This window comes from Aegilops tauschii, chromosome 5, assembly GCF_002575655.3.
Source record: "Aegilops tauschii subsp. strangulata cultivar AL8/78 chromosome 5, Aet v6.0, whole genome shotgun sequence".
In the NCBI taxonomy this organism is placed as follows: domain Eukaryota; kingdom Viridiplantae; phylum Streptophyta; class Magnoliopsida; order Poales; family Poaceae; genus Aegilops; species Aegilops tauschii.
Genome location: NC_053039.3, coordinates 388,069,495 through 388,213,673, shown reverse-complemented (window position 1 = coordinate 388,213,673; position 144,179 = coordinate 388,069,495). Strand labels below are relative to the sequence as shown.

The 144,179-nt window shown below is 46.7% G+C and overlaps 6 protein-coding genes across 7 annotated transcripts; 4 read left to right on the top strand and 2 right to left on the bottom strand.

The window, feature by feature from the left end:
* Nucleotides 1-52,610: 52,610 nt before the first annotated feature.
* LOC109751581 (uncharacterized) lies at nt 52,611-53,297 on the bottom strand. Its single transcript, XM_020310457.3, has one exon. It carries the CDS (start codon nt 53,295-53,297, stop codon nt 52,611-52,613), a length of 687 nt encoding a protein of 228 aa, XP_020166046.3.
* A 10,626-nt stretch (nt 53,298-63,923) lies between these two features.
* On the bottom strand, nt 63,924-66,792 carry LOC109751586 (uncharacterized). Of its 2 annotated transcripts, none has more exons than XM_045228999.1 (6): nt 66,543-66,792; nt 65,277-65,819; nt 65,045-65,166; nt 64,888-64,928; nt 64,702-64,800; nt 63,924-64,253 (listed from the first exon to the last, which is right to left on the bottom strand). In XM_045228999.1, the coding sequence occupies exons 1-6, from the start codon at nt 66,775-66,777 to the stop codon at nt 64,082-64,084; spliced, it is 1,212 nt and encodes a 403-aa protein (XP_045084934.1). In that variant the 5' UTR covers nt 66,778-66,792; the 3' UTR covers nt 63,924-64,081. The 2 variants fall into 2 exon arrangements, with proteins under 2 accessions (XP_045084934.1, XP_020166052.3); XM_020310463.4 differs by having other exon boundaries at nt 66,566-66,784.
* Nucleotides 66,793-67,146: 354 nt separating this feature from the next.
* LOC109751580 (probable ubiquitin-conjugating enzyme E2 25) lies at nt 67,147-77,622 on the top strand. The gene is made up of 9 exons (XM_040389811.1): nt 67,147-67,216; nt 67,457-67,569; nt 68,204-68,632; nt 68,714-68,777; nt 69,132-69,249; nt 69,342-69,344; nt 76,673-76,691; nt 76,782-77,093; nt 77,236-77,622. The coding sequence occupies exons 1-9, from the start codon at nt 67,147-67,149 to the stop codon at nt 77,620-77,622; spliced, it is 1,515 nt and encodes a 504-aa protein (XP_040245745.1).
* A 2,436-nt stretch (nt 77,623-80,058) lies between these two features.
* LOC109751578 (putative ubiquitin-conjugating enzyme E2 38) lies at nt 80,059-107,502 on the top strand. Its single transcript, XM_020310455.1, has 9 exons — nt 80,059-80,174; nt 81,580-81,674; nt 82,023-82,111; nt 82,213-82,452; nt 105,050-105,217; nt 105,298-105,361; nt 105,697-105,836; nt 105,922-106,233; nt 107,176-107,502. Exons 1-9 carry the CDS (start codon nt 80,059-80,061, stop codon nt 107,500-107,502), a joined length of 1,551 nt encoding a protein of 516 aa, XP_020166044.1.
* Nucleotides 107,503-107,991: 489 nt separating this feature from the next.
* On the top strand, nt 107,992-112,964 carry LOC109751590 (F-box/LRR-repeat protein At5g02910). The gene is made up of 6 exons (XM_020310468.4): nt 107,992-108,176; nt 108,347-108,459; nt 108,843-109,178; nt 110,230-110,766; nt 110,886-111,047; nt 111,141-112,964. The coding sequence occupies exons 1-6, from the start codon at nt 108,110-108,112 to the stop codon at nt 111,564-111,566; spliced, it is 1,641 nt and encodes a 546-aa protein (XP_020166057.1). The 5' UTR covers nt 107,992-108,109; the 3' UTR covers nt 111,567-112,964.
* Nucleotides 112,965-131,118: 18,154 nt separating this feature from the next.
* LOC109751573 (peptidyl-prolyl cis-trans isomerase FKBP16-4, chloroplastic) lies at nt 131,119-141,349 on the top strand. Its single transcript, XM_020310452.4, has 9 exons — nt 131,119-131,447; nt 131,550-131,611; nt 131,719-131,774; nt 132,121-132,178; nt 139,409-139,483; nt 139,774-139,863; nt 140,311-140,388; nt 140,888-140,928; nt 141,008-141,349. The coding sequence occupies exons 1-9, from the start codon at nt 131,267-131,269 to the stop codon at nt 141,033-141,035; spliced, it is 669 nt and encodes a 222-aa protein (XP_020166041.1). The 5' UTR covers nt 131,119-131,266; the 3' UTR covers nt 141,036-141,349.
* The last annotated feature ends 2,830 nt before the right edge of the window (nt 141,350-144,179 follow it).

Here is a 144,179-nt window from a genome sequence, read left to right as displayed (position 1 = left end):
ACATGATCATACCTAGATATTCTCATAACTATGCTCAATTCTGTCAATTGCTCAACAGTAATTTGTTCACCCACCATAATACTTATGCTCTTGAGAGAAGACACTAGTGAAACCTATGGCCCCCGGGTCTATTTTCCATCATATTAATCTCCTGACAACAAGCTATTTCTGGCGCCGTTTTTATTTTGTTTTCTTTACTTTGCATCTTTATCATAAAAATACTTAAAATATTATCTTATCATATCTATCAGATCTCACTCTCGTAAGTGACCGTGTAGGGATTGACAACCCCTTATCGCGTTGGTTGCGAGGATTTATTTGTTTGTGTAGGTGCGAGGGACTCGTGCGTGGCCTCCTACTGGATTGATACCTTGGTTCTCAAAAACTGAGGGAAATACTTACACTACTTTGCTGCATCACCCTTTCCTCTTCAAGGGAAAACCAACGCATTGCTTAAGAGGTAGCAGTATACAATAGATCTGGTAGACAGCATGGCATACTTTATAGAACCTATGGCTGAGGCATAGGGAATGACTTTCATTCTCTCTCTATCTTCTCTCGCCGTCGGGCTTTGAGTCTTACTCAACTTCACACCTTGCAACACAGGCAAGAACCCTTTCTTTGACTAATCCATTTTGAACTTCTTCAAAATCTTGTCAAGGTATGTGCTTTGTGAAAGTCCTATTAAGCATCTCGATCTATCCCTATATATCTTGATGCCCAATATATAAGTAGCTCCACCAAGGTTTTTCATTGAAAAAATTCTTATTCAAGTATCCTTTTATGCTATCCAGAAATTCTATATCATTTCCAATCAACAATATGTCATCCACATATAATATCAGAAATGATACAGAGCTCCCACTCACATTCTTGTAAATACAGGCTTCACCATAAGTCTGTATAAAACCATATGCTTTGATCACCTTATCAAAACGTATATTCCAACTCTGAGATGCTTGCACCAGTCCATAGATGGATCGCTGGAGTTTGCACACTTTGTTAGCACCTTTAGGATCGACAAAACCTTCTAGTTGCATCATATACAACTCTTCTTTAAGAAATCCATTAAGGAATGCAGTTTTGACATCCATTTGCCAGATTTCACAAAATGTGGCAATTGTTAACATGATTCGGACAGACTTAAGCATCGCTACGAGTGAGAAAATCTCATCGTAGTCAACACCTTGAACTTGTCGAAAAACTTTTTGCGACAATTCGAGCTTTGTAGATAGTAACACTACCATCAGCGACCGTCTTCCTCTTGAAGATCCATTTATTCTCAATGGCTTGCCGATCATCTGGCAAGTCCACCAAAGTCCATAATTTGTTCTTATATATGGATCCTATCTCAGATTTCATGGCCTCAAGCCATTTATTGGAATCTGGGCTCATCATAGCTTCTTCATAGTTCGTAGGTTCGTCATGGTCTAGTAACATGTCACATCCCTAGTCTGGTATGCACTTAGGCTAGCTAGATATGCTTGCATCATGTCTAAATTTATTGAAATTTGAAATGGGGATGAACAAACCCTAGCACCAAATGAACTCAACTAGGGTCAAATTCAAATGTTTTCAATGAACCCAAAATGCCTTCATCAATGTTTGATAATTTTGGCAAGGCTTTGAGTCCAAACCAAAACTAATGAACATTTTTGTGGAATATTTTGGATCATTGGATTAAATCATAAAGTATTTGAATTTGGGCATTTAAATGCTATAATTATTCTAAATGCTCAAATTATTCTGAAATGATTTGAGGGCTGTTGGAAATAATTCTACAGGTGCCCACAAATATTTTCAGGAGTTTTGGAAGTGATTTAGTATTTTTACTAAATCAAAACAGAGCAAATAAATAGAAAACAGGAAGAAAAATAGGAAAACAGAGAAACTTACCTGGCACTCACCTGTAGCTTACCAGCCCAGCCCAGCTGGCCGACGCCAGTCGTCGTCTCCACCGCGCCAGAAGGACGCCGAGCGCGTGCTCGCCGTGCGCAGCCACACGCCATGGCCACCTCCTGCTTCCGCCGACACGGGAGAGGCTCCTGGAGCCGCCACATACCTCCCCGACCCTCTCTCACTCTCTCCCGTGCTTCTCCCCTCCTCTGCTCTCTCTCCCTCTCACGCCCGAGCGCCGCTGTCGCCGCCGCTCATCGTTGCCGTGGCCACAGCCACTGCCTCGCCTCTCCGACGCGCCCCCGAGCCCCGCCGTGCCGCCCTCGTCCTCTCTGTCGTCCCAGGCAAGCAGAAGAGCCCCGACACGTCGTCCCCGCCCCCTTCTTCCTCCTCCGGCCACGGAGATCGCCGGCGACTTTCCGTCGTCAACAAGCCGTCCCCGGGCACGCCGAGCTGCTCTGCGACCTCGCCGTGAGCTCCTCTACCCAACCCCTCTCTCCCCGCCGTCGATTTCTTCCTCTAGCCCCACTAACCACCGCGGCCGAAGCTCGCCGCCGCCGTGCCTCGTCGCCGACGTGGCTAGAGTCACAGTGGCTCGAAGCCAAGCTCACCGCTATGCTCAACACAGCACCAGGAGCCCGTAGCCGCCACCAGCTCCTCCTCCCGTGCACCGTAGCGCCTAACCCGCCGATGCCCGTACTCCGGTCGCCGCAGCGAGCTCGACTCTGGCGAGCTCGCTCCATCCCAGCCCCTCCCGTCTGCCCTAGCAGATGCGCGCGAACGCCAGCTTGCCGTAGAGCCAAACCCCGCCCCAAACCGCTGTCTGTAGCGCGAGCCCGAGCAACTCCGGCGACCCTCCGCCGTCGGCTTTGGTCGCCGGCATTAAGCCGTCGACGTGGCACACTTAATTAGCCTAATGACAATCTAATTGACCTCTTAGGTCGCTGACACCAGGCCCCACGACGGGTCAAAGCTGAGTCAACGCGGGGTTAAACCGGAGTTTAACACTGTCTCAATGACATGCGGGTCCCAGCCGTCAGGTTTAACCTGGGCTGGCGCCTTTGGCCTGCTGACATCACCACGACGTCATGCTGACGCAATTAACCTTTTTCTAGAATTATGTTTATACAGGAAATTTCAGAAAATACCACAAACTTCAAAAAATCATAGAAAATAATCTATAACTCCAAATGAAATAATTTATATATGAAAATGATCAGAAAAATCCAATCTTTCCATCTGTACCATTTTCATGCATGTTAGAGCAACCTAACCTTGCTATTTAGATGAAACAAGATAATGCACTTATATGACTTTATAAAATGGGTTTTCATTTGAATCTTTGGTTCAAATGGACTCATCTCAATCTGTTCTAGCTTGCATTAGCCCAGAACACATTCATATTGCCATGTCATGGTCATGCATCATATTGTGCATTGCATTGATTGAATTTCTTCTCTGTTGCCGGTATTTGTCCCCTCTTGGTAGACGATGTTCCGGCGTTGTGATCGTTGACACTAATGAAGACTCAATGCTATCTTCAGAAGTGCCAGGCAAGCAAACCCCCTTGTTCATTCCGATACAATCCCACTCTCTCGCTCCTGCTCTCTTTTACTGCATTAGGACAGCAACGATTCATCTGTTACTTGCTGTGGTAGTTGAACCCCTTATCCTCTGCATGACCTGTCATTGCCACAGTAAATAGATGAAACCCACTAGCATGAGTAGGAGTTGTTTGAGCCCTGGTGTGCCTACTCATTCATGCTTGTTTGTCATGCCTGCTACTGCTTAGAGTTGAGTCGGGTCTGATTCATCGGGGATGAGTTGGAATGGTGATGAACATGTCCTACTGTTGAGAGCTAAGTGTGTGAACACGATTTGGTAAATGTAGCGGTGAGAGGCCATGTAGGAGTACATGGTGGGTTGTCTCATTGAAACCGTCCTCAGGAACTGAGTTCTATCTTTGTGATCCATGAACAGGTACTACCACGCATTGGAATGCTTAAGTGCCCCTCTCGACTTATTAATCAACCTGATCTCTGTCCAGGGGTTGCAACTAGTTTCTGGTGTTTGTAGGTAGTGTTAGTAGTCTACCAAGTGGCACCCGGTACAGGTGGGCTTGGGACAGACTAGGCACCGTGGCCGGGTATACCAAGCGTCGCCCGTTTGGTGGGCTTGGGAACCCTGTACACATCGTTTGGGGCCGTGAGCGACACCCCGGCCGGATCTCCTTGCGGATGGAACCCGAATAGGCAATAAACCTGGACTAGAGACTTGTGTGGTTAGTCAGGTCGTGGCCGACTCCCTCGCCAGGCTTCCGCTTGAAGGTTGCCGAGATACACGACGTGTACATGGTGGTAAGTGGCGAGAGCGTGTGTGAAGTACACCCCTGCAGGGTTAACATCATCTATTCAAATAGCCGTGTCCGCGGTAAAGGACTTCTGGGTTGCCTATAACAGTTCATAGACAAGTGAAAGTGGATACTCTAAAATGCGCAAGATAAGCGTGAGTGCTATGGATGGCGTTCTCGTAGGGAGACGGGAGCGGATCCATAGGGGAGTATTGATATGGTGAATATGTGGACTCGTGTGCGCCACCTCAAAAGAGTTACTTGCAGTCGTAGTTAGGATAGCCACCGAGTCAAAGCTGGCTTGCTGCAGTTAAACTCCACCACCCCCTTTGTTGATACCGATGCAAATGTAGATAGTTCTGATGTAAGTCTTGCTGGGTACATTTGTACTCACGTTTGCTTATTTTATGTTTTGCAGAGAGACGTCAGTCTCGCTAGTAGTTCCGTGTGGACTTCGACGTTTAGCTTGATACCTCAGCTACGATCTTGTGCCCTCGGCAGGATCTTGTAGATAGTCATGCTTCTCAGCCTTTTTCATTTGTAGATGTCTGTACTCAGACATGTTAAGCTTCCGCATGTGTTTGACTTGTATGCTCTGAATGTTGGGTCATGAGACCTATGTTTGTAATATCTCGCTCTTCGGAGCCTAATGAATAAATACTCTGAGTCGTAGAGTCTTGTTGTGATGCCATGTTGTATTTGCACATATCGAGCATATTGTGTGTATGATTGAAATGCTTGGTATGTGTGGGATCCGACAACCTAGTTGTTTATCCTTGGTAGCCTCTCTTATGGGGAAATGTAGTCTTGTGCTTCCATGAGCCATAGTAGTCCGCTACAGCCCGGTTCACCGGAGTCCTGCTAGCCCAGCACTACTGCTCCGGAACACTTGACTAGCCGGCATGTGATTCACTTCGTTCCTGTGTCTGTCGCTTCAGGGAAATGTCACGCGGTGACATCCGGAGTCCTGCCTAGCCTGCTACAGCCCGGTTCACCGGAGTCCTGTTAGCCCAGTGCTACAGCCCGGATTCGCACGCTGCTGACCGACATGCTCGATGTTGATTCATGTATGCCTGTCCCCGTAAGTTAGTGCCACTTTGGGTTCACGACTAGTCATGTCGGCCCGGGTTCTCTGTCATATGGATGCTAGCGACACTATCATATACGTGAGCCAAAAGACGCAAACGGTCCCGGGCCATGGTAAGGCAACACCCGTGGGAATACCGTGCGTGAGGCCGCAAAGTGATATGAGGTGTTACCGGCTAGATCGATGTGACTTGGAATCAGGGTCCTGACAGCTTTGGTATCAGAGCCTGACTGCCTGTAGGATTACCAAGCCAAACTGGTCGAAGTTGAGTCTAGAAATGCTTTAGTTATATAAGGGAATTGATTGTGGAAGGGAACGTAAGGTTCTTTTTACTCCTTTACCTTATGCCCTTCTGATCTGAGTCAACCTCTTCTTTTCTACGGGGATTAAGAACTAGGCTTCTCATCTTTCTATTAGGATGACGAGTTACTATGATAGAGACTTATAGGATTGTTGGTTCCAGGCCTCAATTCAGTTTCTACTACTTTTAGTATGTTGTCAGCTGAACCAGAACCTTGATATGATGTTGTTAAGTGACTATGCAAATCCTTGTGAATGTCTCAAATCTTTTCTGAGCATTTACAGCCGTTATGCTGTCCGAGTCATCCCAGGTTTCTAAAGAATCTGATGCATTTGCAAATCCTTCCTCCCAGTTTCCGATGTTCTTTTGGGCCAGATTAAGCGGACTAAACGGTCTGTTGAGGTACTCCATTGCCTTGACATATATGTTGGAATTATTATTATGACCCTAGGTGTTTTAGGGAGTCACCTAGTAATCTAGCCATGTTTTGCGTTCCCGGTGTGATGATTCTGGCCACCATTCTCGAAAGCATCTCGTGATGCCATTTAGTAGTAGGTATCCTACTCTTGGGTTCTTGACCCAAGATTCACTCTACTTACCTCGTGTTGATAGTGTTGCTCATACCTTTAGGATATTAGTAACCTTTGTGATAGTCCTCGAGGTCCGTGGTATACCATTCTTCCAAATACCATGAACCATCCTTGGCAGAAGTTCCTCGTTGAACCAAAAGATCACAACAAGAGTGCTCTCGATGAGTTCTCCATTCTACAGTGTGAATCTGCCAGTTCTACCTTTCTGCATGGGTTATCCGGAAGAAATGTTGAGCTTTGCTCGACATACTAATCTATGCATCCACAACTCAGAAAGATATATGCCCCTTCGAGTTGTCTCTCTTTAGTTGTATTCTGACCCCCGTCTATCAATTGATAGTCAGGAGTAGTTGTGCATTCGTGCCCATTCATACCTTTCTATTCTTGTTGTCTGTCAAGCCATTCTATTTCAGAATGACTAGGAGAAACAAACTCCGGTACCTCGTCCATATCTAGGATGGGTCAAAGTAGTTGTATTCTACAGATCAAAATGCCAATCCAGTTTTTGTTCTGTTCTACCTTGGAGTGTAACCATCTTTATGTCAAGAGTGTCATGAGAATTGCACCAACTCTTATGAATTCCTGGTGCAGTGATACTCCTCACCATCATCATTCATTTCTTGGTCCCGTGTTGTCACAACCGGGATGCCGACAAGTGAACCATGATGTGTGAAATCAATACTCCTAGCAACCGTGTTGCTTGGTAGTTAATGGACAACACTCTCATTCTTAGTGTGCTGGTTATTAAATCATCACCCTAAGGTTTATCGTGCTACCTAGTCCTTATTTCCGGTGCACTTTTCGATCAATGAGTTAGGATAGTGTCAAACTTTGCTTATTTGATCATATCGTCTTGCCCTGAAAAGCAAGATTGTTCTCGAACTTAGTAACATATCGGTGGTTCGTGATGTTCCGAATATCCTCTCGGAAGTGTTACCAGGTTGTCACCTAACCGCTATGTTGAGTTCGTGATAAAGTGGGTTTCTTGTAAACCACCCCTTCTCCAAGAATCCGTGTTGGATACCCCTGAGCTAGTTGGTTAAGCCAAACAACAACTTGGAGAGTTGGAAGATAAAAGCTTATCTGACTTAGTTCATCACTAAGGGATATCTTTTTGTGTGTGTGTTGAAGAAAGATGATATCTTCATTGATTGATCCTTGTGATCAATTGTTGGATCTACTGTCTTGTCAATACTTTGATTTGAATGTGGGCTATCGTCAAGTCAAATCAGAACCAACGATGTTCGTAATGTTGTCTTACTCGTGGTTGATCCCTCGAGCATACACCATTACATCTTTTGGTCTGACCGATGCTATCACCGTGTTCACATGATGGTGGAAGTCCAGTGATATGAAAATTCCGATGAGTTGCTATTGAGCCCATCAGCAGCATCTCGTCTCCTCCATGATTCATGTTGAACATCAAGCTAGTGTTGGAAACTTTTGTAAGCATTATCTTCATGTCCCGTTCATGAAATACATGTTTGGTGTAAGGAGTGACTTCCTCTAATTCACGTGCATTTGATGTAAGTTGCCACCGTGAATTTGAGAAAGTTTGTTTTTGCTTCCTCTGGAATCATCCCAAGTTAGTCACGCATATGTGCAAAGTACTCTATGGTTTGATAGGTTGGCCGCCTCCATTCTATATGTGTTTCCTAGCACACCAAGCCATTGATTGATTTGTTCAAGGAGAAGAAGTTCCTTCTTAGGATCCGGACTTATGTAAGGACTTCAACATCCTTGTTGATGGTTCCTAACCAGAACTCGGTAGTGTCTTATTATAAGACTACTACGTGGCCATGCTTGTCCGGGACAGCGTGCTCACATGTATGTAGCAGAACCAGCTCATGTTTTGGAGCTTGCTACCATAGCTCATTTCCCGAGAATCTCGCAATGTCATCTCGTCGATTTGTGTTGCAAACCTTCATTTTCTTCTAGACTCGATGATTCTGGAATATCCTGTTACCAACTAGATCCGAATCTCAGGCAGATATGACGGTTGGAACTTTTCCAAGATTATGATGTAGGTCCCGACAAGGTTGATGTTCTGGCTGACACACCTAGCCGGAAGATCTATCATTGTAGTATCTTGATTGAGCTATTTAACCATCTTCTCCATGAGGATTTAGTGCAACTTATTCTAGAAGTTGATCCTCAGGGGTCCTTGTGCTCTCGGTTTCCTCGATTATGCTAGAACCATTCAACGGTGGACTCACTCTCGTTGAGTTATCCCCAGTTACCAGAATCATACCCAGCATTTGCATTTTGTTCCCAGCTTGCACCTCAGTAATTACTGTTTAGGATCATCTTCAAAAGTGGTCCTACTATGGGTCCCATCCATCCCCGATGATAAGCAAAATCATCCATGGTGTTGTCTTCAACAAGGTAGTCCACATCATTCCTTCTGGTATGAGTATGCCATTCTTTCGAATTCGTTCACACGATCGTTTGTGATTGCCTTAGGCTGGTTTAAAGAGTTTCAACGATCTTTGTATCAAAATTAATTATTTTTGCCACTTAAGGGAATAATTCTACGAGTCACCTTTCCTAAGGTGCCCCGTTATGGAATCATGGCAATTATGTCATCGCTATCTTAGAGCCATGCACCATCTTCTTCAGCATAGAATTTTGCATACCCAATTGAACCTCATCGTTTGTTCTTCCATCCCTCTCGATGTGTTTTGTGTCTCAACTCGAGATGTTCCAACATCTCATTCCGCGAATTGATCTTGTATAGCTCGATCTTCGCGAAGATCAATCCTGTAGAGTTTCCCTCTCTTCCGTCATCATAGTTGGATGAAGCTCTCGAAAGAAAAGATGTCAAGATCAAGATGATGCAATGAATCAACATCTTCGAGAAGAACAATTGGATCGTGAAGATTATGTTAGTTTGCGTTCCCCTTTCATCTTACCCTACGCTTGAATCTCGGGACGAGATTTTTGTTTAGTGGGGGTGAGTTGTCACATCCCTAGTCTGGTATGCACTTAGGCTAGCTAGATATGCTTGCATCATGTCTAAATTTATTGAAATTTGAAATGGGGATGAACAAACCCTAGCACCAAATGAACTCAACTAGGGTCAAATTCAAATGTTTTCAATGAACCCAAAATGCCTTCATCAATGTTTGATAATTTTGGCAAGGCTTTGAGTCCAAACCAAAAATAGTGAACATTTTTGTGGAATATTTTGGATCATTGGATTAAATCATAAAGTATTTGAATTTGGGCATTTAAATGCTATAATTATTCTAAATGCTCAAATTATTCTGAAATGATTTGAGGGCTGTTGGAAATAATTCTACAGGTGCCCACAAATATTTTCAGGAGTTTTGGAAGTGATTTAGTATTTTTACTAAATCAAAACAGAGCAAATAAATAGAAAACAGGAAGAAAAATAGGAAAACAGAGAAACTTACCTGGCGCTCACCTGTAGCTTACCAGCCCAGCTATGGCCCAGCACTGTGCGGCCCAGCCCAGTTGGCCGACGCCAGTCGTCGTCTCCACCGCGCCAGAAGGACGCCGAGCGCGTGCTCGCCGCGCGCAGCCACACGCCGTGGCCACCTCCTGCTTCCGCCGACACGGGAGAGGCTCCTCGAGCCGCCACATACCTCCCTGACCCTCTCTCTCTCTCTCCCTCTCGCGCCCGAGCGCCACTGTCGCCGCCGCTCATCGTTGCCGTGGCCACAGCCACTGCCTCGCCTCTCCGATGCGCCCCCGAGCCCCGCCGTGCCGCCCTCGTCCTCTCTGTCGTCCCAGGCAAGCAGAAGAGCCCTGACGCGTCGTCCCCGCCCCCTTCTTCCTCCTCCGGCCACGGAGATCGCCGGCGACTTTCCGTCGTCAACAAGCCGTCCCCGGGCACGCCAAGCTGCTCCGCGACCTCGCCGTGAGCTCCTCTACCCAACCCCTCTCTCCCCGCCATCGATTTCTTCCTCTAGCCCCACTAACCACCACGGCCGAAACTCGCCGCCGCCGTGCCTCGTCGCCGACATGGCTAGAGTCACAGTGGCTCGAAGCCAAGCTCACCGCTATGCTCAACACAGCACCAGGAGCCCGTAGCCGCCACCAGCTCCTCCTCCCGTGCACCGTAGCGCCTAACCCGCCGATGCCCGTACTCCGGTCGCCGCCACGAGCTCGACTCCGGCGAGCTCGCTCCATCCCAGCCCCTCCCGTCTGCCCTAGCAGATGCGCGCGAACGCCAGCTCGCCGTAGAGCCAAACCCCGCCCCAAACCGCTGTCTGTAGCGCGAGCCCGAGCAACTCCGGCGACCCTCCGCCGTCGGCTTTGGTCGCCGGCATTAAGCCGCCGACGTGGCACACTTAATTAGCCTAATGACAATCTAATTGACCTCTTAGGTCGCTGACACCGGGCCCCACGACGGGTCAAAGCTGAGTCAACGCGGGGTTAAACCGGAGTTTAACACTGTCTCAATGACTTGCGGGTCCCAGCCGTCAGGTTTAACCTGGGCTGGCGCCTTTGGCCTGCTGACATCACCACGACGTCATGCTGACACAATTAACCTTTTTTCTAGAATTATGTTTATACAGGAAATTTCAGAAAATACCACAAACTTCAAAAAATCATAGAAAATAATCTATAACTCCAAATGAAATAATTTATATATAAAAATGATCAGAAAAATCCAATCTTTCCATCTGTACCATTTTCATGCATGTTAGAGCAACCTAACCTTGCTGTTTAGATGAAACAAGATAATGCACTTATATGACTTTATAAAATGGGTTTTCATTTGAATCTTTGGTTCAAATGGACTCATCTCAATCTGTTCTAGCTTGCATTAGCCCAGAACACATTCATATTGCCATGTCATGGTCATGCATCATATTGTGCATTGCATTGATTGAATTTCTTCTCTGTTGCCGGTATTTGTCCCCTCTTGGTAGACGATGTTCCGGCGTTGTGATCGTTGACACTAATGAAGACTCAATGCTATCTTCAGAAGTGCCAGGCAAGCAAACCCCCTTGTTCATTCCGATACAATCCCACTCTCTCGCTCCTGCTCTCTTTTACTGCATTAGGACAGCAACGATTCATCTGTTACTTGCTGCGGTAGTTGAACCCCTTATCCTCTGCATGACCTGTCATTGCCACAGTAAATAGATGAAACCCACTAGCATGAGTAGGAGTTGTTTGAGCCCTGGTGTGCCTACTCATTCATGCTTGTTTGTCATGCCTGCTACTGCTTAGAGTTGAGTCGGGTCTGATTCATCGGGGATGAGTTGGAATGGTGATGAACATGTCCTACTGTTGAGAGCTAAGTGTGTGAACACGATTTGGTAAAGGTAGCGGTGAGAGGCCATGTAGGAGTACATGGTGGGTTGTCTCATTGAAACCGTCCTCAGGAACTGAGTTTTGTATTTGTGATCCATGAACAGCTACTACCACGCATTGGAATGCTTAAGTGCCCCTCTTGACTTATTAATCAACCTGATCTCTGTCCAGGGGTTGCAACTAGTTTCTGGTGTTTGTAGGTAGTGTTAGTAGTCTACCAAGTGGCACCCGGTACAGGTGGGCTTGGGACAGACTAGGCACCGTGGCCGGGTATACCAAGCGTCGCCCGTTTGGTGGGCTTGGGAACCCTGTACACATCGTTTGGGGCCGTGAGCGACACCCCGGCCGGATCTCCTTGCGGATGGAACCCGAATAGGCGATAAACCTGGACTAGAGACTTGTGTGGTTAGTCAGGTCGTGGCCGACTCCCTCGCCAGGCTTCCGCTTGAAGGTTGCCGAGATACACGACGTGTACATGGTGGTAAGTGGCGAGAGCGTGTGTGAAGTACACCCCTGCCGGGTTAACATCATCTATTTGAATAGCCGTGTCCGCGGTAAAGGACTTCTGGGTTGCCTATAACAGTTCATAGACAAGTGAAAGTGGATACTCTAAAATGCGCAAGATAAGCGTGAGTGCTATGGATGGCGTTCTCGTAGGGAGACGGGAGCGGATCCATAGGGGAGTATTGATATGGTGAATATGTGGACTCGTGTGCGCCACCTCAAAAGAGTTACTTGCAGTCGTAGTTAGGATAGCCACCGAGTCAAAGCTGGCTTGCTGCAGTTAAACTCCACCACCCCCTTTGTTGATACCGATGCAAATGTAGATAGTTCTGATGTAAGTCTTGCTGGGTACATTTGTACTCACGTTTGCTTATTTTATGTTTTGCAGAGAGACGTCAGTCTCGCTAGTAGTTCCGTGTGGACTTCGACGTTTAGCTTGATACCTCAGCTACGATCTTGTGCCCTCGGCAGGATCTTGTAGATAGTCATGCTTCTCAGCCTTTTTCATTTGTAGATGTCTGTACTCAGACATGTTAAGCTTCCGCATGTGTTTGACTTGTATGCTCTGAATGTTGGGTCATGAGACCTATGTTTGTAATATCTCGCTCTTCGGAGCCTAATGAATAAATACTCTGAGTCGTAGAGTCTTGTTGTGATGCCATGTTGTATTTGCACATATCGAGCATATTGTGTGTATGATTGAAATGCTTGGTATGTGTGGGATCCGACAACCTAGTTGTTTATCCTTGGTAGCCTCTCTTATGGGGAAATGTAGTCTTGTGCTTCCATGAGCCATAGTAGTCCGCTACAGCCCGGTTCACCGGAGTCCTGCTAGCCCAGCACTACTGCTCCGGAACACTTGACTAGCCGGCATGTGATTCACTTCGTTCCTGTGTCTGTCGCTTCAGGGAAATGTCACGCGGTGACATCCGGAGTCCTGCCTAGCCTGCTACAGCCCGGTTCACCGAAGTCCTGTTAGCCCAGTGCTACAGCCCGGATTCGCACGCTGCTGACCGACATGCTCGATGTTGATTCATGTATGCCTTCCCCGTAAGTTAGTGCCACTTTGGGTTCATGACTAGTCATGTCGGCCCGGGTTCTCTGTCATATGGATGCTAGCGACACTATCATATACGTGAGCCAAAAGACGCAAACGGTCCCGGGCCATGGTAAGGCGACACCCGTGGGAATACCGTGTGTGAGGCCGCAAAGTGATATGAGGTGTTACCGGCTAGATCGATGTGACTTGGAATCGGGGTCCTGACATAACATGGTTTCCAGAACACGATTACCGTACCACTCTGGTGTGGGACATGCTTTGGTTGACCTACGAGGTTCGATAGTAACTTGAGCTGAAGTTGCATGATCATTATCAATAGCTTCCTCTCTAGTCGGTGTAGACATCATGGGAACAGATTTCTGTGATGAGCTACTTTCCAATTCGAGAGAAGGTACAATTACCTCATCAAGTTCTACTTTCCTCCCATTCACTTCTTTCAAGAGAAACTCCTTCTCTAGAAAGGATCCATTCTTAGCAACAAAGATCTTGCCTTCGGATCTGTGATAGAAGGTGTACCCAACAGTTTCTTTTGGGTGTCCTATGAAGACACACTTTTCTGATTTGGGTTCGAGCTTATCAGGCTGAAGCTTTTTCACATAAGCATCGCAACCCCAAACTTTAAAAACGGCAGCTTAGGTTATCTTGCCAAACCATAGTTCATACAGTGTCACCTCAACGGATTTAGATGGTGCCCTATTTAACGTGGATGCAGCTGTCTCTAATGCATAACCCCAAAACGATAGTGGTAAATTGGTAAGAGACATCATAGATCGCACCATATCTAATAAATACGCTTACGACATTCGGACACACCATTACGCTGTGGTGTTCTAGGTGGCGTGAGTTGTGAAACTATTCCACATTGTTTTAAATGAAGGCCAAACTCGTAACTCAAATATTCGCCTCCGCGATCAGATCGTAGAAACTTTATTTTCTTGTTACGACGATTCTCCACTTCACTCTGAAATTCTTTGAACTTTTCAAACGTTTCAGACATATGTTTCATTAAGTAGATATACCCATATCTGCTCAAATCATCTGTGAAGGTCACAAAATAATGATACACGCCGCGAGCTTTAACACTCATCGGACCGCATACCGGTATGTATTATTTCCAATAAGTCATTAGCTCGCTCCATTGTTCCAGAGAACGGAGTTTCAGACATCTTGCCCATGAGGCATGGTTCGCAAGTATCAAATGATTCATAATCAAGTGATTCCCAAAGCCCATCTGCATGGAGTTTCTTCATGTCTTTTACACCAATATGACCTAAACGGCAGTGCCACAAATATGTTGCACTATCATATCAACTTTGCATCTTTTGGCATCAATATTATGAATATGTGTATCACTAGGATCGAGATTCAATAAACTATTTACATTGGTTGTATAACCATAGAAGGTTTTATTCATGTTTACAGAACAACAATTATTCTCTGACTTAAATGAATAACCGTATCGCAATAAACATGATCCAATCATATTCATGCTCAACGCAAACACCAAATAACATTTATTTAGGTCTAACACTAATCCCGAAGGTAGAGGGAGTGTGCGATGGTGATCTTATCAACCTTGGAATCACTTCCAACACACATCGTCACCCCGTCCTTAACTAGTCTTTGTTCATTTTGCAACTCCTGTTTTGAGTTACTAATCTTAGCAACTGAACCGGTATCAAAATACCCTGGGGTTACTATGAACACTAGTAAAGTACACATCAATAACATGTATATCATATATACCTTTGTTCACTTTGCCATCCTTCTTATCCGCCAATTATTTGGGGTAGTTCCGCTTCCAGTGACCATTCCCTTTGAAGTAGAAGCACTCAGTTTCAGGCTTAGGTCTAGCTTTGGGCTTGTTCACGGGAGTGGCAACTTGCTTGTCATTCTTCTTGAAGTTCCCTTTCTTTACCTTTGCCCTTTTTCTTGAAACTAGTGGTCTTGTTAACCATCAACACTTGATGCTCTTTCTTGATTTCTACCTTCGTTGATTTCAGCATCGCGAAGAGCTTGGGAATCATTTTCGTCACCCCTTGCATATTATAGTTCATCACGAAGTTCTAGTAACTTGGTGATAGTGACTAGAGAACTCTGTCAATCACTATTTTATCTGAATGATTAACTCCCACTTGATTCAAGCGATTGTAGTACCCAGACATTCTGAGCACATGTTCACTAGCTGAGCTATTCTCCTCCATCTTGTAGGCAAAGTATTTGTTAGAGGTCTCATACCTCTCGACATGGGCATGAGTCCGAAATACCAATTTCAACTCTTGGAACATCTTATATGCTCCGTGGCGTACAAAACATTTTTGAAGTCCCAGTTTTAAGACGTAAAGCATGGGGCACCAAACTATTAAGTAGTCATCATACCGAGCTTGTCAAACGTTAATAACGTCTGAATCTGCTCCTACAAAAGGTCTGTCACCTAGCGGTGCATCAAGGACATAATTCTTCTATGCAGCAATGAGGATAATCCTTAGATCACGGACCCAGTCCGCATCATTGCTACTATCATCTTTCAACTTAGTTTTCTCTAGGAACATATCAAAAACATAGGGAAGCTACAACACGAGCTATTGATCTACAACATAGATATGCAAATACTATCAGGACTAAGGTCATGATAAATTAAGTCCAATTAATCATATTACTTAAGAACTCCCACTTAGATAGACATCCCTCTAGTCATCTAAATGATCATGTGATCGATATCAACTAAACCATGTCCGATCATCACGTGAGATGGAGTAGTTTTCGATGGTGAACATCTCTATGTTGATCATATCTACTATATGATTCACGTTCAACCTTTCGGTCACCAGTGTTCCGAGGCCATGTCTGTACATGCTAGGCTCATCAAGTTTAGCCCGAGTATTCCGCATGTGCAAAACTGTCTTGCACCCGTTGTATGTGAACATAGAGCTTATCACACCCGATCATCACGTGGTGTCTCGGCACGATGAACTGTCGCAACGGTGCAAACTCAGGGAGAACACTTATACCTTGAAATTTTAGTGAGGGATCATCTTATAATGCTACCGCCGTACTAAGCAAAATAAGATGCATAAACGATAAACATGACATGCAATCAAAATATGTGACATGATATGGCCATCATCATCTTGTGCCTTTGTGACCATCTCCAAAGCACTGTCATGATTTCCATCATCACTGGCTTGGCACCTTGATCTCCATCGTAGCTTCATTGTCGTCTGATAACCCACAAGTATAGGGGATCGCAACAGTTTTTGAGGGTAGAGTATTCAACCCAAATTTATAGATTCGACACAAGGGGAACCGAAGAATATTTGAAGGTATTAGCAGCTGAGTTGTCAATTCAACCACACCTGGAGATTAATTATCTGCAGCAAAGTGATCAATAGCACAATAGTTTGATAGTAGTGATAGCAGCAATGGTAACAGTAAGAGTGATAGCGGTAATTTGTGGCAAGTGTAACAGTGGTGATAGCAGTAGTAACGCAGCAAGATCAATATAAATAAATTCGTAGGCATTGGATCTATGACTTGTTGGATGATATTCATCATGTGCCAGTTATAACCTAGGACGATACAGCACTAGCTCCAGTTCATCGATATAATGTAGGTATGTATTCCGTAAATAGTCATACGTGCTTTATTAAAAGAACTTGCATGACATCTTTTGTCCTACCGTCTCGTGGCAGCGGGGTCCATATTGGAAACTAAGGGATATTAAGGCCTCCTTTTAATAGAGAACCGGAACAAAGCATTAACACATAGTGAATACATGAACTCCTCAAACTACGGTCATCACCAGGAGTGGGCCCGGTTATTGTCACTCTGGGGTTGCCGGATCATAACACGTAGTAGGTGACTATAACTTGCAAGATCGGATCTAAAACATGGATATAATGATGAATTCATAAACGGTTCAGATTTGAGTTCATGGCACCCGGGCCCAAAGTGACAAGCATTAAGCATAGCAAAGTCATAGCAACATCAATCTAAGAACATAGTGGATACTAGGGATCAAGCCCTAACAAAACTAACTCGATTACATGATGAATCTCATCCAACTCCTCACCGACCAGCGAGCCTACGAAGGAATTACTCACTCCCGGTAGGGAGCATCATGGAATTGGCGATGGAGATTGGTTGGTGATGACGAAGAACCAAGACCCCCCCTCTCCGGAGCCCCAAACGGACTCCAGATCTGTCCTCGCGAGGAAGAACGGGGCTTGGCGGCGGCTCCGTCTCACGGATCACGATAATTCTTTCTTCCTGATTTTTTTTCTGGAAGTATGTGAATTTATAGTATCAGGGGGGTTGTCAGCAGGGCCACCAGGTGGGTACAACTCACCTGGGCGCGCCAGGAGAGGGGGCGTGCCCTGGTGGGTTGTGCCCAACCAGGGGCCCCTCTCTGGTGGTTGTTGGCTCGAAAAATCCTTATTTATTCCATAAAAAATCCTTGCAAAGTTTTGTTCCATTCCGAGAACTTCTATTTCTGCACAAAAACAACACCATGGTAGTTCTTCTGAAAACAACGTCAGTCCGAGGTTAGTTTCATTCAAATCATGCAAATTAGAGTCCAAAACAAGAGGAAAAGCATGAGAAAAAGTAGATACGTTGGAGACGTATCAACTCCCCCAAGCTTAAACCTTTGCTTGTCCTCAAACAATTCAGTTGATAAACTGAAAGTGAGAAAGAAAAACTTTTATGAACTCTTTTGCTCTTGTTTGCATAAATAAGCTTAAACAACACCCAGGTTTTCAGACAGCATTATAACTAACCATGTCAAGAATAACTCTTAAAGATTATAATGATTCATATCAATGACATAATCAGGTAGCGAGCAATAATAAGATATCTCAAACAGCAACACATTGTCAAAACAACCATGATATAATATGACAATAGTGGTATCTCGCTAGCCTTTCTGAGACCGCAAAACATAAATGTAGAGCACCTCCAAAATTCAAGCAGCGACTAAACGTTGTAATTCATGGTAGAAAAGATCCAGTCATGATGTACCCAACATTAGCTATACACAATGCATAAATCATGACCGCTGTGCTCTACTCAGTTTCTGGCGCTTCTTTATAGAGGGTGGTGACACAACATAAAAGTAAATAGAAAGTCCCTTCGCAGAGGGAAGCAGTGATTTGCAGAGGTGCCAGAGCTCAGTTTTTAAAACAGAGTTAAATGATATTTTGAGACATGCACCCTTCCCATTCACTTCACGACCATCAGTTATCAACATCTTCCATGCTAAGCACGCTAGTGCCAGTTCCCAAGTGATAAAAGTAAAGGTTTACTCCCCCTCCACCATCAATCACACTCCATGGCTTGTTCGAATCAATGGGTGCCGTCCATACCAACATCAGTCCTGGGGGAGTTTTGTTTAATTATTTGCATTTTTGAGTTCGGGATTGGGAATCCCTATTACCGCCCATTTTCTCGTGCGATGGCGAGTGAATAAACACTCGACCTGAGAATAACCCGCTTAGCATGGAAGATATCGACCACCTCCTGTCGTTCCATGAACGATCCAGGCACACAAAAAGGATAATTTTTAGACGTTTTTAGAGGTGGCACATGCAAATTTACTTAGGACGGCAGGGTAATACCATATATAGGTAGGTATGGTGGACTCATCTGGAATAACTTTGGATTCAAGGTTTATGATGTACAAGCAGAATTCCCACTTAGTACAGGCGAAGGCTAGCAATTAAGATTGGGAAGCGGCCAGCTAGAGAGCAACAACGATCATAACCAGGCATTATGCATAAGTAACATTGGACACTAGCATGAGTAGGATATGAACACCATGAACATAAATATTATAGAGGCTATGTTGGTTTTGATTCAACTACATGCATAAACATGTCCCAAGTCAAGCCACTCGAACATTCAGAGGAGGATACCATATCATCATACTACATCACAATCATTTTAACGCTATGTTGATATCCAAGATAAATCATTATTCACTCTCAGCTATTTATGCATGGCATGAGAAACTATAATCTCTAATTGTCATTGCAAACATGTTTAATCATAACGAGCTGAATCGTGGGCACTAGGTTAAACATATTTACACAACAAGAACAAGTCGAGTTCATACCAGTTTCTCTTTGCCACGGCCCGCTCATCGAATATCGTCATTATTGCCTTTCACTTGCACGAACGAATGAAATGAAAATAATAATAATAGTGCAAGAGTGCCATGGACTAAGCTGGAATCTGCAAACATTTTATTCAACAGGAGAAGACAAGGTAAAATGTGCTCTTTATTAGTTCAACAGTTATTCATATGAGAGCCACTCGACATTTTCATCGTGGTCTTCTCCTCGATAAGACTCAAATAAAAGGAAAAGAAATTTAGAGAAACACACTGAAATATTTTTGGAGTTTTTGGGTTTCTTCAACAAGCAAATAAAAAGCAAAAACGAGAAAAACTATTTACACGGGAAAGCTCCCAACAAGGAAATCGTTTTGGATTTTCTTTTTAGTGCTACTACTAAGCATGCATAGAAAGTAAATTACTACAGCTAATTTTTTTGGTTTTTCTAAAGTTTTTCAAACACACAAGAAGAAAGCAAGAAAATAAATCTAAGCATGGATGATACAATGAAAAAGTGTGAACATCGACAACTAGAATGATATGTGAACATGAATGTAATATCGGTGAGAACACGTACTCCCCCAAGCTTAGGCTTTTGGCCTAAGTTGGTAATCGATCAGTAGCCTCGAGGGTAGTAGGGATCCTGAGGAGCGGGCATCCACACATCCCACTGCTAAGGTGCCTGTGCAGCTTCTGCAGCAGCGTGAGCGTTCCAGTAGGCGAGGATGTCTGCAGGCATAATCCGATATCCGCCCCTGGCAACAGAATCAAACAAAGCAGGTGCAGGCAAGGGGATAACATCACGAGTGTCAACGCTATAGACCAAGTTATAAGGAATGGCAATGTTAGGACGATCATGTGCAAGAAAGTGATGGTGATGCATGGCTGCCTTGTCTAGGTAAACCTTGGTCAGAGGATAATCATGAGGGCGTATCTCAACCTCGAAGTGAGCCGCCAAACGAGTAGCAAAAATCCCACCATGTATTTTACCCTGAGATTTATTAAGATGGAGGCGACGAGCCACAATAGCTCCCAAGCTATAAGTGTTGTCGCCCTCTATTGCACGACGTAAAATAGCAAGGTCCGGTGAACTAAGTGCACCCACCTTCTCCCTAGAAAGCAAGCATTTGGTGATAAAATATTGAAAGTAACGAACAGCAGGAAAATGTAAGCCACCGGCAGTGATGGCTGACACTTTCCACTCATCACCCACTGTCAAAGTGCGACAAAAATCCTCAAACTCAGCCGGCCTAGGCTTAGCCAAGCTCCCATCAGACGGGATCATGCATATGTTGCAAAACTCAGTAAGTGGTATCTGATGGTTTTCAACATATAAATCAAAACTCCACTTCAGGAGGATTATTCCTAGGTAGGAAAGTAAAACTTTGAACAAACATGTTTGTGAGGATTTGGTGTTGGTGACACTCATCTGCGATGAAGTCGGTAAGACCGACGTTGGCAATAAATTGCATGAACTCCTCATGAATTCCAGCCTCCTGCAGGAACGGGGTGTGCGGCCATTCACACGGCCGTACCCCCGAGGGAGGAGATCACTGTCAGAAGACTCCCCAATAACACCCTTGGAGTTCTTCTTAGAGCCATATTTCCTGAAGATATTCATGTCCGCGTACAATTTTTCCTATGAACAAAAATCTAATTTTTTAGTCCACAAAATTTTCCAACAAAACTTCACAAAACTAATAGCAGCTCCTCATAGGGATACATAGAGGCCATAGCAAGCATTCAAACTACTTAGAACACTAAGAATTCAACATGCAAGCACATCTACAGCAGCACCAAGAGTAGCTATTTATTCAAAGTATAAACCACTAAAACAAAAACTAATTGGACAAGTGGTGGAGTCACATACCAAACAACAAATCCCCGTAACAGTTTCGACAACGGAGCTTCGAACAAAGAGATCGAAATCCGCGGTTTCGGGAGCAAGAACACGAGAGAGAGCTAGAGTGATTGTTTTCTGGAGGTAAGTGACCGTGTGGGAGGAAGAAGTAAGTGAGGCGGCCCACATGGGGAGCACAACCCCCCAGGGCGCGCCAGGGGGTGCTGGCACACCTGGTGGGTTGTGCCCACCAGGTGCACCCCCTTCTGGTAATTTTTGCACCAAAAATTCTTAAATATTCAGGAAAAAATCATGTAAATTTTTCAGGGCATTCTAAGAACTTCTAATTTTGGGTCATTTTTTTATTGCACGGGAAATTCAAAAAACAGATAAAACATGGCATATATTTTATTTAACTAATAAAAGCAGAGAATAAAAAGTAGGGACAGAAAGTAGTGCTTACTAAATTCATCAACCTCATACCGTTCAAAAATGATGCATTAATAAGGTTGATCAGTTCTTATTAACAACCACTTTCGATTACCATGAAACCGAAGAACTTTCGTATCACTAAGTTACCTCAATGGGGATTTGCATCTCCCCAACAATAAGCATTTCATATTTCTTTTTGACAGTAGGTAGAGGTATTTGCAAACTTCCAATAGTGATTGTCGGAGATTTTTCAATAACATTAATACCATTCACCTGGAATTGTTTCTTCGAAAAGTGCACCGTATGCTCATTACCATTAATATGAAAAGTGACCTTGCTTTTATTGCAATCAATAACAGCCCCTGCAGTATTCAAGAAGGTTCTACCAAGGATAATCGACATGTTGTCGTCCTCGGGCATCTCAAGTATAACAAAGTCAGTCAAAATAGTAACATTAGCAACAACCACGGGAACATCCTCACAGATACCGATAGGTATGGCAGTTGACTTGTCAGCCATTTGCAAAGATATTCTAGTAGGTGTGAGTGTATTAAAGTCAAGTCTATTATATAAAGAGAAAGGCATAACACTAACACCAGCTCCTAAATCACACAAATCAGTTTTCACATAATTCTTTTTGATAGAGCAAGGTATAGTTGGTATTCTCGGATCACCAAGTTTTTTAGGTACTCCATCTTTAAAAGTATAATTAGCAAGCATAGTGGAGATTTCAGCTTCCGGTATTTTTCTCTTATTTGTGACGATGTCTTTCATATACTTTGCATAAGGAGGCATTTTCAGGATATCGGTCAAGCGAGTACGCAAAAAGACTGGCCTCAGCATTTCAACAAAGCGTTCAAATTCTACATCATCATTCTTTTACTTGACTTGGGTGGAAAAGGCATAGGTTTTTGAACCCACGGTTCTCTTTCTTTACCGTGTTTTCTAGAAACAAAGTCTCTTTTATCATACCTTTTATTCTTAGGTTGTGGGTTATCAAGATCAATAGGTGGTTCTATCTCAACATCATTATCTGGTTCTTTTTCATTACTTGTTTGAGTGTCTTCATGAACCTCGTCATTATCTTTTTCATTATCACTAGGTGAGTGTTCATCACCAGATTGAGTTTCAACATCTGAGATAGAAGTGTCATTATTATTATCATGAGGTTTCTCTATTTCAGGTTCTTGTGCAAAGTCCTATCATTTTTCTTCTTCTCTTTCTTTCTAGAAGGACTAGGTTCACTAGTGTTATTTCTTTGTGAGTCTTGTTCAATTCTCTTTGGGTGTTCCTCAAGACAAAGTGGTTCTTGAGTCATTTTACCTCCACTAGTTGCAACTCTAACAGCAAAGTCATGCATGTTATGATTCATTTCATCAAGTAATTCTCTTTGTGATTTAGCAACTTGTTCTAGTTGAGCTTGTACCATAGAAGCATATTTTCCAACACCTCTAACATCATTTGAAATTCTAAATAACAAGTCACTCAAGCGAGAAATCATATCAGAGTTGTGTTTCAACTGTTTCATAACATTTGCATTGAAGTGATCTTGTTTTCTAATATAGTTTTCAAACTCATAAAGGCATTGACTAGGATGCATATTATGAGGGTTATCATTTTCATTAAACTTCATAAGAGAATTTACCTCTACCACCTTAGGCAGTGGTGGTGTATTAAGCCCATGTATTTCTTCAATAGGAGGTAAATTTTTAACATCTTCAGCTTTAATACCTTTTTCCTTCATAGATTTCTTTGCCTCTTGCATATCTTCAGGACTGAGATATAATATACCCCTCTTCTTTGGAGTGGGATTAGGCGGTGGTTCAGGAATAGTCCAATCATCATAATTTTTCAATATGTTATTCAATAATTCTTCAGCTTGAGCAATAGTTCGTTCCCTGAAAACACAACCGGCACAACTATCTAGGAAGTCCCTAGAAGCATCGGTTAGTCCATTATAGAAGATATCAAGTATTTCATTTTTCTTCAGAGGATGATCAGGCAAAGCATTAAGCAACTGACAAAGCCTCCCCCAAGCTTGTGGGAGACTCTCTTCTTTAGTTTGCACAAAGTTAAATATTTCCTGTAAGGCAGCTTGTTTCTTATGAGCAGGAAAATATTTTTCAGAGAAGTAATAAATCATATCCTGGGGACTACGCACACAACCAGGAGCAAGATATTGTACCAAGCTTTAGCATCACCCTTTAATGGGAAAGGAAATAATTTGAGAATAAAGTAATAGCGAGTCTTCTCATCATGAGTAAAAAGGGTGGCTATATCATTCAACTTAGTAAGATGTGCCACAATAGTTTCAGTTTCATAACCAGGGAAAGGATCAGATTCAACCAAAGTAATTAACTCTGGGTTGACAGAGAATTCATAATCCTTATCAGCAATACAGATAGGTGAAGTAGCAAACTTAGGATCACATTTCATTCTAGCATTCAGAGATTTTTGTTTATACTTGCATAGTAATTTCTCTAGATCATCTCTATCATTGCAAGCAAGACTATCTCTAGTTGCCTCTTCACACATAACATAACCTTTCCGGTACCTTAGGCAATTCATATCTAGCAAGGCTAGTTCTAGCAGGTGTTTCGGGAGTTTCAGTTTCAAGTTCATCATCAGATTCAACAACATCATGTTGTATAACTTTAGCAATTTGTTCATCAAGAAAATCACCAAGTGGCACATCATCATTATCAAGCAAGGTACTAGCATCATCATAAGCATTATCCATAGCAGAAGTAGCATCATCAATAACTTGCGACATATTAGAATTGATAGCATGTGGTGATAGTTCGGGACCCCCTTAGTACCGCCTAGCCGAACAATCGGGAACGTAGGGGTAAGCACAGGAGCCAGGCAACCCAGCTTGGCCAAAATCTTAAGTCAAATTGATGCATATTTATGGCTTTATAACGATGATTGCGGAAGACAGCCCTCGTATATGAAATACAAACGCCGATGATTTTTTTATTTTGACTCCGTTGCGACCGTTTATCAGTTGAAAGTGGCCCATAGTCGGCTGCCACCCCCTTGTAGATGCTACGCAGGGTGTTGTCGCAATAACAAAACAACCCTTAGCCGACGTCTCGATGCCCAAAGGCGGTTGTGTTAGCGGAAACGAGGCAATCAGGTATGCGGGCTTTATAACTTTCACTTAGTCATAGGAGCTTAAAGTTGGGAGGCCAGTTACTAGCCCCCGGTTAGTGTTCGGCGATAGTCGAGGTCAAGCCGTAAACACTTCGGTCAATGTTATGAACGGACCGTTATTTAACACGGGGTGACCTCTATCGATCTTATAGTTTAACATAGTCATCGGATCGCTGACCAGTTTGCGCTTATTGTGACAGTCAGTTTTCGGCTTTCTCCACTGAGGTGCTTTAACCATGCTAGCTGGAAGCACAATCGCAGTGGTTCTCCTTTTGCACACCTAGCCGAATAAAGCGGAACGTAGGAGGCAACCACAGGAGCCGGGCAACCCAACAATTGACCGAAGTCACAATTCGAAACCGATGCATATATAGCAATATCCGAGAATGTTTTTGCCGAATCTCTAAAGGTGTTTGGCGTTGCACTGCGAGACTTATGCTGGAAACACACAAATAGTTTAAAAGTGCCATGGGCTTGGAAAACCAAAAACTTCAGTAAAAATTGGTCGTCCGAACTAGATCAAGTGTTCGGTGCCAAATCGAAAATTGGTCTTAGAGAGGAAAAAATTGTGCTTCTATCGTGCTTTAACATGACACATCCTATCTCAAGACTTCAAGCGGGTCAGCCTACAGCTTGAACCTTCTATCCCGAAGGCGGAGTACTTCTCATTAGGCCAGTTTAGCAAACTAAACTCTAGCAGCTTTGAGAGAGAAATTAGGCTCTTCAGCTATTGACCACACACTCGCGTTGAAAAAGGGAGTGATAGAAAAAGACTTTGCAACGACTAAGAAGAAAACACTGATTATAAAATGGCTCATGTAAATTTAAGAGCCCCAAGTGACTTGGGTAGAAGAATTTTATGTATTATGATTGTATGTACCAAAGTACTTATATCATATCTATGTTCACCCGAACTTTAAACGCGTCTTAACCGACCGTCGGCTTCTTCCTTTTCGGTCAAGGGCCGAAAAGTGTTATGTACTCCACCTGTCGAGAATATCGACGGTGTTTCCGATAACCAGGCAATCAGGCCATAAGGCTGTAACAGACAAAGCGCGCTCAGGGAACTTATGCTATATTACTGACGAAGTGTAAGAAGTATCTTCGAAGAAAATAGTACCCCCACCGATACCTTTCTTCGGTTGCTCATTGTTACTATGAGACTTGTGCAATAGATTTTTTGTATTCATGAGTTTCGTTGTGTGCCGACCATGATTGAAAACAATAAGAGCTCTAGCTTTCGGCTTCACCCAGTCTGAGGTCCGAGCTCGGATGACCCGATCGTGACAATCGCAGAGGTGCTCCCTTTACTCCCTAGCCGAACAATTGGGAACGTAGGGGTAAACACAGGAGCAAGGCAACCCAGTTTGCGGAACACTTAAGTCAACATGGTGCATATTGTGGTGTAATACACGAACAAGGAACGAAGCCATACAAGTATAATCATATGCAAGAGGAAAGGCTTCATAGAGGAAGCCCCCAAGTAAACAGGGTATTTGAATTTGTGTGTCACAAACAAAGTTTTGACAAGAAAGTTTTTCACAAACAACTTTTTACCAACAAAGTATAATGCTTGGCCGAACCAAACAAAATTTAAAACTGAAAATTTTTGAGCATGAAAGCGACTTAGCTGATTAAGGTGTTCGGCATTGATGACGCGGTCCGAGCTTGGTGCGGGACAAGGTCTCAGCCCCCAAGCCCGATGTGGCCGAGTGAAGAGCTCGGCACTCCGAAGAGGTGAAGCCCCCAGTCTAGGCGAGGTGATGGAGCAGGTCGCCGGGTGACACTGGAATCTCCGGCCGAGTAGGTTGATGAAGCGACGATGCGGGGTTGCCAACACAGGGCATTGCTCCAAGGCGACGACACAATTCGGTCGATGGAGGTGGGCGATGACGTCACCCTGCCGAGGTGGCCGTGCGGCCAGCTGCGTGGCGTAGTCGAGGCCGATTATCTGCATGCATGAAGTAGCACAAAGCAGATAGCCAAAATAAATAAATAAAAATTCTTTATGTAAAATAAATTATTAAAAGAGATGTGGCGTGCCACGAGGCCATTGTCGACACTGGGCGTTGGCGCGGCGGGATGACAAAATCCGAATTCGCACGGCGCCCGAGTTACGGACGCAGTGCACACAGGGCAGCGACAACATATCGGGTCGCCCTAAAATGGCGGCCCACAGTGTAGACCTGATTGCAAGACCTGCAGCACAAAAAATGCTGACCCGCAGAGAATACTCTTTGAACAGGAAATGCATGTACATGCGTCAAGAAAATATCTCTGCAAAAAATAATGCAGTACAAACGGACAGAAAATATTCTGTGTGTAATAATTTCGTGTGATAAACGAATAGTCAGGAAAATTTAAACCTATTTAACGAGCGATGACCACAGTAGACCGAAGCATATAAAAAGAAGCGGTCTGTACCAACTAGTACAAGCTAGTGCCAAGAAGAGACTGGTTTCTGATCCAAACGTGAAGTAGTAGTACTTGAATTACTACATCCACCGATCAAATCTAGGGTATCGTGCAAAATACTAGGAGTCCATCGCATTAGTACTTTGGTCTAGGCCTTCCATAGCAAAAATACTACTAGCGTCCAACGACGGCCTAGGTGCCGAATTAAAAAAGGGAATAAAGAAACAAAAAAGGAAAGGAATCTCCCCTTGGATGGCCGCTGCCCGTGCGAGGATTTATCCTCGGCTCTGTGATCCAGCGCTACATACGATTATGCAGCCGTTGATCTTTGACTAGACCACGCCGTCTACCAATACCGAAACCCAGGTAGAACACCAGATACCAAGGCATCTGGCAGCGAAATTTTAGACCTTGATCTCAATCTAATCTGTGAATAAAGCTCGAAAACCAGCGATGATTCTCACAAAAACTAACTAGTACATAACAGATCTGACTAAAAAAATATCACCTGATTATCCATCAATCCGTGTCGATCACCTAGCAGGCTCTCAATGAAAGCACCAATGTCGGTTCAATATCCGGCGTATCTCGTAGTAGGGGTCCTAAGCTAGGCATCTTGGAGCGATGGTAACATGGACACGGGGTTTTACCCAGTTTCGGGCTCTCTTGATGAGATAATACCCTACATGCTGCTTTTGATTGTATTCATATGGGTGTAGTACAGAGTACACGTATCTAGCACGAGATTGTAGTAATGAATATGAGATTGTCTATTGACTAGCCTGACCTCGGTTTATATATGCACCGTAGGCCTAGGGTTTAGAAGAGTCCTTGTCTTGGGCGCCAAGTCTTGTGGAGTCTTCCTTGTATGCGGCAGGGACTGTCCGAACTAGCCCATGAGTATACGGCCATGGGGGTCCTCGGCCCAATCTAACTGATCGGGAGACGACGTGGTGAGTACCCCCTAGTCTCGGACACCGTCAGTGGTGTTGCAAGTTTACTCATAACAGAAGGTGAATCTAAAGCAGAACTGGATGGCAGTTCCTTACCTCCCCTCGTCTTTGAGGGATAAATCTTAGTCTTTGGATCCTTCAGATTCTTCATAGTAATAATATGATAATAATCCCAAGTGACTCAACAAATATAGCTATGCTCCCCGGCAACGGCGCTAGAAAATGGTCTTGATAACCCACAAGTATAGGGGATCGCAACAGTTTTCGAGGGTAAAGTATTCAACCCAAATTTATAGATTCGACACAAGGGCAGCCAAAGAATATTTGAAGGTATTAGCAGCTCAGTTGTCAATTAAACCACACCTGGAGATTAATTATCTGCAGCAAAGTGATCGGTAGCACAATAGTTTGATAGTTTTGATAGTAGTGACAGCAGCAACGGTAACAGTAACAGTGATAGCAGTAATTTGTGGCAAGTGTAACAGTGATGATAGTAGTAGTAACGCAGCAAGATCAATATAAATAAATTCGTAGGCATTGGATCGGTGACTTGTTGGATGATATTCATCATGTGACCGTTATAACCTAGGGCGATACGGCACTAGCTCCAGTTCATCGATATAATGTAGGCATGTATTCCGTAAATAGTCATACGTGCTTTATTAAAAGAACTTGCATGACATCTTCTGTCCTACCCTACCGTGGCAGCGGGGTCCATATTGGAAACTAAGGGATATTAAGGCCTCCTTTTAATAGAGAAACGGAACAAAGCATTAACACATAGTGAATACGTGAACTCCTCAAACTACGGTCATCATCGGGAGTGGGCCCGGTTATTGTCACTCCGGGGTTGCCGGATCATAACACGTAGTAGGTGATTATAACTTGCAAGATCGGATCTAAAACATGGATATAATGATGAATTCATAAACGGTTCAGATCTGAGTTCATGGCACCCGGTCCCAAAGTGACAAGCATTAAGCATAGCAAAGTCATAGCAACATCAATCTAAGAGCATAGTGGATACTAGGGATCAAGCCCTAATAAAACTAACTCGATTACATGATGAATCTCATCCAACTCCTCACCGACCAGCGAGCCTACGAAGGAATTACTCACTCCCGGTGGGGAGCATCATGGAATTGGCGACGGAGATTGGTTGGTGATGACGAAGAACGAAGATCCCCCCCCCCCTCCGGAGCCCCAAACGGACTCCAGATCTGTCCTCCCGAGGAAGAACAGGGCTTGGCGGCGGCTCTGTCTCGTGGATCGTGATAATTCTTTCTTCCTGATTTTTTGGAAATATGTGAATTTATAGTATCAGTGGGTCGTCAGCGGGGCCACCAGGTGGGTACAACCCACCTGGGCGCGCCAGGAGAGGGGTGCGCGCCCTGGTGGGTTGTGCCCAACCAGGGGCCCCTCTCTGGTGGCTGTTGGCTCTAAAAATCCTTATTAATTCCATAAAAATCCTCGCAAAGTTTCGTTCCATTCCGAGAACTTTTATTTCTGCACAGAAACAACACCATGGTAGTTCTGCTGAAAACAGCGTCAGTCCGGGGTTAGTTTCATTCAAATCATGCAAATTAGAGTCCAAAACAAGAGGAAAAGCGTGAGAAAAAGTAGATACGTTGGAGACATATCATGGTCTCGCCAACTATTGCTTCTACAACTATGGCTAACGCATAGTGATAAAGTAAAGCAATTACATGGCGTTTGCATTTCAGCATTTCATACAATAAAGCGACAACCATAAGGCTCATGCCAGTTGCCGATAACTTTTACAAAACATGATCATCTCATACAATAACGTATATCACATCATGTCTTGACCATATCACATCACAACATGCCCTGCAAAAACACGTTAGATGTCCTCTACTTTGTTGTTGCAAGTTTTACATGGCTGCTACGGGCTTCTAGTAAGAACCGTTCTTACCTACTGTCGGCGTTCTGGGAACGGGGGTCCCCAGACTTGCCTGCGTGTGGCCCACGGCGTGGCTCCACCAACGGCCTGGTACGACCCGTCTTCATCGACAACCACTCAAGACCCTCGCGAGGGGCCAAGCCTCGTGAGGTGGACGACAAAAGACCTCCTCAGGGGCAGCCTCACTAGGCTGACTCGCGAGGAGCGGAGCTATCAAGGCAGGGGGCACCTCGCGAGGTTCACGTGACGTGAGCAATGACGACCGAAGCCAGGCGGGCGCCAGCGGGCGTAGAGCACCAGTTTCCTCTTTGGTGCTAAAGGGGCAAGCGCAGGCGAGGAGTCCCGAGGCATCAGGCAAAGGTTTCCATATTGGTGCAACAAGACCAAGACCAGCAGGACGGCAGGACGGAGGTCACCGCGGAGCCCACGGCAGCGTCACCACCAGAGCCTTTGGCAGGCGAAGACCACCTTTTGTCAGGGTAGCTTGTACTAGTTGTCTCCCTTCAAAATTGGCCGTTGTGGGATTCCTTCCTGCCTAACATTTGGGAAGAGGACCCTGACCACTATAAATAGGACTAGCCACCACCGTAGGAGGCAACTCATCTTGGGACAGATCATTCAGATCTCCCCCATGCCCACAAGCTTCCCTTGTACTTGTTCATCCCCAGCCTACAAGGCAATCCACCACACCACACTGGAGTAGGGTATTACACCGCAACGGTGGCCTGAACCAGTATAAACCCTCGTGTCTCTTGTTCCTTGGGTTCGGCGAGCTAGGCCTCGAGATCGTTGTGCGAGCGAGCTAGGGAGAGAGAGATCTTCATGCGCACCCCAGTGTTCGAACCTCAAGGGTTTGCCGGAACCCACAATCCGACATTTGGCGCGCCAGGTAGGGGTGCGCTGAAGCCTTTCTTCCATCGATCCATGTTTCACTGCTTCACCGCGTCCATGGCCGACGCTCGCCGAGCTCGTGCTAAGCGCCGGGCAGCTCTTGTTGCCCGCGTCGCTCAGACGGCGCCCGTCGGCGGACCTCCCTGCCGTTCTCCATCGCCCGCTGCCAACGCCGCCACCGGCCCGGCGGGAAACGAGCAGCAAGCTTCGTCGCTGCACCCCTCCGTGCGGCGGGACGGACGCACCACCACCCCGTCGCTGACTCCGGCCGGCTCGTCGTCCCACGCTCGTCGCGCGCCCACGGACGTGCAGGCTGCGCTGCTCATGGCACGCGAGCTCCTGCGTTACCACCCGGTCGACGACCTCTATGAGGACTGGCTGGACCGCATCGCCGAGCTCGTAAGCGCCGCTGGGGGATCTCCCGTACCATCTCTCTCGCTGCCTCGCCCTCCTCCAGTCGCGGGCGACGTAGCTGACGGAGCGCCTCCACCACCTCCGCATCAAGACGGCACCCTCGCACCAAGATGCGCGGTCCTGCGGCGTGACTCGCCACGCCGAGCGCCCGCGCGCGAAGAAGGAAGCTGTCAAGAAGTCCCGAGGCCGCGAGAAAATGCTCCTGCACTCCCAGCACCGCAGGGCCAAGACCGCGTGCCGCCTGCGGCGGCGCCGCGTGGATACCCGGATCAGGCTCCGCCTCCGCGACGGGCTCCGGGGACCACGGCAGGTTGTCGTGCCTTCACTCCTGAGCTGCATAGCGTCGTCTGGCCCAGCAAGTTGAAGCCAGACCTGCCTCCGCGCTACGACGGCACTCCCGACCCTGTAGAGTTCTTGCAGCTCTACGAGCTGAGCATCGAGGCGGCCAACGGCGACGAGAAGGTCATGGCAAACTGGTTTCCCATGGCCCTCAACGATGGCGCTCGCTCGTGGATCCTGAACTTGCCCGCGGGATCGATCTCCTCCTGGGGCGAGATGCGCGAGCGCTTCATCGCCAACTTCCAGGGCACTCACGACCGGCCGCCGGCCACGGGTGACCTGCGGCGCATCAAGCAGCAGCCAGGGGAAACTCTGCAGAAGTACATCCAGCGCTTCAACAACGTTCGCCTCAAGATTCCCAAGGTGACGGACGAGGCTATCATCTCAGCGTTCTCCAATGGCGTCCGCGACGTCAAGTTGAAGGAGGAGCTCGCCGTCCACGAGGAACTATGCATGGCCCTGGAGATGTTCAACATGGCGACCAAGTGTGCAAGAGCTGAGGAGGGGCGCCTCTCCCTCCTCGAGCTCCCTGCTGCCGACCTAGAAGAGAAGAAAGCCAAGGCCAAGGACGTGAAGCGCGTCGGACGATGCGAGGGTCCACCTCACAGCTACATTCGCATGCCATTTGGCTTGCCGAGCGCGTCTGTTACCTTCCAGCGCCACTCGCAGAGCGTTCTGGCGGCTCAGGAGGCCAGGCATCACGCGGTCCTGGCGGAGATGGCGACGGTCCTCCAAGAATCACCCGAGCCCCCGGAGCCTCCTGAGGCTCAGGGCCCTGGTGGCTCGTGAGGAGCGACTCCTCCAGCACACACCTTCAGCTACTTCAACACTTCTCCAGCTACGGTATCAAGTGACTCTTTCCAGTTCATTCAGTTGGGGGCGCCCCTCGGGCAGCATTATCCCCAAGTCGCACAGGCCTGTCCCTGCGACATGTATCCTTTTGCATCTCTAGCTTATTCTGTTGGGGGCGCCCCTCGGGCTACATCATCCCCAGGTCGCATGGGTCCATCCCTGTGGCATATATCGTTCTTGCATCTATCTGAACTAGCTTGTCTCCTTGCATGAGTTCCCTATGATTATCACTTGCCTCGTTACACCTCGCGACATCCCGCATTGCTGACCGATCTCCTATTTACCCTGCGATGAGAGCTCCACATACCGGCACGGCGCTTGCGCTCGGGTCCGTCCCTGCAACGCTGATAAACCTGAGAGATTGAGCTCTGGCTCACAGCCCGCTCCGCGCACGTCACATCACCAGATCCTCAGTGCCTTCCTCTTCTTGTGGAACAATTAGTAGCTGGGTAACCAACGCGGTTACGGGCTATGTTTCCTCTCCGACTAACTCGCAGGAATCTCCGAAGCACTGGCTACTGGTGGCCCCGTCAGCTAGTTCTTTCTCTCACGCAATCCGCTTGCGCGTGAAAGGGGGGGCTCCTGAGCATCGCACCTCAGAAGCCCTTACTGACTCTCCAGCCCTCACCCCCTGGCCTTGACCACGGCATCGCGACCTGGCATACCAGCGGCGGCTGAGCATTGCTCGAGGGTCGGGACCCGAGAACGCAGAGCACTCAGGAGAGCATGAGAGGGGGAAGGATCTAACGTGAGCCTGACCTGATAGTACCACCACCACCGACGCACGAGTCGGGCACGACACAAGGACTCGTCCAGGAGCGCTAAAGATAAGTCATGCATACGAGCCAGCCCGGCGCCGAGACACAGAATTCCTAGCCCCAGCAGCCTTGCTACGGCAACGCCACCTACCTTTCCTACCTTCAGGGAGCTGCTTGCACGCTAAAGGGGACCTCTTGAGTATCGCGCCTCAGGAGCTCTCACTGGACCTCCGGCCGCTCACCTCCTGGCCTTGACCACGGCATCGCGACCTGGCATACCAACGACGGCTGAAGCCTGCCTGGGTACTGGGACCTGTCAGCGTAGAGCGCCAAGCTGTCGTGAGGTCGGAAAGGGGAGACCAAGCCGACGCAAGACACGCAATCGTAGGATTTCATAATAAGGACGATATTGACACGAGAAGCATTACAGATCCTTTACACACACCCAGGGGTTCATCTCGATTCCTTGCAGGGAACAAAAGGAGAAGGCTATCAGAAGTTGTATCTACGAGCGTCGCCGCCGACGCCATCATCGACAGTGGGCCACGGGAGGCCGACGCCGACCCCATCCATATCAGCGGCGACGACGAGCAGACGCCACTGTTGCGCTCCGGGCACGGCGGGAGCTCGGGGGCACGTAGCTGTCATCGCTCGTCTCCGGACTCTCGTCAGGCTTAGGAGAACTGCTGGACTCCCAGGCGCCATCGCTGCTGCTGGAGGGGCTGCCTGCAGGACCAATGGCGGGGCCAGCGCCCGTCGCCGTGCCATCCTGGCGGCCCCCTCCCGAGCAGCATTCGAGCTGGTGACCTTCCTCGTCGAAGACCTTGAAGAATAGCATGGAGGCGCCATCGTACTCGAAATGGATGGCGAGGGCCCCCTCCGCGCGGAAGACGCAGGCGACCTCGCCCCATCCGCGGGTCATGAAGATCTTGCCCAGGGAGCCGACCTCGACCTCTGCTCCCGTCGCCGGGGTGTTGCACTCAGCGTGTTGCAGCCACAGCTCGAGTGGCCCCCTCGGCGGCGTCTCTGCGGCGAAGAATTGCGGGAATCGGATCCAGTGCGCGGTGGCATCGCCGCCCACACCACGAGTTCACGCGAGGAGCCCTCGACGTGGGTTCGTGGGACAGCGGCACGCGTCGCCACAGCATGGCCTCTGCGGCCGAGGCACGGGCGGCGTGAGCCGCTGCCACCCTCTCCGGGGCCTTGCGCCTAGTGAAAGTGCAACTATCCCTGGGTGGTTTTGGTAATTCCTAACAACATATAGCTCACTGAGCTAATGCTATTTCAAGATAAATATTTCAGGAAAGCTCAATGATTGGCAAGGCATGGATTGGAAAGTGGACCCTTCAAAATGCTAAGGACAAAAGATTGGCTCAAGCTCAAAGCACAAGACTCTACATTTTCTATTTTAGTGATCCAAGATCATATTGAGTCCATAGGAAAGCCAATACTATTAAGAGGGGATGAGGTGTTGCTTAATGGCTTGCTTGCTCAAAGTGCTTAGTGATATGCTCCAAAGCCCTCAACCACTTTCTCATATCCATATATGTCCCAAACCTAAAAGTAAAACTCGGACCCACCAATTCTTTCTATCCGGCACCACCGAGTTATCTTGACATAGCCACTGCCAGAAACCCTAGTCTTTTCGGTCTCACCGATAGGGATCTCGGTCTCACCGAGATGGGATTGTAATCTCTTTGTTTCCCTTCGTAACGTTTCGGTAAAACCGAGATGAGCAATCGGTCCCACCGAGATTGCAATGCAAACTCTCTGTTTCCCTTTCGTAACGTTTCGGTCTAACCGAGATGAGCGAATCGGTCCCACCGAGTTTGCCTGACCAACTCTCTGTTTGTCTATTACCAAAATCGGTCTCACCGAGTTTGTGTAATCGGTCTCACCGAGATTACGTTATGCCCTAACCCTAATGATATCGGTCCCACCGAAAAACCCTAACGGTCACATTATGAACTAAATCGGTCTGACCGAGTTTAACGATTCGGTCCCACCGAGTTTGGTGATTTGTGTGTAACGGTTAGATTTTGTGTGGAGGCTATATATACCCCTCCACCCACTCTTCATTCGAGGAGAGAGCCATCAGACCATGCCTACACTTCCAATACATATTTTCTGAGAGAGAACCACCTACACTTGTGTTGAGGTCAGGATATTCCATTCCAACCACATAAATCTTGATCTCTAGCCTTTCCCAAGTTGCTTTCCACTCAAATCATCTTTCTACCAAATCCAATCCTATTAGAGAGAGTTGAGTGTTGGGGAGACTATCATTTGAAGCACAAGAGCAAGGAGTTCATCATCAACACACCATCTATTACCTCTTGGAGAGTGGTGTCTCCTATCTTGGTTAGGTGTCACTTGGGAGCCTCCGACAAGATTGTGGAGTTGAACCAAGGAGTTTGTGAGGGCAAGGAGATCGCCTACTTCGTGAAGATCTACCCTAGTGAGGCAAGTCCTTCGTGGGCGACGGCCATGGTGGGATAGACAAGGTTGCTTCTTCGTGGACCCTTTGTGGGTGGAGCCCTCCGTGGACTCGCGCAACCGTTACCCTTCGTGGGTTGAAGTCTCCATCAACGTGGATGTACGATAGCACCACCTATCGGAACCACGGATAAAAAATCTCCGTGTCAACATTGTGTTTGCTCCCTCAAACTCCTCCCTTTACCTTCATATGCAATTGTTTTACATTCCGTTGCTATACTCTTAGAATTGCATGTGTAGGTTGATTGCTTGACTTGTGCGAAGTTGTTAAAATCTGCCAAGAACTAAAATTGGGAAAAGGCTAGATTTTTATTTGGTCAAGTAGTCTAATCACCCCCCCTAGACATACTTTCGATCCTACAAGTGGTATCAGAGCTTCGGTCTCCATTTGCTTTGATTTCCATAGCTTTTGGTGGTCATAGCCTTGGTTCCACAACCTAGGAGAGTATGGCGTCTAGCAAGGGAAATTACCACCGTAGAGGTCCTTACTTTGATGGTACAAATTTTGCTAGTTGGAAGCATAAGATGAAAATGCATATTCTTGGACATAACCCCGCCGTTTGGGCTATTGTGTGTATCGTCTTGCAAGGTGAATTCTTTGATGGGAGAGAACCAAACCGTGAAGCTACCGCGGAAGAGTTGAAGATGCTACAATACAATGCTCAAGCTTGTGATATTCTTTTCAATGGATTGTGCCCCGAAGAATTCAACAAAATCAGCCGTCTTGAGAATGCAAAGGAAATTTGGGATACTTTGATTGATATGCACGAAGGTACCGACTCCGTCAAGGAATCCAAATTGGATGTGCTTCAAAGTCAACTTGACAAGTTCAAAATGAAGGATGGTGAAGGTGTCGCCGAAATGTACTCTAGGCTTGCTCTCATCACAAATGAGATTGCCGGCTTGGGAAGTGAAGAGATGACCGGCAAATTCATCATCAAGAAGATCCTAAGATCCTTGGATGGAAAATATGATATCATGTGCACATTGATCCAAATGATGCCCAATTACAAAGATCTCAAGCCAACGGAAGTCATTGGAAGAATTGTTGCTCATGAGATGTCACTCAAGGATAAGGAAGAGCTTCACAACAAGTCTAGTGGTGCTTACAAAGCCTCATGTGATGCTCCCACATCATCAAGTGAGAAACAAACCTTCAATGAAGAATTGAGTCTAATGGTGAAGAACTTCAACAAGTTCTACAAGAGTAGAAGCAAAGAAAGAAGCTCCAAGTCAAGGTCCTACAATAACAAAAGATCTTCTAGTCGTGAGCGTAATTGCTACAATTGTGGAAGACCCGGACACTACTCCAATGAGTGTACGGCTCCCTACAAAAGAAGAGAAGATTCTCCCAAAAGAAGAAGTAGAAGAGAAGAATCACCACCAAGAGAAAGGAGAAGTAGAGATGATCGTTATGAACGAAGACCCTCTCGGAGAAGCACGGATTCGGAAAGGAAGGAAAAGTCATCAAGGAGCTACACAAAAAGAAGACATCAAGCTCATGTTGGTGAATGGGTATCCGGCTCCGACTCCGACAATCACTCCGAAAGAAGTTATCACTCCGACTCCGAATATACTCAAGATGAAGGTGTTGCCGGTCTAGCACTTGTGTCAACCAACTCCTACGACATATTTGACTCACCAAATGAAGGAATTGGAAGATGCTTCATGGCCAAAGGTCCAAAGGTAACACATCCCCAGTATGTTGATTTCAATAGTGATGAAGATGATTTGCTAGGTGATGATGATTTACTTGTTGACAACTCTAGTGATGAAAACTATGATGAGACGTCAATTAATCATGCTAATCAAGATAAAACGAATGATGGTGATAAGAAGGAGATTGAGCGTCTAACTAAAGAACTAAACACTCTTAAGTTAGCTCATGAAACTACCTTGGAAAATCATCGAGAACTTTTAAAGACTCGTGATAAGCTACGCTTTGAAAAGCTCAACCTTGAGCAAGAGCATGAGTTTTTAAAGGCAATCAATGATGATCTTCGCAAGAAAAGTTCTTCTTACATTGCCAAGCGTTTACTCTTGTCTACTTACATGCCACAAGTTAAATCTAGCAACAAGAATAAGAAAGATGCTTCATCTAGTAGTAACAACAATCATGCTAAATCCAACGTTGTTGCTTCTAGTAGTTCTCTTGATTCCACTAATGATTCTCTTAGCCAAGTTACACTTGAGCAAGAAAATATCTTATTGAAGGGCATTATAGAGAAAGGTGTTTGCAAGAGCCTTGCCGGAAGTAAGCAATTTCAGGAAACTGTGCGCAAGCAAGGAAGACACCGGAAGAATCAAGGTGTTGGTTTTGAACGAAAGTTCAATGCCAATGGAGTTGAGTGGGAAGAAGATCAATACCCCAAGACGAAGTTTGTTCCTCAACAAGAGAAGTATGATCCTACTTATTTCAAAGGGACACAAGCTCAAGATGATCTTCCACCACAAGACCACAAGCAAAAAGGCAAGGACAAGCTTCAAGAGGAAATTGATGCATTTGAAGAAGCACCTAAGGCCTTGGTCAAGTGGGTTCCCAAGACTACATCGAGTTCTACTTCATCAAGTACAACTACAACTCCAAGGATTCCCATCAAGATGGTGTGGATCCAGAAGAAGAAGAACTAAAGAGTTCTTGAGCGTGACTCTGCCAACATACTTCACTCTTATTATTTTGGCAAGAACAAGTGCAAACAACTTCCATATCTTGCACTAGTTCAAGGAGTCACAAACCCTCTTGTTGGTAAGAAAAGGGACAAGGTAACCCAGTGCTTTCATGGAAATCATCTTGTGTATGCATCACTCTATGTCTATGGATATCCTTGTTTGTTCCTTGTGGGACTAACCCGTGTAGGTATTGAAAGTGCAACCCACTCCAAAGGATTGCTCCAAATGATCTACATCAACATTGAGCATCTACATCTTCAACACCTACATGAAGTCATCATCGACAAAACCCAAGGTTAGTTCATCCCTCTAAGGGGGATATCACATCTAGGGGGAGCTTTACTCTAATCAATTGAGTCAAAGCAACTCTAATGGTGTGAACACAACAATGCTTTATGTAAAAGTGGTAACCCCACTTGTGCTTAAACGATGAGTATGACCTAGGATCAAATGTTCTCATTTGACTCCTAAGTCAATATACTCATATATAGATGACCCAGTCATCGCCAAATTGCTTGATAGATGCTAGAGTGTTTGTGCATGCTCTGTCACATATTTCATTGCCATTTTATTGTGTGAGCATGTTGGTTGCATATTTCACTAATTCGAGGACATCCATTTGTTGTTTTGATTGTTTGGCTCTTTCTCTTTTGCCAAATGGATGGACAAGAATGCCTAAGAACTCCCTCTAGCTATCTATGTTTTTCTCGTCTCAAACTCTATTCATGCTACATCACAAAGTTTGATCAAGTCAGATTCGAACCACTCTGTGTGAGGAGCACTCGGAGTCCCCGATTCGTCATAGACTTAAACCTCCAAAACCTCTTTGTGCATCTCGGTCTGACCGATTCATTATTTTTGGTCCTACCAAGTCACTAAGTTGATCTAGGGTTTTTGATCTCGGTGCAACCGATTAGAACTTTTCGGTCACACCGAGTTACAGTAACCGCTTGCAGTTTTGCATCTCGGTGCCACCGAGTCGTTACACTTGGTCACACCGACAGGGTCAGGTTATATATACCGACGGGCCAAATTTTGGAAAATTTTCTGAACCCTCTCGCCCGCGGATAACCTGCTCTGCCTCTTCTCCGGATCGTCCTCTCATCGCCAGCGACCTCCCGCCGCTGGTCTCCGCCGCCGTCAACGGAAATCCTCACTGTCGTTGCCGCCGTAGCAAGTTCGTCACCGAACTAGGGTACGAACTTGACCTTTGTGCTAATCCCTAACTCCGATTCTTAGCACATTGCTTTGCCATGATCTTTGCCACGATTGAAATCATCCTGTCCAGCGAAAACGTCCCGTAGATTAGTTTTGATTTTAAAATTTAGGTTAGGTCTCCACCGAATTCATCTCGGACCGACCGAGTTGTAGAAATCGGTCTCACCGATTTTGGCCTAGGCCAAAGCACACGCGTTTTCGGTCTGACCGAAAACTGCAAATCGGTATGACCGAGTTCGATTCTTTGTGAAACCCTAGCAGTCTCGGTACCACCGAACTGTGACTCGGTCTGACCGAGTTCACTAGTTTAGGTTCCAAAAGCTGCTTCGGTATCACCGAGTTTACAAATCGGTAGATCCGAAATGCTTTCTGTGAAGAACTAAAACTAAGTTTTTAAGTCATCCTTTTTGCAAAACTCCTGTACTTTGTGATGCTCATCCACTCTACCTCATCTATAACCTATTCACAGGGTCTGCTGTCAGAGTATTTGCAGAGATGTCAGACCAAAGTGACAGCCAGAACAAGTCAGAAGAGCAGGTTCAATTGAGTGAGGGCACTAGTCCCTCTAGCAGCTATGATGATGGCAGCAGGAGCACACCAAGCAATCTGCCAAAGGCTGCCACAAGGACAAGGAAGAAGAGAAACTCTGACTCTGAGGATGAAGATTATGTGGCTGTTGAGGATGAAGCCACTTCGAAGAAGAAAGTACTGAAGAAGGAGTATGGCACAGCTGCTGCAACAAAGCCAGGTCTGAAAACAAAGGCTCCAGCAAGAAGAGTTCCAATGTCAAAAGCCAGAGCCTCCACAGGAGAAACAATGGAGTTCACTCCTGAACCCAAGGAAACTGGAGATGACAAGAAGAGAAAAGAAAGGATCAAGAAGACCATTGCCAGAGTTATTGGGAAGCCATCAATGATGAGAAATTCTGAAGAAGAGGGAGAGGAAGAGGATGCTGCACTAGCACCCAAAGCACAAAAGCTTATGGGAGATGCAATTAAATCAGGGGCTGCTCCATCAAAGCCCAAAGCTGCTCCCAAGGCTGCTGCTCCAGCTCCAAAGCCAAAACCCAAGAGAAGCACTAGGAACATACCTGCTGAAGAGAAGAACAAGGCCCCATTGCCTCAAACTGCTGAAGAAGAAGATGATGATTCTGTTGTGCTGAGGAAGCTAAAGCCCAAGATCCCTGACTACACTGATGCACACCCAGTTGCAGAGAATATGAAAATCAGGAAGGATGCGGGATTGGGACTATGGAGAGAATCTGATCCCTATGCTATCAGGAGAAGGACTGCTGTGGACTACAGATTCCACACTAAGGAACAACAGGACTTCTATGAGACTATTCTGCTTGACAAAAAGCCCATTGTGTGTGACATGAGATGGGTTGACTGGGAGTTCATCAAGGAGAATGAAGATCACTTCCCTGGTGTGCTTGATAGCTTCAAGGCATGTGGAGTGGACACCTTTGTTGCCCAGAAGCTCACCAAGTGGAATGATGAGCTCATCATGCAGTTTTACTCCACTGCCCACTTCTATCCAGATGGAAGAATAGTGTGGATGTCTGAGGGTACTAGGTACCAATCTACAGTTGATGAGTGGGCCAAGCTCATAAATGCTCCTGAAGAACATGAGGATGACTTGGACATTTATGCAGAGAAGAAGAAAGGCCACAACAGCATGGCCAATATGTACAAGGAGATCCCAGATGTTGCTTTGGATACAGACAAGTTTGGATCTGTACACTATCTGTTGTCTGGTCTGCCAACTATTAACTGGATCTTAAGGCACACACTACTACCCAAGTCAAGTGATCACAAGATGATCAGAGGACATGCCATCAACTTGCTGCACATATTTGATGTCCCACAGAAGTTCAAAGTCATGAGCCTGATTGTTGAAACAATCAAGAGGACTGCAGCTGATCAGAAGAGAAGTTGTGCGTATGCCCCACACATTCAGGAGCTTATCAACTCAAAGATGGGCAAAGGCAAGTACATTTTGGATAAGGAGCACCTGCCCATCTATCCTGAATTTGAAGATAACACTGTTGTGATGAATGAAAATGAACCGTCTTCAGCTCAAGCACATGAAAAGAGAGAGAAGGCTAAGGCAGAGAAGGCTGCAAAGATGCCATCTGTGGAAGAGGCATCTCAGGTATTCTTGAAGAGCAAGCAAGACCAGCTTGGATATCTGATCCAATCTACCCTGAGGATTGAGAAGGGCTTGGCCACCCTGACCAAGAACCAGGAGAGCTTGGAAAGGATAAGGATTATTGAGACAAAATTCTATGACCTTGATGTCAAGGTAACAGAAATCCAAACTGCAGTTGAGCAACTTTAGGAGGAAGTAGAGGAGAAGAAGGGCAAGTCTACCACAGATGCTTTTTCCAGAGTGCCCAGAGGACAGAGATCTGCTGCAGTGCCAGTGACAGACCCTAGAGCCACAGCATTAGCACCAGCAGCTACAGCTCCAGTTCCACCTCCAGCAGCTACTCCACAAGCTCTAGCTACTTCATCGGAAGCCTTCGTCCTTGGAGTTCTCTCAACACCTCCTACCGAAGATCAAGCCTGAGAGTCGTTTAGCACTATGCATTTTTGAACTTTTTGGTAACTTGTTGCCAAAGGGGTAGAAAAATGTATAGATCATAGGCTTCGAGAGAGAGAGTGTTGGTTTTTATCTCTCTTTGCACGTATTTGGTTTGGTTTGAAACTTTATTGTGTGCTTGTGATGCTACTTTATGTTCTTGTGAGATACTTGTCGATCATGTGTTTGATCATATGCTACCCTTAATGCTTGTTGGATGATATTACCTCTTATATCCTCTTATGATCATTCACTTTGCTTGGTGATGAGTGCATGTGTTTTAACATCTATCATTGTGAGCGCTCCACCAAGATGTATGTGACTTGAAAGAGTAACCCATGATCCTAATCGATTGTGCATTTGCATTCAAAAGCAAATTTTAAATAATGCACAAATTTAGCGGGAGCTCTTGCTTCTCACATACTTCTCAAAGCGACGATGTTTTTTCAATACTTTTTATCATTTATTGAAGCTTTGATCTATATGTTGTCATCAATTACCAAAAGGGGGAGATTGAAAGTGCAACTATCCCTGGGTGGTTTTGGTAATTCCTAACAACATATAGCTCATTGAGCTAATGCTATTTCAAGATAAATATTTCAGGAAAGCTCAATGATTGGCAAGGCATGGATTGGAAAGTGGACCCTTCAAAATGCTAAGGACAAAAGATTGGCTCAATCTCAAAGCACAAGACTCTACATTTTCTATTTTAGTGATCCAAGATCACATTGAGTCCATAGGAAAGCCAATACTATTAAGAGGGGATGAGGTGTTGCTTAATGGCTTGCTTGCTCAAAGTGCTTAGTGATATGCTCCAAAGCCCTCAACCACTTTCTCATATCCATATATGTCCCAAACCTAAAAGTCAAACTCGGACCCACCGATTCTTTCTATCCGGCACCACCGAGTTATCTTGACATAGCCACTGCCAGAAACCCTAGTCTTTTCGGTCTCACCGATAGGGATCTCGGTCTCACCGAGATGGGATTGTAATCTCTCTGTTTCGCTTCATAACGTTTCGGTAAAACCGAGATGAGCGATCGGTCCCACCGAGATTGCAATGCAAACTCTCTGTTTCCCTTTCGTAACGTTTCGGTCTAACCGAGATGAGCGAATCCGTCCCACCGAGTTTGCCTGACCAACTCTCTATTTGTCTATTACCAAAATCGGTCTCACCGAGTTTGTGTAATCGGTCTCACCGAGATTACGTTATGCCCTAACCCTAATGATATCGGTCCCACCGAATTAACGTGTCGGTCCCACCGAAAAACCCTAACGGTCACATTATGAACTAAATCGGTCTGACCGAGTTTAATGATTCGGTCCCACCGAGGTTGGTGATTTGTGTGTAACAGTTAGATTTTGTGTGGAGGCTATATATACCCCTTCACCCACTCTTCATTCGAGGAGAGAGCCATCAGAACATGCCTACACTTCCAATACATATTTTATGAGAGAGAACCACCTACACTTGTGTTGAGGTCAAGATATTCCATTCCAACCACATAAATCTTGATCTCTAGCCTTTCCCAAGTTGCTTTCCACTTAAATCATCTTTCTACCAAATCCAATCCTATGAGAGAGAGTTGAGTGTTGGGGAGACTATCATTTGAAGCACAAGAGCAAGGAGTTCATCATCAACACACCATCTATTACCTCTTGGAGAGTGGTGTCTCCTAGATTGGTTAGGTGTCACTTGGGAGCCTCCAACAAGATTGTGGAGTTGAACCAAGGAGTTTGTAAGAGCAAGGAGATCGCCTACTTCGTGAAGATCTACCCTAGTGAGGCAAGTCCTTCGTGGGCGACGGCCATGGTGGGATAGACAAGGTTGCTTCTTCGTGGACCCTTCGTGGGTGGAGCCCTCCGTGGACTCGCGCAACCGTTACCCTTCGTGGGTTGAAGTCTCCATCAACGTGGATGTACGATAGCACCACCTATCGGAACCACGGATAAAAAATCTCCGTGTCAACATTGCGTTTGCTCCCTCAAACTCCTCCCTTTACCTTCATATGCAATTATTTTACATTCCGCTGCTATACTCTTAGAATTGCATGTGTAGGTTGATTGCTTGACTTGTGCTAAGTTGTTAAAATCTGCCAAGAACTAAAATTGGCAAAAGGCTAGATTTTTATTTGGTCAAGTAGTCTAATCACCCCCCCCCCCTCTAGACATACTTTCGATCCTACACATGGGCGTACAAGGGCAGCGGGTAGCCGGGGGGAGGCCGCTCGTACCAAGGCCTTGCCACCTCTCGCCCCACGACAACTTCTCGGGAGCGGGCCAGCCTCTTCTTCGGTGGGAGTGGCCCTAGCTCTTCGCGGGGGTTTTTTCCCTTCTCAGCGGCGGAGAATCTCCGTATCGACGCCATGGGTGTCGTAGCAAGGCAGTGAAGCAAGGAAGAAGAAGAAGCAGGCGGAATGGAGGAAGAGATGAGCACCGGGGGCTTCGCCCCCCTCCTCATTTATAGCCAGGAGGAGGCCAACCGACGGCCTCCACGATCACAAGTAATGATGGTTTTTCTGTATGCACCAGGGACTCATCAAGTCGGGCAGTTGCCGAGGCAGCGTGGGGAAGCAGAGACGCCCACATCATGTCAATCGCCACGCGTCAATCAAGGCCGCAGGCGGTTGGGGCCCGCGGCGCTCCGCACTTGCCCTTTGGCTTCGCCTCGAAGCCAAGTACGAGCGCGCCTTGGGCCCGGGGGCTACTGTCGGCGTTGTGGGAATGGGGGTCCCCAAACTTGCCTGCCTACGGCCCACGGCGTGGCTCCACCGACGGCCTGGTACGGCCCATCTTCATCGACAACCACTCAAGACCCTCGCGAGGGGCCAAGCCTCGCGAGGCGGACAACACAAGACCTCCTCAGGGGCAACCTCACTAGGCTGACTCGCGAGGAGCGGAGCTATCAAGGCAGGGGGCACTTCGCGAGGTTCGCGTGGCATGAGCCATGACGACCGAAGCTAGGCGGGCGCCAGCGGGCGCAGAGCACCAGTTTCCTCTTTGGTGCTAAAGGGGCAAGCGCAGGCGAGGAGTCCCGAGGCATCAGGCAAAGGTTTCCATATCGATGCAACAAGATCAAGACCAGCAGGACGGCAGGACGGAGGTCACCGCGGAGCCCACGGCAGCGTCACCACCAGGGCCTTTGGCAGGCGAAGACCACCTTTTGTCAAGATAGCTTGTACTAGTTGTCTCCCTTCAAAATTAGCCGTTGTGGGATCCCTTCCCGCCTAACATTTGGGAAAAGGACCCTGGCCACTATAAATAGGACTAGCCACCACCGTAGGAGGCAACTCATCTTGGGACAGATCATTCAGATCTCCCCCACGCCCACAAGCTCCCCGAGCTCAAGAACACCTCTCCTCAAGAGGTTGTTCTTCCCTTGTACTTGTTCATCTCCAGCCTACAAGGCAATCCACCACACCACATTGGAGTAGGGTATTACACCACAACGGTGGCCCGGACCAGTATAAATCATCGTGTCTCTTGTTCCTTGGGTCGGCGAGCTAGGCCTTGAAATCGTTGTGCAAGCGAGCTAGGGAGAGAAAGATTTTCGTGCGCACCCCAATGTTCGAACATCAAGGGTTTGCCGGAACCCACAATCCGACACCTACGCATCAAAACCACAATGGTGATTTATTAAGTTTGTTGTTTTAACCTTCAACAAGGATCGGCCGCAGTCAAATTCGATTCAACTAAAGTTGGAGAAACAGACACCCGTCAGCCACCTTTATGCAAAACTAGTTGCATGTCTGCCGGTGGAACCGGTCTCATGAACGTGGTCATGTAAGGTTGGTCCGGGCCGCTTCATCAAATAATACCGCCGAATCAAAATAAGACATTGGTGGTAAGAAGTATGATGATCACTGTCGTGGAATTGTCACGGCAGATGTCCTCGAGCTAGGACTTAGTCGTGGAGCCATCGCAGCTAGGAAGCTTAAAGGGGTTAAACGGGACAAGGAACACGGGGGTTATACTGGTTCGGCCCCTTACGGTGAAGGTAAAAGCCTACGTCCAGTTGAGGTGGTATTGATTATGGTTTCGATGACCAGGGAGCTTATTGCTATGCCTGGCTCTCGATGAGATCTTACTTGTCCCTAAACCGCCGCCGGGTTGTCCCTTTATATAGAGAGGTTGACGCCCAGCGGCTCTCAGAGTCCCGGCCGGCTCATAAGAGTGTCCGGCTCGGACTCTCAACTATTCTTGCCTTACACTACAAGTCTTGCCATACGGCGGTTTATGACTACGGGCCTTAAGCCTCCTCCGGGTCTTAAGCCCATTATCTAACCCGCCGTCTTCAAGCTTGGTACTGGGCTTCGCGTGATGACCATCATGAGTAACCCGGCCCCTCCTGGGCGGGTGACTCTAATGGTTATATCCTCAACAATCACCGTCCATAACTCTTTGTGTTCTACTCGTGCATATCATCTATGCATAGACCTAGCTCGGATGCCACTGTTGGGGAACGGAGCATGCAATTTTAAAAAAATATCCTACGCTCACGCAAGATATATCTAAGAGCTGCAGAGCAACGAGAAGGGGAGAGTGTGTCCACGTACCCTCGTAGACCAAAAGCGGAAGCGTTTGTTTAACGCGGTTGATGTAGTCGAACGTCTTCTCGTTCCGACCGATCAAGTACCGAATGTACGGCACCTCCGAGTTCTGCACACGTTCAACGCGATGACGTCCCTCGATCTCTTGATCCAGCAGAGTGTCGAGGGAGTAGACGAGTTCCGTCAGGACGACGGCGTGGTGACGGTGATGGTGATGTGATCCGCGCAGGAGTTCGCCTAAGCACTATGAGAATATTACCGGAGGCGTAAACTGTGGAGGGGGGCGCCGCACACGGCTTGGAACAATTGATGTGTCTTCTAGCGGTGCCCCCCTCATATATATATATATATATATATATATAGGTTGGAGGGGAGGAGAGGCAGCCAAGGGGGCGCCCCAAGTAGGAGGAATCCTACTTGGGCGCCTCCCAATTCGGCCTCCCCCTTCCATATTCATCCAGAGGGGGAAAGAAGGATGAGGGAGGAGAGAAGGAAGGGGGAGGCCGAATCCCTCCCCTTCCTTTCCCTCTTCTCCTCTTTCCTTCCCCCTTATTTTGGCCTACATGGGGCGCACCAGCCCCCTAGGGGCTGGTCTGTCCCCTTCTTGGCCCATTAGGCCCATGTAGTTACCGGGGGGATGCCCAGAACCCCTTCTGGTGACCCGATATGTACCCAGTACCCCCAGAACACTTCTGGTGTCCGAATATCATCGTCCTATATATGAATCTTTACCTCTCGACCATTTAGAGACTCCTCGTCATGTCCGTGATCTCATCTGGGACTCCGAACAACATTCGGTCACCAAATCACATAACTCATATAATACAAAATCGTCATCGAACGTTAAGCATGCGGACCCTACGGGTTCGAGAACTATGTAGACATGACTGAGACACCTCTCCGGTCAATAACCAACAGCGGAACCTGGATGCTCATATTGGTTCCCACATATTCTACGAAGATCTTTATCGGTCGTACCGTAATGACAACATACATTATTCCCTTTGTCATCGGTATGTTACTTGCCCGAGATTCGATCGTCGGTACCTTCATACCGATACCTATAGAGCATCTTTATAATCACCCAGCTACGTTGTGACGTTTGATAGCACACAAGGTATTCCCCCGGTATCCGGGAGTTGCAAAATCTCATAGTCGAAGGAATATGTATTTGACATGAAGAAAGCAATAGCAATAAAACTGAACGATCAACATGCTAAGCTAATGGATGGGTCTTGTCCATCACATCATTCTCTAACGATGTGATCACGTTCATCAAATGACAACACATGTCTATGGTTAGGAAACTTAACCATCTTTGATTAACGAGCTAGTCCAGTAGAGGGTTACTAGGGACACGGTGTTTTGTCTATGTATCCACACATGTATCAAGCTTCCGGTTAATACAATTCTAACATGAATAATAAACATTTATCATGATATAAGGAAATATAAAATAGCAACTTTATTATTGCCTCTAGGGCATATTTCCTTCAATATCTTGGTCTGGTCTCAGTTGATCGGTTCCCTTTCAAAATGTAGGTGGCGTAGTGGAGGTAGACTTTGTTGGGGTGGTGACTCCCAAGCCTAACCGTCATCACCACAGCTTCCCTACACGCACCACCTTGGTCCCCCTCCTCTTCCTCGTCTACTGGCCTCGTCAACGACAATAGGAGTGGGGACACGTTGTCTCATTTTCCCCCTTAGTTTTTTGTTTCCTTAGCAATATCGATGAGGTGATGGCGGCGATGGTGTGTTGGAATAAGGTCTCTAGTTTCCTCCCTCGATGACATTTGATCCAGCATCGACGAAGGCCTGTGAGAATTTATGTCCCCAGATCTATTGGTTTCCTTCAGATCTTGGCAGTTGGTGTGTCTTTCAACGAGAGTTATTTGACAGGCTATTGGTGCAGCGAGTCCGACATCTTCTTTCATGTTGTTTTGGGGCATGATCTGCTTTCTCCAACCCTTTGAACTGATGGTGATGGACCGCAAGCTTGTTCTGCGTGGGGTGATGCTCTAGCATGATGTTGCTTCAACGATTTATAGATCTTGTCCTAAGGTGTGAGCGGCTATTGCGGTCTTCAAAGCCTGGTATTACAAGGGCGTTTGCAGGTGTCCCTTTCCTTTACTGTTGGTTCAGTGTAATTTTCAATCTTTGGCAGGAGGCGTACAACTATAGCTGGCCAAATGGGACGGGCCAATCAGGCCAGCCCACGAGCACGCCGGCACGGTCCGTCATGGGCTAGGCACAGCACGGGCTAAACAGGCCGTGCCCGGCACGCGACACGCCTTGGGCCGTGCCTGGGCACGCGGGCCGGCACGGCACGGCCCATTTATTATTTTTAATTTTTCCAAAATTTTATATATATGACCTAATTTACAGCCCAATAGGCTGAAAAACAGGCAGTCCAGCATGCTAAACGTGCCACGGGCCGGCCCGTTTAATAACCAGGCCGTGCCTGGGCCAAGGAGCGACGCACATGGGTCGGCACAGCACGGCCCAACTATTAAACGTGCCACGGCGGGCCGGGCCGTACGTGCCAGACATGATTAGCACGGGCCGGGCCATGCCGTGCCCCATTTGGCCAGGTCTGCATACAACCGAAGGAAGAATAAGCCTAGTACGAGTTTCAATGTATTTTTTTTACTAGTCTTTCTACGTCTAGTTGTCTGTCCATTGAATTGATTTTTGTTTTCTTTGATAGTATTAATAATCAGATCTAAGACGCCCTTTTCATGTCTTTATTTAAAAAAATTGTAGGTGGCGTACCACTTGTGCCCGAGGTAGTTTCTATGGTGATGGTCGATGAGTATGCTGGCAAGGTTCATGCAGTTGGGATGATCTCAGCTTTGCAATGCCCTTCTTTGGCGTCCGAGACACGCCCGGCAAGCCGTTGATTGTTGATGAGGATGTCGTTGCAATATTGCCTCGGCGGACTGATTCCTTCAATGGTGCGAACTGCACTTGCTACTCGAAGTGTTTGAGATGGCCATTGAGCCTATGGAGAATATTGTTGCTCTTGGGACACTCCTCTGTGTGATGTCTTCATGGTTTGCCTATCTTATAATCATGTTGCACAATTTGTTTTCACTCCTTAATTAATTGAAAGCAGTGTTATGGTCTTACTTTGAAAGCATAAAAGACTCGGAAAATCAAATATTTGATACAAATACCCAACTTTTGTAAAGAACACAATAGAGATTTGTAAGGGTCTAGCATAACCGCATAATTATGTTTGTACGTAGTTTTTGTTATGTGCCAGTTCTGCAGTATTCTGGAAAAAAATAGTTAATATGCCAAGCACAACACGTAACTACTCATTTCGTTCATTATTATAAGGTGTTTTGAATATTTCAACATGGACTACATACATATTGAAATGAGTGAACAAACAAACCGAAATATGTCTACAACTCTACATACATCCGATATAGAAAAATGTTAGAACATCTTATAATTCTGAATGGAGGGATTTTTTTTTTAGAATTTATATCTATTGAAATTCTAAAACCTTGACGCATCCACCTGCTGCTAGTGAAGATTACAGTAGTAGTACTAATCTTACGGAATGATTTTCTGTTCATTTGATCTACTATCTCTTGGATTTGGGGTCCACTAAATTGACAATGGATGCCTATGTCAGATATGAAGGATTTCCGAAAAGCCTAGTTAATTAATTAAACAGATACACAAAGATCAGTTTATTCGATAGACGCACAGCGGCACAGAGATTAGGAGTGCAACCAAAGATATGAGATTAATTAAACAAGAGACATATAATGTCTATCTTGGCGCATACCTTAGATGAGAATGCTCCCGGGCAGACGCGCAATCGGGCAGTCGAGAATGTAGATGTTCGGTGGTGTGTGGTATGTGCTAGCTCCCAAAACATGCTTAGAAGTAGCAAGAGCGAAATAGAAAACAAGTTTCTTCCTCGAAAAGCATGTGAACCTGGGAAAGTATCTGGTGCACCGGTGCTTATGGTGCTACCGGTGCACCAGACGTCGTAGTGCGTTCAAAAATGTTTTAAAAAATAAGAAAAATGTAGCACATTGGCACAACGTCGGTCTATGTTGTCAAAAAATTCAAATCAAAATTCAAAACATTGAACGAGATATAAAAATAACAAATTTGGCATCAATGTGTTAATGGGCCAAATCTAAAGCCCAACTTATGTTGTGTACTATTCAATGCCAATTTTTTGATTTTTGTATCTCGAGCAATGTTTCAAATTTTGAGTTGAAATTTTACGACAACATGAACCAACGTTGTGCCAATGTGCTAATTTTTTTCAGATTTTTTTGAACATTTTTTAACGCGCTATGGGCATCCGGTGCACCGGTAGCGCCACAAGCACCGGTGCACCAGAAACTTTCCCATGTGAACCTTTATACGTTTCTTGCAAGATGAGCAAGACCCACGAGATGCTAGATTTTTCATGGAGCTTCACACTAATGCATATTTCCATGTCATTATGAAAGCATGGGCTTGGGTGTGATAATTTCACCCAATCCATCTGAAAATCTTTAATCAAATTTATATTTCTCCAAATGCTATGGACAAAAGTTAGATCCTCTGTAATCACTTCTATATTAACTAGATGATACCCTATACATTGTTGCGGGGATTGGTTGCAATACTTTTTGATGAAATTTAAATACAAACTAAATAGATATAATATATGTATTTGATTATTATATAGTTTCTTTTTAGCAAAAGAAGGGCCCTTCTGACTTCCATTAAGGGAAACCACAGCATAATCCAGCTACAAGCACCAGTTCAAAAGAAAAACAAAAACTACCAAACTACAAGTACCAGCCATCTCCCCTCTGGAGCAAACCAGGTGAAGATGACACAAACATCATAAATCCGGAACGCAGACATGAAGCAGTGACCAGAGGCACACGGGAACCACTACTCAAAAGGAACAAAGACTCCTGCATCTAAGACACCGACACAAACTAAAGCCAAGCCCAGCGTGAGTCGAGGTCCAGCATCCTCAACCCTCCAGTCACGGCACGTTATGCGAACCAACATGTGGTTGGATGGTTAGGTGGACAGTGGTATCCGCAGTCCACCAGGATTCAAGTCCTGGTGCTCGCATTTATCCTGAATTTATTTCAGAAATTCCGGCGTTCTCGTTGACTACGAGGCATCTACGGTGACTTCGTAAAATCTCAAGATGATACACCGACTCAGTCTCTCGCAGGTGCTCATAGGGTTAGGGCGTGCGTGTGTGTGTTCATAGTGGTGAGTGTATGCGCGTATGTACGAGCGCTTGTGTTTGTATTGATATTCAAAAAAAGCCACGGCACGTTGTATCTCCACCCTGCGACACTTTATACGATTATTATATAGTTGTAAATATATATATATAATATAAGTAGTATTCCATATGCATGTTGAGAAAAATATAATTAGAATGATTTAAGCTAGGATGTGTGCATGTTGAGAGAGAATATAAATAGCAATTTTCATGCATGTTAAGAGAAATAGTTAGTGGGGCGATGAGGTGATATGTGTGCATGTTGAGAGAATTAAGATAGGAGGATCACCTATTTAGGTATATAGGATTATCATAGAGTGTATTAATTGACTGGACTGTCCATTAGTTTCCGTGAACACTAGCTTCCATCTTTGTGTCTGTTGTATTTGCGCTGGTTTTGTTTTCAATAGTAATCATTTCCATATTTGTTTCCGGAGTTCTGTAAAAGAATATGAAAACAAATGTGACAGCACCCACTTTCATCCATTTCCGCTCCGTTTTCAGCCCTAATTCAGTCATTGAAGCGCAAATGGATCCACTTGACACTGAATACTGCTAGTTGGCTGGAGCAACTCTAGTACACGAGAAGGGAGTCACAGGAAGACGTCAGTGCGCGCCCTGGACTTGATCACCACGGTCACCGCCACGGCCGGCGGAGCCCTCAGAACTCGCCCTGTTCACGTCTGTACTCCTCAAGGTGCAGCCACGATAAGGCCTCCATGAAACTGGGGAAGCGGTCATTGACGAGCAGGGAGGTGCCCATGACCCGGAGCCTGGGGGTCACCCCGCGGAGCAGCTGCAGGACCAGCGCGGTGTCGGAGACTGGCTCGCCGCCCGCGTCGGCGACGGCGCGGGCCAGCGCCTTGAGGCGCCAGCCGTAGGCGTTGATGGACATGGCCCCTTGCGCGGCCGTGCGGAGCTCCTCGGCAGGGTCGAACACGTGCTCATTCTCGAAGAAGCCGCGCAGCTGGGCCCAGACCTCGAAGGCGGTGCTGTGGGCGGCCATGACCTCGTCCAGCAGCTCGTCGGAGATGGTGGTGTAGATCCAGAGGACGATGGTGACGTCGGCGCGCATCCACTCCTCGTCTCCCTCGTGGAGGGAGTGGCCCTGCTCCTCGACGTGGTCGGAGGCGCCGAACTCGGCGAGCGCGGAGAGCATGCCGTCCCTCCACTCGGCGTAGTTGTCGGCGTCGAAGTCTAGCTTTGCGGGGACGTGGGTGAGGATGTCCACGTTGTGGATGGATAAGGGCGCCGGCGAAGAAGCGTCGCCGGACGAGGCGGCATCCAAAGCGCCCAGGCCGGCGGCGGGCATCGTGCCGAGGTCAGAGGCCGCGGAGATGTCGCTCATGGTGGACAGGCGGGGAGGAAAGATTACTCAGATCCAGAATTATCTGCCTGATTCATCGATCAGATTGTGTACGTGCGTTTTTACAGAAGGAAGTTAATAAGAGAGAAATAGATGGACAAGATTTGGCCAAGTACACATCTGAATCTGGACTCTTGCATGCGATACATGCACCGGAGGAAGCGGCCGTGGGTTGTTCTTTTTTTTGAGGAAGGCCGTGGGTTGTTGAGATCCGCTGGGCTGGCGTGATCCGGACATTTTTTTTCATGATAATACGTGTCTCGTTTATATCATAACGACCAAAGTACAAGTCACGTACATACCGACCTGACAAAACTGAAAAGATAGCAGAACGCTAGCCTTTGCACACAGAAACATCAGCCAAAAAGTAAAATTACAAACAAGACTGAAGAATCCTTTAAGCCTGACACCAACGCCCGTCACCTGCCTCTGGCACCACCATAGCAGCCACTAAAGGAGAAAATGATGGATCACCTCCATACCCGAGCTCGACGTGGCTCCATCGCTGATATATAGCTTTGCGGACCTCCAAGGTGGCTCGCCAATAAAGGCGAAGCCATAGCCGTTGAACGAATCAGACCGGGGCAACACCCCGGACACGCCATCGAACTCCAGATCTGGCACCCCCGCCCAACTAAGACGTTGGAGGAGGAAACCATACCTGCATGCCACGAACCACGAACCCAGATCCACCATCTTCCAGATGCCGTCGATGCAGACCACAATCTGCATCCGCTCCTGGACTACCTCCCAAGCTCCACGCCGGCGCTCGAGCAAACGCCGGCGCAACAGCGAAGCCCGAGGACACAAGTCCACCACGAGGATACCGCCGCCGCCGCACCATCCTTGCTTGAACAGTCTGGTTTTCAAATCCACCCCAAAAGCGCCAGGTGCTCAGCTACGTGTGAATCTGCCAACCGCTGCTTTTTTTTAGAAGATGCCAACCGCTACTAGGGGGCAACCAGCGTTTGGTTGCCCGCATGCAGCCCAACCAGCCCCGCGCGGGATGTGCGTGGCCTGTTTGGTTGGCTGGGCTGCATGCGATTCGGGGCCCGCACGGACCTTAAAGCAGGCCTGAGCCTGGCCCGGCGGAAACTGCCGAATCGGGACTTCAAAGACGTTTTGAACGTCATGGACCATATGAGATGTTCCAGGAGTTGAAGTTAATATTTCAAGCAAATACCTGAGTTGTGAGATATGAAGTCTCCAACAAGTTCTATAGCTAAAAGATGGAGGAGAATCGCTCAACTAGTGAGCATGTGCTCAGATTGTCTGGGTACTACAATCGCTTGAATCAAGTGGGAGTTAATCTTCCAGATAAAATAGTGATTGACAGAATTCTCTAGTCACCATCACCAAGTCAGTAGAACTTCACGATGAACTATAGTATGCAAGGGATGACGAAAGTAATTCCCGAGCTCTTCGTGATGCTGAAATCGACGAAGGTAGAAATCAAGAAAAACATCAAGTGTTGATGGTTGACGAGACCACTAGTTTCAAGAAAAGGGCAAAGGGAAGAAGGGGAACTTCAAAAAGAACGGCAAGCAAGTTGCTACTCAAGTGAAGAAGCCCAAGTCTGTACCTAAGCCTGAGACTAAGTGCTTCTACTGCAAAGGGACTGGTCACTGGAGGCGGAACTGCCCCAACTATTTGGTGGATAAGAAGGATGGCAAAGTGAACAAAGGTATATTGGATATACATGTTATTGATGTGTACTTTACTAGTGTTTATAGCAACCCCTCGGTATTTGATACTGGTTCAGTTGCTAAGAGTAGTAACTCGAAACGGGAGTTGCAGAATAAACAGAGACTAGTAAAAGGAGAGGTGACGATGTGTGTTGGAAGTAGTTCCAAGATTGATATGATCATCATCGCACACTTCCCATACTTCCGGGATTAGTGTTGAAACTAAATAATTGTTATTTGGTGTTTGCGTTGAGCATGATTATGATTTGATCATGTTAATTGCAATACGGTTATTCATTTAAATTAGAGAACAATTGTTGTTCTGTTTACATGAATAAAAACCTTCTATGGTCATACACACCAACGAAAATGGTTTGTTGGATCTTGATCGTAGTGATACACATATTCATGATAATGAAGCCAAAAGATGCAAAGTTAATAATGATAGTGCAACTTATTTGTGGCACTGTCGTTTAGGTCATATTGGTGTAAAGCGCATGAAGAAACTCCATACTGATGGGATTTTGGAATCACTTGATTATGAATCACTTGATGCTTGCGAACCGTGCCTCATGGGCAAGATGACTAAAAACGCCGTTCTCCGGAACTATGGAGAGAGCAACAGATTTGTTGGAAATCATACATACAGATGTATGTGGTCCGATGAATATTGAGGCTCGTAGCAGGTATCATTATTTTCTGACATTCACAGATGATTTGAGCAGATATGGGTATATCTACTTGATGAAACATAAGTCTGAAGCATTTGAAAAGTTCAAAGAATTTCATAGTGAAGTAGAAAATCATCGTGACGAGAAAATAAGATTTCTATGATTTGATCGCGGAGACAAATATTTGAGTTACGAGTTTGGTCTTCAATTAAAACAATGTGGAATAGTTTCACAAATTCACGCCACCTGAAACACCACGGTGTAATGGTGTGTCCGAACATCGTAACCGTACTTTATTAGATATGGTGCGATATATGATGTCTCTTACCAATTTACCACTATCGTTTTGGGGTTATGCATTAGAGACAGCTACATTCACGTTAAATAGGGCACCATCAAAATCCGTTGAGACGACGCCTTATGAACTGTGGTTTGGCAAGAAACCAAAGTTGTCGTTTCTTAAAGTTTGGGGTTGCAATGCTTATGTGAAAAAGTTTCATCCTGATAAGCTCAAACCCAAATCGGAGAAATGTGTCTTCATAGGATACCCAAAGGAGACAGTTGGGTACACCTTCTATCACAGATCCGAAGGCAAGACATTCGTTGCTTAGTATGGATCCTTTCTAGAGAAGGAGTTTCTCTCGAAAGAAGTGAGTGGGAGAAAAGTAGAACTTGATGAGGTAACTGTACCTGCTCCCTTATTGAAAAGTAGTTCATCACAGAAATCTGTTCCTGTGACTTCTACACCAATTAGTGAGGAAGTTAATGATGATGATCATGTAACTTCAGATCAAGTTACTACCAAACCTCGTAGGTAAACCAGAGTAAGATCCGCACCAGAGTGGTACGGTAATCCTGTTCTGGAGGTTATGTTACTAGACCATGACGAACCTATGAACTATGAAGAAGCGATGGTGAACCCAGATTCCGCAAAATGGCTTAAGGCCATGAAATCTAAGATGAGATCCATGTATGAGAACAAAGTGTGGACTTTGATTGACTTGTCCAATGATCGGTGAGCCATTGAGATTAAATGGATCTTCAAGACGAAGACGGACGCTGATAGTAGTGTTACTATCTACAAAGCTAGAATTGTCGCAAAAGGTTTTCGACAAGTTTAAGGTGTTGACTACGATGAGAGTTTCTCACTCGTATCTATGCTTAAGTCTGTCTGAATCATGTTAGCATTTGCCGCATTTTATGAAATCTGGCAAATGGATAAACAAAACTACATTCCTTAATGGATTTATTAAAGAAGAGTTGTATATGATGCAACCAGGAGGTTTTGTCAATCCTAAAAGTGCTAACAAAATATGCAAGCTCCAGCGATCCATCTATGGACTGGTGCAAGCATCTCGGAGTTGGAATATACGCTTTGATAAGTTGATCAAAGGATATAGTTTTATACAGACTTGCGGTGAAGCCTGTATTTACAAGAAAGTGAGTGGGAGCACTACAACATTTCTGATAAGTATATGTGAATGACATATTGTTGATCGGAAATAATGTAGAATTATTCTGCAAAGCATAAAGGAGTGTTTGAAAGGAGTTTTTCAAAGAAAGACCTCGGTGAAGCTGCTTACATATTGAGCATCAAGATCTATAGAGATAGATCAAGACGCTTGATAAGTTATTTCAATGAGTACATACCTTAACAAGATTTTGAAGTGGTTCAAAATGGAACAGTCAAAGAAAGAGTTTCTTACCTGTGTTACAAGGTGTGAAATTGAGTAAGACTCAAAGCCCGACCACGACAGAAGATAGAAAAAGAATGAAAGTCATTCCCTATGCCTTGGCCATAGGTTCTATAAAGTATGCCATGCTGTGTACCAGATCTATTGTATACCCTACACTGATTTTGGCAAGGGAGTACAATAGTGATCTAGGAGTAGATCACTGGACAGCGGTCAAAATTATCCTTAGTGGAATAAGGATATTTTTCTCGATTATGGAAGTGACAAAAGGTTCGTCGTAAAGGGTTACGACGATGCAAGTTTTGACACTAAATCTAGATGACTCTAAGTCTCGGATCTGAATGTGACAGACCCGTTGACTAAAATTATCTCACAATCAAAACATGATCACACCTTAGTACTCTTTGGGTGTTAATCACATAGCGATGTGAACTAGATTATTGACTCTAGTAAACCCTTTGAGTGTTGGTCACATAAAGATGTGAACTATGGGTGTTAATCACATGGTGATGTGAATTATTGATGTTAAATAACATGGCGATGTGAACTAGATTATTGACTCTAGTGCAAGTGGGAGACTGAAGGAAATATGCCCTAGAGGCAATAATAAAGTATTATATATTTCCTTATATCATGATAAATGTTTATTATTCATGCTAGAATTGTATTAACCGGAAACATAATACATGTGTGAATACATAGACAAACAGAGTGTCACTAGTATGCCTCTACTTAACTAGCTCGTTAATCAAAGATGGTTATGTTTCCTAGCCATAGACATGAGTTGTCATTTGATTAACGGGATCACCTCATTAGGAGAATGACGTGATTGACATGACCCATTCCGTTAGCTTAGCACCCGATCGTTTAGTATGTTGCTATTGCTTTCTTCATGACTTATACATGTTCCTATGACTATGAGATTATGCAACTCCCGTTTACCAGAGGAACACTTTGTGTGCTACCAAACGTCACAACGTAAATGGGTGATTATAAAGGTGCTCTACAGGTGTCTCCAAAGGTACTTGTTGGGTTGGCGTATTTCGAGATTAGGATTTGTCACTCCGATTGTCGGAGAGGTATCTCTGGGCCCACTCGGTAATGCACATCACTATAAGCCTTGCAAGCATTGTGACTAATGAGTTAGTTGCGGGATGATGTATTATGAAACGAGTAAAGAGACTTGCCGGTAACGAGATTGAACTAGGTATCGAGATACCGACGATCGAATCTCGGGCAAGTAACATACCGATGACAAAGGGAACAACGTATGTTGTTATGCGGTCTGACCGATAAAGATCTTCGTAGAATATGTGGGAGCCAATATGGGCATCCAGGTCCCGCTATTGGTTATTGACCGGAGAGGTGTCTCGGTCATGTCTACATAGTTCTCGAACCCGAAGGGTCCGCACGCTTAACGTTACGATGACAGTTTTATTGAGTTTTGATGTACCGAAGGAGTTCGGAGTCCCGGATAAGATCGGGGACATGACGAGGAGTCTCGAAATGGCCGAGACGTAAAGATCGATATATTGGACGACTATATTCGGACTTCGGAAAGGTTCCGAGTGATTCGGGTATTTTTCGGAGTACCGGAGAGTTACGGGAATTCGTATTGGGCCTTAATGGGCCATACGGGAAAGGAGAGAAAGGCCTCAAAAGGTGGCCGCACCCCTCCCCATGATCTGGTCCGAATTGGACTAGGGAAGGGGGGTGCCCCCTTCCTTCTTTCTCCTTCTCCCTTCCCTTCTCCTATTCCAACAAGGAAAGGAGGAGTCCTACTCCCGGTGGGAGTAGGACTCCCCCTTCTGGCGCGCCTCTCCTCCCTAGGCCGGCGGCCTCCCCCTTGCTCCTTTATATACGGGGGCAGGGGGCACCCCATGGACACACAACTTGATATACGATATTTTAGCCGTGTGCGGTGCCCCCCTCCACCATATTACACCTCGATAATACCGTTGCGGAGCTTAGGCGAAGCCCTGCGTCGGTGGAACATCATCATCGTCACCACGCCGTCGTGCTGACGAAACTCTCCCTCAACACTCGGCTGGATCGGAGTTCGAGGGACGTCATCGAGCTGAACGTGTGTAGAACTCGGAGGTGCCGTGCGTTCGGTACTTGATCGGTCGGATCGTGAAGACGTACGACTACATCAACTGCGTTGTGATAACGCTTCCGCTGTCGGTCTACGAGGGTACATGGACAACACTCTCCCCTCTCGTTGCTATGCATCACCATGATCTTGCGTGTGCGTAGGAAATTTTTTGAAATTACTACGTTCCCCAACAATAACCCCCCCACTCTCCTGTCACCGCCCCGCCCGCACTGTTCCCACCGCTCCCTCTCTGCCTCACCGCCCCTCCCTCTCCTCTCCTCCGATGGCTCCGCCTCGCCCACCACTGCGCTGTCCTCCGACCCCCGTCGACTAGCGCATCGCCAGCATCCAGGAGCGGGTGGCCGGGCTCCAGAACTCGGGCAGGACCTGGCGTCGGCGCTGCGAGCGCCGTCCCCCATCTGCTACCGGCCACTACGAGCGCCGGCCAATGCGGTGCCAGTCGTTCCTGCCCCGCCGCCGATTCCGGACCTCGTGCTCCTGGGCTCGGTGCCGGTGCCGTCCACGAAGCCGCCGCTTCTTGGGACCCCATTGGGCAGGGGGTTTTCTTGACCCCAGTCCAAGGGTTTTCTCCTATCGGCGCAACGTCCTCCTTGACGTCCGGCGTGGCCATGAGCACGGGGTCGATGCCGCAGGCCGTCGCCAGGGCCGGCTCCTCCTCTGCTCTGCCACCTCTCTCCTTCCCGCTGGGCTTTTCACCCCGGCCTCGGTTCGCTGCGACTGCGCAAGCTCCGGTGAGTCGAAGAATCCCCAATGCTTCCTCGTAGATGTAGATTAGGGGTTTCTTTCTTAGGCATGTGCTAGTACTTAGTGGATTCGAGTAGATCCGATTGGATGCGATCCCAATCGAATCGAATCCGACCGATCTATTCTTGTTTGCTACAGTGTGTGTCCTAGGATAATGTTCTTCTGCTAGTGCTTTCCTAGAATCTGTGTTCATGCTAGAATCCCCAATGCTAGTGTGCTTTGCTAGGATCAGTGTTCATGGTAGGGTCTTGCTAGGATCTGTGTTCATGTAAATGGCATGTTCATGTTCAAGCTAGGATCATGTTCATGTTGCTGTTCATGTTGCATGCTCTAGATTGTTATACATGTTCAAGCTAGGGTTTGTGTTGCATGCTCTAGATTGTTATACGTGCATGTAGTAGGACCATTTTAGGATGCTGCCAAATGTGCATGGTGCACATGGGTGCTGAGTGGCACTTGTTGTTGCCCTTTTTAGATGTTTCCATGCTTAGGATAGTGCACTTATGAGTGACGGTTGCAGAAAACCAGATGCCACTGATCAGTGACATTTGCTCATGGGCAAGTACCACTGATCAGTGGCACTTGCTGTTGGGCAAGTACCACTGATCAGTGGCACTTGCTGTTGAGCAAGTCCCCTGATCAGTGGCACTGATCAGTGGCATTTTCCCAAGAGCAAGTGCTATTGACAAGTGGCATTTGGCAAAGAGTTTGTGCACTGATCAGTGGCATATGCTCTTGGGGAAATGTCCCTGATCAGTGTCATTTGTTGTAGTGCTAGTGCCCCTGATCAGTGACATTTGATACTTGGCATTTGGCAAAGAGTTTGTGCACTAATACTTGTCATCTTACCAGACAAGATATTGAAGAGTGACTGGGATGTGGCGGGTGGAGGAGCTCAAGTGGTGGCCGGAGCTGAGGGCGCCGAGGATCTCATCCCCACGAACAGGTGGCTCAAGACAGTGGACCTGCCTGGCAGGATCACCTTCATGAGCCTGCCTCGTTCAAGGGGACGATCTCTGAGGACCGGCCACGAGGAGGGGGGCCGAGAGTCGTTGCGCTTCTACTAGCAGATCAAGGACAACGAGGACCTCGCCATGCTCATCATCCCTCGCAAGTTCGTGCAGGTGATGAACGAGTGGCTGGTCATCAAGCGGCTCCCGCACGTGATCAGGCTGTCGGCGAACAAGCGATGCGTGTTCTGGGTGCAGGTCCAGAACTTCCAGGGGCACATGGTGCTTGGCCGGGGCTGGAACTACTTCTGCCGCCGCCAACAAATTGTCCCCGGCGACCTCGTCGTTGTGCGCATCTCAAGACTCGGCCTGAAGGTCCAAATCTACAACCACGACTCCTCGGTCATGTGCAGGTTTCGTTGCAGCAGGCACAACTACGTTGGTGACATTGAGCATGCAATGTAGTTAACTAAGTTGTTAGTGCTGAACTTGTTATGGTCTATCGCTAGAACTTACTTGTGCTGTGAACCTATTAATATTTTGGCCAGGAGCACCACCCAGGCGTGGAGCAGGGAAGGAGGATGCCCCTGCTGTTAATCTAAGTAGTTTGTTGTCATTTCCGTTGCTTCCTTTGTTTGATCTCATTTGGTTGCTTGCTTTGTTTGATCTTATTTGTGCTTGCTGTTGTGCTGATCATGTGGTGGTAAGGCCACCACATTTGAATGGAGTGAGCAGAACACAAATGTTGTTTGCAACCAAACAGCTGAAGTTTGCATCTGCTCACACCCTAAGCACAAAAACGTCAACCAAACAGCAGGCGGGGAAGTGTCCCTTCATGCGATGCAGGCAACCAAACAGGTTGCATCTGTTGTATATGAGGCTGCATATGAAGAGCCAGGCTGGCTGGAGATGTGTATGCAATGCGGCTACTGTAGCGAACTGCAACCAAACACGCCCTAGTAGTATCTGCCAAGATCAATGGTAAGAGCATCTTCCAGCCGCGCCCCCAACAGGCCCCCAGGCCCCTTTTTCGGCGCCGGCGCCCAAAAAACGGCCCAGTTGCGCCTGTAGGAGCCCATTTTTCGCCGGTTAGGCCCGAAACTGGCGCCGACAGACCCAGGCCGAACCCGGCGCGCTGGGGGGCGCCCGGGGGCGCCGGGGCATTCAGTTTTTGGCACGAAAGAACGGCGGGTCCGCCGAGTCAGCGACCCCCGTGCCTCGTCGTCCTCACATCGCCTCGGTTTCCCGCGGGGAATCAATGCCAAGGCTACCGCCGGTCAGCCTTCCATTGATTCCTCACGGGCGGCGCGGTGAGGCGACGTACCCCCTCCCGCCACGCGTACAAACGATGCCACCCCCGCCCGCTATATAAAGCAGCACCTCCCTCGCCGGTGGACATACTCGCCCGCAACCCCTCTCTCTCCCCGTGCACAGCCGCCGCCGACGAGCTCTCTTTCCTCTTCCTCCCCGTTCACAGCCGCCGCAGACGATGGGCGAAATGTTTCCCGACGATGGGGCAGCGGCCAATGGCTTCGGCCGCCGCTCTCTGCACGAGTGGGAAGCCCATCTCCTGCACGAAGCCAACTACCCGGCGCCTCCCGACATGCACGCGCCGGGGCGGTGGAGACTCGGCGCTGACGGCGTCCCCGTCCCCCCGCTGCCCGACGTCATGCGCCCCGACTACTTCCGCGCCGAGATCGAGCGTGCGCGGGTGTCTCTGTCGGAGGAGCAGCGAGCCCTCCCGAAGTACGACGCCGGCAACCAGGAGGCGTGGGCGGCGTACTTCGAACGCCGGCAGGCGGAGCGGCTGGCCTCCATCAACAACGCGCCGGTGGTGTGGCAGAGCAAAAACAGCGACGGTCGCCGCCTTTGGTGGGGCGCCCCCGGCCGCACGCTCCACGCCGTCCGCTGACGTACCCGGCCGCCCCGGTCCCTCGCCGGAGTGGCGGCCAATGGATGCCGAGGACCGGCTCCTCTTCCTCCTCATCCCAATCCTCCTCCCACTCCTCCGGGTCACCGGCGCTCTTCAGCGTCAAGGCCGTGCCCGCAGAAACGCCGCTCGGTCGGCGCACCCGCAGCGCCGGCATCGTCATCAACGAGGGCGGGCGTGCCTCCTCCTCGGCTCCTCCCCGCCTCGTTAAGCCGAAGACGGAGCCGGAGCTCACCGCCATGAAGACGGAGCCGGGGCTCGCCGACATGAAGACGGAGCCGGGGCTTGACGACGACGCGGCCATGAAGTGGGTGCGGGAAGATTGGGCACAGCTGGAGATGTTGCGCCAGCGCCGCGCCCTGGCGGAGATCGCCGCGCGCCGCCCTGGGCGCGACGAGGGGGCATCATCATGCTTGAAGACAGCGACGATGACGCGCCGCCACCGGCCAACCCTGTCCGGCAACCCCGGGCAGGGGTCCAGCAGCGTGAAGAAGGAGAAGGACGACGACGACAACGGCGACATCGCCGCATTCAGCGAGTTCTTCGGCCTGTAGTCGCAGCTCTATGTTTTTTTAGTAAACTTTATGTTTTCTATGTAAAAAGATGTAGAACGCCAAAGTGTATGTCCTGTTTGCCGAATCTTATCATGTTTGCCGAATTTTAGCCGATTTTCTTCTCAAAAAAGTTTTAAAAAGGGCGTCTGGGGGCGACCCTGGGGGTGGCGGCTGGGAACCCGATCGCCCCCAAGCCGATTTTTAGCGCAGGGTCGCCCCCAGGCGGCGATTTTTCGAGCCCCCTGGGGGGCCAACGGCTGGAGATGCTCTAAGAGATAAATTCTCTCACCAAAAATGATGCTCCAAATGGAAGAAGCTCAATGATTCTGACTATACTCTGACAGAAAATGTATTTGGGAAGCAGAGAAAGTATACATAGGCCAAGAACTTACTACAACTGTTTGGTTTCAGAGCTCCAAATGTTACAGTCTTGACCTGGGCTCAGAGTTTCCTGGTATATGCAGCGCTTCATAATGGCCACAGCCATGATAGAGGACTCGGATTGGGTCTTCTTTCCCATACTCCTGGCCATACTCCGCGATCGCTATCAAACCACCAGCTGCTTCTTCGCGCATATAAACAGTGATCGGCATCCTGAAACACAACGATCGTATTCTTACTGCCTTTGTACCTCAATGTTGCAAAGGGCCGGATTTTAAAACTAAACCTACATAAGAGGTACTCCCAATAATAGATTCTCATCGACGTGTCTATTGGAACATCTCCCCTTGTTATTTTTCTGTATAATAATGGAGTGAAGACAGAAAACCACGATCGCAGCACCTTGAGGTGCGTATATACCAGGAAACCAAATATTAGAAGAAACAAGGTCAATGAGAATTAGTATTGTGCTACATCAGTGTTACTGACTTGCGAATGTAAAAGTGAAACAACTTGTTGCAAGTGCTCTATTAGGATCATGCAGTGATGTTATAGTTCTGCTAAATAGCAAACAGTTTGAAAATATTCCGAGATCATGGCTAGTACTACTACTCATCTTTTAAAATGCCTATCTCAACAGAAAAACAGTCCAGTTACTCACTGAAGAACGTGAGAAGCCATGAGCAATTCTGGCTCTCCTCCCCACACATGTGGCTTCCTAATCTGAGAGACATATGTATCGAAATCACCCTCAATAAACCTGCAAATTGATGTTACAACAAAGGGTAAGCATGTGTAGCACAACATTGCTGTGAAGAAAGAACAACAGCAGGATAAAGGAACTAACCATTCAGTCTCTGTCCGTCTCTTGATAAACTCATCAGCAACCTACCAATACAAAAGTTATATACAAAATTTAGACAAGACAAACCAAGAAAAAGATCTTCAGTGTTGAGAACAATATTCATCAAAAGTATGACCTTGGCTTTACATTACAAACATACCAATGTTCTTAAATCATCAGCGAGCTTTCTCTGAAGATTCTCATTAGGTATGGGTTTCCCTGACCTAATGCACTCACCATGAGCCACAGAACGGAACAAGCATCTACCATCCCCAGGAATGCCTACGGGTCTCGTGTGAGACAGTCACAAAGCGTCCAGACGATGTTATGCTTTGACTACGTGCATACAAGCATAATAATGTATATAGAAAGAAAATGTTCCACGCACTCACCGGTGACAGAATACTCTGTGTAAACTTTCTTCCCATGAGCACAACTAGTGGATGATTCGGAATTGTGGGTGGTACTGGTACCGATGCCATCATCCATCGGACCCTCAGCATTTGCTATCCCAGAAACTGCGAAACTCAAGGAAAGAGCAATGCCTGTACCTCCTATTTTTTGAGCTAAACTTCTGGTCTTTCTCGCCTTCCAGCTAATACTAGAAAACTTGTGATGTGAGGTCATATCAAGCTTAGCATGTAGGATACGATCTCTCGCTGATAATACGTGTTTAGACTGTTGCTCCAAGCAGGAAAAGCATGTCCCATTTTGCAGACGAGATGATGTTGTGCTCTTAGGAGAAAGACTAACTAAACCCATTTTTGTGTGATAACTGACCGCATGTGAGTGAGAATGCTTCCATAAGGCCATGCTCTGTGACAACCCTCCTTGTAACTGGCTAGGCTGAGAATACATGGTATAGGTGCAGCGTTGCAAACATATAGCAGGCACGCAACGCAGCAGCATCTGCTTCCAGTGGCACCAAGTATAAACTGAAAAACATGTTCGGAGGATCAGCTAAAAATTAGTGGAACATGAGAGCACTGATTCATCTCAAATATAAAAAAATTAACACAACACACCGAAGTAGGAGTAGATTGATCCCAGGTCTGAGAACCATAATATGCATCATGTGACAGTAGCATCATTTTAAGAAGACTAAAGTATATTTCAGAACTGCTACAGATGATACAGCTACTGAATGTGCAATGTTGGTGTGAAAATTTACTCAACCAGGAGATTGCAAGCATAGAGGCTGATGACCGCATCGACCTTTAGCGAATTAGCATCACTCTTTTTGAGCTTTGACGGCAAAATAACAGGAAGAAAGGTCCCAATTTGAATATATGAAATTACTAGTTCGAACATACTGAGCGCACACAAGCTATAAAAGAAACTGCATACAACCTAAACTGGTCAAATTCCCATAATATGCTCCTACAGTTGAATTCCCCTCCCAAATCATGAACATTTCAAGCACGAGCAGCAAACTAGTCAGCAGAATACCGAGCTCTAGTGCTACCACGGATCCCTGTAGACAGCATATAACGTCACCTGGCAAGTACACACACTGCAGTTGAGTACTCAAAAGATCACAGCCCCGGAGGCCATGGGCAATCTAAGCTTCATACTGTAAATAAAGTTCCAGGGCACCTACTACAGTGCAGGGAAGGTAGTACAGATTACTTGGGAGCAGCCCAAATTAGACACCTGACCTGAGGGAGCGGGAGATTCGCACCTTGAGACCTGGGTCTCCGGATCCGGCAGCGGCAGGGGAGATGCGAGGATGGGGCTGCGGCGGGGACGCGGGTAGCAGGGGAAGGGTTGGTGGAGGCCGGAGAAGCTCAGGCTCCGCCACGCAGAGGCAGGCAGAGGCGGAGGGGATTGGTCTACTCTCCGCCGGATGGAGCCGAGTAGGCGACGATGGCCGTGGGCTCGTGACGGGCCCATAGGCAATGGGCCGCTCCGTGCGAATTTATTGTCGTTACGATATTGGGTCACAGTATACCGCATGCTGCCACGAAAGCAGAGTTTTTTATAAAAAAAACGTAAACAGAGTCTCGCCTTTTCTCAAATCAAATCTCAGAAAAGAAAAAGAAAACGTAAACAGAGTTTCGTGGGGTTCTGGACTTTGGTTTAGCACCGCGTTTTGCTCTTCGTGTGGACAGTGGACGCTCGTGAGATTAATAAATAAATAAAACTGGACTTTAGTAGTAAAAACAAACAAACCTGAGAGATGACCCTACCCTGATTTCTCGAGCCGACCCAACCCGAGGACCAGGAGGATCGCCGTCGTCTAGCCGCTGTTCCCGTGGTATCATGGGACTGCTGGCGCTGAAGCGGCTCGTGTCCATGCGGCGGCAGGGCCGGCAGACCCAACCCCGTCGTGGTAAGCCGCAGCCGCCTCCATCTCCGTCTCCCTCGCCGCCGCTCTGTTTCGATTTCCAGCATGCATGCTCTGTGGCTGCACCATGAACCGAAGCTTCTCCGGACTTTACTGATCCACTTGAAGTACAGCGCTGAGCATGCATTGCATGAGACCCTGGCTGGGTTTCTTTCTGCTGTCAACTCATGTTGAGTTGTTAGTTAATGTCTGCACCATCGATCCGTGGATGATTTGCTGCTGCAGGTACGTCGACTGCTTCGGTGTCGGTCGCCAACAGAAACCGCTCGCGCTGCCATCAAGACGGTGATCCTCAAGCTGCCAAAAGGATGAGACATTCAGTGCCGGAGCTTCCAAAGGTATAAAGTTCGCCTACTCTGTTTCGTCTCTCTAAGAAAAAAGACTACTCTGTTTCTCAAATTGCTTGGATGACTATATGCTACTCCCTCTGTCCGAAAATACTTGTCAGCGAAATGGACGTATCTAGACGTATTTCAGTTCTTAAATACATCTATTTTTATCTATTTATGCGACAAGTATTTCCGGACGGAGGGAGTAGTAGCTAGCTAACTGTAGCATGTGGATGTAGTTTAGGATAGATATCTGTTTTTTCTTGCTGTTATGAGTGTGAAAAACAGGGTGCAGCAGGCCACCATACTTCCAGTGAAAACCTGGCACGAGGTGGTTCACTAAAACAGATGCTCCCTCCAATCCATATCAGCGACAACTAATATGGATTGGAGGTAGTACATCACTTGAAACCTTCTTACAGGTTTTCCCGGAATTAGTCCTATAGTGAAAGGAATAAGCCAAACAAGCCTCCCAGATTATTTGGTAGAACTGTAACCATGGAATACGACCCACCCTAATCTTCGGAAACAAAACGTTTCGGTTCCCACTCCACATCAATTATGCTTTCTTTGTTCCTAGATACTTTGTATTTACCATTAAAATGCTTGTTTTAGTTTATAACTACATTGACATATTTTACAGGGATCTTCATCCAGTGATGAAGTTGGATCCTTTACAGAAAATAATTCCTTCGAAGCATCTGAAGCTAAGCTACAGAATTTGGACTCTTGTGAAATTGAGGAAGAAAATTGTTATGTGGATGATGAAGATGAAGGCTACTATGATGATGAATACGAGGGTCCTGATTATGAATTTGACGGAAGTGACTTCAATCAGCAAATTGACTTGAATCAGCAGCTGGAGTATAAATTTGACGATTTAGATCTGCCTCCAGGTGTGGAGGCTAGTGTACCATTGTTGCAGAAAGCTATAACTGATGACGGGCCTGGCAATTTTAAGTCAATGTCAGGAAAAGAGGATGAATTTGGTAAGAAATACAGGTTTTTTAAGCAGTTCGACACTGTTGAGGATTTCCCTGATCATCATTATGCTAAAAACCCTGTTGGAAAGGTAAAAATCTAATGCATACTGTTTTATTTTGTACCTTCTTTTCCAGTCGGACACTTATTTCTTTCTTTAACTTCACTCCAGACAGGGAAAGGGTGGACAAAAAGAATTCAGCATGACTGGAAACTCCTGGAGAACAATTTACCAGGTCAGCTATTTCCATGAGGAATTCTATAAATATGTTCTTAGATGCTCCCCTCAAGTGAAGGATACATACAAATTTTGAAGCACAATGGGGATCTGATTTGAACCACTCATTTCTCCATTATTACTCAATGTTGCTCCAAAATTTGTGCAAATTCAGTTCTTCTGAGGGTTTATGTTGCCTTGTTGGAGAAAGCTCTATTGTTAGTGTTTTTATGTGTATTTTAAATTCATCATTTATTATTACTTTCACCTAAACGGTTTTAGAAAGCCTTGCAGCTCACTTCTGAATCTCCTTTTTTTAAATTACTAAAGCACATTATTGTACTGTTTTCATGAACTATTATTCCATGTGCAGCGTCCATATATGTTCGTGTCTCGGAAAATCGAATGGACCTTCTCAGGGCTGTGATGATTGGGCCCCAGGGGACACCCTACCATGATGGCCTTTTCTTCTTTGATGCTCAAATTCCCGAGTGTTTGACAAAAAACTACCAGAATTGGGGCTTCCGTCCCACAGAACTACCACTTTTTTAAATGTGGCTGATAACTACCAAAAAATTGGAAGCGCGTGACTAAAAACTACTAAGTTGACCAATTGACCGTTTTAGAGCGTTTAAACCCGTTTCTGACAACAGTGGCCCACATGTCAGGTGGACGCCAACGGTAACGGCTAACGGCGCTCCGTCCCAGCCGTTAGAGTCGGCCGTCGCGGTTGCACCTGGTCGGAGCAGGACTAAGCTGGCCGACCGGGCCGCTCGTCCCCACGCTCCCTCACTCTCCCTCGAGCTCTTCTCCTAACCCTAGCTGGCGGCGTTCATGGCGGCGGTGGATGCAAACTCCGGCGCCGAATCGCTTGGAGGCAATCCCCCCCCCCCCCCGACGTGGTGGGAGGCGATGTTGCCGGCTTCTCGGAGGTTGATAACTGGCTAGGCAGCAGAAGCTTCGTGGTTCCACAGCCTTCCCAACCGCAATCTCAGCCGTCCCAGATGTCGGTGAGGCCGCCTCCGGTTGTAGTACCGTCGACGAGAAGAAGCGTAGGTCGAGGCCGGCGCAAGCTTCCTCGTCCTGCTGGCGGAGCGAGGTATGGCATCTGATTTCTCATAATGTTTATGTAATTTTAGGTTAATTTTAGAAGCATGATATATAGGCTAGTTGCACACTTAGATTCAGATTACAACCCTGTTAGTGCACAATGGTAAATTGAAATCTGTTAGCAACCTTAACATTGCGTTGTGTTTTCAGTAAATCCAAGCTGTCAGAGAACTGAAAAACAGTTAACTGTCAGAAATCTTAATATTGTCCAGGTCGTTTACTTATAACTATCTTAATCTATGTCAGCAATTTGGTTTCATTTCCTAGCCAGAGAATCTGTGGTTAGAAGAATTTACCAGTCAGACATATCATATATTACTCTGGTTTCTCTTATTGCGTCTGAGGGCTGTGGAGCTGATGATTATATGTACTATGTTGTTGATGAGGAGAAAGGAATAGAAGGTCTAGAGCATGTTGGTTGTGAAGATGATCTGCAGCAGATGTTGATCCAATTAGATAAGGAAAAGATTGTGAACATACGAGTTGTCAGAGCAGATGAGCCTTCTAATGCAGATGAAAATAGAGATAGTTATTTTGCTGAACATTGTATTAACACACAACAAAGTTGCACGATGCTGGTGGATGCAACCAAAGACAGAAAGGATGAGCTTAAGAACAACAATCTTCAGAGAGAAGCTGACCTTAACCATTTTGAAGGTGACACTGATGTGTCTGAATTTCTTTCTGATGAAGATGGCAGCAATGTGGAATTACATACAGGCTCCTCCTCTGAAGAAGAAGCTGCAAAACAAAATAGATCAATGGTCCAGAAGCTGAAGGCAGTGAGAAATCCTGGTCCAACAAGTAGATCACACCATGAGGTTGAGAAGAAGGAAAAACCAGACTGGTTCCTGAAGCAGATGAATTTTGTTTTCCTGGTGATCCTGGAATTAGTGATGAAGAAGATGAGATTGAAGGAGCTTTCAAACTACCAAGTGGTAGGAAGAGAAGGTTGGAGAAGATGAAGGAAAGGGTATGGTTCAATGAAAAGCTTCCAGATCCACAAGAACTGTTTTGTAAGGGACTGTGCTTCACCAATGTTTATGTGTTCAGAGATGCACTTAGGGATTTTCACATCAGGACTTTGAGGAATTTCCAGTATCACAGAAATGCCCCTGATAGGATTATTGTTTGGTGCTCAGAGAGAGCACATGGATGTGATTTTTATATCTGTGCCTCTAAGATAGCTCATGAGCAAACTTTCTGCATCAAGAAGTGTGATATGTTGCACACTTGTGGAGCATGTGCAGAGAACACAAAGGTTACTACAAAGTGGTTGTCCAAATCAGTACAACCAGCATTGAGAGATGACATTAGAGCTCCTGTGGATGCATTAATAAAAAAGACTAAGACTAAGTGGAGTAGAATTCTTGATTCGGCGTGGTGAATCTATTCTCACTAATGCTTGCTATGGATTTCTCTCTTCAATAAATGCCAGCTTGTATGAATTCTTATCAATTTCTCTGAATGTATGCGAAGTTAACTGAATTTTCTTAATTTGTGCTCTGTAATTGTTTGTGCGTGGTGGTTCATGGTAGTTAATGTAGGTCTAGAAGTATCCACACACAAGTAGTGGCCAGCCATGTCTTTAAAGACAACACCCAAAACGTGTAGTCTCCACTTCTCCTCTCTTTCTTTCTACTCGACCATTAGCCTATCCAACTCCCCATCCAAAAAACCACCTTCACGCCGGCGATGGCATTTGGAGAGGGTTGGCATAGGGCCCTACGGGAGCTGTGTGCCGGCGACGCCAAGAAGCTGGAGTATGCGCGTGAGGTGAGTTCTTGGTTCAGCAGCCCTACCATGCTACAGAACCAAGCGCTCGCCGTCAGGGTAGCCGCCACAGACGAGGAGAGGGAGCGTCTGCCTGACCTCCATCACCCCTTGATTGAAAACCTCATCTGGGCAATGGGTGAAGCTAGGGATTCACCGGACCCTTTTCAGCGAGCCTGTTGGTATATGTACCAAGACCGCCTGAATCTGCGTCCGGTGGATCACCTAGCTGAACGCATAGTGCCAGTGCTGCCCCTCATGAGGATGATGGAGATGCAGCCAGAGCAAGCGCTGCCGGAGCTGGAGCGGCCACCAGTGTAGGAGGAGGAAGCATGCTCATCTAGCAAGAAAAACAAGGCCAAAAAACAGAGCTTCCAAGGTCCTGTTCGTCGTTCAGAGCGTCTTCGTCTGCTACGTTAGTACTGAGGATGCTGCAATGTAGATGATGATGCTGCAGTGTATGATCTACCTGTTTTAAGTTTAGCAACTTAGATCAATTGTATGTGATCCTGCGAAGTACTATGTTTTAAGTTAGCATGGTTGATCTATGTGAATGAAACCTGCTCTGAACTACCTCTGAATCTGAATTATTGTGCACTGCCTCTGAATCTGCACAAGTTTCTGTCAACTTTAAACAGCACAAGTTTCACCACGCAATAACTACAGTACAACTACCACCAAGTCTCACTGAATTCAACTTCTTTACTGCATCACTCCACCTCTCTTTACTACGTCTCCTCTTTCTTCAACTACTTAACATCAACCTCACTGGATCTCCGCAACTTCACCTCACTCGCCACTTCTCTGACAACCACATCCTCTCTGCACCCATGGCTGGTTCCTCCTCCACACCAGACCCATGGCTCAACCCATTCCCCACTGGCAAGGGCTGGGTTGCCATGCTATTTGGTTTGGCGCGCGGTGATCGGGATCTATTCCTGGACTACATGAAGATAGCTACGAGATACAACAGCGCGGATGGACTAGTAGATGTTGCTGACCTAGTCCAGAAGAAGGCGACGCCTCAAGAGAAGAAGTGCATGCAGCAGAGCTATGGAACTAAAGGTAAGGGTATCCTACCCATCGACACTCTACTATGGGCAATGAGAGAGGCAGAGTCCTCCGATGATGGCCAGCGTAAGCGATGGGAAGCCCACCGCTATGTTGCTCCGACACAAGCTGCAACTGATGTAGTAGTGCAGGAAGAGGACGACGACGACTTGCAGATAGTTGCGCCACCTGCAGAGCAGGCTCGCCGCCGTCCCCCTCCCATCCTCGTCATCGACGAAGACGATGAAGAGGAGGAAGTGCAGAAGCAAACAGATCCAAGGCAGATCAAGCAAATCATGCGTCGCTCTGCATGCTTAGCAAATCCTAAAGATGAGCAGTAGATCCAATGTTATTTATGTTGCCTAAGTGAACCTATCTCTGAAACCTGCTCTGAAATTAGTGTTAGCTAATTCAGTTTCGTCAGTGTTCACAAGTTCAGTATCGTCAGTTATGTTTATCTAAAACTTGATTTGCATGTATGTGCTATCTATGTTAGAGAGACTATGTGCTATCTATGTTACAGAGAATATGTGCTATCTCTGGTGTATCCAAGATCAGATAATTCTATGTGCTATCTATGTGCTATATATAGGTCAGTACTGGATGCAACAAATTACGAAAAAAATAGAAATTTAACATCATCATGGACTATAGTTCATAAGCTAACTTACTATCCATACTTGGCATTACATGTTGGAGTTCATAGGCAGTTAATATCTTAAAGCATTACAGATCACATGCAGTGCCATGGGCACCACAAAACAAATCCCCAAAATGATCTGAAACCAGGACAGTTCATAGGCAGTTCATATATAGTATTATAGCTAGCTAAGATGCATATTTGCATCAGATAACATAGCAAGGCCAGTTATATATATAGGCCTCATATATACTTACCATCCAGAGCTACCACTTCACTCCTCCATCACAACTTCCTTGATCTTGTCCAGCTTTTCCTTGCACCCATGACCAACCTTCAGGAGCTCAGCAATGACATTCTCCAGCTTCTTCTTCTCTTCTTTAAGGTGGTCTCTGTCCACCTCTATCTCCTTCATGGCCTTCCTTGTGTTTTGGATTATATCAGCTTGACTCTGAAGGATGCACCTCTGTTCTTTTTTGAGCTTAAGCTTCTCCATTTGAAGCTCAATCTTTGCTTGCTCCTCAAGTGGCTTCTTCTTCTCCTTCAGTTCATTGATTGCCTGGCTTGTGCAATCCATGTCTTGAGATTTGATTCCATCCTGATAATCAAACAACTTGGACACATCATCCACCAGCTGGCTATACTGATTGGCCAGAGAATCAAGCTCCTTCTGCAGTTTTGCAACCTCTGTCCCATGAGCCTCATTATCCCGGGCTCTACCAATGTTCTGCTCATGATACATATCCCAGAGCTTGGTTAAGCACCTTTGCAGAATTACAGTCCAGGGGGCATCTACCCACTCCAGAACACCACAGTTCACACCATCCTGAAAATCAAATTATATTTGCAGTGAACACCACAGATAACAAGCAAATTTAGAATAACAAATCATAAACACATGTGCTATACATAGGTACACTAGCTAGCTCTATACTCAAAATACAACACATCAATATGTTTCCAGTGCTCTCTGCTACAAGTACAATATTCAGACATACATAAGTTTTCACACTTAAGGAAACTTCAGAAAAACAACAACTAAACGCTACTCTGTTTCCACTACATAGCAGAAAATCAAGCTAATCAAATCCACACCAACTTGGTCCATTACCTCAGTAGCACATCCGATGAATCTCCTGCCAGTGTCAGTCCTTCAAATGCCACAAACTTGCCTGCCCTCTGCCTGTGCAGGATGCACCTTCTGTCAGATCCAGTCACAAGCTCACAGAAGCTTGGGTCTATCACAGTGTCAGGAGTTTGCTGCAGCAGCAAAAACATATGTGTATCAACTACAGCTCACATATATGAACTTAAATGGAAGAAATCTCAATTATCTTCAAACCCTAACCCTAACCCTAGAACACACAGGAAGGAGAGGAGAGGATAGAGTTAGCTGACTTACGAAATACTCCATCTGCATGCTGCTAAACTCGCTCATGAACTCGTCATCGTCGTCCGAGGTCTCGTTACTATTGGGCCAGGACGGCATGGTCGGTCGTGGCGTCGCCGGAGAGTGAGAAAAAGCAGAGGAGAGCAAAGTGGGGAGTGAGCTCGGCGGAGAGTGAGGGAGCAGGTGGGGACGAGCCCGGTCGGCCAGCTTATACCTGGTCCGATGCGGCCCGGTCGGCCCGGTCGACCAGGTGCAACCGACGAGCGAGCGGCTCTAACGGCTGGGACGGAGCGCCGTTAGCCGTTACCGCTGGCGTCCACCTGACATGTGGGCCACTGCTGTCAGAAACGGGTTTAAACGCTCTAAAACGGTCAATTGGTCAACTTGGTAGTTTTTAGTCACGCGCTTCCAATTTTTTGGTAGTTATCAACCCGTTTCTGACAGCAGTGGCCCACATGTCAGGTGGACGCCAGCGGTAACGGCTAACGGCGCTCCGTCCCAGCCGTTAGAGCCGCTCGCTCGTCCGTTGCACCTGGTCGACCGGGCCGACCGGGCCGCATCGGACCAGGTATAAGCTGGCCGACCGGGCTCGTCCCCACCTGCTCCCTCACTCTCCCCCGAGCTCACTCCCCACTTTGCTCTCCTCTGCTTTTTCTCGCTCTCCGGCGACACCACGACCGACCATGCCGTCCTGGCAGTAGCACATCCGATGAATCTCCTGCCAGTGTCAGTCCTTCAAATGCCACAAACTTGCCTGCCCTCTGCCTGTGCAGGATGCACCTTCTGTCAGATCCAGTCACAAGCCCACAGAAGCTTGGGTCTATCACAGTGTCAGGAGTTTGCTGCAGCAGCAAAAACATAGGCGGCTAGGGTGTCCGATCTGGATCCCATTCGGATATGGATGGTGGTTCCTCGAGCCGTCGTGCGCATCCTTTGTTCTGGCGCGGCAAGCGGCCTCTGGACTAGGCACGTGACACGAGGACGTCGGGGGCTCCGGCCCTTGGCGTGGAGGTGGTGGCCATCTTCTTCGCCGGAGGTGGTCGGCTAGATGGTTGTGGATTCTCGCATCCAGTCTCGGCGTACAGTGGGGAGACGGGGCTGCCGGTGAAAATCGTGCTATGACTCGGGTCATGGCGGGCGATGGCGGCGTTTTCGCGTCGTTATCTTGTTGAAGACATCGCCTTTGCAGCTTCTGTCGACTTGCTTGCGCTGCTCTGGGTGAAAACCTTGATCCGGAGTTTCCGGATCGGACGATGGCGGTGCTTTTGGGGCGTCGTTTTTCCTCATGGGGGCATCGTTTTTTGAGCAGCGGCTGGATGCAGGACCAGAGGACGGATTCTTTGGTGGAGCGGTGCGGCATCTCACTCATTGATGGCGGCGGATCTCGGCGGCATGGCGCTGTGGTGACTCTGCGTCCAATGCGCGGAGATGGACTCGCGCAGGAGGGTGACGCGGTCTGGCGTCGTGGTGGCGTCGACGGCAGCTAGACCGGGCAAGGTAGATGCATCAGTACAGCTCTGAAGATGGATTGGTGGCAAGTGGCTGCGGCGGCCTCAGACCCGGCAGGCGTCCTGGTTGAGGAGTACGCCGGACTGGTAGGTGACCCATACCCGGCAGGCGTCCTGGATGGGACCTCAGGCCTTAGATGTTAGGCTTGGCTGCGAGGTCTGTTTGGTACTAGGCCCAGACTATCAGCATCCCTTCATCAGTTGGATAGGAGTAGCGACACTTTTGTTGCCTAGTCGGTGGCTTCAATCTTACTGTTGTATGACTTTGTAAGGTCTTGTGTGAATAATTAATAAAATGGCTGCATGCATCGTCCAGATGCAGAGGCCGGGGGTCCTCCTCCATTTCAAAAAAAATCAGCCACTTTTAAAAAAGTGGTAGTTCTGTGGGACGGAAGCCCCAATTCTGGTAGTTTTTTGTCAAACACTCCTCAATTCCCTGCTAGTTACCCCGCACGTCCTCCTGTAAGTATTGACACTTGATAACTTCTTCTTTGATGTATTCTCATATTTCGATTTGATTTAAAAATGATACCTGTTATGGTGCTTTTGCAGGTTTTACACTATCAATCTGGAGGACTTGAGCTTAATCCAAATTTGTATGCTAGTGGAAGAGTCTGCCTTAGCCTCCTGGGCACCTGGCGTGGCGATGACTGTGAGAATTGGAACTCGGCTCAGTCGACCATGCTGCAAGTGCTAATCTCCATTCAAGCTCTCGTGTTGAATGAAAAGCCATACTTCAACGAGCCAGGATTCGAGACCGATGCCAAATATGCTAATGGACAGAGGAGGTCCTTGGAGTATAATGATACAACATTTCAGAACTCGTGTAGGACGATGCTGTACTCGCTTCGTAGGCCTCCACAGGTAACATACTGCATAATTACTAAGTTCTTGCGGTTCTCGACACTAGTGCACAAGTGCCCATGGTTGCGAAGATTCGTCCAAAATATAACTTGCTGCACGTTGATGTATGTGATGTTACTAACAGTTGCTTTGCTTGTTTCAGCACTTTGAAGATCTCGTTGCCGGGCACTTCCGTGAACGCGGCCGTGCCATTCTGGCTGCATGTAAATATTACATGGAGGGCAACAGAGTTGGGTCCGTAGTCCCTGGTGAGGACGATGAGGGCAAGGAACTGGAAATTGTAAATGCTCAAGGACCCAGCAGCAGCGACGTGGTGAAGCCAGAGAAGCATGAAGGTGCAGGTCGACGAACTGCATCCTTCAAGGCCAAAATGGAGGTTCTGTTTGAAGAGCTCCTGATGGAATTCAACGTGAAGGGTGCTCACACCAGGAAGTTCTGTGCCGAGAAGTTGAAGAAGAGCCAGCGTGATGCTGCTTCCAGCTGCAGCAGCAGTCCAGCAGATATCTGTGGTGGTTCCATAATTAAGTGATTCCACAAAATGATGTTGGTTTCATTTCTTGCCTAACTATAGCAAATGCTATGTACATAGCTCTTTTTTTCGCCTTTTGCCGTGCAGATCATGTTGATTTGAACTCGAAAAAATGATGGTTTAGGTGCTAACTGAAGTATCCAACCCCTTTACTGTGGTGTGATGTTAAATGGACATATACATTACTGGCATGCTGAAGCTTGGTTCCATATGTATATATGGTAGCTTTTGAATGTCGTTTTCTCATGAGTTACTCGTGGGGCTGACGTGCCGCGATTTAGTTGTCAGTGAGATCCTCCCAACGTTTTATCCTAGATGCCAATGTAGGAGACAAGAGGGCATGTCAATACATTTTGAAGTATAGAAGATTAGTTCCTGCTAGTCAATAGCAGTTGGCGAGTGGCAAGTTGATTAGTGTTACTAATAATCAATGCTCTGAGGAAGTATCTACTGCTCCCACAACATTAGGTGCTACCACGTACCATTGCATCATCAGGGTGAAACAATCTGAACATTTTATAAACAGATTTGATCTACATTTCAAGAGATAGATAGGAAAATACTCACGAATGATCTTACCTGTGGCCCACTTGTCATTACCGAAAAAGTCTTTCGCCTCACTTTATTATATATAAAAGCAACGAACGACGTACAAAATGCAAACCCGACACCACACACACAAGGCACATACAAGGGGCTGACGATCGACAACACTAATCCAAAAACCCAAAGCAAATAACTAGTAGACATATGAGCATAGCTGAGGAATTAAGGAGCGCTCCACCGAGGAGACGAAGCCGAAACTCGACGACCCAGGAACTTTAAAGCGGTGCTTCCAAGAAAGAAACGACACCGGAGAGCCGCCACCGCCGATCCACTGAATCGAGTTTTCACCCGGAGTACCACGAAGGACGCAGGGCTACCGCCATGGAGCCTTCGGGAAGGGAGCGACGCACGGACGCCGCCGCCATCGGTCTGGTCCGAATCAGATGAGGTTTTCACCTCGGCCACCACCCTCCGCCTCCGCCCAGGGTACGGCACGACAGGAGAGCACCGGCCGCACCACCACCGTAGATCATCGAAGGCCCGCCCCCATGCTGCGCATGCGGCCATGACAACGAGCCTGTCAGCACCCGAGCCGCGAGCTCCACCCACGAGCCCGCAGCTCCTGCCACCAGGGCCACCGCCCTGCGTCTAGACACTCCGGAGACCATCAAAGGTGCGGGCTTTGAGCCGACCGGCAGAACCCATGCATCATCGGAACCGTCGGTGGTCGTCCCACCCCGAACACCGATCTGCAACCAGGATTCACAAGGACTGGAATAGGGGAGGAGGAGGGGAGCGGAGCTCGTTCGGACCGGCGCACCCGTCCACTTAGAAGCCTCCCATGCGTCATCCCTGACGCCCTACCATGGCCTCCGGCCAAATCCACGCGAGAAGGGGCAGCCACCCGTCGGCCGGCGAGGGCCGCCGGATCAACCGCACCCCACCGCCGAAGAAGGCCTCCAGAGGAGCCAGCACCCTGACCCGCACCACCGCCATGACGCACGAGCGCCCCACTGCAAGGCACCGTCTCCTGAGCCACCCACCGGCCGCCAGGGCCCGCCTCGAACAGAGTCGCGCGCCACAACCCGCACCTCCCGCGGGGCAGATCTAGCCGAAGCCACCGCCGCCACCCCGGCCACGCATCCGCCCTACACCACCTGCGTCCGCCCCTCCACGCCTGGCCTGCCGCTCTGCAACACCGCCGCCGACCACAGCCGCGCGCCGCCGCCCGGGAGTGCCCGCCCCCGCCAGCACCCACCGGGCTTTGCCCGGCGACGCAGACAGGCGGCGGCGAGGGGAGGGAGGGGGACGCGCGCCAGTGGCTAGGGTTATCCCCTCGGTCGCTCGGGAGCGACGCGAGCACCACTTGTCATTACGATAGCTGCGGGGTGGTTAGAAAAGACCAGTGGGCCACAGTATACATACAACCGCATGCACGTAAACATCCACAAGTTACTGTTTCTCAACAAAAAATTCATCCTCAGGTTTCTTGAATGAAAAAAAAACTTAAACAGAGTTTCTTAGCATCCTCTCTAGAAAAAACAGATTTTCTTAGGGTTTTTGGTTTACCACCGCGTTTTGCCCTTGGTGGACTGTGGTGGGATTAAAACTGGCAGACAAACCTCAGAGATCGATCCTGTCGTTGGGCTCCGGTAGATAGAGGGCGAGCAGACGGCCCTGCCCTGCCCTGAACTCTCGTGCCGCCGTCGTCGTGGTAGGTATCATGGGTCTGCTGGCGCTCAAGCTGCTCATGTCGCGATCGAAGCGGCAGACCCTATCCCGTCGCGGTAGACTGTGTCTCCCTCGCCGAGCATGCATGCGTGGCATGAGACCCTGAGTTTTTGTTGCCAACTAATGTTGTTATTGTCCGCACCAACCGTGGCGTGGATGATGGTGCTGCTGCAGGTACTTGGACTGCACCGGTGGCCAAAAGAAAGCGCCCGCGCTGCAGCCAACCAGACGGTGCTGCCAAAAGGACGAGACATTCGGTGCCAGAGCTTCCAAAGGTACGCCTATCAAACGCAGATGATTGCCTATCAAACGACCTATTTTGCTGTTATGAGCGTGAAAATCAGAGTGTAGCGTCATCGGTAGCAGGCCATCATACTCCTAGTATAAGTAAGCCTGGCACCAAGGAGCTCATTAAAAAATAGGTACATCCTTTGAAACCTTACCGATTTTTCCGGCATTCCCTCCAGACAGATAGTCCCTAGTTGAAGAAACAAAGCCAAACAAGCCAAATTTCTTTCCAAGGTTGTATTTAACCCAGTGCAGAGCTCTTACCAATCCAATCTTTATTTTCTTCCGTCCTTTCATATCTCTATCCAGTAATTCACTTACCTGTGGCTGTGGAACAGCAACTTTTCTTAATTTCCTTTTTCCATCTCATTCAAATGGTTTTTCCACCCACATTCTCGACAGCCTTCTTGCCATCTTACCCGTGTGTGATTCCTTTTGCTACAGTGATGGGCCCTGTCCTTCTCTGAATCACGATATGAAAGCAAAAAGGTTCAGCGATGTCGACTAAATCTTGTCGTCGGAGAAGAAAATAAAGACACGTCAAGGCGAAAGTCCCCTTCTACACCCGAGTTCAAATGAGCTTGGGATGAACAGTAACTCAAAATCATTTTTAAAATGTTCAAAAAATCGGAATTTTTTTGTGGCAAACTTTGACAAATGTTCTAAGAGTTTGCAAACTTTCATCATGAAATCACATTTGTGGAAGTCGTGGCAAAAAAAAAAAAATCAGTGCTCCAAAATGCTTTCGAAAGTAGCACATTCAGAGTATCGATTTTGTTTTTTTGGCATGACTTCTAAAAATGTGATTTCATGAAGAAATTTTGCGACCTCTTAGAACATTTGTCAAAGTTTGCCATAAAAAAAGATGCAGATTTTTTTGAACATTTTTAAAAATGTTTTTCGACTTTACTATTCACCCGAGCTCATTTGGGCTCGGGTGCAAAAACTTAACGTCCACGTCAAGGAGCCTATCCAAAGCTATTTTACGTACAAGAGAACATGCCCCATCTTCTTAGCGAGCTTACAAGCTTATGAGTGTGCACTTTCAGAGTTTCAGACTATAAGAACTGGGATCTATTTTGATTAAAAAAATGAAAGGAATATATGATATTCCATTACGATGACCTGCTGGTTAAATCACCAGCTACATCGTTCATTACAATCTCAGGAAAATGGCCTAACCAAATTTCATAACTGCCATTCCTTAAGCTAGTGCTGCATTGTTACAGACTTACAGGACCTTGCACGTACATAAAGATTAACATTAGCAAAAGCAACTTCCATTTCAAATTTAATCTCCTGGAACCCCAGTGGCGCTAGATCACACTTCTGGATAAACTTGAGCGCAAGCGTTATAGTTCACTACATTGTTCAAGTTTTTATTGCAACTAGGTTTCTTCCAGAAAAAATAGATTACATGCTCCCGCTGCACAATTTTCCTGGATTCCCACTAGAGCGTCTATTATGCTTTCTACGAACACCTGCAGGTAATTTTTTTTATTTTTTTTGTGAATACTGTCAGGGAAAGGACACTTCTCAATGTAATTATTATTTTACATACCACAATCAGTCAATCATTATGTTGCGCTATTTAAGTATGTAATGTACTAGCACACATTGCACAGAGCACCTGGCGTGTAATGTTACTCTCATTCCCATATGCTCCTATTAGCCTCCTAGAAAAAGGATCCGATAATTCCAATGTTAAATCTTATTACATACCCTGGCGTATATGCAGGACATCTGGGATTATATATGCTAGACATTACCACCGCAATGTCTGCGTTTTGGGGGCATTAGTTGCATTTTTTGCTAGTTATTTTGTTTCCAAAAAGGTCTTATGGATACTTTGTTGGAAAAAAATTGTGGATTGCTCAAGCCATATACTTACATGTCTAATGCTGGCACCGAAGCAATGGATCTTGTTATGTACCTAATATTACAAGAACACCTCGGTGGATTCAAGTTTGTATTTACTGTTGAAAAGCTTGTCTTTGTTTACAACTAGATTGACGTACTTTACAGGGATCTTCATCCAGTGATAAAGTTGGATCGTATACAGAAATTGATTCCGTCGAAGCATCTGAAGCTGAGCTACAGAATTTTGACTCCTGTGAAATCGAGGAAGGGGATTATGTGTATGACGAAGACGAAGGCTGCTATGTGAATGGCGTTGAAGGGCCTGATTATGAATTTGATGAGATTGACTTATATCAACAACTGGATTATAAATTTGACGATTCATATCTGCCTCCAGGTGTGGAGGCTAGCACTAGTAGGAAAAGGGGCTTTTACCCCGGTTCATAAGGGCCTTTAGTCCCGGTTCTGGAACCGGGACTAAAGGGTCGTTACTAATGCCCTAGCCCTTTAGTCCCGGTTCTTACACGAACCGGGACTAAAGGCCGTCCACGTGGCCGGTGCGTGGAGGCCAGACAGGAGGGCCTTTGGACCAATAGACATTCACGCGTCAGCACCTGGAAGGAGCTGAGGTTTTGTTTTTTTTTGAAAGGGGGGGGGGGGGTTTGGGGGTTTTGGGGGGTTAATTTAGGTTGTTATTAGGTAGCTATTAGAGAGAAGTGTCCTCTCTTATATCTCCGTGCTTGGTTTACCAACGCTACGTAGTGCTATGCCTAAACATGGCTTAGATTGAAGTGAAGGCAACATGTGGTGCATGTCGAAAGTAATACTAATCCGGACTTGATCAAGTTTGGATTGTACTACTTTCGACACGCACCACATGCATGTCGCCTTCACTTCAATCCAATCCATGTTCATTTCACCCGCTGATATATAATAACTCTTCATGCGCGCATCATGCATCATCATATATAATAACAAGTCCTACTAATCATCATCATACAACTTCTACTCGTTATTAATAACAAGTCATACGATCATCATCCTCACAGTCATCGAACCAACCCTACTTAATTGTTCTTAGCACATGATCATCAGTATTAGGTAGGACCGAAATACCCTCTTTAAGGTAAAATAGCATAAAACAATATAGACCCTGACTCTCCATTATGGAGAATGGAGATCATCCTGTCTCCAATTCTTGCGCCTCGCTTCCTTTTGCTTCCAAAAACCTCCTTGCGATTTAGGAGTAGAATAGTGATCTAGGAGTAGATCACTGGACAGCGGTCAAAATTATCCTTAGTGGAATAAGGATATATTTCTTGATTATGGAAGTGACAAAAGGTTCGTCGTAAAGGGTTACGTCGATGCAAGTTTTGACACTAAATCTAGATGACTCTAAGTCTAGGTCTAGATACATATTGAAAGTGGGAGCAATTAGCTAGAGTAGCTCCGTGCAGAGCATTGTAGACATAGAAATTTGCAAAACACTTACAGATCTGAATGTGACAGACCCGTTGACTAAAATTATCTCACAATCAAAACATGATCACACCTTAGTACTCTTTGGGTGTTAATCACATAGCGATGTGACCTAGATTATTGACTCTAGTAAACCCTTTGAGTGTTGGTCACATAGAGATGTGAACTATGGGTGTTAATCACATGGTGATGTGAATTATTAATGTTAAATCACATGGCGATGTGAACTAGATTATTGACTCTAGTGCAAGTGGGAGACTGAAGGAAATATGCCTTAGAGGCAACAATAAAGTATTATATATTTCCTTATATCATGATAAATGTTTATTATTCATGCTAGAATTGTATTAACCGGAAACATAATACATGTGTGAATACATAGACAAACAGAGTGTCACTAGTATGCCTCTACTTGACTAGCTCGTTAATCAAAGATGGTTATGTTTCCAAGCCATATACATGAGTTGTCATTTGATTAACGGGATCACCTCATTAGGAGAATGACGTGATTGACTTGACCCATTCCGTTAGCTTAGCACCCGATCGTTTAGTATGTTGCTATTGCTTTCTTCATGACTTATACATGTTCCTATGACTATGAGATTATGCAACTCCCGTTTACCGGAGGAACACTTTGTGTGCTACCAAACGTCACAACGTAAATGGGTGATTATAAAGGTGCTCTACAGGTGTCTCCAAAGGTACTTGTTGGGCTGACGTATTTCGAGATTAGGATTTGTCACTCCGATTGTCGGAGAGGTATCTCTGGGCCCACTCGGTAATGCACATCACTATAAGCCTTGCAAGCATTGTGACTAATGAGTTAGTTGCGGGATGATGTATTATGGAATGAGTAAAGAGACTTGCCGGTAACGAGATTGAACTAGGTATCGAGATACCGACGATCGAATCTCGGGCAAGTAACATACCGATGACAAAGGGAACAACGTATGTTGTTATGCGGTCTGACCGATAAAGATCTTCGTAGAATATGTGGGAGCCAATATGGGCATCCAGGTCCCGCTATTGGTTATTGACCGGAGAGGTGTCTTGGTCATGTCTACATAGTTCTCGAACCCGAAGGGTCCGCACGCTTAACGTTACGATGACAGTTTTATTGAGTTTTGATGTATCGAAGGAGTTCGGAGTCCCGGATGAGATCGGGGACATGACGAGGAGTCTCGAAATGGCCGAGACGTAAAGATCGATATATTGGACGACTATATTCGGACTTCGGAAAGGTTCCGAGTGATTCGGGTATTTTTTGGAGTACCGGAGAGTTACGGGAATTCGTATTGGGCCTTAATGGGCCATACGGGAAAGGAGAGAAAGGCCTCAAAAGGTGGCCGCACCCCTCCCCATGGTCTGGTCCGAATTGGACTAGGGAAGGGGGGCGCACCCTTCCTTCTTTCTCCTTTCCCCTTCCCTTCTCCTACTCCCACAAGGAAAGGAGGAGTCCTACTCCCGGTGGGAGTAGGACCGGGAGTAGGACTCCCCCCTATGGCGCGCCTCTCCCCTTGGCCGGCTGCCTCCCCCTTGCTCCTTTATATACGGGGGCAGGGGGGCACCCCAGAGACACAACAATTGATCCTTGAGATCTTTTAGCCGTGTGCGGTGCCCCCCTCCACCATATTACACCTCGATAATACCGTTGCGGAGCTTAGGCGAAGCCCTGCGTCGGTGGAACATCATCATCGTCACCACGCCGTCGTGCTGACGAAACTCTCCCTCAACACTCGGCTGGATCGGAGTTCGAGGGACGTCATCGAGCTGAACGTGTGTAGAACTTCGGAGGTGTCGTGCGTTCGGTACTTGATCGGTCGGATTGTGAAGACGTACGACTACATCAACCGCGTTGTGATAACGCTTCCGCTGTCGGTCTACGAGGGTACGTGGACAACACTCTCCCCTCTCGTTGCTATGCATCACCATGATCTTGCGTGTGCGTAGGAAATTTTTTGAAATTACTACGTTCCCCAACAGTGGCATCCGAGCCAGGTTTTATGCGTTGATGCTATGCACGAGTAGAACACAAGTGAGTTGTGGGCGATATAAGTCATACTGCTTACCAGCATGTCATACTTTGGTTCAGCGGTATTGTGAGATGAAGCGGCCGGGACCAACATTACGCGTACGCTTACGCGAGACTGGTTTCACCGTTCGGAGCACTCGATGCTTAAAGGTGACCGGCGGGTGTCTGTCTCTCTCACTGTAGTTGAACCGAGTGTGGCTACGCCCGGTCCTCGCGAAGGTTAAAACAGCACCAACTTGACAAACTATCGTTGTGGTTTTGATGCGTAGGTAAGAACGGTTCTTGCTAAGCCCGTAGCAGCCACGTAAAACATGCAACAACAAAGTAGAGGACGTCTAACTTGTTTTTGCAGGGCATGTTGTGATGTGATATGGTCAAGACATGATGTGATATAATGTGTTGTATGAGATGATCATGTTTTGTAACCGAGTTATCGGCAACTGGCAGGAGCCATATAGTTGTCGCTTTATTGTATGAGATGCGATCGCCATGTAATAGTTTTACTTTATCACTAAGCGGTAGCGATAGTCGTAAAAGCAATAAGTTGGCGAGACGACAACGATACTACGATGGAGATCAAGGTGTCGTGCCGGTGATGATGGTGATCATGACGGTGCTTCGGAGATGGAGATCACGAGCACGGTGCTTCGGGGATGGAGATCACAAGCACAAGATGATGATGGCCATATCATATCACTTATATTGATTGCATGTGATGTTAATCCTTTATGCATCTTATCTTGCTTTGATTGACGGTAGCATTATAAGATGATCTCTCACTAAAATTTCAAGATAAAAGTGTTCTCCCTGAGTATGCACCGTTGTAAAAGTTCTTCGTGCTGAGACACCACGTGATGATCGGGTGTGATAACCTCTACGTTCAAATACAACGGGTGCAAAACAGTTGCACACGCGGAATACTCAGGTTAAACTTGACGAGCCTAGCATATGTACAGATATGGCCTCGGAACACAGAGACCGAAAGGTCGAGCGTGAATCATATAGTAGATATGAACAACATAGTGATGTTCACCATTGAAACTACTCCATCTCACGTGATGATCGGACATGGTTTAGTTGATCTGGATCACGTAATCACTTAGATGATTAGAGGGATATCTATCTAAGTGGGAGTTCTTAAGTAATATGATTAATTGAACTTAAATTTATCATGAACTTAGTCCTGATAGTATTTTGCAAATCATGTTGTAGATCAATAGCTCGCGTTGTTGCTTCCCTGTGTTTATTTTTGATATGTTCCTAGAGAAAAATTATGTTGAAAGATGTTAGTAGCAAAGATGCGGATTGGATCCGTGATCTGAGGATTATCCTCATTTGCTGCACAGAAAAATTATGTCCTTGATGCACCGCTAGGTGACAGACCTATTGCAGGAGCAGATGCAGACGTTATGAACGTTTGGCTAGCTCAATATGATGACTACTTGATAGTTTAGTGCACCATGCTTAAACGGCTTAGAATCGGGACTTCAAAGACGTTTTGAACGTCATGGACCATATAAGATGTTCCAGGAGTTGAAGTTAATATTTCAAGCAAATACCCGAGTTGAGAGATATGAAGTCTCCAACAAGTTCTATAGCTAAAAGATGGAGGAGAATCGCTCAACTAGTGAGCATGTGCTCAGATTGTCTGGGTACTACAATCGCTTGAATCAAGTGGGAGTTAATCTTCCAGATAAAATAAGTGATTGACAGAATTCTCTAGTCACCATCACCAAGTTAGTAGAACTTCGTGATGAATTATAGTATGCAAGGGATGACGAAAGTAATTCCCGAGCTCTTCGTGATGCTGAAATCGACGAAGGTAGAAATCAAGAAAAGCATCAAGTGTTGATGGTTGACGAGACCACTAGTTTCAAGAAAAGGGCAAAGGGAAGAAGGGGAACTTCAAAAAGAATGGCAAGCAAGTTGCTACTCAAGTGAAGAAGCCCAAGTCTGTACCTAAGCCTGAGACTAAGTGCTTCTACTGCAAAGGAACTGGTCACTGGAGGCGGAACTGCCCCAAGTATTTGGTGGATAAGAAGGATGGCAAAGTGAACAAAGGTATATTGAATATACATGTTATTGATGTGTACTTTACTAGTGTTTATAGCAACCCCTCGGTATTTGATACTGGTTCAGTTGCTAAGAGTAGTAACTCGAAACGGGAGTTGCAGAATAAACAGAGACTAGTAAAAAGGCGAGGTGACGATGTGTGTTGGAAGTAGTTCCAAGATTGATATGATCATCATCGCACGCTCCCTGTACTTTCGGGATTAGTGTTGAAACTAAATAAGTGTTATTTGGTGTTTGCGTTGAGCATGATTATGATTTGATCATGTTTATTGCAATACGGTTATTCATTTAAGTTAGAGAACAATTGTTGTTCTGTTTACATGAATAAAAACCTTCTATGGTCATACACACCAACGAAAATGGTTTGTTGGATCTCGATCGTAGTGATACACATATTCATAATATTGAAGCCAAAAGATGCAAAGTTAATAATAATAGTGCAACTTATTTGTGGCACTGCCGTTTAGGTCATATTGGTGTAAAGCGCATGAAGAAACTCCATACTGATGGAATTTTGGAATCACTTGATTATGAATCACTTGATGCTTGCGAACCGTGCCTCATGGGCAAGATGACTAAAACGCCGTTCTCCGGAACTATAGAAAGAGCTACAGATTTGTTGGAAATCATACATACAGATGTATGTGGTCCGATGAATATTGAGGCTCGTAGCAGGTATCATTATTTTCTGACCTTCACAGATGATTTGAGCAGATATGGGTATATCTACTTGATGAAACACAAGTCTGCAACATTTGAAAAGTTCAAAGAATTTCAGAGTGAAGTGGAGAATCATCGTAACAAGAAAATAAAAGTTTTTACGATATGATCGCAGAGGTAAAATATTTGAGTTACGAGTTTGGTCTTCAATTAAAACAATGTGGAATAGTTTCACAAATTCACGCCACCTGAAACACCACGGTGTAATGGTGTGTCCGAACATCGTAACCGTACTTTATTAGATATGGTGCGATATATGATGTCTCTTACCAATTTACCACTATCGTTTTGGGGTTATGCATTAGAGACAGCTACATTCACGTTAAATAGGGCACCATCAAAATCCGTTGAGACGACGCCTTATGAACTGTGGTTTGGCAAGAAACCAAAGTTGTCGTTTCTTAAAAGTTTGGGGTTGTGATGCTTATGTGAAAAGGTTTCGTCCTGATAAGCTCAAACCCAAATCGGAGAAATGTGTCTTCATAGGATACCCAAAGGAGACAGTTGGGTACACCTTCTATCACAGATCCGAAGGATAGACATTCGTTGCTAAGAATGGATCCTTTCTAGAGAAGGAGTTTCTCTCGAAAGAAGTGAGTGGGAGGAAAGTAGAACTTGATGAGGTAACTGTACCTGCTCCCTTATTGGAAAGTAGTTCATCACAGAAACCAGTTTCTGAGACACCTACACCAATTAGTGAGGAAGTTAATGATGATGATCATGAAACTTCAGATCAAGTTATTACTGAACCTCGTAGATCAACCAGAGTAAGATCCGCACCAGAGTGGTACGGTAATCCTGTTCTGGAAGTTATGTTACTAGACCATGACGAACCTATGAACTATGAAGAAGCGATGGTGAGCCCAGATTCCGCAAAATGGCTTGAGGCCATGAAATCTGAGATGGGATCCATGTATGAGAACAAAGTATGGACTTTGGTTGACTTGCCCAATGATCGGCAAGCCATTGAAAATAAATGGATCTTCAAGAAGAAGACTGACGCTGATGGTAATGTTACTGTCTATAAAGCTCGACTTGTTGCGAAAGGTTTTCGACAAGGTCAAGGGATTGACTACGATGAGACCTTCTCACCCGTAGCGATGCTTAAGTCTGTCCGAATCATGTTAGCAATTGCCGCATTTTATGATTATGAAATTTGGCAAATGGATGTCAAAACTGCATTCCTGAATGGATTTCTGGAAGAAGAGTTGTATATGATGCAACCAGGAGGTTTTGTCAATCCTAAAAGTGCTAACAAAATATGCAAGCTCCAGTGATCCATCTATGGACTGGTGCAAGCATCTTGGAGTTGGAATATACACTTTGATAAGTTGATCAAAGGATATAGTTTTATACAGACTTACAGTGAAGCCTGTATTTACAAGAAAGTGAGTGGGAGCACTACAACATTTCTGATAAGTATATGTGAATGACATATTGTCAATCGGAAATAATGTAGAGTTATTCTGCAAAGCATAAAGGAGTGTTTGAAAGGAGTTTCTCAAAGAAATACCTCGGTGAAGCTGCTTACATATTGAGCATCAAGATCTATAGAGATAGATGAAGACGCTTGATAAGTTTTTCAATGAGTACATACCTTAACAAGATTTTGAAGTAGTTCAAAATAGAACAGTCAAAGAAAGAGTACTTGCCTGTGTTACAAGGTATGAAATTGAGTAAGACTCAAAGCTTGACCACGGCAGAAGATAGAAAGAGAATGAGAGTCATTCCCTATGCCTTAGCCATAGGTTCTATAAACTATGCCATGCTGTGTACCAGATCTATTGTATACCCTACACTGATTTTGGCAAGGGAGTACAATAGTGATCTAGGAGTAGATCACTGGACAGCGGTCAAAATTATCCTTAGTGGAATAAGGATATATTTCTTGATTGTGGAAGTGACAAAAGGTTCGTCCTAAAGGGTTACGTCGATGCAAGTTTTGACACTAAATCTAGATGACTCTAAGTCTAGGTCTAGATACATATTGAAAGTGGGAGCAATTAGCTAGAGTAGCTCCGTGCAGAGCATTGTAGACATAGAAATTTGCAAAATACTTACGGATCTGAATGTGACAGACCCGTTGACTAAAATTATCTCACAATCAAAACATGATCACACCTTAGTACTCTTTGGGTGTTAATCACATAGCGATGTGACCTAGATTATTGACTCTAGTAAACCCTTTGAGTGTTGGTCACATAGAGATGTGAACTATGGGTGTTAATCACATGGTGATGTGAATTATTAATGTCAAACCACATGGCGATGTGAACTAGATTATTGACTCTAGTGCAAGTGGGAGACTGAAGGAAATATGCCCTAGAGGCAATAATAAAGTATTATATATTTCCTTATATCATGATAAATGTTTATTATTCATGCTAGAATTGTATTAACCGGAAACATAATATATGTGTGAATACATAGACAAACAGAGTGTCACTAGTATGCCTCTACTTGACTAGCTCGTTAATCAAAGATGGTTATGTTTCCTAGCCATAGACATGAGTTGTCATTTGATTAACGGGATCACCTCATTAGGAGAATGACGTGATTGACTTGACCCATTCCGTTAGCTTAGCACCCGATCGTTTAGTATGTTGTTATTGCTTTCTTCATGACTTATACATGTTCCTATGACTATGAGATTATGCAACTCCCGTTTACCGGAGGAACACTTTGTGTGCTACCAAACGTCACAACGTAAATGGGTGATTATAAAGGTGCTCTACAGGTGTCTCCAAAGGTACTTGTTGGGCTGGCGTATTTCGAGATTAGGATTTGTCACTCCGATTGTCGGAGAGGTATCTCTGGGCCCACTCGGTAATGCACATCACTATAAGCCTTGCAAGCATTGTGACTAATGAGTTAGTTGCGGGATGATGTATTATGGAACGAGTAAAGAGACTTGCCGGTAACGAGATTGAACTAGGTATCGAGATACCGACGATCGAATCTCGGGCAAGTAACATACCGATGACAAAGGGAACAACGTATGTTGTTATGCGGTCTGACCGATAAAGATCTTCGTAGAATATGTGGGAGCCAATATGGGCATCCAGGTCCCGCTATTGGTTATTGACCGGAGAGGTGTCTTGGTCATGTCTACATAGTTCTCGAACCCGAAGGGTCCGCACGCTTAACGTTACGATGACAGTTTTATTAAGTTTTGATGTATCGAAGGAGTTCGGAGTCCCGGATGAGATCGGGGACATGACGAGGAGTCTCGAAATGGCCGAGACGTAAAGATCGATATATTGGACGACTATATTCGGACTTCGGAAAGGTTCCGAGTGATTCGGGTATTTTTTGGAGTACCGGAGAGTTACGGGAATTCGTATTGGGCCTAAATGGGCCATACGGGAAAGGAGAGAAAGGCCTCAAAAGGTGGCCGCACCCCTCCCCATGGTCTGGTCCGAATTGGACTAGGGAAGGGGGGCGCACCCTTCCTTCTTTCTCCTTTCCCCTTCCCTTCTCCTACTCCCACAAGGAAAGGAGGAGTCCTACTCCCGGTGGGAGTAGGACTCCCCTCTATGGCGCGCCTCTCCCCTTGGCCGGCTGCCTCCCCCTTGCTCCTTTATATACGGGGGCAGGGGTGCACCCCAGAGACACAACAATTGATCCTTGAGATCTCTTAGCCGTGTGCGGTGCCCCCCTCCACCATATTACACCTCGATAATACCGTTGCAGAGCTTAGGCGAAGCCCTGCGTCGGTGGAACATCATCATCGTCACCACGCCGTCGTGCTGACGAAACTCTCCCTCAACACCCGGCTGGATCGGAGTTCGAGGGACGTCATCGAGCTGAACGTGTGTAGAACTTCGGAGGTGCCGTGCGTTCGGTACTTGATCGGTCGGATCGTGAAGACGTACGACTACATCAACTGCGTTGTGATAACGCTTCCGCTGTCGGTCTACGAGGGTACGTGGACAACACTCTCCCCTCTCGTTGATATGCATCACCATGATCTTGCGTGTGCGTAGGAAATTTTTTTGAAATTACTACGTTCCCCAACAATAACTTCATAGTTAGCAATGATAATGTACTAGTTTTAGAACTATGCAAAATATGCACGGATGTCGTAATTGTTGGGAATCGTAGCATAATTTAAAATTTTCCTACGCTCACCAAGATGCATCTATGGAGTATACTAGAAACGAGGGGAAGGGAGTGCATCTACATACCCTTGTAGATCGCGAGCGGAAGCGTTCCAATGAACGTGGATGACGGAGTCGTACTCGCCGTGATCCAAATCACCGATGACCGAGTGCCGAACGGACGGCACCTCCGCGTTCAACACACGTACGGTGCAGCGACGTCTCCTCCTTCTTGATCCAGCAAGGGGGAAGGAGAGGTTGATGGAGATCCAGAAGCACGACGGCGTGGTGGTGGATGTAGCGGGTCTCCGGCAGGGCTTCGCCGAGCTTCTGCGAGAGAGAGAGGTGTTGCAGGGGAGGAGGGAGGCGCCCAAGGCTGTTGTTGTTGCTGCCCTCCCTCCCCCCTTTATATAGGCCCCCTTGGGAGGGGGGGCGCTGGCCAAACCCATCTAGGGTGGGGGCGGCGGCCAAGGGGTCGAAAGGGGTTGCCTTGCCCCCCAAGGCAAGGGGGAAGCCCCCCCCACCCTAGGGTTCCCAACCCTAGGCGCATGGGGGGAGGCCCATGGGGGGGCGCCCAGCCCACTAGGGGCTGGTTCCCTTCCACTTTCAGCCCTTGGGGCCCTCCGGGATAGGTGGCCCCACCCGGTGGACCCCCGGGACCCTTCCGGTGGTCCCGGTACAATACCGGTAACCCCGAAACTTTCCCGGTGGCCGAAACTGGACTTCCTATATATAATTCTTCACCTCCGGACCATTCCAGAACCTCTCGTGACGTCCGGGATCTCATCCGGGACTCCGAACAACTTTCGGGTTTCCGCATACATATATCTCTACAACCCTAGCGTCACCGAACCTTAAGTGTGTAGACCCTACGGGTTCGGGAGACATGCAGACATGACCGAGACGCCTCTCCGGTCAATAACCAACAGCGGGATCTGGATACCCATGTTGGCTCCCACATGTTCCACGATGATCTCATTGGATGAACCACGGTGTCGAGGATTCAATTAATCCCGTATGCAATTCCCTTTGTCAAACGGTATGTTACTTGCCCGAGATTCGATCGTCGGTATCCCAATACCTTGTTCAATCTCGTTACCGGCAAGTCTCTTTACTCGTACCGCAATGCATGATCCCGTGACTAATGCCTTAGTCACATTGAGCTCATTATGATGATGCATTACCGAGTGGGCCCAGAGATACCTCTCCGTCACACGGAGTGACAAATCCCAGTCTCGATCCGTGCCAACCCAACAGACACTTTCGGAGATGCCCGTAGTGCACCTTTATAGTCACCCAGTTACGTTGTGACGTTTGGCACACCCAAAGCACTCCTATGGTATCCGGGAGTTGCACGATCTCATGGTCTAAGGAAAAGATACTTGACATTGGAAAAGCTCTAGCAAACGAAACTACACGATCTTTTATGCTATGCTTAGGATGGGGTCTTGTCCATCACATCATTCTCCTAATGATGTGATCCCGCTATCAACGACATCCAATATCCATAGTCAGGAAACCATGACTATCTGTTGATCAACGAGCTAGTCAACTAGAGGCTTACTAGGGACACGTTGTGGTCTATTTATTCACACATGTATTACGATTTCCGGACAATACAATTATAGCATGAACAATAGACAATTACCATGAACAAAGAAATATAATAATAACCATTTATTATTGCCTCTAGGGCATATTTCCAACAGTCTCCCACTTGCACTAGAGTCAATAATCTAGTTACATTGTGATGAATCGAACACCCATTGCGTCCTGGTGTTGATCATGTTTTGCCCTAGGGAGAGGTTTAGTCAACGGATCTGCTACATTCAGGTCCGTATGTACTTTACAAATATCTATGTCTCCATTTTGAACACTTCCATGAATGGAGTTGAAGCGACGCTTGATATGCCTGGTCTTCCTGTGAAACCTGGGCTCCTTTGCAAGGGCAATGGCTCCAGTGTTGTCACAAAAGAGAGTCATCGGGCCCGACGCATTGGGAATCACCCCTAGGTCGGTAATGAACTCCTTCATCCAGACTGCTTCATGTGCTGCCTCCGAGGCTGCCATGTACTCCGCTTCACATGTAGATCCTGCCACGACGCTTTGCTTGCAACTGCACCAGCTTACTGCTCCTCCATTCAAAATATACACGTATCCGGTTTGTGACTTCGAGTCATCCAGATCTGTGTCGAAGCTAGCGTCGACGTAACCCTTTACGACGAGCTCTTCGTCACCTCCATAAACGAGAAACATATCCTTAGTCCTTTTCAGGTACTTCAGGATATTCTTGACCGCTGTCCAGTGTTCCATGCCGGGATTACTTTGGTATCTTCCTACCAAACTTACGGCAAGGTTTACATCAGGTCTGGTACACAGCATGGCATACATAATAGACCCTATGGCTGAGGCATAGGGGATGACACTCATCTTTTCTATATCTTCTGCCGTGGTCGGGCATTGAGCCGTGCTCAATTGCACACCTTGCAATACAGGCAAGAACCCCTTCTTGGACTGATCCATATTGAACTTCTTCAATATCTTGTCAAGGTATGTACTCTGTGAAAGACCAATGAGGCGTCTTGATCTATCTCTATAGATCTTGATGCCTAATATATAAGCAGCTTCTCCAAGGTCCTTCATTGAAAAACACTTATTCAAATAGGCCTTTATACTTTCCAAGAATTATATATCATTTCCCATCAATAGTATGTCATCCACATATAATATGAGAAATGCTACAGAGCTCCCACTCACTTTCTTGTAAACACAGGCTTCTCCATAAGTCTGTGTAAACCCAAACGCTTTGATCATCTCATCAAAGCGAATGTTCCAACTCCGAGATGCTTGCACCAGCCCATAGATTGAGCGCTGGAGCTTGCATACTTTGTTAGCATTCTTAGGATCGACAAAACCTTCCGGCTGCATCATATACAACTCTTCCTTAAGGAAGCCATTAAGGAATGCCGTTTTGACGTCCATCTGCCATATCTCATAATCATAGTATGCGGCAATTGCTAACATGATTCGGACGGACTTCAGCTTCGCTACGGGTGAGAAAGTCTCATCGTAGTCAACCCCTTGAACTTGTCGATAACCCTTAGCGACAAGTCGAGCTTTGTAGATGGTCACATTACCATCTGCGTCCGTCTTCTTCTTAAAGATCCATTTGTTTTCTATGGCTCGCTGCTCATCGGGCAAGTCAGTCAAAGTCCATACTTTGTTTTCATACATGGATTCTATCTCGGATTTCATGGCTTCTAGCCATTTGTCGGAATCCGGGCCCGCCATCGCTTCTTCATAGTTCGAAGGTTCACCGTTGTCTAACAACATGATTTCCAGGACAGGGTTGCCGTACCACTCTGGTGCGGAACGTGTCCTTGTGGACCTACGAAGTTCAGTAACTTGATCCGAAGCTTCATGATCATCATCATTAACTTCCTCCCCAGTCGGTGTAGGCACCACAGGAACATTTTCCCGCGCTGCGCTACTTTCCGGTTCGGAAGGGGTGACTATCACCTCATCAAGTTCCACTTTCCTCCCACTCAATTCTTTCGAGAGAAACTCCTTCTCCAGAAAGGACCCGTTCTTGGCAACGAAGATCTTGCCTTCGGATCTGAGGTAGAAGGTATACCCAATAGTTTCCTTAGGGTATCCTATGAAGACGCATTTTTCCGATTTGGGTTCGAGCTTTTCAGGTTGAAGTTTCTTGACATAAGCATCGCATCCCCAAACTTTTAGAAACGACAGCTTAGGTTTCTTCCCAAACCATAATTCATACGGTGTCGTCTCAACGGATTTAGACGGAGCCCTATTTAAAGTGAATGTGGCAGTCTCTAAAGCATAACCCCAAAATGAGAGCGGTAAATCGGTAAGAGACATCATAGATCGCACCATATCCAATAGAGTGCGATTACGACGTTCGGACACACCATTTCTCTGAGGTGTTCCAGGCGGCGTGAGTTGTGAAACTATTCCACATTTCCTTAAGTGTGTACCAAATTCGTGACTTAAATATTCTCCACCACGATCTGATCGTAAGAATTTTATTTTCCTGTCACGTTGATTCTCAACTTCACTCTGAAATTCCTTGAACTTTTCAAAGGTTTCAGACTTGTGTTTCATTAGGTAGACATACCCATATCTACTTAAATCATCAGTGAGAGTGAGAACATAACGATATCCTCCGCTAGCCTCAACACTCATTGGACCACACACATCGGTATGTATGATTTCCAATAAGTTGGTTGCTCGCTCCATTGTTCCGGAGAACGGAGTCTTGGTCATCTTACCCATGAGGCATGGTTCGCACGTGTCAAATGATTCGTAATCAAGAGACTCCAAAAGTCCATCTGTATGGAGCTTCTTCATGCGCTTGACACCGATGTGACCAAGGCGGCAGTGCCACAAGTATGTGGGACTATCGTTATCAACTTTACATCTTTTGGTATTCACACTATGAACATGTGTAACATCACGTTCGAGATTCATCAAAAATAAACCATTGACCAGCGGGGCATGACCATAAAACATATCTCTCAAATAAATAGAACAACCATTATTCTCGGATTTAAATGAGTAGCCATCTCGAATTAAACGAGATCCAGATACAATGTTCATGCTCAAAGCTGGCACTAAATAACAATTATTGAGGTTTAAAACTAATCCCGTGGGTAGATGCAGAGGTAGCGTGCCGACGGCGATCACATCGACCTTGGAACCATTCCCATCAACACCAACGGCAAAGTTGAGTGTAGAAATCGTAACCCTAACGTATCACTTACTCGTCGTAAGAATCCTGCAACATGAAACGTTGCAGCCCGAAAACGGGTCAGCACATGGAATATGCTGGCAAATTCACACCATAGAGAAATGATGAACAAAAGCTATCACTACATGCATATATAGCTGGTGGAAAAGCTCTATGGTTATAATGTTTTTGCGAAAAGCCAATTTTTCCCTACTGCAAAGGAATAAATTTTATTTAACTATCATGGTGGTTGTTAAACATTGAGAATGGTTGACAGCATTCTCAATCCCAATTAAGTATCATCATTAACCCAACAAGATTAATTAAAGTAACATGATGAGATCAACAGGATAATCCAAGAACTAGATACTCAAGATGTCCATAACCGGGGACACGGCTAATCATGAGTAGTTTGTACACTCTGCAGAGGTTTGTGCACTTTTCCCACAAGACTCGATCGCCTCCGCTTGGTTCTCGCACTACATGATGTTTGAGAAACGGATGACCGAGACACAGTCTTTCAGAAGTGTTTGCACCTTACGATGTGATAGACCGTACCACCTACATCCCCTACATCTACTAGTCTACCACTGTAAGAGTTCACACAACTTAATCAACTATGCTAGAGCCCATAATAGCTTGCGGCTGCACACGGAAGTTTCTAGCATGAATAATCTCATGATTCCTTTGAACCTGGGTGGCGGTCCAAAAGAAAAACAGGCAATCCTGGAATACCCAGGTACCTCAATCCACCCAGATGTGAGTTTTAGTTGCCACCTTAAGTAAACCATTAATTAACAATCTCACATCTGTCATGAATACTCTCAAACCCAATCCACGTCTACGAGCATAGCATAACAATATAAGCAAACGTAGAAGTAACTCCCAAAGGTTTGATAATAAACAGGGCAATAGGTTCCTACCTCATTAACTACTTCCCAATACCCACATGTTATCAATCCTACTCATGCAATGTTTGAGGGTTGAATCTAATGCATAAAAACTGGGTATGAAAGGGATATGATCAAAGTGTGAACTTGCCTGCAATGTGGATGAAGATGATTCGCACTCAAAACTCTTGTTAGATCTACTCGTCACACTCCGTCAATCTATCGAAAGCAAGCAATGGTAACCACACATAAGCAATCACTCAAAAGATCAGAAAGAACGAAGAAAACAATTCGGAAAACTTCAAAACCAAGCAAATAACTCTTGCAACATAAAACAATTTCTAACAGTACCAAAATTATGTGAATTTGGCCTTATCAGAAAGTTTAGGTCAAGAGCTTCGATTTGCAAAAAGAATCAACTCAAACGGAGCTACGAAACTCAAGTTCCGATCAAACGAAGTTTGAATTCAAATCTGATCTAGTTCAAATTTTAAAATTTCAGAAACATGTTTGAGTTGTATTACTGGATAGAGGGAATCATAACGAAGACGTGGGCGTTGGTTTCGTTGGATTTGGACAAACGAGTAAAAAGATGTGGTCGTTTGAAAAACAGGGACTAATCTATAAAAGTAACACTACGGATAGGTCCCTGCCAGAAAAATAAAAATAAAAGAAAAACCTAAAGAACGAACGTTCGTTTTCTAAACCTAACCAGTGAACGTTCTCTAAATAAATAAACCTAACAAAACCGTTTTTTTTAAAACAAACTACGGTTTTTTTTTGAAAAAAAACAATAAAACCGTAGGGAACAGAGGGGTTTTGTACCGGTTCTCGCGGATTCGACCGGCGGCGAGAAAACCAACGGCGGTGGCGGCGGCGTTCTCCGGCGAGATGGCGCGGGGCTCCGGCGAGGGCGGCGAGGTGGCTCCGGCGCGGCGGCTCGGCTTCGGGCGCGAGGCAAGGCGCGGGCGGCGGCGCAGGCGAGGGCAGCGAGCGGCGCGGGCGGCGGCGGGCGGCGCGGCGCGCGGTGCAGCGGCGGCGGCGGCGGCGAGATGCGGGAGCGGGCGGCGGCGCGTCGAGCAGAGAGGAGAGGGCCCGGGGCGGCGCTATTTAAGGGGAGGAGGGGCAGCGCGGTGGCGTGCGGGAGGGGGCAGAGGAGGCCGGGGCGAGCACGGCGAGCAAGGCGGCGCGGCGGCGGACTCGGGAGGAGTCCCGCACGGGGACGACGGGCGAGCTGGGCCGCGGCCTGGCTGGGTGCTGGGCCGGCCCAGTCGGCGAAGTTTTTTTTTAAACAGCGGGAAAAGAAAAGAAAATGAAAATAAAATAAAATATTATATAGGCATATAATATATCAAAATTTTCAGAAAAAGATTTTCTACAACATGAATATTTTTCTAAAGGCAAATAAAATCCTCAAAAATTCAAATAAATCAAACAGTGCTACTGCCTTAATAAAATCCAATAAAAATCATTTCAAAAATACCAAAATGATTTCAAATTTATTTCTCTCCAATTTTCTGATGTAGGGAATCATTTTACCCTATTTTCTATATATTTTATTTTTTTGGAGAAAAATAATTTGAATAAATCTCAAATAACTCCAATATTGAAAAATAATTTCAATGGGACTTTGATTTTAATCCTTTGAAACTCCCAACTCATATTTCATTTGTTTTGAAGAAGTCATTTTATCTTCTCTCGTGAAAATCATTGAGTTGCATAAAGTTTCAGAAATGGGAAATATTTTCAAATGAAATTCAAATATTTTCAAGACCCCTTGTCATTTAAATAAATGGAAGAAGTCATGTCATCTTCTCTCTAGGGTTTTGTGGTGAAAAGAATTTGAATTCATGGAGATCATAACAGCAAAAATGAAAGTTTGGGAAAGTCCTTTTATTCCCTCTCATTTAACTTTCAAGAAGTTTCGAATTCGACTCAATTTCACTCAATTAATCAAACAATCAATCCAATCAATCTGTTTATTATAACATTCCAAAATTTAGAATTTTGGGATGTTACACATGTTCCGCACATTGTTTCAACAATCAAAATAAGCTGTCAATGAAAATAAGCTGTCAACTATTTTGAAATGAACAATATAAATTAGCTAATAACTATGTTTGAGAAACTCACATAGCGGTAGAATTGGAGGCGTATCAACAAGGACCCAAATGTCCATATTGTCTTGCTCGATGTCAGGATCACCAAGATCCATGGTGACAAGCATACCCTCATCAAAACCATACATCTTGCAAAATGCTTCCCAATTTTTGCAACCAAAATGGGTTACGCTCTCAGGTGAATTTTCTTTGTTTCCATACTTTCATGGTCTTCAAAACCCATCCTCTCCAAGACGTAGCGTCTTGCATGGCATGGGATAAGCTAGCCGAATTGTAAAAGATGAAAAGTACACGTTGAAATAGTTGAAGTCGTGCTTAATTACGAAAAAATAACACTTGTCGTCGTTGCGTACCGTTTCAACATCGAACTTCTCCTCCAGCTTAATACTGAAGCGCCGATCTTCGTCCAGGTGAGGCCTGTCGCACTGACCTCGGTCGTCGTGGCACCAGTCGCACTCCCCCGGGAGACTTTCGTCGTCCGAGTACGACATTTCCTATGTTCATAATTCAAATATTAAACATCTACAATTAAATATATGTACTAAAAAACCTAAGTTAGATCATTATTATTCATCACGGGTTGACTATCAGTTTGTCGAGTCTTTTTTTTAAAACTCTCAGCTCACGTGGTGTATACATTCGACCGTTGGTGATGGTCGCTCCTCCCTTTGTCCCCGTGTGCATTACACCAAAATGTCTAGCTAGCACACGGGAACAAAGGAGAAGCGACCCCCACGACAACAGTCGGGATTCTTCGTCCTCTCATATATATATGGTGGAACTCTCCCTCACTGATTCCTCTCTGACATTTGCGACCGTCGGTGATGGTAGCTCCTCCTTTCGTTCTCGAGTGCATTACACCAAATTGTCTAGCACACGGGAACGAAGGAGAAGCTACCCCCACGACAACAGTCGGGATTCTTCGTCCTCTCATATATGGTGGAGACTCGACAGACTTACAGTCAACCCGAAATATCGTTTAATTATCTTTCTAAAAGAGGATTTGGCTGGTCTCACCTCGATGTCGGAGGGGGCGGTGACGGGGACGACGGCGGGGATGATGGAGGGGCCGGGGGCTCCTAGATTTCTGCGAAAACAAAAACCCTATAAGCTATCAACTAATCATAGTGCTCTCCAATTTTAGCATTCAAAGTAGGATCGGAGTAGTTTTCCACTTTGAGCATTCAATAAGCAAAATCAAATCACAAAATAAAGTAGTATTCAAATTAGGATGCATTCAATTATAAGCAAAACTACATCATCTCCATGCGTCCGTACATCGTCGAATATTATCACTAATACACCTCGAATACTATCATACATATAGCATCGCTAGTACAGCTAGAACAGTAGCGCCCGACGGGTATCGGCGCGGGCGGTGGACACCCAAAGGGACGGAACCATCACAGGATCATAGCTCCAGTGAGATCCCTGAAGAACCTGCCAGGTATTGTCGAACCTGCCCTCCAACGCAACCATGTAGCGACGGACGTGCTGGTCCTCCTCGCTGACACGGTGACGTACCACCTCCGCGGTGTCCGGAAGCCTCGGCACCGTCACTGGCCCACGCGAGCGCCACCAAACAAGGATCGGGTCAACGACGGGCTGGTTCCTCACCAACCTACGCCCACCGGAAGGTAGCACCTCCCAAAACCAGCCCGGCGGAGCCCAGTCCCGGACATGGCCCCTCTGATCAAGCCGGCCTCCTCCGCCGAGTCGACGACGAGGATGCGGGATAGGCATCGTCGACGTCGATGCGGAATAATTGCTTTAACTAAAAAAACAAACTAGTTCTATTAATTTCCTTGCTAAAAATAAACTACTTCTATAGTAAAATAAACTAGTTTTGTTAAATCAACTAGTTCAACTACTAATTAAGCACTTACTATAAATAAAATAAAGTAGTTTTATTAATTAATCAACTAGTTCAACTACTAAGCACTTACTATAAATAAATAAAATAAAGTAGTTCTTACTAAAAATAAACTACTTCTATATATAGTAAAATTTAATAAAATAGTTCTATTAATTAATCAACTAGTTCAACTACTAAGCACTTACTATAAATAAATAAAATAAAGTAGTTCTTACTAAAAATAAACTACTTCTATATATAGTAAAATTTAATAAAATAGTTCTATTAATTAATCAACTAGTTCAACTACTAAGCACTTACTATAAATATATAAAATAAAGTAGTTCTTACTAAAAATAAACTACTTCTATATATAGTAAAATTTAATAAAATAGTTTTATTAAATCAACTAGCTAGTTCAACAAAAAAATAATACAAATTATATGAAAAAAAATAAACAGAGCCGTGGCGTGGCGGCGGCTCACATCGGGCGACGAAGGGCGACGGCGTGGGTGGCGGAGGGTGGCGGCGACCGCAGCGGGCCGCGGGCGGAGGGCGACGGTGACGTACGGGCGACGGCTCGGGGGCGCGCGGCGGAGGCCGACGGCGACGGCGGCGGGGGGCGGAGGACGACGGCGACGGGCGATGGCGTGGGCTCGGGGGCGCGGGCGACGGCGACGGCGGCGGGGCAGCCTGGCGGCGTAGATCGAGCTCGCGGCGTCGTCGGGCGGGGGGAAACTGACGATGGAAATCTGAAAATTTCCTAAGTGCTGCTTATATAGCAAAGGCTTTGGTCCCGGTTCAACGCATAAACCGGAACCAATACCCACCCTTTAGTCCCGGTTGGTGGCACCAACCGGGACCAAAGGCCTGTTTTCACCAGCGCAAAGGGCGGGAAGCAGAGGGCTTTGGTCCCGGTTGGTGGCACCAACCGGGACCAAAGGGGAGCATTGGTTCCGGTTGGAGCCACCAACCGGGACCAAAGGGGAGCATTGGTTCCGGTTGGAGCCACCAACCGGGACTAATGTGCTGGCGCGGTGCGGGGGAAGTTTAGTCCCACCTCGCTAGCTGAGAGAGCTCAGCACCTGTTTATAAGCTGCGTTGCAGCTCAGGTGCTGAGCTCCTCTCTAATATGCAGGCATTACATGCCTACCTTTGTCACTGCCATGTTGGGCCTATTGGGCCTGCGGGCCTGCATCCTGGCCCATGTGCAGATGGGTTTCTAGTCGTATGCAGGCCGTGTGGCCCATTAGGCGGTATTTTTTATTTTTTCCAGTATTTTTTTGTTTTTTGAATTATTTATTTTCTTTTGATTTTTGCTTTATTTTTTTATTCTTTTTGCTTTTAGCTCAGAATAATTATAAACTTTCTGTTACTCCATTAGTTTCCAAATTTGAATAGTTTAAATTTCATCCGGAAACTCGTCTGTTACAAAGGGATTTCATTTTTTAAAACTTATTTGAACTCCTGACTTTTTATGTGTTCAAAATGCACCATTCAAAGCCACATCATCATTTTTCAATCCTTTCTGACTTCATTTGTTATTTTTCATGCATTTACTAATTATTTTGAGCTATAAGACCCTAAAATTGAAAAGCATTTCAAATGAACTCTGAAAAGGTTGAAAGTTGGCATGATATCATCATTTCATCCACATAGCATGTGCAAGAAAGTTGAGAGGGTTACGGCAAAAACTGGATGCACTTCGTGTACAAAACGGACAATCTCTTTCAAAGTATCAGGATTTCATCCGGAAACTCGTCTGTTACAAAGGGATTTCATTTTTTAAAACTTATTTGAACTCCTGACTTTTTGTGTGTTCAAAATGCACCAATCAAAGCCACATCATCATTTTCAATCCTTTCTGACTTCATTTGTTATTTTTCATGCATTTACTAATTATTTTGAGCTATAAGACCCTAAAATTGAAAAGCATTTCAAATGAACTCTGAAAAGGTTGAAAGTTGGCATGATATCATCATTTCATCCACATAGCATGTGCAAGAAAGTTGAGAGGGTTACGGCAAAAACTGGATGCACTTCGTGTACAAAACGGACAATCTCTTTCAAAGTATCAGGATTTCATCCGGAAACTCGTCTGTTACAAAGGGATTTCATTTTTTAGAACTTATTTGAACTCCTGACTTTTTGTGTGTTCAAAATGCACCATTCAAAGCCACATCATCATTTTTCAATCCTTTCTGACTTCATTTGTTATTTTTCATGCATTTACTAATTATTTTGAGCTATAAGACCCTAAAATTGAAAAGCATTTCAAATGAACTCTAAAAAGATTTTGTTTCTACTTACAACAAAAAACTTATTTATTTTATTTCTAATTACTTATGTATTTTACTTTAATTATTTTATTTATATTTATTTTACTGCTGCTATTTTTATTTATTTTACTGCTGCTATTTTTACTTAATTTATTAAGGTTTATTTATTGTAGTTACTATAGTTTATTTTATTAAGGTTTATTTAGTTTTATTTATTTTATTAAGGTTTATTTATTTTATAAATATAAAAAAGAACATAGATGCACTTATAGAGAAAATTCAACCTAAATTCATAAGAAATTTACTATGAATTTACGTCAAATTTCCTGTATAAGGGAATCTATTTTCACTTTAAGAGAAGCTCAACAAGGCATAGAGGGACGGGCTTATAAACTGGTGTGAGCGCCCTTCGGTTGGCGAGGTGGGACTAAACACTGGCCGCAATTAGGACCAGCCCTTTAGTCCCGGTTTGTGGTATGAACCGGGACTAAAGGGTGGTGGGCCAGGAGCGTGGCCCATTGGTCCCGGTTTGTACCACCAACCGGGACCAAAGGGTCCATACGAACCGGGACCAATGTCCACGAGGCCCCGGCCGGCCCCCTGGGCTCACGAACCGGGGCCAATGCTCACATTAGTCCCGGTTCGTGACTGAACCGGGGCTAATGTGAAAACTGTCCTGTGACCTAAGCCCTGTTTTCTACTAGTGTAGTGTACCATTGGTGCAGAAAGCTGTAACTGATGACGGGCCTGACAATTTTAAGTCAATGTCAGAAATAGAGGATGAAATTGGCAAGAAATACAAGTTATTTAAACAGTTTGACATTATTAAAGATTTCTCTGATCATCATTATGCCAGTAATCCTGTTGGAAAGGTAAAATCTTATGCATATTGCTTTACTTGGCACCTTCTTTTCCAAGCGGACACTTATTTCTTTGTTTAACTTCACTTCAGACAGGGAAAGAGTGGACAAAAAGAATTCAGCATGACTGGAAACTCCTGGAGAACAATTTACCAGGTCAGCTATTTCCAATAGGAATTCTAAATATGTGTTTAAATGCTCTCCTCAAGTGAAAGATGCACATTTTCTAGCACACTCGGGATCTGATTTGAACCACCCATTTCTCCATTACTCAGTGTTGCTTCAAAATTTGTGCAAATTTGGGCATATGTTGTCTTGCTGAAGAAAGCTCTATTGTCAATGGTTTTATGTGTATTTTAAACTCACCGTTTTATTATTTACTTTCACCTACACAGTTTTAGAAAGGCTGCTGAATCTCCTCTGTTGAAATTACTACGGTTTAGAAATGCACATTGATGCACTATTTTCATGAACTATTATTCTGTGTGCAGCGTCCATATATGTTCGCGTTTCGGAAAACCGAATGGACCTTCTCAGGGCTGTGATCATTGGGCCTCAGGGAACACCCTACCATGATGGCCTTTTCTTCTTTGATGCTCAATTCACTGCTAGTTATCCAGCGACTCCTCCAGTAAGTACTGACATCTAATAACTTCTTATTTGATGTATTCTCATAATTTGATTTAAAAATGATACCTGTTGTGGTGCCTTTGCAGGTGGTATACTATCATTCTGGAGGACTTCGGCTTAATCCAAATCTGTATGATTGTGGAACAGTCTGCCTTAGCCTCCTGGGAACCTGGCATGGTAACGGCTGTGAGAATTGGAACTCAGCTCACTCAAGCATGCTACAAGTGCTGATATCCATTCAAGGTCTCATATTGAATGAAAAGCCATACTTCAATGAGCCAGGATACGAGACTGAAGTCAATGATGCTAATGGACAGAGGAGGTCCTTGGAGTATAATGATACAGCATTTCAGCACTCGTGTGGGACAATGCTGTACTCACTTCGTAGGCCTCCACAGGTAACATACTGCATAATTATCAAGCTCTTGCAGTTCCCGACACGAGTGCATGAGTGCCCATGGTTGCGAAGATCCGTCCAAAATATAACTTGCTGCATGTTGATGTTGTTAGACGGGAAGGATAGATCGAGAACAGATCTAACTTTCAATGCTAACTGTAGCAGAAGTTCACGTTTTCAACTTTTAACTGCAAGATCAAATTATTCAAACCATCCGATTGTTGCTCCTGGGTGGTTTCACAAATGGACGCCACATGTCTGCCATGTCACAGCCAGGAACAAAGAAATACTAATTATTTTTTGCCAGAATGGAAGAAATTGTTTTGGTAGAAAAGGATCAATAAACAGAACTTGCGACATGGCATTGATGTGGTGCACATGTAGCATCATCCATCTCTACAGTTTGAGGATGTGAATCAAATGGTTTGAGTTCAGGTTGAAAAATGAACTTCTGCCAGAGTTCACAGTTGAATGGTGAACTTTTCTCTAGAGAAAACATCACTAACTGTGGGAACCTTGAGCACATTTGAACCATGATGGATTCATACGGGATAGAAGATCTTCCACCTCCTGGACATTAGCTTGTACTCTGTTTTTGTGTTATCCTGAATCCACGCCAAGTAAGAAGGATGAGAATTTTATGGTAGCTAAGGGAACTGACACTGTTTTGGATATAACAGTCATCTATACTAGTCACGAGTACACATTTTGGAGCCATAATACTGAAATCTTGCTAGGATTGGTAAAGGTTGCTAGATTTCATATCTAGCTTGCCCAGTGTTGCACAGAACAACAACCACAATCTGGCACTTAATTTGGTTGTAATATGGTACTAATTGTTATCTTCAGGAGGGTGTAGTGGACTAGGAGGCTTAGATTGCATAGCTCCCATACCAGAATATTAAATAACCTTTTTTGCTGGTTGTTGCTTTGCTTGTTTCAGCACTTTGAAGATCTTGTTGCCGGCCACTTTCGTGAACGTGGCCATGCAATTCTGGCTGCATGCAAATATTACATGGAAGGTAACGAAGTTGGGTCCGTAGTTCCTGATGAGGACGATGAGGGCAAGGAGCTGGAAAATGCAAATGCGCGTGCAGGTGCAGGTCGACGAACCGCATCCTTCAAGGGCGACATGAAGGTTCTGTTTGAAGAGCTCCTGGTGGAATTCAGTGTGAAGGGTGCTGACACCAAGAAGTTCTGTGCTGAGAAGGTGAAGAAGACGCGTCAAAAAAAGAAGAAGTTGAAGAAGAGCCAGCCTGCTGCTGCTTGAAGGATCCAGCTGAAGCAGCAGCAGCAGATATCTGTGGTTCCACAGTGAAGTGATTCCATAAAATGATGCTGGTTTTGTTTCTTGCCTAACTTGAGGAATGCTATGTAGATGGCTCTTTTTTCGCCTTTTGCCGTACAGGTCTGAAAAAATGATGGTTTTAGATGGACATCTACATTCTACAGTACTGGCATGCTGATGCTTGGTTCCATATATATGGTAGCTTTTGAATTCGTTTGCTCATGAGTTACATGCCAGGCTGACATGTGCATACTGTTGCGATTTAGTTGTTCATGAGATCCTCCCAACATTTTACCCTAGATGCCGAGGAAGACGACGGTCGACGGCGAGGGCCTCAAAGAGACGACGGGCTTCCAGGCGCCGGCCTTTTGATGGATGGGCCGTGTTATGTGCGAACTTCCTGTCGGCCTACGGCCCGTGTAGTTAGAGAGGGCTGTTAACAGGCCTTGCTGTTGGGTTCTCGTGTCGACCCTAGATAGATAGATAGAGCGACCTTCTCCAAAAGAAAAAGATAGATAGAGCAATCGAGCAAGGGCGGCGCCGACCCCAGGAGGTATCGCCGCGCGGCCGCCGCCGTCCCCGTCGTACCATGGGGCTGCTGGCGCTCAAGCGCCTCGTGTCCGTGCGGCAGGACCGGAAGACTCGATCCCGTTGTGGTAAGCTGCCGCCTCTCGCCCCCCTCATCGCGGCTCCGTTCTGATCTTGTGCAAACGTGTCCCTGTTCGAGATGGTACTGAATAATGCGTGGCATGAGACCTGGTGTTTTCTTGTCAACTTATGTCAATGTCTGGACTATCCATGACCATCCATGGATGGCGTGCTGCAGGTACGTCGATTGCGCCGGTGGCCAAGAGAAAGTGCTCGCCCTGTCAACAACAAGACGATACTCGTCATCAAGCTGCCAAAAGGAGGAGGCGCTCAGTGCCAGAGCTTCCAAAGGTGCGTCCGCCTATGAAACGCACATGATTGGTACATATAGCTAAATAACTTAGCTTAGAAGCACTTTCAGAGTTGCTTTTTAGGAATAAGGAATAACAGGTGATTTTTTTTTCTGGTTTCTTACTGTATTCCCAACTAGAGCATCTATTATGCTATCTAGGAACAAGTAAAGAATAACAGGTGTTTTTTGTGTGTGATTGCCAACTAATGACACTGTCGGGGAAAGGACACTTCTCCATGTAATTCTTAATGTACCTACCACATTGGCATTCCGTTGGGCTATGTTACTCAACTTCCATATCGTCCTATTTCCCCTTAGTTGAAGGATCGGCTCGCCTCCACAATTCCAATGTTTAACTCTTCTCCCATTCGTGTGTATGCAGGACATATGGGATCATATACTTTCCTTGCTGCCACTGCGGGATGCTGCTCGAGCTGGTTGTGTATCTCGCGCGTTATCAAGTTCCTGGACACGCCTTCCCAACCTCACCTTCACAAGGGAAACACTCGGCCTGACTGGAAATGCATGTCGAAAACGTGAACTTGCACGAACTTTCGAAAACAGAGTTTACCGCGTTTTGAGAAAACACTCGGGCGGTGGTGTGAAGACATTCAAGCTTCATCACTGTGGTTCTGGTTTCAACATTCGTGATCTGAACAGGTGGCTTCAGATTGCCGTTACTCCGGGGATTGAAGAAGTCGTACTTTCAGTGCTAATGGTATACTACTTTCTCTGGTCTTCTGAAAGCTATTGTTCTGGACATCAATGCCATCCTAAATACTACTTTGACCATCAATTTTTATTGCATTATGTTTATAATATCCAAAAGAATTCGGGTATTGTGGAGGTATTTTTCAAGATGAGTTCGCATATATGACAGTATGATCTTTGAAATATTCTATCTAACTATTTGTGGAAATATTAGTAGTCAAAACTTCAAGGGCCATGCTACGCGTCGGCCGGCGGATCTTTTTAAAAGATCCGCCGCCTCGCGAGCCGTAGGATCTGGCAGATTTAGTGACCGAGTGTCATCCTCTATTATTGCAACACGGGCCATGTTGCAGAAAATTTCTGCAACACAGGCCGTGTTGTGGAAAATTTCTGCAACACGGGTCATGTTACGGAAATTTTTGCAACATAGGTCAAGTTGTAGATTTTTTTTCTGCAACACAGGTCTTGTTGCAAAATAATTATTTTTGCAACAGAAGTTCTGTTACGGTTTTTTCCGGCAACAGAGGCCTTGTTTCGGAAAAGAAATTGCAACCAGCATTTTGTTGCAGATTTATTTTGCAACATTGATCTTGTTGCGGGATTATTTCTACAAATCGTGCCAAGATTTGCAACAACCCCATTGTTGCAGAAACGGGTGCCTTCAAATGCCTTCGTGCTGAGCTCGGGCATAGTAATCCAGCACCATGCGACCTGGAAAGGGACATAGAGGCTGCGAATTTAGAGGAGAGGGTGAGGGAGGAGAGAGAGGAAGAGGAGGAGATGTAGAAGAAGAGGAGACGGGCGCGTAGCGTCTCACCGGTGTGGCGGTGGCAGGAGCATGGTGGGGGCTCGGGATCCAGCCGCGGAGAAGAACAAGTACAGGGAGAAGATAAGGATGTGATGTTGTAGACTTTTCTGGAGACAAGGAGATAAGGCCTGGGCCGAGAGGACACGTGGCCAGCGTAGAAGGCGACGGACGGAACACACCGATCCGTCGGTTGAACACAAGCTTTTCCCAAACTTCAAATGTTTGACTCTATTCTTGTCTAAAATGACAGCACCGGAGAAAGTACAGATGCGGGCCTCACTACGGGTACGAATGGGTGTCTTACAACTTCCCCTGCTCAGTTTTTTCCAACGGGAGTGGAAACTCGATTCGGCATCTTCACCTCGCCAGTTGTGCCTTCCACCCTGTTGCCGGACTTGCTCGCTTGACAAGACTGCAACTGTTTAAGGTGGACATTACAGGAGATGAGTTAGGGTGCCTACTTTCTAATTCTTTTGCTATGGAGGAGCTGAATCTCACTAAATGCGGTAACGTCATTCACCTGAAGATACCTTGCCTGCTACACAGGCTCAACTGCCTGGTGGTGCTGCAGTGCGGAGCTCTAAAAAAGATAGAAAATGAAGCTCCAAATCTTTGGATTGTTCGCATCGATAGCCAACCAGAGAAAGTTCCAGTTGGAGATGTATTGCAAGTGAAGGACCTCCAAATGCTGGATTGTTCTGAATCTAACCTTGTTCATTATGCTCGTGCTAAGCTTCCGTCCATTATGCCAAATCTTGAAACCCTCAGCGTAGAATCGACCGGGGAGGTAAAAATCCCCAAGTTTTTTTTCATTAGTACTTTGAAAGGATGGCTAGCAATAGATTTGATCATCATGCATTATTCATATGGCAGCAATTATAACATAACCTTGACATATCTATGCAGATGTTCAATACGCCAATCTTACCTGTCAAATTCCTCTACCTCAAGAACTTGCGGATTTTTCTTCATGATCGAGCGATGAAGGGCTTTTCCCCAGGCTATGATTATTTTTCTCTCGTTTCTTTTCTGGATGCTTGTCCTGTGTTGGAGAATTTTGTCTTGGCTGTAAGTCACTTCTCCTCAAGTTTACAATGATATCAGCATCTGCATGTAGAGGAACTACTAACTGTAGCATGCATTTTCTTCCAATGCACACAGGTATTACAGGCTAGCGTAAGGCATGAATTGATTTCCGGAGACCCACATCTGAGGCAGATGCCAGAACACCGGCATGGCAATATCAAGAATGTGACGATCAAGGGCTTTTGCGCTGCAAAGAGCATGGTCGAGCTAACCTGTCATATTCTTGAGAATGCAACATCACTCGAGTGCCTTACGTTGGACACCATATGTGATGATGGCTCTGAAGACCTTGATAGGACTTTTGACGACGGAATTGCTAGATGCTGCTACACAGTGTTAGACTGGGGTATGCTCGACGAAGGCTATAGAGGGCTCAGGGCTATCGAAAGATACATTGTGGGGAAAGTTCCCTCCACGGTCAAGCTAAATGTTTACAAGCTCAGCAGCCGTCGCTATGCTATAAAACCGTATGAATATAGTTATGCCAATTATCTATCCTAGCAATGTTAAATGTTGCGTTGATTGGATCTCGTAACTTGAATCTATTGTTTGAATGTTGAAAAATTACATGGGCCATGGTTTATTTATTTATTTTTGTAAAACGAACATAATCGTGAGTGTTCTGTTGTGTAATAGTAATACACATATTGTTGTGGTCAAGCTGTGAATATGCTACTACTTGCCTGCAGAACATAGTGTAAACAGAGCTTCAGACACGGGACAGAGGCGGAGCCGCTGAGCGGGAGTTTTCATGGTTCGAGTACGCACTAGGCTACAGACTTTCCTGGCTTAAAAGGTCACCCTGGTTATGAAGACGACCATAGCACAGGCTTGTCGTCATTGAGTTCCTCCATTGCTGCAAAGATGAAAGGGGAAGGAGAGACATTTTTTATGGAAAAGACACCCTTAGATCTGATAAATATCAAGAAAAACATGAAAACAATAGCGAGTATAATCGACAGACAAACGATCAACAAAAAAATACATTGAGAATCATACTAGCCTCCTTCTTCCTCCTATTTGCACTGGACAGTAAAGAAAAAGGGACATCTGCAAAGACCCTTGTTGTACCAGGATTTGAAGACCACAATAGTCACTCGCCCCTTGAGACGAGATCTAGAAATGGCTGAAGCAACATCGGTTGGAGCATCACCCAACGCAGTACAGACTTGCAATCCATCACCACCCGTTCAAAGGGTTGTAGAAACTAGACCATGCCGCAGAACAACATGGAAGAAGATGTCATAATCGCCGCACCAATAGCCAGCCAATATCTCTCCTTGAAAGACACACCATCTGCCAAGATCTAAAAGGAGCCAATAAATCTGGGGACACAAACTCTCACATGCCTTCGTCGCGGAGCCAGATCAGACATCAAGGTAGGCAAAGACCAGAGAGACCTTATTCCAACACGTCATCGCTGCCACCACATCGTCGACGTCGTCAAGAAAACACAAACCTAAGAAATAGAAAACAAGACGGACTGGTCCCTACTCCTCTTGTCGTCGACAAGGCCGCCGGACAGGGAAAAGGAGGGGGGATGAGGCAGTGACTTGTAGGAAAACTTTTGCGGAGGTGGCTAGGGTTGGGAGTTGGGGTGGATTGCAACTAGATGGCATATTTTGACGGCTACTGTACGTGTACATTAACAAATTGACTACACAGAAAAATGCATTAGTTTGCATGGTGGAAACTTTGTTTCCTAAGAAACATGAAGGACTTGGATATAGGGGTTATCATTATTTTAATCTTGCTATGTTGGCTAAATAGTTTTGGCGACTTTTATGTAATCATGATACACTATGCGCAAGGATTTTGAAGGCCAGATATTATCCAAACCAAAGCATCCTTGAAGCGGATCCGAAAAAAAGTCCATCATTGTTAGGAGATAGGTTCTGCCGGTTCTAGGGCGGAGATTGTAGGGGAGAGATGGAGGAAGACGAGGACGAGGGCGCGGTGGTCGGCGGCTGGGCGCCGTCCTTGCGTGGTGGAGAAGAGGCGGCGGCGGCGTAAGAGGCGGCTAGGGTTTACGTCTCCCGGCTCCCTAAGGGAAGCCGAGCAAATAATGATTGCTTCTTGCTTGATTAGATTGATACATCTCCTCTCCTTATATAGAGAGGTTTATTTGACTCCTAAGCAAACGACCCTAATAACGATAAGATAATTGGGCTAAGCCCCTAATAACGATAAGATAACTTGGGCCACATCCCACTGGGCTAAGCCCCTAATATGCCGGTCATAACACTTCTCCCCGCCTGCACAAACAGCTCGTCCTCGAGCTGTAAGGCGAGGAAGCGCTTGCTGAACTCCTCGAGGTGATCAACCAGCGTCAAACACCTCCGGGACAGCTGGGGCAGCTAGGTCGCCGAGCCCGGCGGCGACGACGTCCTTCTCAATGTAGTCTGCAGCCTCCAGGTAGAAGAGTCGGGGGCAGACGTGGCCGGGCATGTAGGTCTCATCGCAGTTGAAGCACAACCCTTAGCGGCGACGCTCGAGTAGCTCGGCCGAGGTGAGCCGGCGGAACGGGCGCGCCGCGGTCGCGGCAAGGGGTGCCGCGGAAGCCTGAGCAGGCCGACCCTGCGCGGGAACATCCGGCCAGGGTGGCTGCCCAGCGGCCTGGGACGGTGATGCCTGCTGAATGGCCACCGCGCGGCGCTCGAACACGCGGGCGTAGTACATAGCCGTCTGGAGGTCCTGGGGTCCCTGCAGCTCGACGTCCACGCGGATATGATCTGGCAGACCGCCGACGAAGAGTTCGGCCCGCTGGTGAGCCGTCACGCCGTACGCGTGGCACGCCAGGGCCTGAAAGCGGTCGGTGTAGTCCTGCACCGTACAGGTGAAGGGAAGGCGGCCCAACTCCGCCAGCCGGCTCCCACGTATCGGCAGTCCGAAGCGAAGGAGGCAGAACTCGCGAAAACGCTCCCATGGGGGCATGTCGCCCTCGTCCTGCTCGAGGGCGTAGTGTTGGGGAACGTAGCAATAATTCAAAAAATTTCTACGCATCACCAAGATCCATCTATGGAGTATCTAGCAACGAGGGGAAAGGAGTGCATCTACATACCCTTGTAGATCGCGAGCGGAAGCGTTCCAATGAACGGGTTGATGGAGTCGTACTCGCCGTGATCCAAATCACCGATGACCGAGTGCCGAACGGACGGCACCTCCGCGTTCAACACACGTACGGAGCAGCGACGTCTCCTCCTTCTTGATCCAGCAAGGGGGGAGGAGAGGTTGATGGAGATCCAGCAGCACGACGGCGTGGTGGTGGAAGTAGCGGGGTCTCGGCAGGGCTTCGCCAAGCTTCTGCGAGAGGGAGAGGTGTTGCAAGGGGGAGGGAGGCGCCAGGGGCTGTCATACTGTTGCCCTCCCTCCCCCCCACTATATATAGGCCCCCTGGGAGGGGGGGCGCCGGCCTGGATCCCATCTGCGAGGGGGCGGCGGCGGCCAGGGGGAAACTTACCCCCCAAGGCAAGTGGGGCGCCCCCCCACCCTAGGGTTTCCAACCCTAGGCGCAGGGGGGAGGCCCATGGGGGGCGCCCCAGCCCACTAAGGGCTGGTTCCCTTCCCACTTCAGCCCATGGGGCCCTCCGGGATAGGTGGCCCCACCCGGTGGACCCCCGGGACCCTTCCGGTGGTCCCGGTACACTACCGGTGACCCCACGAAACTTTCCCGGTGGCCGAAACGTGACTTCCGATATATAATTCTTCACCTCCGGACCATTCCGGAACTCCTCGTGACGTCCGGGATCTCATCCGGGACTCCGAACAACTTTCGGGTTTCCGCATACTAATATCTCTACAACCCTAGCGTCACCGAACCTTAAGTGTGTAGACCCTACGGGTTCGGGAGACATGCAGACATGACCGAGACGCCTCTCCGGTCAATAACCAACAGCGGGATCTGGATACCCATGTTGGCTCCCACATGTTCCACGATGATCTCATCGGATGAACCACGATGTCGAGGATTCAATCAATCCCGTATACAATTCCCTTTGTCAATCGGTACGTTACTTGCCCGAGATTCGATCGTCGGTATCCCAATACCTTGTTCAATCTCGTTACCAGCAAGTCACTTTACTAGTACCGTAATGCATGATCCCGTGGCTAACTCCTTAGTCACATTGAGCTCATTATGATGATGCATTACCGAGTGGGCCCAGAGATACCTCTCCGTCATACGGAGTGACAAATCCCAGTCTCGATCCGTGCCAACCCAACAGACACTTTCGGAGATACCCGTAATGCACCTTTATAGTCACCCAGTTACGTTGTGACGTTTGGTACACCCAAAGCACTCCTACGGTATCCGGGAGTTGCACGATCTCATGGTCTAAGGAAATGATACTTGACATTGGAAAAGCTCTAGCAAACGAACTACACGATCTTTTATGCTATGCTTAGGATTGGGTCTTGTCCATCACATCATTCTCCTAATGATGTGACCCCGTTATCAACGACATCCAATGTCCATGGTCAGGAAACCGTAACCATCTATTGATCAACGAGCTAGTCAACTAGAGGCTTACTAGGGACATGGTGTTGTCTATGTATCCACACATGTATCTGAGTTTCCTATCAATACAATTCTAGCATGGATAATAAAGATTATCATGAACAAGGAAATATAATAATAACCAATTTATTATTGCCTCTAGGGCATATTTCCAACAGTCTCCCACTAGCACTAGAGTCAATAATCTAGTTCACATCACCATGTGATTAACACTCACAGGTCACATCACCATGTGACCAACATCCAAAGAGTTCACTAGAGTCAACAATCTAGTTCACATCATTATGTGATTAACACTCAATGAGTTCTGGTTTGATCATGTTATGCTTGTGAGAGAGGTTATTAGTCAACGGGTCTGAACCTTTCAGATCCGTGTGTGCTTTACGAATATCTATGTCATCTTGTGGATGCTACCACGCGCTACTTGGAGCCATTTCAAATAACTGCTCTACTATACGAACCCGGTTTACTACTCAGAGTCATCCGGATTAGTGTCAAAGTTTGCATCGACGTAACCCTTTACGACGAACTCCTTTTCACCTCCATAATCGAGAAAATTCCTTAGTCCACTAGATACTAAGGACAAGTTCGACCGCTGTCATGTGATCCGTTCCCGGATCACTATTGTACCCCTTGACCAACTCATGGCAAGGCACACTTCATGTGCGGTACACAGCATAGCATACTGTAGAGCCTACGTCTAAAGCATAGGGGACGACCTTCGTCCTTTCTCTCTCTTCTGCTGTGGCCAGGTCTTGAGTCTTACTCAATACTCACACCTTGCAACACAGTCAAGAACTTCTTCTTTGCTGATCTATTTTGAACTCCTTCAAAATCCTGTCACGGTATGTATTCATTTGAAAGTACTATTAAGCGTTTTTGATCTATCCTTATAGATCTTGATGCTCAATGTTCAAGTAGCTTAATCCAGGTTTTCCATTGAAAAACACTTTTCAAATAACCCTGGATGCTTTCCAAAAATTCTACATCATTTCTGATCAACAATATGTTAACAACATATACTCATCAAAAATTCTATAGTGCTCCCACTCACTTCTTTGGAAATACAAGTTTCTCTTAAACTTTGTATAAACCCAAAATCTTTGATCATCTCATCAAAGTGTACATTCCAACTCCGAGATGCTTACTCCAGTCCTTAGAAGGATTGCTGGAGCTTTGCATACTTGTTAGCATATTTCAGGATTGACAAAACCTTCTGGTTGTATCACATACAACCTTTCCTCAAGAAAATCGTCGAGGAAACAATGTTTTGACATCCTATCTGCAAGATTTCATAAATAATGCAGTAACTGCTAATATAATTCCAACAGACTCTTAGCATCGCTACGAGTGAGAAAGCCTCGTCGTAGTCAACTCCTTGAACTTGTCGGAAAACATCTTAACGACAAGTCGAGCTTTCTTAATGGTGGCATTTACCATCATTGTCCGTCTTCCTTTTAAAATCCATCTGCACCCAACAGCCTTACGACCATCAAGTAGTTCTTCAAAGTCTACACTTTGTTTTTATACATGGATCCTCTCTCGGATTTTATGGCCTCGAGCCATTCATCGGAATCCGGGCCCACCATCGCTTCTCCACAGCTCATAGGTTCATCGTTGTCCAACAACATGACTTCCAAGACAGGATTACGTACCACTCTGAAGTAGTACGCATCCTTGTCGTCCTATGAGGTTTGGTAGTGACTTGATCTGAAGTTTCATGATCACTATCATAAGCTTCCACTTCAATTGGTGTAGGTGCCACAGGAACAACTTCCTGTGCCCTGCTACACATTAGTTGAAGTGACGGTTCAATGACCTCATCAAGTCTCCACCATCCTCCCACTCAATTCTTTCGAGAGAAACTTTTCCTCGAGAAAGGACCCGTTTCTAGAAACAATCACTTTTGCTTCCAGATCTGAAATAGGAGGTATACCCAACTGTTTTGGGTATTCTACGAAGATGCATTTATCCGCTTTGGGTTCGAGCTTATCAGCCTGAAACTTTTTCACATAAGCGTCGCAGCCCCAAACTTTTAAGAAACGACAACTTAGGTTTCTCTAAACGGTGTCGTCTCAACGGAATTGCGTGGTTCCCCTTTTAAAGTGAATGCGGTTGTCTCTAATGCCTAACCCATAAACGATAGTGGTAATTTGATAAGAGACATCATGGTATGCACCATATCCAATAGGGTGCAGTTATGATGTTCGGACACACCATCACACTGTGGTGTTCCAGGCGGTATTAATTGTGAAACACTTTCCACAATGTCTTAATTGTGTGCCAAACTCGTAACTCAGATACTCATCTCTATGATCATATCACAGACATTTTATTCTCTTGTCACAACGATCTTCAACTTCACTCTGAAATTACTTGAACCTTTCAATAATTCAGACTTGTGTTTCATCAAGTAAATACACTCAGCATCTACTCAAACCATCTGTGAAGTAAGAACATAACGATATCCACTGCATGCCTCAGCACTCATTGGACTGCATACATCAAAATGCATTACTTCCAATAAGTTGCTTTCTTGTTCCATCTTACTGAAAACGAGGCCTTTCAGTCATCTTGCCCATGTGGTATGATTTGCATGTCTCAAGTGATTCAAAATCAAGTGAGTACAAACGATCCATTTGCATGGAGTTTCTTCATGCATATATACCAATAGACATGGTTCGCATGTCTCAATCTTTTCAAAAACGAGTGAGTCCAAAGATCCATCTACATGGAGCTTCTTCATGCGTTCTATACCAATATGACTCAAATGGCAGTGCCACAAGTATGTGGAACTATCATTACTATTTTATATCTTTTGGCACGAACATGTGTATCACTACGATCGAGATTCATTTTAGGTGCAAGACCATTGAAGGTATTATTCAAATAAACAGAGTAACCATTATTCTCCTTAAATGAATAACCGTATTGTGATAAACATAATCCAATCATGCTCAACGCAAACACCAAATCTCGATGGTAGAGGGAGCATGCGATGCTTGATCACATCAACCTTGGAAACACTTCCAACACACATCGTCATCTCACCTTTAGCTAGTCTCCATTTATTCCGCAGCTTTTAGTTCGAGTTACTAACACTTAGCAACCGAACCAGTATCTAATACCCTGGTGCTGCTCGGAGTACTAGTAAAGTACACATTCATATAATGTATATCCAATATACTTCTGTCGACCTTGCTTGCCTTCTCATCTACCAAGTATCTAGGGTAGTTCTGCTTCAGTGACCGTTCCCCTCATTACAGGAGCACTTAGTCTCGGGTTTGGGTTTAACTTTGGGATTCTTCGCTAGAGCAGCAAATGATTTGCTGTTTCATGAAGTATCCCTTCTTGCCCTTGCCCTTCTAGAAACTAGTGGTTTTACTAACCATCAACAATTGATGCTCCTTCTTGATTTCTACTTTCGCGGTGTCAAACATCGCGAGTTGCTCAAGGATCATCATATCTATCCCTGATATGTTATAGTTCATCACGAAGCTCTAATAGCTTGGTGGCAGTGACTATGGAGAACCATCACTATCTCATCTGGAAGATTAACTCCCACTCGATTCAAGTGATCGTAGTACTCAGACAATCTGAGCACATGCTCAACGATTGAGCTTTTCTCCCTAAGTTTGCAGGCTTAAGAAACTTGTCAGAGGTCTCATACCTCTTGACGTGGGCACTAGTCTGAAATCCCAATTTCAGTCTTCGGAACATCTCATATGTTCTGCGACGTTTCAAAACCGTCTTTGGTGCCACAATTCTAAACCGTTAGCATTACGCACTGAACTATCACGTAGTCATCAAAACGTGTATGTCAGATATTCCGCAACATCTACAGACGACGCTGAGGTTCAGCACACCGAGCGGTGCATTAAGGACATAAGCCTTCTGTGCAGCAATGAGGACAATCCTCAGTTTACGGACCCAGTCCGCATAATTGCTACTATCAACTTTCAACTAAATTTTCTCTAGGAACATATCTTAAACAGTAGAACTAAAGCGTAATCTATGACATAATTTGCAAAGATCTTTTGACTATGTTCATGATAATTAAGTTCATCTGATTATTTAATGAACTCCCACTTAGATAGACATCCCTCTAGTCATCTAAGTGATACATGATCCGAATCGACTAGGCCGTGTCCGATCATCACGTGAGACGGACTAGTCATCATCGGTGAACATCTCCATGTTGATCGTATCTACTATACGACTCATGTTCGACCTTTCGGTCTCTTGTGTTCCGAGGCCATGTCTGTACATGCTAGGCTCGTCAAGTCAACCTAAGTGTTTTGCTTGTGTTCCGAGGCCATGTCTGTACATGCTAGGCTCGTCAACACCCGTTGTATGCGAACGTTAGAATCTATCACACCCGATCATCACGTGGTGCTTCGAAACAACGAACCTTCGCAACGGTGCACAGTTAGGGGGAACACATCTCTTGAAATTTTAGTGAGGGATCATCTTATTTATGCTACCGTCGTTCTAAGCAAATAAGATGTAAACATGACAAACATCACATGCAAATCATAAAGTGACATGATATGGCCAATATCATCTTGCGCCTTGATCTCCATCTTCGAGGCGCGGCATGATCACCTTCGTCACCGGCATGACACCATGATCTCCATCATCATGATCTCCATCATCATGTCTTCATGAAGTTGTCTCGCCAACTATTACTTCTACTACTATGGCTAACGGTTAGCAATAAAGTAAAGTAATTACATGGCGTTTTTCATTGACACGCAGGTCATACAATAAATTAAGACAACTCCTATGGCTCCTGCCGGTTGTCATACTCATTGACATGCAAGTCGTGATTCCTATTACAAGAACATGATCAATCTCATACATCACATATATAATTCATCACATCCTTTTGGCCATATCACATCACATAGCATACCCCGCAAAAGCCACAACGGTGATATGCCAATTGCTATTTACCCTTCATAAGGACCCTCTTCATCGAATCCGATCCGACTAAAGTGGGAGAGACAGACACCCGCTAGCCACCTTATGCATCAAGTGCATGTCAATCGGTGGAACCTGTCTCACGTAAGAGTACGTGTAAGGTCGGTCCGGGCCGCTTCATCCCACAATGCCGCCGAATCAAGATAAGACTAGTAACGGTAAGCAAATTGAACAAATCATCGCCCACAACTAATTTGTGTTCAACTCGTGCATAGAATCTACGCATAAACCTGGCTCATGATGCCACTGTTGGGGAACGTAGCAATAATTCAAAAAAATTCTACGCATCACCAAGATCCATCTATGGAGTATACTAGCAACGAGGGAAAAGGAGTGCATCTACATACCCTTGTAGATCGCGAGCGGAAGCGTTCCAATGAACGGGTTGATGGAGTCGTACTCGCCGTGATCCAAATCACCGATGACCGAGTGCCGAACGGACGGCACCTCCGCGTTCAACACACGTACGGAGCAGCGACGTCTCCTCCTTCTTGATCCAGCAAGGGGGGAGGAGAGGTTGATGGAGATCCAGCAGCACGACGGCGTGGTGGTGGAAGTAGCGGGGTCTCGGCAGGGCTTCGCCAAGCTTCTGCGAGAGGGAGAGGTGTTGCAGGGGGGGAGGGAGGCGCCAGGGGCTGTCATACTGCTGCCCTCCCTCCCCCCCACTATATATAGGCCCCCTGGGAGGGGGGGCGCCGGCCTGGATCCCATCTGCGAGGGGGGCGGCGGCCAGGGGGAAACTTACCCCCCAAGGCAAGTGGGGCGCCCCCCCCACCCTAGGGTTTCCAACCCTAGGCGCAGGGGGGAGGCCCATGGGGGGCGCCCCAGCCCACTAAGGGCTGGTTCCCTTCCCACTTCAGCCCATGGGGCCCTCCGGGATAGGTGGCCCCACCCGGTGGACCCCCGGGACCCTTCCGGTGGTCCCGGTACACTACCGGTGACCCCACGAAACTTTCCCGGTGGCCGAAACGTGACTTCCGATATATAATTCTTCACCTCCGGACCATTCCGGAACTCCTCGTGACGTCCGGGATCTCATCCGGGACTCCGAACAACTTTCGGGTTTCCGCATACTAATATCTCTACAACCCTAGCGTCATCGAACCTTAAGTGTGTAGACCCTACGGGTTCGGGAGACATGCAGACATGACCGAGACGCCTCTCCGGTCAATAACCAACAGCGGGATCTGGATACCCATGTTGGCTCCCACATGTTCCACGATGATCTCATCGGATGAACCACGATGTCGAGGATTCAATCAATCCCGTATACAATTCCCTTTGTCAATCGGTACGTTACTTGCCCGAGATTCGATCGTCGGTATCCCAATACCTTGTTCAATCTCGTTACCGGCAAGTCACTTTACTCGTACCGTAATGCATGATCCCGTGGCTAACTCCTTAGTCACATTGAGCTCATTATGATGATGCATTACCGAGTGGGCCCAGAGATACCTCTCCGTCATACGGAGTGACAAATCCCAGTCTCGATCCGTGCCAACCCAACAGACACTTTCGGAGATACCCGTAATGCACCTTTATAGTCACCCAGTTACGTTGTGACGTTTGGTACACCCAAAGCACTCCTACGGTATCCGGGAGTTGCACGATCTCATGGTCTAAGGAAATGATACTTGACATTGGAAAAGCTCTAGCAAACAAACTACACGATCTTTTATGCTATGCTTAGGATTGGGTCTTGTCCATCATATCATTCTCCTAATGATGTGATCCCGTTATCAACGACATCCAATGTCCATGGTCAGGAAACCGTAACCATCTATTGATCAACGAGCTAGTCAACTAGAGGCTTACTAGGGACATGGTGTTGTCTATGTATCCACACATGTATCTGAGTTTCCTATCAATACAATTCTAGCATGGATAATAAACGATTATCATGAACAAGGAAATATAATAATAACCAATTTATTATTGCCTCTAGGGCATATTTCCAACACGTAGTACCACGTCTGTGCGGCTCCGCGGAGGTGGTAAGAGGCGAGCCAGGTGCGGTCCGACGCGAGTGTCCGTTGCCCGCCGTCGTAGGTGGCGAAGGCGAGCTTGGCGAAGCGCGGCGGTGTCGGAGCATGACCGCCGTGAGTGTATGGCTCGGCGGTACAGAGCAGCGGAGAGGATGGCGTTGGTCCGGTGTGCACAGGTGGTCCGCAGAAAAGCGGTGGCCCGTCGAAGCCAGCATGGAAACCCGCGGAGCCGGAGGGCCCGTCGTACAGCAGGGAGGGCGACGGGTGGTCCGCGGCCATGGTGTAGACTGGCGGCGGTGACATCCCGGCCAACCAGGCCGGAAGCTGGGACGGCGAGGGCGGGAACCGCACTTGCTGAATTGGTACGCCCGCCGGCGCGGTTGTAGCCAGCCAGGTGCTGGGCGGTGGAGGCGCCGGCAGCGTCAGCTACTGCTGCCTGGAAACGACGGAGGCGGCGGGCGCAGCGATGGCCGCGGCCGGCCATGGTGGCCAGATCGGGGCGGTGGCGGGGGCTGGCTGTAGCTCCAGCGAGGGCTGCAGCGGCCCGACTAGCGTCGCGGTGGCCCCGGGGTGCGACGGCTGCCAGGGCTACCAGGGCGGTGGCGGCGAGGACCCGGGTGGCGTGGGTGACACGGCGAGGGCCGGCGCCAGCCACTGTGGCCATTGGGGCGCGGCGGCGGGCGGCGGCTGAAGCGGCCAGTGGTGGTGTCGAGGCCCGGTCGGCGCCGCGGGTGCCGAATACCACGGCAGGGCGGCTGGCCCGGTCGCGATGGCCGGCGGCGGCCCGTAGGAGCCGGCTAGGTATAGCCGTATCCCCTGGACGGCGGTGATGAGATCGTTGAGGGCGCCGGTCATCTCCGCCGGGGAGTAGACCAGCGGCGCGGTGGAGGGTGGTGGCGGCGGACCCATGGAGGGGGGCGGCGACTGGCCGGTAGAGGCGCCGGCGTTGGAGCCCAGCGGCGCGGTGGGGAGGGCCAGCGGCGCCGTGGAGGGGATTGGTGGCGGCGCGGTGGTGGTGGGCAGCGGCGGGATTGGTGGTGGTGCAGACATGGTCGAAACTGAGCTACCTGATACCAAGGTGTTAGGAGATAGGGTTCTGCCGGTTCTAGGGCGGAGATTGTAGGGGAGAGATGGAGGAAGACGAGGACGAAGGCGCGGCGGCCGGCGGCTGGGCGCCGTCCTTGCGTGGTGGAGAAGAGGCGGCGGCGGCGTAAGAGGCGGCTAGGGTTTACGTCTCCCGGCTCCCTAAAGGAAGCCGAGCAAATAATGATTGCTTCTTGTTTGATTAGATTGATACATCTCCTCTCCTTATATAGAGAGGTTTACTTGACTCCTAAGCAAACGACCCTAATAACGATAAGATAATTGGGCTAAGCCCCTAATAACGATAAGATAATTTGGGCCACATTCCAGTGGGCTAAGCCCCTAATATGCCGGTCATAACAATCATACATTGCAAAGTATATTTGATGGTATCCAGACTTCAGAAGGGGATGCATTTGAAGAGTTGAGATGGATAATCTATTGATATTTGGAGGGAGCAATGGATTGCCTCTAGTCCAAATAGAAAAATTCTGACATTGAGGGGAGGTATTCTGGTTAGCAAGGTGTCAGACTTAATTGATCCTGTTTCAGGGCAATGGGAGGAGAACCTGATCTACTCAATATTTTCATCTGTTGATGCTTCCAGAATTTTGAGGATTCCTCGGTCCAAATGGCTTTGATGATTTTGTGGCAAGACATTATAACCGGTCTGGAACGTTCTCCGTAAAATCTGTGTATCACGTTGAGTGGAGACACCAATTTGGTAATATGTCACATAATATGTCTTTGTCCTCCAGTGGTACTAATCCTATTTGGCATAATATATGGAAGTTTGCAGTCCCTGGAGAAGTAAAAAAAAAAAATGAAAGGCGATGCACAGTGCTATCCTCAGTGAAGTCAACTCTTATTAACCGGCATATTGGTAATGATGGACAATTTCCTATTTGCCATCTGTCCCTGAAGATTTGATGCACCTTTTCTTTGAGTGTTACCCAGATAGGGAACTATGACAAAAATCTTGATCTGTCACTGTTAAAGCTTCGTTTGTGGAAGATCGGATCAGCAGTGTCGAAAGAGATAATTATTCGTCGGAGGGGCATTTTCTTGGCATGCCACTTGTGGGTTTATCTGAAATTATATTAATTTCGGTCTGGTACCTCTGGTGGATCAGAAGATCGGTTACTCACGGAGAGAACACCCTGCCAATAGGTAACTCGAAATTATCTATTTTAGCTATGTGTAACAATTTTGCTAAGACTGTACCGAGAGTTGCCCCCAGGAAAAATGTGAAATGGAGCAAACCATCAATGAGCCTTCTTTTCTTTTGCGGGTGGACTCAATGAGCCTTCTTAACCTCGCAAAAAAAAAAAAAAAAACCAGTGAGCCTTCTTAACCTCGCAAAAAAAAATCAATGAGCCTTCTTAAACTGAACGTCAATGCTTTGCTCCATCCCGACGTAAGGTCTGGCTCAAGTGGCGCAGTAATCTGTGATGTACTGTATATGGTATTTTTGTTGCTGCCTCGGGATCATTTTGTTTCCTATGCAGCTGAAGCATCGATGATGGAAGCTCTAGCTAAGAAGAAAGGAATAAGTTTGATGACATCGATCGCCCGCAAAAAAGAAGTGATGAGATCGATGGGAAATAATCATATTATTGCCGAATTAGGTTGTATTGAAGTTGTTGAAGCTTGTGATGACACGACTACTTAATGGACAGAAGGGGCTACTATATTTGCGGATTGAGTTTTTTTTTTTTTGGATTGTCTTGGTTGTGTTGATCTAGCTACAGAGATAGGAAACATCCAGTTCAAACACTACATGCGGGAAGCCAATGGCACTGTCCACAAACTAGTTTTTTTTTTTTTTTTTTTTTTTTTGCGGTTGGAAAGGAGTTTTATTAATCAAACAGGAACAAGTTCAGCCTTACAGAGTTCAGGAACAACATCCGGCCCCGACCCGAGCCACGCCACTGTGCGGCCTTCAGTTCTACCAAAAACTGCTAAAAAATGGCTAACACTATTTTGTTCCCTACGTACATGATCTAACTTAAACCTCCTTCCTTCATTCAGAAGCCTTTGAATCTGATCAACCAACATAGAATAACAAAACCTGTCTTTCTCTGAAGCCTTGATCATGTTTAGCGCGATGAGACAGTCCATCTCCACATCTATCGGTTGTTGCGTCCATTGCAGCGCGAGGTTAATTCCCTCCATGCAAGCTAGCAATTCGGCCTCCAGGGGTTCTGCACATGCCCGCAATTCTCGACAAGAGGAGAAGATGATCTCGCTGATGCTGTTGCGGAGGATCATACCAGCCCCGGCCGTCCCTGTGTTGGTGCAGAAGGATCCATCCACATTCAGCTTAGTACATCCTTCAGCCGGTGGAGTCCATCTAGGTGCAGGCACACTAGTAGGTCCTGTCAGCGCATGCGCTATTGGTGTCCGAGACCTCACCACGTCCACCACTTGTTTGCCTTTCACCGGATCAGTGGTCGGGTTGTTTTGGATGCCCACAAGTGAGTCAACATAGCTTAGGAGGAATCTCTTCGAGGCTTCGACCGGGGGCGCTGGCTTGTTGTGCTTCACTTCGTTACGAACGTGCCAGCAACGCCACAACATCATCATGAGCTCCATCCTCTCCGTGTCAGGGAGGTCACGGAGAGTTGGGGCGAGCCACTCCGTGCACGTCCAATGGAAGTTCACTACATTAGGAATTCACCAGTGCTCCACCGTCGCTTGCCATAATGCCACCGCCCTTGGGCATATGCAAAAAGCATGAAACGTGTCCTTCGGTTCCATTGCACAGAGCGGACACTGGTCAGAGACCTCCAAACCGCGCCTTTTTTATTAACCCAGGTGGGCAAGCAATCTGTAATCAAACGCCAAATAAAGATGCGAACCTTGGGAGGAGCAGGGCACCTCCAAATAAAAGCCCAGACGGCTCGTCGCCCGTCTGGTGCCCTGCTCGCCGTGACTGAGGAAGATCGAAGATGATCCTCCAAAGCAAGTCGATAAGCACTCCGCACCGAGAATCTGCCATGCCGCTCCGGAGCCCACGCAAGAAGGTCCTCTCCCATGCGTGGTGATTTCCGTATCTTGGCTATCTCCTCTGCATCCACCGGGAAAAATTGTCGCATAGAACGTCCATCCTCCATGCTTCGTGATTATCCAGCAGCCCAGACACTCTGCGTAGACGACACCGTCCTTGTGAACTGATCGGTCTACCTCCCCTGGACACGGAATCCAATGATCTCTCCATATTCTGATCGAGTTGCCATTCCCCACACGCCAAATCAGACCAGATTTTAAGAGTTGCAGCCCATGTTCCACCGCCTGCCAGGTCGCCGATGCTCCCCTTGAGAATATAGTATCCTCCAAGTTCCCATTCGGGTAGTATCTCGCCTTCAGTACACGAGCACACAAGCTCTCCGGAATTATCAGTAGCCGCCACACTTGACGAGCTAGCAGTGCCTGATTAAATAAGCGCAACTCCCGGAAACCAAGACCCCCCGTGTCTTTGGTTTTATCAAATGTTTCCATGCACGCCAATGCATTTTCCTCTTCCCTTTTTCCACGCCCCAGAAAAAATTCCGAATCATTCTCATAAGATCCTCGCAAGTGGAGGCAGGGAGTTTGAACACGCTCATTACATATGTTGGAATTGCTTGAGCAATCAATTTTATGAGTGTTTCCCTTCCACTTTGAGCCATCTGTGAGCCGTCCCACTCAATCATCCTTTTCATGTATTTTTGCTGCAGATTTTGGAACATGTCCTTCGACATGCGGCCACTTGGAGTAGGTAGTCCCAAGTACTTCTCCTCAAATCCTTGCTGCTGTACCTCTAGTACTCGAACCACAGCATCACGATCATCTGCGCGACACTGTTCACCAAACAGAATAGAGCACTTCTGTGGATTGATTAATTGTCCCGTGGCTCGTGCACATTTTGCTAGTGCGTCCTTGATGCTCAATGCCTCCTGTTCTGTGGCCCGGAAAAATAGTAGGGTGTCGTCTGCAAACAAAAGATGTGATATTCCCGGTGCCTGAGGACATACTCGCACCGGCGTCGCCCTTTGCTCAATAACACCCTGTTTCAGAATAGCAGCTAGACCGTCAGCCACAAAAAGGAATAAGAACGGGGAAAGAGGATCTCCCTGCCGAAGCCCGCGCGACGGTGCAAATGAATCTAAGAGGGCTCCATTCAGATAACACAGTAACGGACCGAAGTGACACATGTCATGATCCACCTCACCCATCGGTCCGCAAAGCCCATCTTTTGCATCACTTGCTCCAGGAATCTCCAATCAACTCGGTCATACGCCTTGGAAAGGTCTAGCTTGGAAGCACAAAAACTCTTGTCCGGGTCTTTCTCTTGTTTGATATAATGCGTGCACTCGAAGGCGATGAAAGCATTGTCCGTGATGAGCCTTCCTGGGACGAACACACTTTGCTCCTCTGAAATAATATCCCCTAGGATAGGCTGTAACCGGTTGACCAAACACTTCGCAATGATCTTGTACACCACATTGCAAAGGCTTATGGGACGAAACTCGGTTAACTTCTGTGGATTGTCCACCTTGGGGATCAACACAATAGTAGTATTGTTCACGCCCTCTGGCATAATACCAGAAGAGAAGAAATTTCAGACCGCCTCAATAATATCTTCCTTCACAGTAGCCCAATGGCGTTGGAAGAACCTGGCAGGGGACCCGTCCGGCCCCGGAGCCTTCAAGGGCCCAATCTGAAACAATGTGTCGCTTATCTCCTTGTCAGTGAAGGACTCGCAGAGTTTCTCATTCATCGCATCCGTGATCACATGGTTAAATAAACTCACCACTGTGTCCGGCACCAAACTAGTATCAGCCTCAAAAAGATTTTGAAAGTACGCCCTGGCCATACCTGACATAGCTGAATGTACTGTTTGGAGAACCCCATTATCATCTAGAAGGCCTTTGATCTTATTTTTACGAGCTCTCCAAACAGCTTTCCGGTGAAAACAATTTGTGTTTCGATCGCCATATTTCAACCATTCAAGTCTGGACCGCTGCATCCACATCATTTCTTCCTTGTACAGTAATTCATCCATCTGGTCTGATGCTTTGTGCAGCTCACTTCGATCGGCATTCATGTTGCGCAACTCTTCTAATCTTGTTCTGGACTTCTCTATTTCTTTGGTAATATTACCTAGTGTCTTGTTACTCCATTGGTGCAAGGCCACCATGGTTGCTTTGAGGGCATTGCTGACTGCCCCCAGATCGCCCTTGGCGCCTGCCTTTGACCACGCCTCCTGAACCACTTCGGCAAGCGCTGGCTCACGCTCCCACATCACCTCATAACGACGGGATCTGCCCACCTGAACCTGAGTTTCTAGAGTACAGCGGACAAGAATTGGGCAGTGATCCGACCTCGGCGACGTGAGGTGCACCACTGCTGCTTCTGGAAATAAATCTCGCCAAGCATTGTCCGCAACCGCCCGATCTAAACGCACCTGCACATTAGCACGGCCACTCCTTTTATTATCATAAGTATAAGGATAACCAACGAAGCCCAAATCAACTAGCTGGCATGTTTCTAGGCAATCTCTGAACGCCAACATCTGGGCTTGTGGTCTTGCTGAAACGGACAAGTGTTCAAACTCCCACAGTGTCTCATTGAAGTCGCCAGTAATCAACCACGGTAAATCTGAAGTATTCCGCAGCCTACATAAACTTTCCCACATCAAGTGTCTGTTCTCCACCCTCGGTTCCCCATACACAAACGTGATGCGCCAAATAGGATCAGCAGGTGACAGACGAACAAACACATCAATCCATCTCTCATTAATATCTTGGACATCAACGTACATCGAATCGTCCCAGTACAACGCTAAACCTCCACTTTTTCCTTGACTACTGATACCATCAAAACCACGGAGCCCTAACCGATTCCGAAGTCTGATCATTTTATTTTTTGTTGCCTAGTCTCACATAAGAACACCATCCTTGGGGAATTGACTCTACAAAGAGCCTGCAAATCTCGAACTGTGCGAGGGTTCCCCGCCCCTCGACAGTTCCACACAAGACAATTCGTTGCTCCTGACAGGGCACCACAATTGGCCCCGTCAGTTTACCGGCGGCCCCTGGGCCGGTAGCCTCCAATCCATCCATGCCATTCATAATTTCTCCATCCTCATTCGGCACACGTGTGCCCTTCTCCACTTTCAGTATCTTCTTCTGCATTAGTCTTGTTGCTTCCCTTGTATGCAACTGCTTGCCTTGCGTGCTCGTGGTCATTGTGTCCTGCACCGGAAACGTCGCAACTAGTTTTTTTGGATTGGGCGGTCGCCAGCACGTGCATGACCGGATACGCCTCCCCACGGTCCAGTAATTCCTCGGTTGCCGGCTTCGGGCGGGAAGCTCCCTCAGCGGATGCCCCTTGATCGCCCCCACCGGCCATCGAGATCACCACAGGAGCCATCGAGATCACCACAGGTGTAACCGGCTTCACCGCCATTGAGTTTCCTGTCCATAGCTCGTCCTTGGGGGCGTGCGGCCGGCCGCGGTCCGGCGGCTCCTTCAATCTCAGATCAAACTGTGTTGCCATATGAACCCTAGGGTCCATACTGTATGACCACGAAGCTCCAGCTTCCACGGTGGTTCCTGAATTCGTGACACCAGTAGACTTTGAGTCCAGATACAACACACCATCATCCTTCCCAGATTGGTTTGACGTAGACTTGGCAGAAACCTTCTCACGAGATCCGCTTCCGCGTTTCTCCGAGACACAGACGGACGGAGCCGCAACAGGGCCACACTGCGATCCAAGGTCACAGGTGGGAACGAGGCCAGCCAGCCCGGCGGCCGGACGGGCGAGCGATAGGGGCGGCGGCGGAGCTATCGCTCCGGAGTCGCCTAAACCTAGCGAAGCGGTACGCAACATTGTCTACAAAACTAGTAAAATTGTTACGAGAACCATTTATCTTTTAATCGGGTATATGACCCTTCCTCTTACATTATTCAATCTATCACTCATTAAGTGTTTTGCGATGATTAATACAGTATTTTTTTTGAAAGATTGATGATTAATACAGTAAGTGGTGTCGTCGGTGCAATTATCCACGATCACACTGAAAAATTTATTGCCGCTACAAACAAAAAATTGAGTTTTTGTTATGATGCTTTCACAGCTGAAACAATAGCGAATAGATTCGGACTAAGTGGCCTCGGGTAATGAAGGGGTTGCCAATGATCTTAATGAAGGTGTCTCGAATTCAGTAGCAAGTGCCATTATAGACGGTTGTTTCTTCATGAAGTTAGATTTTAACCATTTCTTGTTTGAGCAATGTAAAAGAGAGATTGTAATCAACCTGTTCATGAACTAGCTAAATTAGCTAAGTACTCTATTTTTGGTGTCTGGATGGATTCGCCATCAGATGAGCTGATCTCCTTCCTTGTAAGTGATACGATGGTTGTGAAGAATAAAGGAAGAGATGAGTTATCAACAAAAGCGGCGTCCATTGAAAAAAAAAAAACTCGACTGGATAGGAGCCGAATCCGGATGAAAATCGAAGATCCCCCCAGCTTGTTTGGAAGAGGCCGCGAACGTGAAGTCCACACGATCCAGCCCCAAATAATATCCAAAGCAAATCAAACAAGCACCCGCCTTGCATCGTCGTCGCCACCACCATTCCACCAATGGAGCTCTCATCCCTCCTGCCCTCCCTGTCCCCGCGCCGCGCCCTCCGGCTCTCCTTCTCCACCGCGTCCAAGACGCCCCGGCGGCCGCGGCCGGCCGCCTTCGCCTGCCGCGCGGACGCCTCCCCGGAAGGACCAATCACCCGGCGATGGTTCGCCTCGCTAGCCGCCGCCACCGCAGGTTCCTGACGCCTCTCCGTTGCCCGTCGGTCATTTCCTGATACAGTTTTACCATCGCCTGTCTGTCGTCAGTACGTGCGTTCTTGATGATTTTATGGCGCAGCCGTGGGGATCAGCGTCGCCGGAGGAGGGGGAGCTGGCGCCGTGTCGACCAGCAGGAGAGTTGTAAGAATCCGTGTGCCCGACCATGTCCTGCTTCAGTTGTTCAGGCTTTGGCATCGGGTGAGACTGGGCTGAGAGTTTTTTGCTGTTTGCTTGGTTGATTTGGGCAGTTTAGGAGCAGCAAGATTCCGGAGAGCGACTTCATCACTCTGCCTAATGGCATCAAGTATGCATACTCTTTACTGACTTACCCCGAGCTACTCTACTGCTAGTCCTAGGTGCCACTCTAGCTCTTGTGCTGTATATGTGTATCATACTGTAAATTGGACCAGCAATTAATAAGCTCTACAGGCTGTAGAATGGTCAGTGCATCAGGCCAGTCACATGGTGTTTTGGTGGACGTGTAGGACCTATTCTAGAGTACAAAATAGGATTGAATCTGTTCATCATATATGAGAATAGTTGCTGAAGATTAGGGGTGTTTTTTTTTTTGTTGGACTTGTAAGCCGAAGCATCTTTGCTAGTTAATTGTCATCACCTGAATGTGACGTAACTTGCAAAGTGTTGAGCAGGTACTATGACATCAAAGTAGGAGGTGGGGCTAAAGCAGTTAAGGGATCGCGCGTCGCAGTATGTACCACCACCAGTATTTGCATTTTATCAAGCTGAGCATTTCTAAAATCATGATGCGACAGAAGAATTTATCATCATTTGCATTTGCACTGGCAATCATTGATGAGACTGAATAAATGAATCTCTACTGATGAGAAGAACTGATGAGGCTGAGGTATCATGAAACGGGGAATCTGAATTGTGCAAATTTTTTGTTATCATCATTTGCATTTGCACTGGCAATCATTGATGAGGCTGAATAAATGAATCTCTACTGATGAGAAGAACTGATGAGGCTGAGGTATCATGAAATGGGAAATCTGAATTGTGCAAACTTTTTGCTACCTCCTTGAAACCATGTAGTTTAATTAGTTTGACTCTCTGGTTTTATATTATAAATCATCGCATAAAAAGGTGACATCTTATAACTGTAACAACATTCCTTTTCAAGCATGTACACAACACAGCTATCCTTTTGTTTTGTTTTGTTATGTTTTTGCTTGAGGGCCTGTTTGGAATGTAGGCTGGGAAAATCATAGGAATAGGAGAAGTGCAGGAATTAGATGTCATGCCTTGTTGAATCTTATAGGAATCTAAAACACATGAATTATACAACATATATACTACTATATAGTGTATCTGTTTTAAACGTTCAAATCACAAAACCAATAAGCAATATGGTCCATTGATAGAGGCCATTACTGAAAAAGGCTTTCGCCCCGCTTTATAAATAAAGCAAACCGCCAGAGAGCACACATACAAGGACTAGTCCACACACACACACCCAAGTCTCACAACACAGTACAAAGGTTCTGCTGAGGGCACAGCTCAACAAGCCCAAAAAAACCAGAAAAAGCCGGACGAGGAAAGCGACTAGTCTGGTTCCGGCGGGGGCGGCGGCGACAGACGGACAGCCATCGAGCGGAGGTCGGCGATGAAGGCGGAGATGGCATCGCGGTCCTGAGGGCGGCTAAGCGGCCGCCAAAGCTGCAAGAAACCCGAAAGTTTGAAGAGAGCGTCAGTAGCCCGTCGAAGAGGAGTGCGCTGGATCACAAGCTTATTGCGGATCGTCCAGAGGGTCCAAGCGAGGACCCCAATCTCAAGCCACCTAATGTGGCGAGACGACAAGGGGGACATCTGGAGTTCGGCAAATAAGTCTGGAAAGTTGGTGTGGCACCAATTTCCACCGATCGCTTCGCGAAAGCAGCTCCAGATGAACTGAGCGGACATGCAGGAAGAAAATGTGATTCGAGTCTTCGGGGACACCGCACAGCGGGCAGATGCCAGTGCCCGGGCCATTCCGCTTGCGAACCTCAACCCCGGACGGGACCCGACCGCGAATCCATTGCCACATGAAGATACGGATCTTCAAAGGTAGGCGGATGGACCACACCGTCGAGAGGGGGAGGGGGCGGAAGAGGGGGCGATAGCCAGGTACAGAGACTTGGTGGAGAATTGGCCCGAAGGATCAAGGCGCCAGCGCACCAGGTCAGGGCCACCGTCCACCATAGGTTCGTGGAGGGCAACACAGTCTAGCAACTCACGCCAGGCGGCGGATTCCAAGGGCCCAAAAGGCCTTCGGAAAGCAAGGCGCCCTAAGTCAAGAAGGGCCCTCTCGACAGAGATCACGGGATCGACGGAGATGGAGAAGAGGCCGGGAAAGCGCGCCGCAAAGGGGTGTCCCCGGCCCAGCGATCAAACCAGAACAGAGTCGAAGCTCCGGAGCCGACCGAGATGGAGGTCCCGATGCGGAGAACCGGAAGAAGTTGGACAATCGATTGCCAGAACTGGGATCCACCAGACCTCTGGCAGAAGGCGAGGGGCTGTCCGCGCAAGTATTTGTTCCGGATGATGTCGAGCCAGAGGCCACCGTGCCCTTGCGAGATGCGCCAAAGCCAGCGGGAGAGGAGGGCGATATTCATCCGTTTAGAGCACATTATGCCTAGACCGCCTTGCTCCCTGGGCTTGCAAATGTCCGGCCAGCTGACCATATGATACTTCTGCTTATCGTTGTCGCCCGCCCAGTAGAAGCGAGACTGGACCTTGGCGATCTCATGGTGCAGGGTCTCATGGAGACTGTAGAAGCTCATGAGAAACAAGAGGAGACTGGAGAGGGAAGAGTTGATGAGAATAGTCCGGGCCGCCTTAGATAGCCACCTTCCCTGCCAGGGCTCGATGCGCGTTTGGAGCTTGGCCACGGATGGGCGCAAGTCCGCGACGGTGAGCCGGGAGTCACTAATGGGCGTACCCAAGTAGGTCGTGGGAAAGGAGCCCAGGCGGCAATTAAGCCGGTTGGCAATGGCCAAAGACTCCGAGGGGGAGTAGCCCATCACCATAACATCACTCTTGTCGAAGTTGATCTTGAGGCCAGACATTTGTTGGAAACAGAGGAGGAGGAACTTGAGGTTGGAGATGTCCGTCTCCGAGCCTTCGACCATGATGATAGTGTCGTCAGCATACTGGAGGAGGGAGATCCCGGAGCCACCGGCGAGGTTGGGAGTAATCCCACGGATATGGCCAGCAGCTTTCGCCTTATCCAGGATGGAGGCAAGCGCGTCCACGACCATATTGAACAAGAACGGGGAGAAGGGGTCGCCTTGTCGAACCCCACAGAGGGTGGGGAAGAAAGGGCCGATCTCGCCGTTGATGTTCACGGTCGTGCGACCGCAAGAGACCATTTGCATGACTCTAGTGATCCACCGGTCGTCGAAGCCCTTCCGAAGAAGGACTTCCCGAAGGAAGGGCCAGCTAACCGTATCATAGGCCTTATGGAAGTCAATCTTCAGGAAAACCGCCTTGAAGTGTTTGACTCGGACCTCATGGAGGACTTCATGAAGAACTAGGACCCCATCCAGGATATATTGGCCCTTAATGAAGGCAGACTGGTTGGGGTGCGTCACACGGTTCGCCAGCAGGGTCACCCTATTGGCGTACCCTTTGGCCAGGATCCGGAAAATCACGTTAATGACCGTGATCGGGCGAAATTGACGAATGTCGGACGCACCAGGAACCTTGGGAATGAGAATGATCCCATAGTTGAGACGCCCGAGATCGATGGAGCCCACGTAGAACTCGTCGAAGATGGCCATGACCTCCGGTTTAATCACGTTCCAGAAGGTTTGGAAAAATTTAACCGGGAGGCCGTCCGGACCCGGCGCCGAGGATGGGTTCATGCCCTTGATGGCATCCCAGACCTCACGCTCGGAAAAGGGGGCCGTAAGGGCCGCATTCTCCGAATCAGAAACCAACTGGGGCCCAGACCAACAATCGGGGGCTAGGGAGAGGCCGCTTCTAGGGGCGGCAGAGAATAAGGATCTATAGAACCCGTCAACGTGGGACCGGATGTCTCGGGGGTCTTGAAGGAGGGTCGCACCATCCCACAAGAGAGGGATGGTGTTGCGTCTACGGCGGCCGTTGGCGATGGCCTGGAAGTAGGCCGTATTCGCGTCGCCCTTCAAGACCCATTTCTGGGCACCGCGGAGGCACCAATAGGCCTCCTCATCGGTGTAAATAACGGAGAGCTGGTCTTCCAGGTCATAACGGGAGAGCCACTCGTCAGGAGAAAGACCCACCACGTCCCCACGCAAGTCAAGGGCCTGGATCGCGGATAATAGCGCCTTCTTGCGTTCACGGAGGTCACGACCCAGGTTAGCACCCCACCCCTTCATGAACTGTCGTCCGCGCTTCGTGCAAAAGTGCCACGAATCGATGGCCGAAGGGGGACGGGGGTGAGGGTGGGTGCGGGCCTCGATCCAACGAGCACCCATGGCGTCAGCGAACCCGGTTTGGGAGAGCCAGAAGGTCTCAAACCGGAATCGAGGGGTGACCGGCGGACGCTCATCAGCAGAGGACAGGAGAAGCGGGACATGGTCCGAGCCAATCCAAGTGATGGCTCGAAGGGAGGCTAAGGGACAACGGATGTCCCAATCCGGGGAAACTAGGACCCGGTCCAGGACGGACTGGGTCGGGGAGGCTTGCCGATTGGTCCAGGTGAATCTGGCACCAATCCTATCAATCTTGCGGAGACCAAGATCAGCAATGAAGTCATTGAACATTTGCATCCGCGCAAAGCTGACATTGGCATTGCTCTTGTCTTCCGCGACGCGAAGGAGGTTAAAATCGCCTCCAACCACCACCGGAAGGGAGGCCGCAGAGATCTTCCGGTGGAGCTCCTCGAGGAAGGCGGCAGACCGACTATGGTCTGCAGGCCCGTAAACGATGATGACCTCCCACTTGAAGTTAAGAGACCTCTCGAACAATTCCATGCTCACAAAGAATTCCCCCCGATCCATGCTACCCACCTCAAAAGTGGCATCCTTAACGCCTAAAAGGATGCCACCCGAGTGGCTGACGCTCCCACTAGAAGGGAGCCAATGCCACGCGAAGAGGTGGGAGCTCAGACGGTCAAGCTCAGGGAGTGAGAATTCGGAACGCATGGTTTCTTGGATGGCAACAATGTCAATGTGTTCATTGCGCATGTACTCCACTAGTTGACGGCGTCGGCCATCATGGCCAAAACCGCGGATGTTCCAGAATAGTGCATGCATTAAGGCACCATAGGGGGGCTGCTTGACTCCAGGACACGAGAGGCGCTTTGAGCACGGAGGGCCGCGGTGCGGGAGCGGGTGCGGCCACGGATTTCATCCCCCCCAAGCGGGAGGAGGCCCCCCCCCCCCCCCCCCGTCCGCCGCGATGACATCGGGGGAGGGGTCTCGCCGGCCGTGGGTGGGACGGGTGGCGAAAGAAAAGCCGCACGGGCCTCAGCGAGCCTTCCGCCAAGAATCTCGCGAGCTCTAATAGCCTCAATCTGGACTAGGGGGGACCAGCTTCCCCCCTAAATATGATGGCGGAGTCAGAAGCAACCTTCGCGAGGTTGCCTAGAGGAATAGACTCAAGGGCAGAGAAAGAACAAGACGAAGCCGAAGGGGGGACGGCAGGCGTACCTGGCTCCAGGTTCCGAGCAGCAGCACGGATCTCCGCCCGCTCGGGGATGGGCAGAGCCAGACTACCCTCGGGGTGAGCAGCATCCAGCCGAGCACTCCGACGGGACGCAATCACCGGGGAGGAAGCCGACTGGCCGCGGCGAGAGTAGGCCGCGGACCGTGGAGGGGGGGCTGGGCTGCCATGGGGGTGGTCACCCGAGCCTCCCCATCCGTGGTCAGGGCCTCCGCGGGTGAAGCCAGAGGAGCAGACACGGTGCAGCCGAGGAGCAACGGAGCCAGGGACGGGGTCGGGGACGAGCACCACAAAGCCGGAGGGGGGACAGCACTGCACGCGGCTGTGGCCGCCAGAGGGAGCGGCGGTGGGAGTGGCGCCTCGGTCGGAGGGGGCTGTGCGGCCGCAGGGGGCGACGCCGGAGGAGGGGCGTCATCCCCAGACGGCACAGCCACCTCGGGGGGCACCACCGAAGCCGCCAGGAGCAGACTGGAAGCCGGAGCCGACGCCGGGGGTGAGGCCGGCTCCGGGGCCAGCGCGACAGGAGCAGGCGAGGAAGGAGAGCGCGGGGAAGAAGCCGGACAGACGACCAGGCCGACGCTGGAGATGTCACTCGCCTCGGAGGACGTCGCCACCGAGTCCGAGGGGCCGACGAGGAGCTGGCGGGGACCGGCCTGGCGCCCCTTGCCCCCAGCGGCAGGGGGAGGAGGAGAGGGGGACGGGGAGCGGGAGTCCTCCAAGCCCCCCTCCTCCTCCGAGTGGTGGGAGCGGGGACGGTGACGTCCGTGGTAGTCCCCGTCGGTCCCCGGGTTGCCGCCGGGGAGGCCAACGTCGAAGAAGCGGGGGCGGCCGACGTGGTTGGGGGGCTCGGGGGCGATCCTGAGGTCAAAGCCCTGGTCGTTGAAGAACACTCGAACGGTGGTGCGGAGCTTGGAGGAGTCGAGGCACTTGACCTTGACCCGGACCTCCTCCTCCTTGCGCAGAGAGAGCTCATCGACCACCACCACCTTGCCCAAGAGCCGGGACATCTGGCGGATGACGAGCTCGGACCGCGCAATGTCAGGGAGGCCGGCCACAAGGATCCAGGCGGTGTCAAGGACGGCCACGGCCTGAGCATCGAGGATCGGCTCAGAGATGTCGACGACCAGCTGGTTGAGAGCGAGCGTGATCCGGCCACTGCGCGTGGCGTAGCCGTAGCTGACGGAGTCGGGGAAGACGATGGTGAAGATGTGGCCAGCGGAGGGGGTGACCGCCCAGTCCCACTGGCGCCGGTAAAGGTGGTTGAGCTCGGCCTCAATCATCTCCGGGGAGGCCACCCCGTCGACCACAGTGACGACCGCCTGGAGAGTGGGAGAGGGAGGCGGCACGTCGGGGACCTCGAGGTGGAAGAAGCCCAACCCCTCGATACCGTGGCCGTACATCATGAGCTCCGACACCACCGGTCTATCCGGGCACAGGAGGGCGGGGTGGCCCGGATCCTTGCAGAGGTAGCAGCATTGGGGATTGACCCATTGGATGGTCCAAATTGTTGGGATTCGCAGCTACCGTGCATGCTACAGTAGAACAAAGGCGCTGCACTTGTTGCAGGAAAGGTTCATCTGATTTGCTGCTACGTCCATCAGTGCGTGTTGCTGGTCTGGCGCCGCTCCTCTCACAGTGCACACACTGGCAGTGCACACACCAATCGCATCAGCAAGACTGTTCTGGTCTGCTAAAACCATACCCAATGTGCAATAGACTTTGGTCGTGCTTTGCACGTGCCAATGTACTAGTACAACATAGTTGTTTGGACGCTTTGCAGGAAACCATCTCTTGAAAAGAGAGAAAAGAGGAGAGATAAAGAGACATGTTTTACTGGACTTATCAAAGGAATTGAAAACATGAGGTTTGAGCAAATGTTAGGATCCTCCAACAAGTGGAGGAAAGGAAGGGTTCCTATGGGAATTCTTCAAGCAAACCCTTTCAATCGGAAGGGTGACATAGGAAAAAATCCTATAGGATTTCATTCCTATGAAATTCCTACATAACCCCCTTGTTCCAAAAAAGGACTGAGTTGTTTTGGTCCTTTTCGGCATTTTCTTCTAATATGAAGTTCCAGAATTATTATTATTATTGATGATTTTGGACAAGAGTCAATTCCCCCTCCTGAAAATTGCAACATTGGCCTAAAGAAACCTTACAGTACCTAATAGTGTTCCAACCCATACGTGTGCACTTATTCATACGCTAGCTAGATGAATGTTCAGAAATGTTGCAATTTGTTTTCAGCTTCATGTTTTTCAAGTATGATGATCAATGCCTATCTGAGTGTAGGTACATTACGTGGCCAAGTGGAAGGGCATAACATTCATGACAAGTAGGCAGGGCCTCGGTGTCACTGGTGGAACGGTATTGCCTTACATTTTTGGCTTCTTTCTGTGTAGGATAAATTAGCAATACTCTTCAGTAAATTATCAATATAACAGATTCATGAAATTGTACTTTCATATTGTACAAGATTCTATCACCTTTTCGTCGTTCCAAAAGGAGACCGTGTCATCAAATATCAAGCATGCTTCTTAATTTGAACATGTAGAAACTTCTTGATAGTTGTGTGATGCAGTATTTGAAAAGTGACCGTACTTCAAATATAGTTTTTCTGGTTTAACTTTCGTTTACTTGTCTTAAATCATCTGTAGCCGTATGGGTTTGATGTTGGCAATTCTGAAAGAGGCAATGTTCTAAAAGGATTGGATCTCGGGGTTGAGGGAATGAAAGTTGGAGGCCAGGTGAGTAATTTCTATGGTTTCATTTTGGTTTTGCTCTACAACCTTTTATTTTCAAATAAACAATCCTGTGACTTTGTAGAGAGCTAAGGTATGTTGATACCAGTTACAGAACATGATGCTCTGCCACAGATAATTAAGCTTCCATCAGTCAACCCTTACAAATGATAGTATTGATGATTTTTAGAGGTTTTTTCATTTATTGATGATTATGAAATATGCTAAGTTGCCTGCATCATGTCAAAAAGCATATATTCATTTTAGCTTCATATAAGTATAAAGATTACATAACAATTATTTCTCGGTTCCGATGAATTATTTATTTTCAGTGACCACTTTATACATGTGAATATTTTGAAGCATGAACACACATACAAACTCGGCTCCTGTCATGATTTCTTATGTGGAGATCACTTTCATTCTGCAATATGACAATAATGAAAATTTCAGAGGTTGGTTATTGTTCCTCCTGAGCTAGCTTATGGAAAAAAGGGCGTTCAAGAAATTCCTCCTAATGCAACTATTGAGGTAAACAGTCATTTATTTTCATGCCATTTACATCAATAGTTATTCCATTCTTCTTCAGCTTGTTGCCAGTGTAACTTTGTTGGGATGTGGGGTTGGTGATGGATGGGATCTGGGCTGACGGCGGGGATGTAGGGCTGGTGGCGCGGGTCGGCTCCGACGGGAGGCCTCGTGTGCGGGGGATCTTTTTTTCCCATGGGGGAATTTTATTGACGGGGATAGAACTGATAGGTGCCCCCTCCCCCCACCCCCGGTCATAACACGTCCAATGTAACGGTCAAACAAACGGTGTTGACTTTTGTGCCACATTAGTGCTTATACGTGGGCCATCCCTGTTATAATCATGTCAGCTTTAAAAAAACACAAGCATCCATGTTTTGCTAAATTTTGCTCCAATACCGGTAGGTTTTAGTGAAGAAAAAAAGTGGTGATTTTTTTTAAATCCTAACGCCAATTGTGGTGATTTTTTGCTATTTACTCAATGTTTATCTGTTTTTAACAGCTGGATGTCGAACTACTATCGATCAAACAGAGTCCATTTGGGTATGTGCAGTTATTAGATAATATGCACATGATATTTTTCTTTCTCGTCATTACTAACGAAAAACAATCTGTTCCACAGGAGTCCTGTGAAGATCGTTGAAGGATAATTGTGCATCGACTTCTGCAGAAAATGATGTATATTTGAACATGCTGGAGAGTGTTACTCCAAGAAAGGGGGCTAGATTATCAGATTTCAGTGGTGCTATCGCGTAAATAAGTGCACCATAATGTAATATTTGACTTTGGAGCTGTTTTTTTGCTGGTTGGAGAATAAGCAAGTTCCCATAGATTATATATATTCAATTCCTTTTTGCATTTTTTTTCAGGTACAATCCCTCTCTAGCTCTCTGTAACACACACACAGTTCGCTCACTTGTATAGCCTTTGCAGCCTCATCAGCTAGTTCTGACATTGTTTTTTAGTTCCAGTACTTGATTTTAAGGGTTTCAGTTCCTCTGCAGTTGACTTGTTGCTGGTACTATAACTGTCAAAATATGCCGTCTAGTTGCAATCCAATGGCTGTCCTTAATAGCGATGCGAGCGCCAAATAGGAAATTCCGAGTCTTAGTAGCGATCTGTATGCAGGCAATCCGGAATAACACACACGTTAATGTGGATAGTTTTTGCAGACTAAGCATGGGTTCATCTAGACGTTCAACACAAAAAAACTGATAGGTAGTAGTCATAATCGCAAGACAATGAGCCAATGGTAAGAATAACTGACCTACATACGATGATGTAAAAAATGTAAAATGAACAGAACAATAATGCTCATTTGGAAAGAAATAAATTGGATTATGGTGTGAAATGTTGGAATAACCCTAAACTGAGTAATAACTTGTAAAATATGCCATATTGAGTTTTTGTTTTGGAAAAGCAAAAAAATTGCATCAAATATTACACAAAACAAATAGCTCGTCAAGGTCGGAGTAGCCACTGGTGGGCGCCAGAGAACGGCGAAGAGGAAAACGGGTGAGGCCGTAGGGTACAAGTTATCCCCTTTAAGGTATAGGTGCTTAGTGAAGGTGTTCGGTAAAATAAACCGAGTTTTTCTTAAGCACCAGTGTTTGTCCCTATAAGAAGGGTACCTGATTAAGGCCCAGTTCCTTTCAGCTTTTGATTCTTGCCCACAGAATCTGTTATCCAGTTCTTTTCTGAGATTCCAGTATGAGATTGTGGGATGAGTTGTAAGTTGAAATGTCTGTAATGTAGTCTTACTGAAAGTGCGTGTTGCGTTGCTAACATTTAGTTGTTTCGACATTTAAGGTGTGTTTGGTAGCATATATGGACCTAGCCTAGTTGTTCTCCTGTGGTACATGCTGAGTGTAGACATGTTGAGTCCATGCATTTGCCTTTTTTGACAACGGTGTATGCGCTGAGACATGCTCAGCTGAGACTTTATTTTGGCAGCCTGCATGTGCATAGACATGTTGAATAATTTCGAAATTCCAAAAAAAAAAATTGAATGGTGAAAAAAAATTAAAAGGCGTGAAAAAAGTAAAACATATTTTGAAATTCTGAACTTTTATTGGAATTTTAAACAAAATTTGAAATTCTAAACATTTTTTGAAAATTTAAATAATTTTTGAAATTCTGAACATTTGTTGAATATTTAAACATATTTTGATTTAAACCGAATTGAAATGATGAACATTTTATAAAAAGTAAACAATTTTTTAAATTCTGACATTTTTATTTTTAAAAAATTTAAAACATTTTTTTTGAAAATTCAAACAAAATTTGAAATTATAAACATTTTTGAAAATTTAAACAAATTTTAAAATTCTGAACATTTTTGAAAATTTAAACAAATTTTGAAATTTCGATTTTTTGGAAATTTAAACAAATTTTGAAATTCTGTTTTTTTATTTAAACAATTTTTGATCATTTTCGAAAAAATAGCAAAAATTGAAATTCTAAACTTTTTTGAAAATTTAAACAAATTCTGAATATTTTTTGATTTTTTGAACCCGATGCACTAGGTATGACACCTAGATCGGATATGAACTCCTTCATTTGCTGCTTCCGAAGCAGCTATGTACTCCGCTTCACACGTAGATCCCGCCACGATGCTCTGCTTGGAACTGCACCACTTGACAACTCCACCATTCAATATAAATACGTATCCGGTTTGTGACTTAGAGTCAACCGGATCAGTGTCAAAGCTTGCATCGACATAACCGTTTACGACGAGCTCTTTGTCACCTCCATAAACGAGAAACATATCCTTAGTACTTTTCAGGTATTTCAGGATGTTCTTTACCACTGTCCAGTGATCCACTCCTGGATTATTTTGGTACCTCCCTGCTAAACTAATAGCAAGGCACACATCAGGTCTGGTACACAGCATCGCATACATGATAGAACCTATGGCTGAGGCATAGGGAATGACTTTCATTTTCTCTCTATCTTCTGTAGTGGTCGGGCATTGAGTCTGACTCAACTTCACACCTTGTAACACAGGTAAGAACCCTTTCTTTGACTGATCCATTTTGAACTTCTTTAAAACTTTATCAAGGTATGTGCTTTTTGAAAGTCCAATTAAGTGTCTTGATCTATCTCTATAGATCTTGATGCCCAATATATAAGCAGCTTACTGAGGTCTTTCACTGAAAAATTCTTATTCAAGTATCCTTTTATGCTATTCAGAAATTCAGTATCATTTCCGATCAACAATATGTCATCCACATAAAATATCATAAATGCTGAAGGAAATATGCCCTAGAGGCAATAATAAAGTATTATACATTTCCTTATATCATGATAAATGTTTATTATTAATGCTAGAATTGTATTAACCGGAAACATAATACATGTGTGAATACATAGACAAACAAAGTGTCACTAGTATGCCTCTACTTGACTAGCTCGTTAATCAAAGATGGTTATGTTTCCTAGCCATAGACATGAGTTGTCATTTGATTAACGGGATCACCTCATTAGGAGAATGACGTGATTGACATGACCCATTACATTAGCTTAGCACCCGATCGTTTAGTATGTTGCTATTGCTTTCTTCATGACTTATACATGTTCCTATGACTATGAGATTATGCAACTCCCGTTTACCGGAGGAACACTTTGTGTGCTACCAAACGTCACAACGTAACTGGGTGATTATAAAGGTGCTCTACAGGTGTCTCCAAAGGTACTTGTTGGGTTGGCATATTTCGAGATTAGGATTTGTCACTCCGATTGTCGGAGAGGTATCTCAGGGCCCACTCGGTAATGCACATCACTATAAGCCTTGC

Coding starts and splice junctions, on each gene's coding strand:
- LOC109751573 (XM_020310452.4), top strand. CDS start 131,267: ATGGAGCTCTCATCCCTCCTGCCCTCCCTGTCCCCGCGCCGCGCCCTC. Junction 131,448..131,549: donor GCTAGCCGCCGCCACCGCAG/GTTCCTGACGCC, acceptor TTTATGGCGCAG/CCGTGGGGATCAGCGTCGCC. Junction 131,612..131,718: donor TGTCGACCAGCAGGAGAGTT/GTAAGAATCCGT, acceptor TGATTTGGGCAG/TTTAGGAGCAGCAAGATTCC.
- LOC109751581 (XM_020310457.3), bottom strand. CDS start 53,297: ATGAGCGACATCTCCGCGGCCTCTGACCTCGGCACGATGCCCGCCGCC.
- LOC109751580 (XM_040389811.1), top strand. CDS start 67,147: ATGGGACTGCTGGCGCTGAAGCGGCTCGTGTCCATGCGGCGGCAGGGC. Junction 67,217..67,456: donor GCAGACCCAACCCCGTCGTG/GTAAGCCGCAGC, acceptor TTGCTGCTGCAG/GTACGTCGACTGCTTCGGTG. Junction 68,778..69,131: donor CCTGGAGAACAATTTACCAG/GTCAGCTATTTC, acceptor TTCCATGTGCAG/CGTCCATATATGTTCGTGTC.
- LOC109751578 (XM_020310455.1), top strand. CDS start 80,059: ATGGTGCTGCTGCAGGTACTTGGACTGCACCGGTGGCCAAAAGAAAGC. Junction 80,175..81,579: donor CGGTGCCAGAGCTTCCAAAG/GTACGCCTATCA, acceptor TATTGCAACTAG/GTTTCTTCCAGAAAAAATAG. Junction 105,837..105,921: donor GTTATCCAGCGACTCCTCCA/GTAAGTACTGAC, acceptor GTGCCTTTGCAG/GTGGTATACTATCATTCTGG.
- LOC109751586 (XM_045228999.1), bottom strand. CDS start 66,777: ATGGGCCCGTCACGAGCCCACGGCCATCGTCGCCTACTCGGCTCCATC. Junction 64,929..65,044: donor CTGATGATTTAAGAACATTG/GTATGTTTGTAA, acceptor TTGTATTGGTAG/GTTGCTGATGAGTTTATCAA. Junction 64,254..64,701: donor ATGGCTTCTCACGTTCTTCA/GTGAGTAACTGG, acceptor GTTGTGTTTCAG/GATGCCGATCACTGTTTATA.
- LOC109751590 (XM_020310468.4), top strand. CDS start 108,110: ATGGGGCTGCTGGCGCTCAAGCGCCTCGTGTCCGTGCGGCAGGACCGG. Junction 108,177..108,346: donor GAAGACTCGATCCCGTTGTG/GTAAGCTGCCGC, acceptor GGCGTGCTGCAG/GTACGTCGATTGCGCCGGTG. Junction 110,767..110,885: donor GCGTAGAATCGACCGGGGAG/GTAAAAATCCCC, acceptor ATATCTATGCAG/ATGTTCAATACGCCAATCTT.